Raw genomic sequence first — 144,179 nt, forward strand, 5'->3', positions numbered from 1 at the left:
GTTGACCATAATTATGCCAATTCAGGTTTTGGTGGCTAAATGTTCTCAATTAGGATATACCATCTTATGATGCTCCTATTCCCACTGAATTCAGTAGGTTTATTTCAATTATGTTCTCCAGAAGAAAATCTCTGAGATTATCATTTCACCAAGATCTGACAGACATACTTGTCAGGAAAATATATAACTCCTCCACACATGCTGTAGTAGGTGTGTGTGTGTGTGTGTGTGTGTGTGTGTTTAAATGTGCAAAAGGTTGCCAAAGATATTCCTGTTGCCAAAATTATTCCTGTTTCTAAATCCACTGAACTTTCCTGTCCATTACCAACTTGAATTCTCAACAGTACTGAATACATTTATAGGGATAAAATAATACCATACAATTTCTCATTATTTTAGTCCATAAAATTTAAACCCAAGTTCTATTGGTTACATCTCCGTATGTCTATTAAACCTGGTTATTCTATCAAATCAATTTACCATCACTCTAATCTAAGTCATTATCATCTCTTTCTTCCAAATTAATCCAGTTGTTTCACTCGTTTACCTGTGAGATGCTCAGGTGTAGCCAAAATCTTCCTTTCTAAATAAATACTGATTAATTTTATATATTTGTGTATAATTTCCTAATGGACTTCCATTGTACCTGGGATAACATCCAAACTCCTTAGTATGACTTGAAAGTTCTTTCAAGATTTAGCTCCTATTTTTCAGTCTCATTGTCTATCACTCTCCCTCTTGTTCAGTCATCATATATACAATACTGTCTCTCAGACAAAAACTAAAGACATAATGTTCCATCTGCCTAGAATACTCTTCTCATGTTTTCCGCCCACTACATTCATTTGAATTACTTGTTGCTTGAGCCGTGCTAAAATAGGTGTGTAAAGAAGAGAACTCTGCTTGACACAGTGGGGATCTGTGTCCCCACCCAAATCTCATGTCGAATTGTAATCCCCAATGTTGGAGGTGGGGCCTGGTGGGAGGTGATTGGATCACGGAAGTGGTTTCTCATGGTTTAATACCATCCCTCTTGCTGCTGTTGTGGCGATAGTGAGTTCTCATGAGATCTGCTTGTTTAAAAGTGTGTGGTACCTCCTCCCTCTCTTTTCTTCCTCCTGCTCCTCCTAGGTAAGATGACTTACTCTCTCTTTGCCTTCCACCATGATTAAAAGCTCCCTGAGGCCTCTCCAGAAGCAGAAGTCGCCATGCTTCCTGTATAGCCTGTGGAACCATGAGCGAATTAAATCTCTTTTCTTTATAAGTTACCCAGTTTCAGGTATCTCTTTATAGCAGTGCAAGAATAGATGAATACACTGCTGTAATGTCAATTATATTGGAAATGACTTATTCAGTACCACAAACTCTATGAGACACGAGAACTTACTTGCTCACATGAATCTGGATAATTACCTGAACAAAGTAGGTAACAATGTATGTGTGTTAATAGGATATCTTTTCCCTCCAACATCTTACTTTTTACCAACTTATTAAAGCCTTGAAGTTAAACTTATTAAAATATAACCTACAAAGATTCAAATATTCCCCACTGACCAACTTGTTTAAGAATTTTAGAAACTGAACTCTGATCTCTTTAAAATGAGTTAATTAGATTTTAAAATTTTCTTACTATTTAACTACTATAATGTTTAAAAAATATTGGTGTTCCCAATATTTTAATAAATTATTTGATATAAAATAATTCTTTAAACTAGAGATATAATCACAATTTCAGACATTTGTAGCTACTTGGATCCACAACTTTCACAGTTACAACTGGGAGCTGATAAAGTTTTGTAATAAATATTATAAAAACACACATATGAATCCAAATAAGAGACAGTACAAAAATAATGCTGATACCATAAGCCTAATAAGTCTCATTTCTTTTTCTGCATCCAAGGCCTGAAATTATGAGGTTCACATGCAAGACACACTCTCATGTCAAAGAGATTATGGCAGAAAAATCACTATAGAATTTTATACTGCAACCAACTACTTACTATATTTTTAAGTCATTCTGTATAGCTATAACATTCAAACTCTAGATGTTAGTTGACACCAAATTCCCAGTTAATGCCATTTCTTCTCCAACTTAATAAAAGGTATTAGAAAGCAATTAAGAATAACATTATTTGAAAAAACTATACATATGTTCTTTTTCATGAATAAGTTTTATATAAATTGCATCACTCTGCTTATCATTACAAATAAATTACTTGCTATAATCTTACAAATGATGGTGACAAAGAAATGTACCAGGAAACCTACAGGTTAATCTACAATTTAAAAGGTATATTTTGCTTATGCATTTCTTTTCCTGACAACTTTCCAAATAGATTGTTTTCAGAGAAAATTCTTGTGTGAGAATATGTAGTCAAAGATAATAATCCCTATGTGCTATGAACTGGTTGTTTTACATCCCTCAAATGTATATGTTGAAGCCCTAACCCTTAATGGGAAGGTATTTGGAAGTGGGGCCTTTGGAAAGTAATTAGGCTTAGATGATACCATGAGGGTGGGATCCCATGCTGTAACTGGTGTGCTTATAAGAAAAGGAACAGACATCAGAGCTCTCTTTCTTTCTGCCATGATGTCAGGACACAAAGAGAATGTAGCCATTTGCAAGCCAGAAAAAAAGGCTTCATCAGAAACCAAATGATCCAGGACCTTGATGGTGGACTTTGCCTTCTCCAAATTTATGAGAAATAAATGCCTGTAAGTCACCCAGGCTGTGGTATTTTGTTATAACAACCTTAGCAGACTAAGACTCTCATAATGATATGTAATGTTTAAAGAAAAATGGGGTGGGCAATTGTTCAGAAGATAAAAGAAGAGAAATGAAGAACAGTATAGTATATTCCAGCTGGGCATGGTAGTTTATGCCTGCAATCCCAGCACTTTGGGAGGCTGAGGCAGGAGGATTAGTTGAGCTCAGGAGTTAAGAGACCAGACTGGGCAAAATGGTGGAACCCCATCTCTACAAAAATACAAAAATTAGCCAGTGTCGTGGGGCATGCCTGTAGTCCCAGCTACTCAGGAGGCTGAGGTGGAAGGATCTTGGGCCTGGGAGGTGGAGGCTGCAATGAGCCAAAATCACACCACTGCACTCAAGCCTGGGCAACAGAACAAGACCCTGTCTCAAAGGGAAAAAAAGAGAGAGAGAGAGAGAGAAGGAAGGAAGGAAAGAAGGAAGGAAGGGAGGGAGGGAAGGAGGGCAGAGAGAAAGAAGGAAGGGAGGAAGGAAGGAAAAAAGGAAGACATTTATCAGAAGCATAGATATGTTAACTGATTTGTCTTGATGATTACAATTTTTTTTATAAGGAAGGATCTCAGTTCCTCCCAAATTCTCTCCTACTTATCTTCTGAACTCAAACCACAGTGGTTTCTGAGGCAGAACCCAATAACACTTTCAGTTCATCCCAGTCACCTATTGCTACCTCATTTGTAGCCTTTCGGATCAATTATGAAAATATTAATACTTAGGGAGGCGAGGCACAGTTGCTAACACCTGTAATCCCAGCACTTTGGGAAGCTAAGGCGGGAGAATCAATTGAGCCCAGAAGTTTGAGACCAGCCTGGGCAGCATAGTGAGACTCCGTCCCTATAAAAAAATAAACAAAATTGGGCGAGTGTGGTGGCACACCTATAGTCCTAACTATTCTGCAGGCTGAGGTGGGAGGATTGCTCACGCCACGGAGGTCAAGGCTGCGGTGAGCCATGATTGCACCACTGCACTCCAGCCTGAGTGACAGAGTGAGACACTGTTCCAAAAACAAAATAAATAAAATTTTTTTAAAAATGAAAATACAGAGAGCACAGCAAACAACGATTCTCATCAGATGACATGCAAACTTAATGGCATTTTTATTTCACTTCTAGTATCTCTTTCTTCCTTTAAAGCTGTCTTCACAGATTGTTTTTTTCACACAAAAATTTTCTGATTGACCCTACTACCTAGTTTGCAAGCTGAGAATTCAAAATTGGTTGGAAAATGATATGGATTCAAGCTGAAGAGTTTCTTTGCAGATATTTTTACCATTAAATTAAAAAAAATGGTAAAATATGTGAAGTTTCTTCTAGGCTTTCTGATTTAGGCTCTAGGTTCCTTTGATCCTAGGAAGGAGAATATAAAAATTTTCATAGCTGCTTCGAGTTTTTACTCTCCTTTCTAGAATAAAATAATATAAAGAAATCTTATGAAAAATGAATGAATTAAAATAGGCTGCCTTTTTATGATAAATATTTCTATTTAAAGTTGCATAAAAAGTCATTGAAGTTTATTACCCTCGTTACGAGAAGAGGGTTAATGTCAGAAATTGAGAACTATGCAACAGTTTTTTAAATAAGTATTTTTAAGGCATTTAACCTGTATACTAAGATTAAGTTTCTTTGTTATGATTTCACATTGACTAACTTGTTTATATAGATAACTTTTTTCTTCTGTGAGCCAATATATTTTAATTATTTCATTTATATTATAAAATATCATTTGCCTAATGATACAACAAATACAATTATTACAGATGTCAATGAGTTAAGATTTTCAAAATTTATGTCTTATTTTTACTGTGGCACTTAACCCTTCATTTAAATATCATTTCATTTTGTTCTCAAAATACCATGTTTCTTCAATGATTTCAGCATATCATATGCAAAAACTTTTGTTTAGAGAAACTCAGATGAATAATTATGTTCTCATTAAAATGCAACGTCTGCAGACATGCTACTAATTATCCTTCTGTCAATTTTCTAGTTGTTTAAGAGAGTGCAATGCCTTTCATCATTCTAGAATTAAAGAGTAATACTGTTTTCAATCTCTGTAAAATATACAACACTATAAGATAGCTCGCATTCCATGCCACCTCATGGTCACAAAAATAATTGCCTGGCAGTTTCCTCTCAAACTCTTCTATAAAAAAATGTATAGAAGTATGGTTATTCAATCAAAAGAACACAAGTATAAAAGTTTTTGACTGACTGCCTTCTGAACAGCCTCAGATTCATATCTGTAAATGGTAAAATCTACTTTAAAAGATCATTAATTTGTCTACGCTTGAGAAGTAGTGAGTACCAGTAAGCCTAAGTCATTTCACTGAGTCCTTGATCTAGCATAGAACCTCTACTAAAAGTATTTCCTGAGATGTATTTTGACATTTAATGATATCAGTTCACTTGAATATGTTCACAACATAAGTAAGACACTTCAGTTGAAACAAACTTCTAAGGAGTCCGTCTCATGCCTTTAGAGACGCATCTAGGAATAGCAGTTAGAACTCTGTAGCACACTGCAACAGTCACAGTCTAACATTTCTGACGTTACTTAACTCCTCGAATCCTGGTCCTTTATAGCATTCTGGAAAGTTGGAGAGTTTTATAAATTTTTCTCCTTTGTTTTTTCTTTGTATTGTCATCAAAGACAATTGAGTTTCAAGATGGGGCACTTCAGTCAGATTCAACCCTTTACTTCTGGGATGCTGCAAACAACACAAACTTCTGGGAACAAAATCCCTTTCATTTTCGTCAGTCAGTCACATAAATGGTTCTTGAGATTCAGAATATATTAATTATATAAAGACATTATTTAAAGACAACATGATTGCCATGCTTTACTCATTCATAGATTCCCTCTCCAGGACTTTTTTTTATCGAACAACAAAAGGTCTTTTGTGACAGACAACAAATCACAAAACAGAACAACATGATTACCATGAAATCACAAGGCACAAGATTAGTACACAGTGTTACAGAGCAAAATTATGGAGAAAGTTTTTCTTGATATAGTATGTTGTTTTATCTATAATACAAAACAAGTTATTTACTTCAATTTATTTTTGTTTTGTTCTATTATAAACTTTAATGTAAACGTTTGTTCAACTTTTACCACAATGATTTAATCCATGAGATTCTTTCACGCTATCTATTTTAATTCAATTGTGCATGAGAACTTATGTACATTCACTGATGCTACGTGATTATGATTTTCTAGACTACAACCAAATTATTATTGAATATTTATAAAACTGTAATATTCGGAAAAGAAGAAATGCATATGTGCCTTAAAAAGACACATAAATCACATATTAATGAAAAACATACAACTGATTTTAGTAAACAAGACAGAATTAACTTTGAACTTAATTTTGTAAACTACAGTGAAAATACTCCCTTTAGTATCTTATGTGTAAAAATGCTATTTTTGTCCAAGCACAACAATATGTACAGTATGACAACATATGTTTCTTTATCATCACTGCAGTTGACTTGTTAAGCTGCCAGTGATTTGAATGGTAATGAGCAGGCAATTTCAGATCCAGTGCAAAAATTCACAAAAAATTTTATACCTTTCCTTCTCAGAATGTTAAGCCAGACAGTATGATGGAGTTACTGAATGTGTCATATATGAGGCTGATTTCTCCAATGACATAACTATATAACTTGAGAATAATTAGAAGGGAGATGAATCACTTTGCTATTACTTCAAAGTCACTTGTATGCAATAATGTATTGGAAGCAATACATAAAAAACCAAGACACTTTATGATATGAAAAATATCCAACCTTAATTTCATTTTTTCAAATTATAGCAATGAAAACACAAACTTACATAACTAAATATTGTATGACTGTACTAAAAGGAAACATATCTATAAACCCAATAAAGCATATATTTCCTTCTTTGCTACCATTCACCATGAGGTACGGTCATATCTTCTTTGTTCCTCAAGACAGCAGTGAAATACAGTACTCGTTAACTGAGGCAACCAAAACATCTAATTTTTTTTCAGATGTTTATTAAATAGAGTTGAAGTGGTTTCACTACATAACTTACTGTACTAATTATCATAACTTAGAAATTTGCCAGTTGTCTTTTATATATATGTTTGACCTTCCCCTGTGAAATATATTCATGGAATATTTGTTTTTCTTGTAGGTTCTGCATTCTTAAAATTTAGTTAGTTAGTTAGTTAGTTAGTTAGTTAGTTAATTTTTGAGATGGAGTCTCACTCTGTCGCCCAGGCTGGAGTGCAGTGGCGCGATCTCGGCTCACTGCAACTTGCGCCTCCTGGTTTTAAGCAATTCTCTGCTTCAGCCTCCAGAGTAGCTGGGATTACCAGCGCCTGGCTAATTTTTGTACTTTTAGTAGAGAAGGGGGTTTTAGCATCTTGGCCAGGCAGGTCTTGTGAGCTCTTGACCTCGTGATCCACCCGCCTTGGCCTCCCAAGGTGCTGAGATTACAGGTGTGAGCCACTGAGCCCAGCCAAACTTATTTCTTAAATTAGCTGTCTAAATATCTATGAGAAAATAAAACTCAATTTAAAAAATAATAATTGAGTCTTACAATTATACAGCAAACTGTCTTTGTTTTTGGTGGTGATTATAAAATATATCATTAATTATCTTTTAAAGCACACAGGACATGGAAAATAAAACCAGAACAAATGTAGCACAAAAATTATTTTTTAGTTTTTTTATCACAGTCCGTATGCAAGAAAAAGAGAAGTGAAAAAAAACAAAAGAAAAACAAAAGAAAACCTTACCAAACACCATTTATATCTGAGACTGCTATAATTCATTTAGAAAACTGTATTCATGTACTTGGGGAAAGAAAACCATTGTATTCAGCAACATAAACATATACCCCCAGAATACGTTTATTTAATGCATTTTTCTCCCCATTTAATTTGTTAATATTTGAGAGTTTACATTTAGATTTCCAATCTGGAGCATCTTTATAATCTATGAATGGGTTAAAACAATTTAGGTTTTTTTTTCTGGATTAGTAATTGCTCCTAGACTATGAACTTCATAATGGCTGTGGCTTTCTTTTTATATTCTGTTTGTTAACAAAATCCCAGGAACTGAAACATTCCCAGATACGTAGTAAGTGCTCAATAAATATTTGTTAAGAGTACTGTATTCTTTTCACAATGTCCAACATGTACGATTCCATCTCTTACAATAAAACTGAATGAAAGGTTATTGCAACACAAGCTATGGAACTTTCCACCTCTTGTTTATAACATGCCCATTATTTAAAACTACATGATTTTCCAGAATGTTTTTGTGCATTTTCTCCTATATCTTATGCCCTTATAAAAAACAGAAAGAATATTGTTTATAAAAAACTAATATTTCAAACTAATATTTCACATATGGCGTGCAGATTATACTGTTTATTTCAATGAAAACATTTAGGCTGGGCGCGGTGGCTCACGCCTGTTATCCCAGCACTTTGGGAGGCCGAGGCGGGTGGATAGTGAGGTCAGGAGATCGAGACCATCCTGGCTAACACGGTGAAACCCCATCTCTACTAAAAACACAAAAAATTAGCTGGGTGTGGTGGTGGGCGCCTTTAGTCCCAGCTACTCCGGAGGCTGAGGCAGGAGAATGGCGTGAACCCGGGAGGAGGAGCTTGCAGTGAGTCGAGATAGCGCCACTGCACTCCAGCCTGGGCGACACAGCGAGACTCCGTCTCAAAAAAACAAGAAACAAATAAAACCAAAAACATTTAAACATTCATTTTGATCAAATGAAAACTCTCTAAATTAATAAGTCAATCAGCAGTTAAGAAACAAAAATCAATAATGCTTTTGTTAGGGTAGTAATAAATATTTATAAAATGCAACAGAGGGAATTGCACTCACTGTAAAAACTAAAAAATACTAGGAAATGATGAAAACTACATCGTTAGTATGGTAAGGAAGCTAAAACATTTATTAAAAGAAAAATATAATTGTAACATGTTTTGAAAACAGAAGTATGTAATGCTATCGTGGTATTCATGGAAACATGACTTGCTGGAAGTTCTACTTAGATGGGTGAGGCTTGGGCCCATCCAGGAGCACATCACGATGAGCACAGGATCTTTGGATGGATCATCTTAAAGTATGTAGCATGCTATTCATCTTTTTTTCTTTCCTTATTTTTCACCCAAAAGATAAATAATCAAGGACATCAACAAAATGTTCACAATAGATGAAATGCTCATGACGGAAGGTAAAATGTTTAAAACTTGTCATTTATGTGTCTCACATTAGCAAAAAGAAATGTTAAAATGAAATCCTCAGTGCTGATAAGGATGTGTTGAAACAGATAATTTAAAATAACAGATAACACTGCCTATATCACGTATATTAATAAAGATTTTGAAGGAACGTGTCACTGAGACTATGCAATTCTATCATACTCTTTAACATAGCAACATTGAAGATGGGACTCTGTCACTGCGGCAATTTGGATATAAACAAAGTTTATCACAGCGTATTTGGTAATAGAGGAAAAATTTGGGGAAAAAACATTAGCCAAGAATGGTATGTTACATTAAAAAAAATGAAGATCACAGAGATAACTTAAAAAGAATGGAAAATTGCTAATACATACTATTATTATGCTGTTCACTAACAAAACTCTAGAAACTGGAACATTCCCAGATACGCAGTAAATGCTTTATAAACATGATAAATGTGATAAAAGAGTGGAAGCACCTTTTACCTGTGGTTTCTTTATAATTATGTTTTGGAGTTACAGTTGCTATTCCCACCATCACTGGACATTTTACTTGAGAATTTCACAAGGACTGCCCGTCAATATATAAAAGTACTAGGTTTCCTTAACATGAGAGGGCAATTGTCCGTGAATATCTAATACATGCAGGTCTCTTTGTTATTTACTTTAGTTGCAAAACCTAGCCATTTGGACGGCCAAGTAACCAACGGTCATCGAGTCCTAACCAAATAGAATAGAAAATAATGGGAATCGGTAAGCAAGTTCCACTTATTTGCTTTCTCCATGGAAAATAAATGTAACAGTATCTATTGTGTCTGAATATAAAATGTAGTCAATGAAAGGTCTTCATTGGGGTTGGTAATTGTTGCTTTCAACTTGCTCAATAGGGAAATGTGGCTGGTGAACACCATGCTCTCACCATCCTACACAAAGTATTAAATTCTTCACTTTCCTTAGGGTAAAAGAAGAAACATGTAAAAAAAAATAACTGTCTGTGTTAGGCCATTCTTGCATTACTAAAGAGTTTCCCAAGACTGGGTAATTTATAAAGAAAGTAAACTTAATTGGCTCATGCTTCTGCAGGCTTTACAGAAAACATGGTTCTGGTATCTGCTCAGCTTCGGAGAAGGCTTCAGGAAGCTTACAATTGTGGCAGAAGGCAAAGTAGGAGCAGGCATATCAGAAGCAACAGAGAGACAGAGAGAAAAAAAAAAAAAGAAAGGGAGGGAGAGGGAGAACAGGGTGAGGAAGGTACCACACCAAAACCAGATCTTATGAGAACTCACTCACTATTGCAAAGACAGCACCAAGCCATGCAGGCTGTGCCTCCATGATCCATACACCTCCCACTTAGCCTCACCTCCATTACTGGGGATCACATTGTGTCCGGAATTGGTGGGTTCTTGGTCTCACTGACTTCAAGAATGAAGCCGTGGACCCTTGTGGTGAGTGTTACAGCTCTTAAGCTGGTGCGTCTGGAGTTTGTTCCTTCTGATGTTCGGATGTGTTCGGAGTTTCTTCCTTCTGGTGGGTTCGTGGTGTCGATGGCTCAGGAGTGAAGCTGCAGACCTTCCCGGTGAGTGTTACAGCTCATAAAAGCAGTGTGGACCCAAAGAGTGAGCAGTAGCAAGATTTATTGCAAAGAGCAAAAGAACAAAGCTTCCACAGTGTGGAAGTGGACCCGAGCAGGTTGCCACTGCTGGCTCGGGCAGCCTGCTTTTATTCTCTTATCTGGCCCCACCCACAACCTGCTGATTGGTAGAGCTGAGTGGTCTGTTTTGACAGGGCGCTGATTGGTGCGTTTACAATCCCTGAGCTAGATAGAAAGATTCTCCAAGTCCCCACCAGATTAGCTAGATACAGAGTGTGGACACAAAGGTTCTCCAAGTCCCCACCAGAGTAGCTAGATACAGAGTGTGGATTGGTGCATTCACAAACCCTGAGCTAGACACAGGGTGCTGACTGGTGTGTTTACAAACCTTGAGCTAGATACAGAGTGCCGAATGGTGTATTTACAATCCCTGAGCTAGACATAAAGGTTCTCCACGTCCCCACCAGACCCAGGAGCCCAGCTGGCTTCACCCAGTGGATCCCACACCCGGGCTGCAGGTGGAGTTGCCTGCCAGTCCCGCGCGGTGCACCCGCACTCCTCAGCCCTTGGGTGGTCGATAGGACTGGGCGCCATGAAGCAGGGGGCGGTGCTCATCAGGGAGGCTTGGGCCGCACAGGAGCCCACGGAGAGGGTGGGAGGCTCAGGCATGGCGGGCTGCAGGTCCCGAGCCCTGCCCCGCGGGAAGGCAGCTAAGGCCCGGTGAGAAATCGAGCGCAGCGCCGGTGGGCTGGCACTGCTGGGGGACCCAGTACACCCTCCGCAGCCACTGGCCTGGGTGCTAAGCCCCTCATTGCCCGTGGCCAGCAGGGCGGGCCGGCTGCTCCGAGTGCGGAGCCCGCCAAGCCCACACCCACCCGGAACTCCAGCTGGCCTGCAAGCGCCATGCACAGCCCTGGTTCCCACTCACGCCTCTCCTTCCACACCTCCCTGCAAGCTGAAGGAGCCGGCTTCGGCCTTGGCCAGCCCAGAAAGGGGCTCCCACAGTGCAGCGGTGGGCTGAAGGGCTCCTCAAGTGCCGCCAAAGTGGGAGCCCAGGCAGAGGAGGCGCCAAGAGCAAGCGAGGGCTGTGAGGACTGCCAGCACGCTGTCACCTCCGAACATTTGAACATGAGATTTGGGCAGAGACAAATGTCCAAACAATACTACTATCTTCTAGTATGTATTTCCTCCAATGGGTGAACATTTTGGTGGAGTAGTTCACTATGTTATTTTATGCAGGAATGTGGGGGAATTATCACAGTTATTTTTCTGAAAAATATATTTTACTTAACATATTTTAAAAAAGAGAATTGTAAATCGAATTCAACAGGAGTTTTCTCTCTTTGAGAAGGCATTGAAATCATAAGTAGCTATGAGTGGTTTCTTTATGCTTTACTGTACTTTTCAAATTTTATATGCTGAACACATATTGTTGTGAAATTCAGGAAAAAAGGAGAGTTTATAGAAAATAAATAGATTCATACATTCATAGGACAAAAATTGGTTCTTAGCCAATAAATATATTAATATCTTAGGCATAGCTTCTTCATACTGTTTCATAATTGATAACTACCTGAGGTTTCCAAAAAATGACATTCAAATAACTTTTAAACATAAAGTTTTTGGGAAGTAGAGAATATTATTATTTCATATAAAAATAAATGCCTTTAAAATAAATATATAACTAATAAAATCATTTTGCATTTATGTCTGTATTATCCAAAGTTTGTAATAGAAATACATGTATGGATTTTGAACTCAACCCTATTTATATCTTCTTAAAAATATGTTAAGGAAACCAAGGAAATAAGTAGCTGTTTGTTTTCCCAAAATCCCTTTTTAAAAATGATTGGTGATCACAACTTTTTCTTTTTTTATTATCATTGTTTTATTTGTGTGTATGGTTCCATACGTGCACCTGTGCACGCACATGCATGTTTTAGTCTGTATAGTATTAAACATTCAAATGGATTGAAAACATAGCTTTGATTTTTTTTATCTCAGTTTTGGTAGGAAAAAAAACTGAAGTACTAACTGGTAAAACGATTTTTAATGGAACATTTTAAAATGATGTTTGGAAAATAAGTGAGATTTTTACAGTCAATGTAATTCCTGGCATCCAGGGAATATACTGAATAGGGAAGAATTTCCCAGGGTAAACTCTGTGACATGAAGAAGGACCTCCCTTTTGGAATTTAGGAGGAAAATTGGGCTCAATTAAATTATGTATATGTTATGCAAAGAGGATAATTATCTTGCTCATTACCATTGCTGCTTGGAATTGTAGCAGTTTCTCTTTCTACCACAGTTGAAGATGAATGGGAATGTTGCCTTAATCATTTTCATATTTGAAAACCCTTCTTTTCCTTCCATGCTGGCAGCTCTACCTTAGGTTGGTAATGTCTGTGCCTGTCCAGATGCACAATATGATCAACAGAGGCAAATGCATTTGTTTGATTAAACAGAATAAATGAGGTGCCAATAATCTTTCTAGTTTTCTGGCCCTCAGCTGTTATTTATAAGCATTCTGCTTGTGCTGTCATTATTGCATATCAATGCCAGAAAATGTTTATTTTTAATAAATAGCATAATGGTATGCAAAAGCTCACAGAGAAAACAAATATTGAAACAATTCTAATGTTCAGATAATACTTACTCTGTCATATATTGACAGCTGTTAGACTTTTGACAGATTATAAATCCCTGTCAAACTTGTCAATAAGTATTGACCAAGTTAACTTTGTCAAGAATCTCCATTAGCAAATATGTCAGGAAACTTCTACAAATATAGTCATTCAAAGATGTATTTTATATCTTCAAAGCAAGATGATGTTACAAAGGTAAATATAGGATTTTTCAAGGGACACTTTAGCCTTTGAACTTAGACCTTAGTCTTTGAGTGCTAAAGAATTCTTGCCAATTGCAGAAATGTTATTTGTTGTGGAAAGTAAAAGAACTGAAGGGATTTTATTAATGGAACTTAAAGGTACAGACGGTTGATTTGAAGGAAGTAAATAAGTGGCATTTCCTAACACATGATGAATGTCCAATTAAACCTCAAAAGTATTTAAGACAAAGGGATTAAAATAACTATAGTTACAATAATTTGATAATGGATGCATGATATAAAAATGTAAATTGAGACATCACCAACATAAAATGTGAGGGCAAGGGAAGTTAAAACGTAGATGATTTTTGTACATAGTTGAAGTTGTTCTCAGCATAATATAGACCATCACAATTATTAAATGTTTTACATAAGCCACATAATATCCACAAAGGAAATAAGAAAACCTAAGAGTAGAGACATGAAAAATAAAGAAAAGGGAAATAAAGCATACAACCACAAATCACAATAGACTACAGCAACAGAGGAAGAGTAAAAGAAATGGCTTGTGAAATAGAAAACAATTAACAAACTGACATTGGTAAGCCCTTGCCTATTTATCAGTAGTTACTTTAAAATAAATGAAACAAATTTTCCAATCAAAAGACATAGGTTGGCTGAATTGATTTAAAAAACAAACAAACAAAAGTAAGATCAAACTCTATGCTGTCTACAAGGGATTCACTTTAGTTTTAAGGATACACAGGCTGAAAGTGAAGGGACTGAAAAAGATACTTTGTGCAAACAGTAACCAAAAGAGAAGAGGTAAGATTATACCTCTATCAGACAAAACAGACTTTAAGTTAAAAACTGTCCAAAGTAACAAAAAGGTCATTATGTAAAGATAAAATGGTCAGTTTCTTAAGAGGATATCGTAATGTTACTATGTATGTAGCCCACACTGGAACTACTAAATATATAAAGCAAATATTAACAGAAATGTAAGCAGAAACCAGAAGCAATATAATAATAGTGGAGAACTTTAGCATTCAACAATAGATAGATCATCCAGACAGAAAATCAATAAGGAAACAGTGAACACCAATAACTCTATAGTCCAAATAACTCTATAGTCCAAAAGTATACAAAACATTACATACGACAGCAGCAGAATACCCATTATTTTCAAGAACAACTGAACATTCTGCAAGATAGACCAAATGTTAGTCCACCAAACAAGTCTTAACAAATTCAAGAAGACTGAAATTGTATCAAGTTTATATTCTGACTATAATGGTATGAGTCTAGAAATCAGCAACAGGAAGAAAATTGGAAAATTCACAAATATGTGAAAATTAAAACAATATGTTCCTGATTGAACCAATGGATCAAAAATATCAGAAGGAAAATTTTAAAAATTATATTTTGAGATAAATGAAAATTGAAATACATATCAAATCTTATGGAATGCAACAAAAGCAGTTGTAAGTGAAAAGTTTTTAATGATAAATGCCTACAATCAGAAAGAAAAAATATCTCAAATAACCTGAAATTACAGACTAAGCCAAGATTCAGAAGAAAGACAATAATAAAGACCAGAGAAAAAAAATAAATAAAATTGACGCTAGAAAAACTACAAAAATGTAAATGGAAGAGTTAATTTTTCAAAAAGATAAACAAAATTGACATAACTTTAGCTAAAGTTAAAAAAGAACAACAGAAGATTACATCAAATAAAATTAGAAATGGAAGAAGAGACAGCACAATGATACCACAGCAACACAAAAGATCTTAAGAGACTGCTATGAACAATTACATGCCAACAAATTGGATGGCCTAGAAGAAATTGAGAAATTCATATAAACATAAAACTTAGCAAAACTGAATCATAAAGACTTAGAAAATCTGAACAGAACAATGATGAGTAAAGAGATCAAATCAGTAATCAGAAAACTTCCAACAAAGATAAGCCCAGAGCCTGATGGCTTCACTGGTAAATTCTGCCAAACATATGACAAAAATTAATATCAATCCTTCTTAAACTCTTCCAAAAAATTAAAGAGAAAGGAACACTTTTAAACTCATTTTATGAGGATGGAATTAGTCTAATACCAAACCAAGACAAGGAGATAGCCCAGAAAAGAAAATTTATAGGCAATATCCCTGACAACAATGAATGCAAAAAATCCTCAACAAAAGTTAGCAAATTAACTTCAATAGCACATTGAAAGGATCATACACTGTGATAAATTAAGATTTATGTTGGGATTCAAAGATGGTTTCACATAGACAAAAGAATAAATATGATACATCAATTCAACAGAGTCAAGGATAAAAAGCATGCAATCATCCCAATAGACACAGAAAATAGCATTTGACAAAATTTAACATCCTCTCTCTCACACACACAAAAAAGCCTCTTCGCCAATTAGGTACAGAAGAAGTTTATCTCAATAAAGAAAGTACTATATATGACAAGCCCACAGCTAATACTAATAATTAACAGTGAAAAGCCAAAAGCTTTTTCTATAAGATTAGGAACAAGACAAGAATGTTTATTCTTAATCACTTCTATTCAATATAGAACTGTAAGGCATAGTCAGAGTAATTAGGTAAGAGAAATAAATAAAAGGCATTCAAATTAGAAAGGAAGAAGTAAAATTACCTATTTGTAGATAACATGATCTTATATATGCAAAACCCTGTAGATTCCAACAAAAAACTGTTAAAACTAATAAACAAATTCAATAAAGTTGCAGAATACAAAACCAACACACAAAAATAAGTAGCATTTACATAGCAGTAACAACAAGCTATTCAGAAAAGAAATTAAGAAAAGAATCCCACTTACAAAAGCTGCAAAGTTAAGATACATAGGAATAAATTTTTTGAAGGAGATGAAAGATCTTTACACTGAAAACCAAAAAACATTGATGAAAAAAATCGAAGAAGACTTAAACAAATGGAAAGGTATCCTCTTTTCATGAACTTGAAGACTCATTATTGTTAAGATATCCATACTTCCCAAAGTGATCTACAGCTTTAAAAGCAATCCTTAATAAAATTACAATAACATTTTTCAGAGAAATAGAAAACACTATCCTAAATTTTATATAACACCACGAAAGACCATTAATAGTCAAAGTGGAAAAAAATCCTGGGGACAGGACAGTATCTGATGTCAAAATATACTCTAAAACCATAATAATTAAACTGGCATGATACTGGCATAAAGATAAACATAGGACCAACAAAACAGAATAGAAAGCCCAGAAATAAATCCATGCATTCACAGTCAACTCATCTTCAATAAAGATGTCAAGAACACACAATCAAGAAAGAAATGTCTTCAATAAATAGTATTGGGAAAATACACTATCCACATGGACAGGAATGAAATGAAATTCTTATCTGACATTATGAACAAAAATCAATTCAAAATACATTAATCCTTAAAAGTTTTGAAGTTGTAAAACTACTAGAAGAAAACAGGGGAAATCTTAACATTGATCTGGGCAACAATTTTTAAAACATGGCCCCAAAAGCACATGTGACAAATGTAAAAAATAGAGAAATGAAATCACATAAAATTAAATAGCTCTGTACAGCAAAGGAAAACAATAAACAGAATAAAAAGACAACCTACAAAATAGAAGAAAATATTTGGAAATCATACATCTGATAAGTGGTTAATATTCTAAATATATAACTTCAATAGCACATTGAACTCAATTCAGTAAGGAAACCAATAACTGGATTTTAAACGGGCAAAGGTCCTGAACAGACATTGCTCAAAAGAAGAGATCATGATGGCCAACAGGTATATGATAAAATGGTCAATATTCTTAATCATCAGGGAAATGAAAAATAAAACCATGATGAGATATCACTGCACACTAGTCAGAATGACTATTAGACAAAATATTGAGAATATAGAGGAAAAGTAATCCTTACTCACAGTTGTTGAGAAGGTAAAGTAGTATGACCATAATGGAAAACAGTATGGAGATTTACAGAAAAGAAAAGAAAAGTAGAACTACAATATGATCTAGCATTTCCATTTTTGGGTATATATATGTATATATGAAATGAAATCAGTATGTTGAAGAGATATCTGCATTCCTGTCCTCCTGTGTTCATTGCAGCATTATGCACAATAACCAAGATATGAAATCCAACTGTTTATCAATAAATGAAGGAATAAGGAAAATGTAGTGTACACACACACACACACACACACACACACACACAACTGATTAGTCCTCAGACCTTTAAAAGGAGGCAATCCTCTCATGTGTGATAACATGGATGAACCTGGAAGACATTATGCTAAGTAAAGTTAGCCACGAACAGAAAGGTGAATATTGTATTATCTTATTTACATATGGAATCCAAAATAGTAGATTCAATAGCAGCAGAGAGTAAAATAGTGGTGGCCAGAGGCTGAGGGCATCAGTGGGTGGGGGAGTACATCAGCAGATGTTGGCTAAAGGGTACAATGTTGTAGTTAGCATAAATAAGTTTTAAAGATCTATTGTAAAGCATTGTGACTATAGTTAATAACGTAATATATACTTCAAATTGCATAGGGAGTCGATTTTACGTGTTCTAACTATACACACACACACAAGTATGTGAGATGATTATGCTAATCAGCTTTGTTTAATAATTTCATCATTTAGACATACATCAAACATCATATTTAATATATAATAATTAATTTAAATTTTACCTTAATAAATGTGGGAATTTTTTAAAAATGTGTCTATTTCTGGGTTTTCTATACTACTACATTGATCCTTGTTTCTACTCTGTCAGTACTACTTTGTCTTATTACAATTATGTAATAAGGCTTGATATAAAATAGAATGGCCCCTTTTACTTTATTCTTTTGAAGATCGTTTTAGCAATCCTGGGGCTCATACTTTTACAGATAAATGATAGATATAATTTGTGTCAACAAATGTTCTTGCTGGAATTTTGCTAGGAATTACATTAAGTGTGAAGATCAATTTGAGAAGCACTGATATCTTTTCTTTGCTAAGTTCCCATCCTTTTAATTCCCAGTGAACTCAAATGGTAGATATAATATACATTAACACTTTTGAAAACATTACTTTAAATCTTTCACTTTCTGACTATCACTTCCCTTTCATCAATCATAATTAATCCTCTCCCCTATTCTAAAATACCTTAGATCTCCTTGAAACTAACCATCTATGGAACTAATTAATTATTAAATATGTATCACCTCCCAGTTATAATGATTTACCTGTCTCTCAGGTTTATTCTATATATCATTTAATAGGTTACATCAAATTAAATCAGCTTGTGGTCTTAAAAATCCTTATCCAAGAAAGAATACTTGAATTTTATAATCAATTATGTTGCTTTCAACTGAATTCTAATTAATTTTGGCATTTACATGCTTATTTTGTTGTAGTTTCAATGTGATAGCTATTCCCCTCATTTGATGCTTCATAAATTTTATTTTGTTTTGTAAGAAAAAAGGTTCAAGAGCATGCATTTTATTATTACATCTTTGGCTAGATTTTATATACTGTGTTTTTTCTACTGCTATTCTTAATAAAATGTGTAACTTTTTTCCTGAACTATTCTTTGAGTATATAATTTTTAGACATTTAAAACTCAATTGTAAATATCTATAGCTGTTTTGCTTTCACTGTTAGGCTTTTTTATTTTGTGGAGTTTGTACAAAAACTACAATTTCTACTACATGGGATATGTTGAGGTTTGCTTTGTGACATAATACACGTTTACTTTTGTAAATGCATCTGTTTTGGAGATGATTGCATAGTCTCTTTTTTGTTTTAAAATAATATTAATATGCATTGCTATTTGCACGTCAAAATACAGTGTTCAACACTGTTTATTATTTAAATATCTTCTGGATTTAACATCTACTCTTTTACTTGCACTAATATCCCCCCAAATTATAAACATATTAATATTTCACAGAGCAAGCCTAACAGATTTTATTTTTATTTATTTACTTATTTATTTTGACAGGGAGTCTCACTCTGTCACCCAGGCTGGGGTGCAGTGGCACAATCTCAGCTCACTGCAACCTCCGTCTCCCGGGTTCAAGCAATCTGCCTCAGCCTCTGGAGTAGTTGAGAGTACAGGCGTGTGCCACCACACCTGGCTAATTTTTGTATTTTTGGTAGAGAGGTGATTTCACCAGGTTGGCCAGTGTGGTCTTGAAGTCCTGACCTCCCAAAGTGCTGAGATTATAGATGTGAGCCACCGTGCCCTGCCTCTAACAAATTTTAAAGAAACATTGATTTTATCAGCTCTTAGTTGTAGATGTGAATGTCTTTGACATATTGTACATTTAAAAAAAATCAGAATACTAACTTATTTTTTATGTAATTTAAATCTATTCAGTACTGCATTTATTTCTGCATATCTTTTCTTCTTTATAATTTACATCAGACATCTAACATCTTTGTGTGCCTGTGAAGAGTCAGATAGTAAATCATGTCAATATCATGAGCCATAAGGTTTCTTTCAAATACTGAATTCTGCCATGTTAGCACAAAAGCAGCCATAGACTATGTAAAAAGAAATGGGTGTAACCATTTCCTAATAATACTTTATTTACAAAAGAGGCAGTGAGGTAAATTTGGGGGAGTGACTAAAGATTGCAGACCCTTGATCTACATAATTACTCTGCATAATATAGGGGGCTGCACATGAATTTATATTCTTCACTTTTTTCTTTTATTAAGATTATTTTAAAAAGATAATATAATCTCATGGAGTGATATTATGTAAATATGTAAGAGAACATATTTACATTTAGCAAAGCTATTTACTAGATGAAATTAAGGCTTACACAGGCTAAGATCACAGAGCTGAGGTCAAGCTCATTCTGCTGGGCTCTGTACTGAACTGCCAAAGTGTACAATCACGTAATCATTCATCCGCTAAACAGACATTTATTTTTTACTTGCTATTAAATTAAGTGCCATTTCATGCATATTATCAGACTCATGGTCAGAGTCTGGTTATTTTACCTTTTTCTGACCTCCAGAACAAACCTGAAAACGGCTCAATGGAAACCAGTGGCTTATTAAAGTATTAATGTAATTAGAAGATCTACAAAGGAGTTTTACAGTGATAAGAACTAATATTAATAGAAAAATAAGCGAATTCTGAAGTTTGTCTTATTTATTAGGTAGCAATATGCTAAACACCATTATTACTTTATCTCAATTTTCCTGAAATAAAGGATTTAAACTGGCCAATAAGAAATCGTATTGAAGGCTATCTGAAAATAAACTATAAATTACCTGTGAGATATCACAGAGAATTTGGCACTTTTTTCTCTTAATGAATCAACAGAAGGAAAATATGTAGACTCCTGAGAACACAAGTAGATGGCCTTAAAGAATCTCTTCCCAGGTTTTTGTCACTTTGTAATATAAAATAACAATGATATAAACTTAGTTGATGACAACAACTGACATAAAACATGTATATGATCTTTTTGTTTATAGGAGTCCTTAAAATTTATATGTGAAAATTTGGAAAGTAGTTTAATGCCACTTAATTTTTTTCCAACAAGCAAGAACTAAGGGAATTCCACCAGAGCAGTCTTATAAGAGATCCTTAAGGTAGTTCTAAGCATGGAAATTAGAGAACAATATCTGCTACCACAAAAATAAATATATGCACACAGCCCAGAGACCTTTTAAAGCAACTACACAACCAAGAATACAAAGCGACCAATTAGTAACTTTATGATAGATTCGAAACCTCACAAATAATTACTAACGTTAAATGTAAATAGCTTAAATAGCCCACTTAAAAGACACAGAGTGGAAAGTTGGATTAAAAAAATAGACCCATCCAACTACTGTCTTCAAGAGACCCAACTCATAAGTAATGACACACATAGGCTCAAAGTAAAGGGCTAGAAAAAGATCTACCACACAAATGGAAATCAAAAATAGTAGCAGTCACTATTCTTATATCAGATAAAACTGACTTTAAACCAACAACGATCAAAGGACAAATAGGGGCATCACATAACAATAAAGGGTTCAATTCAACAGGAAAAAATTGACTACAGTAAATATATATGCATCCAATGTTGGGGTACCCAGATTCATAAAACAAGTAGTTTCAGACCTATGAAATATTGTAGACAGACAAACAATAACAGTTGGGAACACCATCACCCTACTGGCAGTGTTAGATCATTGAGGCAGAAAAATAACAAATTCTGGATGAAGATTTTACACTTGAACAATTATACCTAATAGAGATCTATAAAATTATCCATGCATCAACCAGAGTAAAATTCTTCTCATCTGCATGCAGAACATACTCTAAGACCAAACATGCTAGGCCATGAAGTATCAATAAATTTTTTAAAAATTGCAGCCAAACCAAGCATACTTTCCAGCTACAGTGGAATGCAAATATAAATAAATACTAAGAGGATCTCTTAATACCACACAATTACATGGAAATCAACCAACTGGTTTTTAAATTGCTTTTGGGTAAACAACAAAGTCAAGGCAGAAATAAAAAATTACTTGAAATTAATGAAAATAGAGATGCAACATACCCAAATCTCTGGAATGCAGCAAAAGCAGTGTTAAAACTTTCTAATGCTAAACACTTACATCCAGAAGTTAGATGAATCTCAAATTAAAAATCAAACATTGAAACTTAGAGAAAACTAGTAAAAAAATAACAAAATAACCCTAAAAGTAGCAGAAGAAAAGAAATAACTAAAATCAGAGGATAATAGAGTAAATTGAGACCCAGAAATTCACACCAAAGATCAATAAACCCAAATTTTCTTCCTTGAAAGGATAAACAAGATCAATACAGCTAGATTAGATTAACACCAAAAAAGAGAGAGATCCAAATAAGCACAGTCAGAAATGACAAAAGTGACATTACAACAGAAATAAAAAAGATCCTAAGGGACTACTGTGAACACCTCTATGCACACAAGCTAGGAAATCTAGTGGAAATGGACGAAGTCCTGGAAACACACAAACTCATAATATTTAATCAGAATGAAATTGAAATCCTGAACAGAACAATATCTTGCTTTGAAATTGAATCAGTAATAAAAACAAAACCCTAAACCAGATGGATTCATAGCCAAATTCTACCAGACATACAAAGAAGAGCTGGTACCAGTTCTACTGAAACTACTGCAAAAATCTGAAAGAAAATAAAAAACTTACAATGAATAAACAAATTCAATAAATTTACAAGAAACAAAATCAACATAAAACCTACAAAAAATTGCATTTGTATTTCTATATACTAACAACATACAATCTGAAAAGGATATTAAATCAACCTCATTTATAATGGAATTAATCCCATTAAAAATAGAAATAAACTTAACCAAGGAGGTAGAAGACTTTTTTTTTACACTGAAAACTATATTAGAGAAAGAAATTAGACACACACAGATGGAAATAAGTATAATGTTTATATTTTGGAATCTTAATATTGTGAAAATATTTATGTTACACAAAGAATTGGAATTCTATTCCCATGAAAATCCCAGTGACATTTCTTTTGTAAATAGAAAAATAGTCCTAAAATTCATATGGAACAACAGAAGACTCAGGATATAAAAAGTCATCTTGAGAAGAAAGAATAAAACTGGAGGCATCACACTGCCTAACTTAAAACATATTACAAAGCTATAGTAATCAAAACAGTATGGTATTAGGATAAAGAAAGATATACAGAACAATGAAACAGAATTAAGAGCTTGGCTGCACATGCATGGCTCACAACTGTAATCACAGAGAGGCTGAATAGAAAAAACAATGACAAGGCCCAATGATCTGTTGCCTGTAAGTAACACTTCACCTATAATGATATACATAGACTAAAAAAAAGGGGGTTGGAAAAAATATTTCATACCAACAGAAACCAAAAAAAAAAAAAAAAAGCAGGAAAAGCTATACATAGATTTCCAGACAAAAACTACAAGAAGAGACAAAGAAGGTCATTATATAATGATAAGGGTATTAATTCAGCAAGAAGATATGACAATCGTAAATATGTATGCACTCAACACTGGAGCACCCAGATATATAAAGCAAATGTTATTAGAGCTAAACATGGAGACAGACCTCATTACAATAATAGCTGGAGACATCACCATCCACCCAGCATTAGATAGATCATACAGACAAAAAGTCAACAGAGAAATATTCAACTTAGTGTGCAACTATAGACCAAGTGGACCTAAGAGATATTTTCAGAACACTTCATTCAGTGGCTGTACAATACACATTATTTTCCTCAGCTCATGAATCATTCTCAAAATAGGCCATATATTATGCCACAAGAGAAGTTTTAAAAAATTCAAACAAATTGAAATTACATCACATATTTTCTCTGACTACAGTGGAATAAAACTAGAAATAAATATCAAGAGAAACTTTGAAAATTATATTAGTACATGGAAATTAAACAACATGCTTCTGAACGACCAGTGCATCAGTGAAAATGTTTAGAAGAAAACTTAAAAATTTCTTGAAACAAATGAAAATGGAAACACAACGTACCCAAACCAAGAGTTACAGGATACAAAACCAATGTACAAAAATCAGTAGCATTGCTATATATCAACAGTGGACAACCTGAAAAAGAAATAAAGAAGTAGTCTCATCTACAGCAGCCCCACATAAAATATCTACGAATTCAGTTAACCAAAGAAGTGAAAGATTTCTATAATGAAAACTATAAAATAGTTATGTAAGATATTGAAGACGACACAAAATAATGAAAAGATATTCTATGCTTATGGATTAGAAAAATCAATATTGTGGAAATGTCCACAGTACCTAAATCAATTTATTACTTGAATGCAATTCTTATCAAACTACCAATGATATTCTTTACAGAAATAGAAAAAAATTCCTAAAATGTACTCGTAACCATAAACAACCCAGAATAGCCAAAGCTATCCTAGGCAAAAAGAACAAAACTGGAGGAATCACATTACCTGACTTCAAATTATACTTCAGAGGAATAGTGCCAAAACAGAATGATACTGGCATGAAAACAGACACACGGACCAATGGAACAGAATAGAGAACCCATAAATAAATCCATACATTTATAGTGAACTCACTTTTGACAAAGTTGGCAAGAACGTACATTGGTAAAAGGACAGTCTCTTCCATAAATGGTGCTGCAAAACTAGATATACATTTGCAGAAGAATCTAGACTCCTATGACTTGCCATATATAAAATTAAATCAAAATACATTAATACTTAAATGAAAATATATTCAAATATATAATTATAAAATACATAAAATATAGAATTACAAAATATGTAATTACAAAGTAGATAAAATATAAACTTACAAAACAGATTAATACTTAAATTTAAGACTTCAAACTATCAAACTACTAAAAGAAAACATTGGAGAACCTCTCCAGGACATTGAACAGTACAAAGATTTCTTTAGTAATAGCTCAGAAAAACAAAACATCAAAGTAAAAATGGAGAAATGAGTTTGCATCAAGTTTAAAAACTTCTGCACAGCAAATAATACAATTTACAAGGTAAAAAGATGACCAACAGAATGGGACAAAATATTTACAAACTTTCCATTTCACAAGGGATTACTAATCAGAATGTGTGAGGACCTCAACTAATTTTATAAGAAAAAATCTAATAATCCAATTTAAAATGGCAAAAATCTGAATAAACATTTTACAAAAGAAGACATACTAATAGCATAGCAGCATATGAAATGGTACTCAACATTACTGACCATCAGAGAAATGCAAATCAAAACTACAGGATACCCACGGAAATGGCCTTTTATTTAAAAGATAGGCACTAAACAAAGCCTGGCAAAGTTGTGGAGAAAAGGGAAACTTCATACACAATTGGGGAAATGTAAATTAGTATAACAACTATGGAGAACGGTGGTTGGAGGATTGGAGGTTCCTCAAAATACTAAAAATAGAACTATCATGTGATTCAGTAATCCCATTGCTAGACATATACTGAAAAGAAAGAAAATCAAGATATTGAAGAGATATCTATATTCCCATGTTTGTTTATTGTAGTACAATTCACAATAGCCACGGTTTGGAAGCAACCGAAGTGTCCATCAACAGATGAATGGATAAAGCAAATGTGGTACATTGGCTGGGTTCAGTGTCTCAAGCCTATAATCTTAGCACTTCGGGAAGCCGAGGCAGGTAGATCACCTGAGGTCAGGAGTTCAAAACCAGCCTGGTCAACATGGCAAAACATTGTCTCTACTAAAAATACAAAAATTAGCTGGGTGTGGTGGCATGCACCTGTAATCTCAGCCACTCCAGAGGCTGAGACAGGATAATTGATTGAATCTGGGAGGTGGAGGTTGCAGTGAGCTGAAATTGCACCACTGCACTCCAGCCTGGGCAACAGAGCAAGACTCTGTTTCCAAAAAAAAAAAAAAAAAAGTGGTACATATCCACAATGGGGTATTATTAAGCCATAAAAATAATGAGATCATGTCAGTTTCAGCAACATGAATTGAACTGGATAGAGATCATTATGTTAAGTGAAATAAGCCTGGCACAGGAAGACAAACTTTGCAAGTTCTCATGTATTTGTAGGATCTAAAAATTAAAACAATTGAACCCATGGACATAGAGAGTAGAGTGATTATTACCAGAGGCTGGTAAGGGTAGTGGGGGTGAGGAAAGTGGGGATGGTTACAACAGAATGTATCACACATTTAAAAAATCTAAACGTATATAATTAGATTCCTTGAAACACAAAGAAAGGATAAATACTTGAGGTGATGGATACCCCATTTATGCTGATGTGGTTATTATGTACTTTATGCTTGTATCAAAATATCTCATGCACTCTGTAATATGTATATTTATTATGTACCTACAAAAATAAATATAAAATTTTTAAATTAAAGAATATAAAAGTAAACTACAGGTCAATACTCTTGATGAACACAGATGCAAAATCCTCAGCAAAATACTAGGAAATCTAATCCGGCAGCATATCAAAAAGTTAATTCCTAATGATCAAGTAAGCTTTATTCCTGGGATGCAAGTTTGGCTCAAAATACACAAATCAATAAATTGGATTCACTACATGAACCAAATTCACATGATCACTTATAAGAGTGAGCTAAATTTTGGGAACACAAGGACATAAAGATGGGAAGGATAAAACACTGGGGACTACCAGAGGGGGAAGGGAAGGAAGGGGGCAATGTTGAAAAACTACCTATTGTGTATTATGCTCACTATCTGGGTGATGACACCAGTTGTGCAACAAAACTTTGCATAATGCAGCATACCTATGTAACAAATCTACACATGTACCACCTGTATCTAAAATAAAAGTTGAATTTAAAAAGAAAGAAATGGCAAGTTGTTAAAAAATGTTCAGTGGAATATTATTCAGAAATAAAAAAACTCTTGATACATGTAAAAACATGATTGAATCTCTAGAAAATTATGCTGAGTGAAAAGATGAACCTCCAAAAGCAACATAGTTTGATTCCATCATATATTATTCTTAAAGTGACCAAATTTTCAGCATAGAGAACAGATTATGGGTTAGGAATTTTGCAGGGGAGTGGATGTAATTATGAAAGGGCAGCACTAGGGATCTTTGTGATAACAGAAGTCCTCTGTATCTTAATTGTGGTGGTATATTTGTAAACTTATACATTATAAAATTGCATTGAACTAAATGCACACACATAAATAACTACATGTAAAACTCAATAAGATTCATAAGTCTGATTGAGTGTATCAAAATCAACTTTCCAGTTGTGATTTGTGCTCTGCCTATATTAATTCCTCCTTCCTCCGAGACCTCTGGCAACCGTGAATATTTTTACCATCTCCATAGTTTTGTCTTTTTTTCGGACATCGTATAGTTGAAATTATATAGTATGTCACCTTTTCAGATTGTCTTCTTATTAAGGTTTCTACTTAGTATATAAGATTTCTCTATTTTTTATGGTTTGATGTGTTGAATAATATCTACTGTATAAGTTCTCACTTAGCATTTAAGGTTTCTCTATGTCTTTTTGCTTCTTTTATCATTGAATAATATTTCATTGTATGAATGTACATTTTAAAAAATCTATTCACCTGCTAAAGGACATATTGGTCATTTCCAAGTTTTAACAATTATAAATAAAGCTACAATACACATCCATGTGCATATTTTTGTGAGAATATGTTTTCTACTCATTGGGTATAAATATCAAGGAGTGTGACTGCTGAATTTTACGGTAACTGTATACTTAGTGTTGTAAGAAACTGCCAAACTATCTTCCAAAGTGGCTGTGCCATTTTTCATTACTACCAACAATAAATGAGAGTTCCTGTTTTTTGACATTCTCACCACCATTTGATGTTGTTAGTATTCTGGATTTTTGCCATTCTCATAGGTATGTAGTGAATATTTTTTATTGTTTTAATTTGCAACTCTAAATGACATGTAACATTATGCATCTTTTCACATAAAATTTTTGTCATCTCTGCGTCTTCTTTGGTGAAGTGTTGGTTCAGAACTCTTGTCCATTTTTTCTTAATTATTGACTACAGGCGCATTCTACCACACCAGACTAATTTTTATTTTGCATAGAGATGGGGTGTTGTTATGTTGCCCAGGTTAGTCTCAAACGCCTGATCTCAAGTGACCCTCCTGTCTCAGGCTCCCAAATTGCTGTGATCACATGCAAGAACCACCATGCCTGGCAGTCTTTTCCATTTCTTAATCTAGTTTCCTATTTTCTTATCATTGAATTTTAAGAGTTCTTTGAAAATTTTAGATAATAACCTTTTATCAGATATGTGGTTTATCAATAATTTCTCCCAGTCTGAGGAAAGGAGGATAGTTTTATAGTTTTTTAAATAATATCCTGTAGTAGAGATATTACAATATTATGGACAATTTGGTGAAAGTAATTTTTTTTTTGAGACAGAGTCTCACTCTCTCACCCAGGCTAGAGTGCAGTGGCATGATCATGGCTCACTGCAGCCTTGACATCCCAGGCTCAAGTGATCCTCCCATCTCAGCCTCTCCATTAGCTAGAAATGCAGGTGTGTGCCACCATACCCGGCTACTTTTTAAATTTTTTGGAGAGACAGCATCTCAGTATGCTGCCCAGGCTGGTCTTGAACTCCTGAACTCAAGTGGTCCTCCCGCCTTGGTCTCCCAAAGTGCTGGGATTATGAGCGTGAGCCACCATACTGGCCTGGTGAAATATTTGTATTGAATAGTTAATATTAGAGAAGATTTGGGTTAGCTTTACATATATACTAAAAAAAATGAAATCTCATTGTGAAGACATTTCATGAGCTAAAACATCAGCGAAAAAATACAATCTGTTGTGCTGTATTCCTGAAGTGTAGAATTTAAAATATTTATTTGCTATTAATTTTCATAGAAAAAAGTATAAGAAATCAGGCTGTTCCACTACATATATGAACAGATAGATAAAATTATTTCAAAAATAGGGTAAAGCTGTACAATTTTTAAATGCAATTTTGTGAATACTATTTGGGAAACTTTGGTTTACACACGCTGGTTTCTATCATGTTTGAGCATCAAGGTAGAATTTAAATGATGTCAATACAGAAGTCTCTAAAGGAAGCAAGGATTATATTTATGCTTTCTATGATCTGGCTTTAGAAACTGCACATCCTACATATTACTAATGTTTTCACAACAAACAAATCAGAAAAACAAATAAATTTTCCAAAGTTTTACATTGTGTATCTTCCCATAACAACATAATTACCATTGTCATTTAAAATAATAGGGAGCTATTTATGTTTGTATTTTCATGTCTGACTTAATACAAATAAAGCTGTACCAAAAAATTTGCAATGAATTGGATAGCTATTTAGAATCTCGTATTTAGAGACTTAACATTTATTGCAAAATTATACATACATATGTAATTTTTATGCATGCAATGTGTATTCCTATAAGATGGAAGTTAAATTGAATAACATTATGAGATTTGTAAAATGACAGTGGATCTAAAATAATCCATTATAATGTCCATTTTACATCTCCTTTATTCTACTTGATAGTGATTTACAACAGAAAACAAACAATGTTTTATTATGTATTCAAACATAGCCTTCTTGATAGAAAATATTTATTAGGTTATCCAGCATTATACTGCATAGAATACATAAACATTCATTTTTCAATTCATATTAATGTTTTGTATGAAATCTATTAAAGGAAAACAAATCTTGGTAAGTACATCAATAATATACTGTATATGATTCCAAATAAATAAACAAAATTGGAGAAATATGTAGAATAGTAAAGTACAATTAAGAAATACAAAAGGGTATATGAAATATATGCTTTTTAAATAGCAGGACATTCTAGCTCTAGCACAATAAAAATGTAAAGTTTGTCTCTAAGAACATAGATAAAATTTCAACTAGACAATAAGTAGTTAAATTACACAATAAAAATTATAAACAAAGTAAAAGTTAAATGTGCATAAGCACCTTCACAACACATAAACAAATCAATAATTGCCTAAACCACTTTTAATTTTTAACATGCACAAACTGAAATATAAAATAATTAATGTTAAAATATAACAAAACATTATTTGATAAATTAATCATCCAGTATTACTAAACTAAGCTTAAGTTTGAGTTTATTTATTGCTTAACCCTCGTAGATTTTTCTTTACATACTGAAAGTACATTTTAAGTAAGAAAAAAGGGTAGGTTGTCAAAGGGTAATTGATTTTAACATTAAATTTTTGTTTTACTGAGAAATTTAAATGTTCTAATTCAGCACTCCAAAATATTAAATACTAATTTTTAAAAATTAGCAGTGTTTTGCCTTCATTTATATTGTTTTTCTATCTGAGAGTTAATGAAGTTGAAGCAAGTTTTTCTTGACCACCATAATGACTAAATTTCTGTTGGACATAGCAATGGAAATTAATAAAGTTTTAATAGAACGAATATTTCATTCCTTGTTAAAGACATGATGGAATACTTTAAAAGAAAGGAAGATTGCTACTAGATATACATAAAACAATGCTAGTGAATATATATCACAGGGGAGGGCAAAATTTTGTCTCTTTCCTCTTAGAGTTCTTTTGCTGAGTGTCAGAATTAAACTGACATAAGATGGACCAACGGGTAAAAAGTATGCAAATCTAGTTAATATAGGTTTTATGTGACACAGGAGTCTTCATAAGGAAATGGGAGATGGAAAAGATCCAAAGACAGTTACAGCTGATCACTTATATACCGAATTAGACAAGGAGTAATAAGTTACAAAAATGCGACAAGTCACAGGGGCTTTTACTCAACACATCAGAGCAGCATATTCTAGGGTGGCATCTTCTTAACTCATTTCATATTAAAAAAGTAAAAAAGAGGGTGAACTGCATATATCCAAAGAGATAGGAAATATAATTGTTCTAGTATTTATTTTGTATTTGCTATATTTCAAGTACTGTTTTAAACACATTGCATGTGCAAATGTATTTAGTAGTCACAAGAATCTTATGCTATAAGTACTTTTACTTGACTTCTTCACTATAACCTGTCCAAAGTCAAAGCATTAGTAGGTTCTGGAGTAAAGATTCTAGTCTACACACTTTGGCTCAAAAGCAACTGCTTCGTATTGTAGTGTACTTATTCCAAACAACAGAATCTTCAAATACATTTAACAACTGTTTTATTTTTTACTTGTCTTTTAATTAGATTATGTGAAAAATAAGGTTAGTGAGCGCTATCACTGTTTATATTTTTTAAGCTGAATGTTTTCAAAAAACTCAGAGTGATGGGTATGAAGATTCAAAGGAAGCGCTGGGATCACATTGTTCCAGGATTCTTTGCTCCTTAGTTAAGCTAAAATCCAGGTTCTTGTGTCATAATCGGGAAAAATTAGGCACAAGGACTCATTGAAAGCTGAGGAGAGCAGAATGTATTAAAAGAAAGAGCTCAGTGAAATAAAGGGGTCCTGCCAACAGGTTCCCACCTCATAGATTGAATACTAGGCCAGCACATGCAAGCAGAAGAGGCCAGGCTCCTCCTCCCTGCAGACTTGAATTCCCAGGGACTCCACCCCATTCTCCCAGCAGCAGGTGGGCCCTTAGCCTGAGCCACTCCACGGTGATTTATTGTTGTTACTGCACATGTGTTAAGGGACAGAATTTTTCACCATGGGCATGATTAGGCAAAGCCCCCAGTACACAATGACGTGGTAGCATTTGGCTGTCTCCTGTCTCTATCATTTGCCCCTCAAAAGAAGTGCATATAACTGCTGTTAGAATAAAGATAAGGATAAAGATGAAGAATGATCTGATGACAGGGGGTGCTGTTTTGGGAACACAGGAGTCAGAGCTCCCTCAGAGGCCTATCTAAGTTTCTTCTGCAAAAGGAGCCATTGTCTGAGGCTCTGATTGCAGACTCCAGTTGCATGACTGGAGTTTGATGGCCTGAAGGTGACAAGAGACAAACCTCATTATTAGAAAACACGTATCAGAAAGAAACAAGGGGGGTAGAGACAGCTAAAAAATTTCAAGGCCTTTTACCGATTTGCACACTAAGAGGAAGGCCAAGAGCCCGACTGGTTAAAAAAAAACAAAAAACAGTTTACCCTTTTGCTGGCATGTTAAGCTTCTGGATTCCCTTCCCCCGATCCCAATCCTAAACCAACCAGTTTAAGGTTTGGGAAATTAACTTTTCCCAGTTTGGAGGATGCATCTGAGGGGAGTGTCCCATAGTACAGAGACACAATTACCTAACTGTGAAGAGAGGGCAGAGGAGGAAAAAGAAGATGTTTTTTTCAAAGGAGTCCCAGGGGTTCAGGATGCCTTAGAAAGGGGTACAGACTGAAGATGAGGGGCTACTCATCTAGAAAGAGGGGAGCAAGTCATCCCAGGTTCCAGCAGATGAAGGAGAGAAATCAAGGCATTCCTCTTTCCTTCTTCCTTCAGTCCCAGTAACCATGACAGGGTGCCACCCATCGGTGTCCAAGTGGCTCTCACCCATGTTAATAGGGGGCCATGGGGTTTGAATATCTGCTCTTACCCACGTATACCCTGTCTCCCCTGCTGTCAATAACCTTCGAGTTCCCTAGACCTCATTTATGCCATAGGTACTAGCATTACCTTTATTCATCAAACGGGAGGCTTGGCTTAATTGGTAGGAATTAGTAATGCTCCCTGCACTGTGCCTTTTAACTTCCATTATCATCTGCCTCTGGATCCCTCAGATCCAGTTTTCCACCCAACCGCCCCTGGGGCTTCAACCCAAAGCTTAGAATTGAGTTTGGGACAAAATTGTGTCTTAGGGGGGTTGCATGAACTCCTTATAAGCCAAATGCTAAGGTAAAGCTGTGGAATTGAGTCCTCCTCCAACAAAGGAGAAAAAAAAATGTCTTCTGACACACACAGATGACTGGTGGCTACCGTTACGCTTGCTAAGATTTGGGTGCATGGGATTTGGCTTTGGTTAGTTCCCTCAGTCTTACTTTCCCAAAAAGGAAACCTCAGGATTTTGGTACACTGTTTTTTCCCATCATTTCACAGGATTTGCAGGATAATTGATCAGAACTAGAATATTGATCCAGATTTTTACATTACCAATTCCTTTCATTCTTTCTGAGCTGCAGCTAAAGATCACTGGTTTGTTCATAGGAATAACCAGGGTTAGTTTAAAATGTAGGCAAGAAACTTAAAAACAACGAATGAGTTTAGAATTTAATGACAAATGTATGGTAAGTTTTGAAACATAATTTCTCTCTCTTCAGTCCTCATTTCTGTTAAAAACAAATCATGATAGGACTGAGTTGTTTGGAAAATAGAGTTTAGTTTTATACTTGGCCTGATTATTTGCATAAAGTGCAGCAAGAATAATTATTTCTACATAGGCTTTTAAAATTGGCTTTGATGGAAATCTGTTCTAGAAGGAATCTCAGATAGGACTTTCTAAAGTGGAGCCCAGACATGGGTTTGTACCCTCAAATACCTGTGAATTGAGTGAACTCCTCTCTTCTTGAGGTGCCAAAAACATGGGGTTCCTGGGCCTTTTAGAAAGTGACATACTTTATTCACCACAGGTTTAGAAACCATGTATGGGAAATGCGTAGACAAAGCATGAGGCCAGTTTTCCCAAGGGGGTTTTATCAGCTCTGCAAGTAGAGCTTGACTCCTTAAAGGGAAGCATATCATTCCAGTGAAAGCCTTCATAAAATGACCAGTTTCTCCAATTGCGTCCTGTTACAAAAGAAGGTGGATTCTTATTGCACTGATGCAAACAATTGTATGCCATAAGTTAAGAATATTCACAACTAGTTTCCAAACTCTGGAGAAGCCAAGCAAAGAGAGAGAGAAAGAAGATCAGGCGTGGTGGCTCACGCTTGTAATCCCAGCACTTTGGGAGACTGAGGCGGGTGGATCATGAGGTCAAGAGAGCGAGACCATCCTGGCCAACATGGTGAAACCCCATCTCTACTAAAAATACAAAAATTAGCTGGGTGTGGTGGTGCATGCCTGTAGTTGCAGCTAACCCGGAGGCTGAGGCAGGAGAATTACCTGAACTGGGGAGGCAGAGGTTGCACAACTGCACTCCAGCCTGGCAACAGAGTGAGACTCTGTCTCAAAAACAAAATACATATATATATATATATAAAACCACAGGAAGATTAAACCTCATTTTGGCAACCCCAAATACTTAAACATGTCAGGTAATCCTGTTTAGCTCTCTTCTGGATCCTCCAGGGGCTCTCTGTAGAAGACTCTGTGGGCACATGGCACGTGGCAATGAATACTGGCCATCCTGCTGTGTGGGACCTTTGGGCCATGAGTTTCAGCCCTGGCTGGCAGGGAAGAGAGTGGGAAGCCACCAATTTTGGCAGAACACCCCCAATATTGCAAATGAAAAGATAGGTGCCATTACAGTCCTGAAGAAAAGGAAAATGCCATAGAAAAGACTGGATCAGATCAAGGCTGACATATCAGACCCTTGAGAGCAAGCCAAGCATCAGGAAAGACAATTTTGAAAGTGAAGTTTGATTTGAGGAAGCCTGTTAAACATGTTAGAGGTTTAAAAGACTTGATGTTATGAAATAGAATTCCAGATTACCACAAATTATTTATTTTGCCAAAATGATGACTCAAATTTTTTTTAAAAAAACAAAAACCTTTTATAAGCCTTTTAAATTTAGTCAATGTTCACACACAGAATTTCTTTTGCAAGATTAATTTCTTAAGGAACTTTCCATATCTTGTTTAAACTTTTAGCTTTATATTATCTACTTAAAAAAACTTCTTTAACCCCAGGCAAAAATTTACATTTTGGTGGCATCTACATTTTACCAATAATCTTTAAGTTTGCTTTTATTTCATGAAGATTAAAGTCACATGAACGAAAAGGTACCACAGCTTTATCTTCCATTTAAAAAACATTTGAGCTAAGCACTTATTTTCCTTTTAAGCCAATTAATTAGAGCTCCTTTTATAGACATCACACACAACACATATGTAACTACACAGACAGAAGAAGATCCATTTGCGATAAGATTTTTTGTTTGCCAATCTCCTAATTGGATTATAGGCTTCCAGGTGGAGCCCTTTAACCGCAAGGGTAGGAAAGTATGCAGTTTCTAGGGCCCAATACACAAGTATAGCTGGAAGACAAACACGAATTTTTAGAAGAATCCATCTGCCTCTAATTCCTGGGGCTCCATGAGGTAAACAGAGGTCTCTCACAAAGGAATCCATGGTGCCTTTTCTGTTTTTCTCAAGGAGTCCCAAGCCATCAGAAATTATCTTAGGGTCCCTAATGTGTGCATTAGGAGCGCCAAGACAAAATGGAGAAAAATAATTCAGTCAACTGAGAAAAAAACCTTTTTCCAGCAAAACAAGATCCAAGAAGAGAAAAACATAAAAGCCTTTTAAATATACCTATAACTTGGATACCCACTATTAATTAAGCTGATCATTCTTTAAGAAAATACTTTTAAATCCTTTATTACCCCACTTTAGCTGATGCCAAGTGGACAATATTTTTGGCTTTCACATTTTACCAAAGGTAACCTCCCAGGTGCTCAGAGAACCCTCCCAGGTTCATGGAGGGGAAGAGAATCAATAAATGGCAAAGTTCATGCATATATCAAACCAGAAAGGACTCATTCCTTAGGCCAGGATTGAACACTGGCTGCCACTGTAAAATGGCAGAGGCTAAAACAAAGCACTACCACATGGTTCTCCCAAGGATATAAAACAAGCTAGAGGCCTACAGCAAAGTTTGCTACTGACCAGTTTACCAGGCTAATTTTAACAGAGGGCTTATGGAGTCCCAGGCCCACATCCCATCCTAAGGTACCTGTCTTTTTGACAGAACCATACAGGAAGACATGCAAAGCACATCAGATTGGTTAAAGTCTAAGACCAACCTCACAAATCCTTTTTCATACTCAAAACTTTGCAGAGAATATAAACAGTGATAGTTGGGGTCCTGGCCTAGTAAAACATCTTCTAAAAGGAAAAAAGCCTCTGCCATAGAGAGCCCTCTCTACTTGCAGGGCTGTGTTATTAGGTTGGTGCAAAAGCAATCACCTCCCCTGCCATCTAAGTAATGGCAAAAACCACAACTGCTTTGCACCAATACACCAACTCCTGATCTGGTGGAAAAAAAGTTAAAAAAAAAAAAGTTCAAATTGCAGGGCTGGAAGGATTCTTGGGGTTTGAACCTCTTATTCTTATGCGAGTGGGTTCCTCCAATAGGGAGAGACACTTTTAATTGCTGTTGAACTGAGCTGGACCTCTTGGTCAGGCAAGGGGAAGACTCTGTGGGCACATGGCAAGGAATGCTGGCCAGCCTGCCACATGGGGCCCTTGGGCCATGAGTCTCAGCCGTGGCTGGCAGGGAAGAGATTGGGAAGCTGCCAATTTTGGCAGAACACTGTCAATATTGCAAATGAAAAGTTAGGTGCCATTACAGTCCTGAAATAAAGGAGAATGCCATAGAAAGGACTGGATCAGATCGAGGCCGATATCAGACCCCTGAGAGCAACACCCTGAGATGGGGGGATGCAGCTTTCTCTACCCTCAGAAGTCTGAGGACAAGAAGGCTCAGAAATGAGAGGGGAAACGATTTTTTTGGTCCACACTTTACTCATCTTTCATCATGTCCCTGTACAGGCCACCAAAATGATGCAGGGTTTTTTGCTCCTTAGTTCAGCTAAAATCTGGCTTTTAGTGTCACGACCAGGGAAAATGAGGCACAGAGACACACTGAAAGGTGAGGAGAGCAGAATTTATTAAAAGAAAGGTCTCTGTATAAAAAAGGGGTCCTGCCAACAGGCTCCCTCCTCACAGACTAAATACCAGGCCACCACACTGTGAGCTGAAGAGGCCAGGCTCCTCCTACCTGCCTAAGGTGTGAATTCCTGCCGGCTCCACCCTATTCTCCCAGTGTGCAGGCAAGCCCTCAGTCTGAGCCACTCCACATTGTTTTACTTCCCTTACTGCGCATGTGTTAAGAGACAGAATTTTTCACTATGGGCATGGTTAGGCAAGCCCCCTGTGCACAATGACCTGGGCAGGATTTGGCTGTATCCTGTCTTTATCGATATGAGGGTTAAGAAAATTCACAAAGAGAATATCCCTCTCGCATCATCGATACATTTTGGTGAAATGTTCAGTGGCACATATCTTCCAGGACCTTGCTAAACATACTTTTGCTAAGCCAATCACTTTTAAGGTGTATTTCTGGCTATAAAGCATTTAAAAAAGTTCTGTGTTATCCTGGATTTTTATTTGATACTTATTTATACACTTTAATGTTATCGGTCATAAGATTGTATGCTATCATTTTGTGGATCACTATTCATACAGAGAAAACAAATTTACAGGTGAAATTCTGCAGAAGACATTTGGTGAAATCACATTTTATGCAAGAACGTACAATTAATGTTCCATCACTAAAATAAGAATATGCTACCTCCCTTTGAAATATGGAATACATTTTAAAATAAATAACTCAGATGAAGAAGCATAATATTGAGATGGCATTATCAGTAAGTTTTATCCAAAAGTTATAAATCATGTTTCACCTGAATGTATTTAACCTATTCCAATGCTCCCATTATGTTTGAATAATGGAGCAAAATCACATATTTCCACTGATTCATTAGTCTTTCAGAAAGTGACAAATTTGAAAGATTACTCTGACATGAAATGCATACAATTTTATGCAAATACATAATTTAGTTCCATCTTATAGCATATACTGTTAGCTGAAATAAAAACGGTTACATAGAAAACACCATTGTGGATGCTACACTGGAGAGGTGTTCAAAAAAGGCATCATGTGAACTATTTCAAACTTTGTTAATTCATTATGCTGATAAATTTAGACAGTTAAATTTGCTTTCACACATATTTAGCCTATACTGTTACATTTCAGGTTAAAAGAGAATAAAACTAAGATGTATTATAAGCACTGTCATATCAATTTTATTAAGAAATTTTCTCCCAAAATGTCTAGTGGTGGTTGTTTTTTTTTTTTCCCCCAAGTCTTGCTCTGTCACCCAGGCTGGAGTGCAATGGCACGATTTCGGCTCACTACAACCTCCGCCTCCCAGGTTCAAGCAATTCTGCCTTAGTCTCCTCCTGAGTAGCTGGAATTACAGGTGCATGCCAACATGCCTGGCTAATTTTTGTATTTTTAGTAGAGACGGGATTTCACCATGTTGGTGAGGCTGGTCTCGAACTCCTGATCTCATGATCCGCCTGCCTCGGCCTCCCAAAGTGCTGATAGTGAGCCACCGTGTCTGGCCCTAGTTTACTTTTTCTAAGCTGTGACCATACGAAGTGGAGTGATGAAAATCTAGATAATTCTAGGTAACATCGTTGCACCTAAAACATAAAATAAATGCTAATAGAGATGATCAGGTTCAATTATATTAATTTTTTTTCTATTTCCATATTACTCTTTGTTGATAAATCTGTAGCATTATTTATTTTAAAAAACACTTTCAGAGTAAGAGAAGTTATAAAAATATGCAAGTTGATTCTATCATTGCCTCCATATGTATTTTCACAAATTTGGAATAAATTCTTATTTATTGGAATATAATATGTATGTATGTATTTGCATATAGATTACATAAATTATTCACATAGAAGTGCATTCATGAGAGAGAATGTATGAATAAAGAAAAACAAAATATATAAAAAAAACCAATCTGCAGAACCCAGAATTCAAGATGAAGACATTTCTTGAACTGAATTCTGTATGTAACAGGATCAGAATTCCTTAAAGCTCATATTGTAATATAGCTACAAGTTGTATTAGGATCAGAATTTTTAAGGCTGGAGCCTATTTTAAAGATTCAACTATTGCGATTGAGTCACAGTGAGGTGAAATTTTTAAAAGATTTCAAGGAATTATAATTATCTACCTAACTTTACCCCAAGTTAGTCTGTTTTCTGTATTGAGCTGCCATAAGATTTAAACTTAAAATACATTAATTTGCTTTAAATACTAAATTCAATGACATTTCTGATGTTTGGTGTACTATAAAAATTGTTTGGGAATATAAAGGTGAATTAAAAATGTTTCTTATTTCTGTAAACCTCTATCTCTTAAAATCGAAAAAGCTAAGAATAGTTAAATGCAATTTTACAATTACATACAAAGCTTTCTGGGGTCAAAAATGGAAAAGATACAGAATATAAGGAACAGTTGGCGTTTGACTTATACCTTGTGTAATGTATTAATAATTGACCATAAAATATAATTAAATACCTGCTGTGTACAGGCACCGTACTTGGTAAACAAAAATGGAACAATAAACATAGATTAAAGACCAAATGTTATAACAATTGAAAACACAAATTAGTTAAAATTTCAACTCTTCCACCTAATAGCACTGAGATCTCAGAATACCTGGGTTCCAATGTGGACTCCACCACCAAGAAACAGTGAGAAACTTATACAAATGATACACATCTGCAAAACATGGATCAAAATTCTTGTCCTGAGAATTGTTACAAGTATTAAAGCATGCAAATAGGTTACAAAATGCTTGCAGAGAGAGTAAGCACACAATAAATGACAATTATAATACTGTTGTAAAAGAAACACTGCTTCTATTCATATCATCTTTTCTAAGACTCCAGTGCTAATGAGTTCTTCCTTACATGAAGGTTTCACAGGAGGGATTTGACATGATTTGATTATGATTGCTCCCTGGTTGACGGCAATTATAAGCACTATCAATTGTAAGATGTTTCTCCATTTTATTAATGTTAAATGTGCAAAAATATGTTTTAGAATTGATAAAACTGGGTAATGTTAAGAGTAATACTATTAGCAATTTGATGACAGCCATTCTTCTAAGAAACTTTAATGGGGTAAATGGAACATAGTGTGTTAGCCATAGTCTTGGAATGGTGATAGGTTTGAATCAGTGAACAGCATTCAGTAACTATGTAAACCTGAGAAAATCTTATCTCATAAGTTAGTTATAAGAATTAAAATATAACAATGCATGGATATACTCAGCGTATTATTTGACACTCTCATGGCTTAAATATTGCTTTAAAAAGTTAGGGATGTGAAAATATTCACATGTTATTATGAGTACAGCCTATGGTCTGAATGTGTTCCCCGTAATTCATTTGTTAAAAATTTTATTTCCAATGCAACTGTATCGGGAGGTAGGGCCTCTGGGGAGGTGTTTAGGTGATGAGGGTTCCACTCTCATGAATGGATTGATGCTGTTGTAAAAAGGGCTAGCAGGAGTGGATTCCTTTTCTCCTCATGTTCTACCATGTGAGGACACAGCACTCTTTCCCTCTTTGCCCTTTTTGTCTGCAATCATGAGAGAACACAGCAAGTTGGTCCTCACCAGATGCCGATGTCTTGATCTTGAACCTCCCAGACTACAGAATTGTGATAAATAAATTTCTGCTTTTTATAAATTACCCAATCTAACATTTTTATAGCAGAACACAACAGACTAAGACAGAATACATTGATTTTATAATTTAAAAAATTACATAAAATTTTAAAATAAAATTATGTCAAAAATATGATGAAACACATATTCGTTAACTGATACATATTTTATCTTCTATATGTGACATAGAAAATCAATTTTTCTAAAGCTGAAAATGCTGTTATAATGGTTAAGGTTCTCTAGACAAATAGCCCCAGTTGTTTCTTGAAGAGAGTGAAGAGAAAAAGAGAGAGAGAGACTATGAGGAATTGGCTTGCCCAGTTGTGGAGGCTGAGAAGTCCTACAATCTCCTTTCTGCAAGATGGAGACCCAGGGAAGCCAGTGGTGTAATTCGAGTATAAATGCTTGAGAACCTGAGAAGTCAATGGTGTAACTCTCAGTCTGATAGCCTAAAATATGAGATGAGACATTCCAGTTTAATCCACAAAGCAGGAAAAAATAGGAGGTGGGGTGAGTTTCTCCTTTCTCCAGTTTTTGTTCCATTCAGGCCCTAAAGAGATGGGATGATGTCCATCTACATTGGGGAGAGCGATCTATTTTATTGTGTCTATAGATTCAAAAACTAATTTCATCTTGAAACACACACACAGACACACCCAGAAATCATTTAATCTGAGCACCTCATGGCCAATTAAATAGACATATAAAATTAATTATTACAACCATCTTCTGAGTTGAGTACACAACTTAAGGATTTTTGCATTACATCCCCAAATACTTTAATATAAATGTTACTTGATAACTTCCATTCAGATAAATGGATGTGATATCGCTAATAGAACTTCACCTTACCTTTTGTCCAGCCTACTGTCCTACTCTTGCTTCTGTTTCTAACAATACTTTCTAAAAGCTGATTGTCTGCATTTACAGTGAAGAAAATATTCTTCAGCTTATTAGTTTATTAATTTGTTCAATGATATTTATGGGGTACCTGATATTGCTCAGCATATTCTACTTGTAAGGAATAGCTGTGAAACAAGCAAATGAAAAGGCATTGCTGATATTAAACTGTTAGTGAACATATACTTTAAAAATACATAAAATATGTTAGAAAATGCCAAGTGTTATAATGATAAATAAAACAGTAAATAAATAAGGTGGGCAGGTAGAAAAGTGTTTGCAATTTTAAATAAGATCATAAGAAAACCTTGTCTCAGAAGCTGACATTTGATCAAAGACTGGAAGGAAATGAAGGAGTGAATCATATAGTCATCTAAAGAAAGAGAATCCCAGGCAATAGAAAAAAAAGTTCCAAATGCCTGAGGTGATATCTTCCTCATATGTCACAGGAAAAGCTTCAGAAAAATAAGGAAGATAAAGTGTTAAGAGATAAGATCGCAGAGGTAGTATGGGTCCAAATGATACAGGGCACTGCCACCTCAAAAAGACTTTTTGTTAACATTGAATAAAAAAGGAAGGTATCAAACTTGCATATTAACAGGATCACTCAGGATTCTGTGTTAAAAACAGACTACGAAAAATCAGAGTAGAAGCAGGCACACTAGCTATGAGGCTATTGCAGTAGTCCAGGAAGATGTCGACATATGGTGATGTTAATGACCATCATATGGTTAATTCATTTTGAGTCCGCATGTTATTTCACCTGTTTGACACAACTGATCACTCACTCCTCTATGACAATTTTTAAAATTTTGCTTAGCTTCCCAAGCCATAACATTTACCTAGTTTCCTCCCCAGGAGTCTAGTTCAGGGGAGTTATTTTGCTGCCTCCATTCCCACTCTGGCTGAGCCCAGTCAGGGATATTTGGCAATATCTGAAGAAACCTTCAGGTTTGTCTCACCTGGGGACAGGATATGCTTCTGGCATCTAGTAGGTAAAGGTCAATGATGCTGTTAAACATCCTACAATGTATGGGATAGTCTCCCACATCAAAGAATTATCAGGCCCCAAATGTCACTAGTGCTGAGATTGAGAAACCATGGTTTACCTTCTTGCTGATTCTTATTTTCCAGACATTTAAATTTTGCCATTGGACCCAGACTCAGTTATTGGACCTCTTGTCTCTCCATATTCTCTCACTGTCTAAGTGATCACTAAGTGATATAAGTCTGCAGTCAGAAGACTCCCAAATTTACATCTCAATCCTGGACTTCTGCTTCAAACAATGCTCCATCTGTCCAACGGCCCATTCAAAATATCTAACACATAGATGTTTCTTAGATCTTTGCAAATTAACAACCCACAAACTGAACTACTTGTTTGTTCCCGGAAACTTTTCTCTCATAGTCTCCCTATCTTGATGAGTAACAATTCCATTTTTTTTTTAAGGTTATTTAAGCCAAAAATACTGGAACACACTTGATTCTTTTCCTTTTGTTACATTCTACATTGAGTCCTTCAGGAAATCTTTTCTGCTTACCTTTCCAAATATATCAACAAATCAATCAGTTCTCATCATGCCCACTGTTTTCAAACTGGTTCAGTATCAATTAACTTTTATTTGTAGTATTTCAACAGTTTCTTAACTCTACATCCACCTTAATTTTTGTCTCCAGTCGTCTATTATTTATCTACCCAAAAATCTGACAAATGATTTTAGATCTTAAGTAGATTTTGAAAATTCTCCCAAGTCTTTTCTTTTTACTAGTAATAAAAGGTACTTAAAAAAAATGATACTGGGCCAGGCTTGGTGGCTCATGCCTGTAATCCCAGCATTTTGGGAGGCTGAGATGGGCGGATCACGAGATTAGGAGATAGAGACCATTCTGGCCAACATGGTGACACCCCGTCTCTACTGAAAATACAAAAATTAGCTGGGTGTGGTGGCACACGCCTGTAATCCCAGCTACTCGGGAGGCTGAGGCAGGAGAATCGCTTGAACCTGGAAGGTGGAGATTTCAGTGAGCTAAGATCACACTACTGCACTCCAGCCTGGTGACAGAGGGAGACTCCATCTCAAAAAAAAAAAAAAAAATGATACTAATACTCGATGCAAACCAACTGATTCTTAACTAGGATTGTTTAATTATGATAATGATACTAAGACTTAACAGTTCTGAGGAGTTGGTGATAAAAAGATGTGAGAAAAGGGGAAAAAAAGTATAAACCTGCAGGTTTATAGAGTCTTCCTATAATAAAAGAGAAAGAAGAAATAGAAATTTTAGCAAACTCTGCTGGGATGCCTTTTTTTCTGCTTTGAAAGCAGAAAATATAAACATAACCAAACAGAGTCAGTATTTCACTCCTTCCAATGTTTCTATCTCCCTGCTTTTCACATCATCTTGCTAGCGTTCTGTATTCACATTTGTTCACCTGAATTACTCTTATTTAGAGCAAAATAAAACTTTTTCAAACTAAAAAAGCAAATATATTAGAAATGTATTTCTAATGCATTTGACTATTGACATAAAAAAGCAATAGTCAAAATATTATGCAAATACAATTTTGACAATTTTTAGAAGACGAAAATATGTTTTTACCCAATCACAAAAAAAGCTATTAGAGCTTTATGGCTATTGTGTTGAAAATTTTCAGGTGTACAGAAAAACTGAAATTGGTAATATTTTTGCATCTTTTGGAGAAATTCAACAAAAATTTAATGTTAGTAAGATAACATTTCATATGAGGAAAATATTCGAATTGCCAAATATTTTAAGCCAAAACACACTTGTTGAAATTTGTTAGTTCTAGCCAATATTCTTTATGTTCTGAAGTTACAGTGCAAAAATATTTTGTAGACATCCTAATCCTAGCTGAAATAAACTTCTCATGATCAATTGCATGATTACAGATCTGTAAGCAGTGTGACAAAGTCATGAGTCACAGTGCAAATGCAGTCGTAATGCAAACACACCTAACAAACATTCCTCAGCAACCTCTCTTATGTACTGCACATATTTAATAAACACATTTACTGTATACCCAAGAACCACAGTAGGTAGACATGCATTCCATGAAATTAATGTGTCAATTTAAGTGTTAAACTAGTTACGCTTTCCAATAGCTTTGATTGTGAACTAATTCACACTAAAAGAAGTCAGAGTAAGCACAGTGCATTTCTCTTTTGTTGCATAGTGGATTAATTAATTACTTTTGCATTGACCCTATTTATAGCAGCATTAGGAGGGGGATGAAGTATTTCGAGAGAAATATAAAGTGTCCTGATAAAGGCAATCATGTCAGTATTTAATTTTCCTAGGTGGTATAAAGTAGAACGCAAGTAAAACAGTAACCTAGCTCCTTAAATATCTTGGGTATATTGTATCCTTGATTACTGAGCCCTGCAAACTGGTTCCTATTTAATTAAGTCAGACTTCGCAAAAGCACTTTCTTTTTAACAGTATGTGGTTTCTTTCTTTCTTTCTTTCTTTTGTAACTTCAATGCTTTATATTATTTTATAAGAAAGCAGGTATAATTAACACCCATGTGATTTGGGGTCTGAAAAGTGCTTTAATATAAAACATTTCTTTGGAGCTGAAAGTAAAACCATGTCTGCCGTAAATTGTGATGTTAACTTCTTTTGGAACTACCCCAAACAGAAACTTCCAAATAAAATTAAATTAAGGAATATATTGGTATGTAATTTAAATCAAACTGAAAAATTATATATTTCCTAAACTAATATCAAAAGTATTTACATACATTTAACTTAATTAAATTAGCAAGTGAGGTTTTCATTACATTTTTATTATATCTCACTTGTAATTTATAAATTCTGGATTCATTTTCATTTTTATTTTTATTTAAATTTGCATTTCTTTTTCATGAGACTCATATTCTTTTGTGTAAAGATTGCAACCAGAATAGCATCCTTAGAAACATGGTTATTTTACTCTGGATCAACAATAGCATAACTAATTCATTATTTCCTATTAAGCAGAATAATAACATGAATTACTTAATATAAAATAATAATGAAATTTGGCTAAAGTGCCTATAAACTTAGATATAATCCAGTAATTAAATAAGTATAAAAAATTTAATATTGTAGTTAAATCTTATGCTTAGTCTACTTTTTAAAATATATTTTATCTTTTAGAGAAGTTTTAAGTTCACAACAAAGCGAGCAGAAACAGTACAAATTTCTCATATACTCCCTTCCCCTTCACATGCAAAGCCTTCGTCATTTCTCAAATCCCCCACCAGAGTGGTATCTTTATTACAACTGATGAGCCTACGTTGACACATCAACATTACCCAGAGTCCATAGTTTACATTAGTGTCCAGTCTTGGTGTTATACATTCTATGGGTTTGGACAAATATATCATGATATGTATCCACCATTATGGTATCATTTTACTACACTACAGAATCATTTTACTACACTAAGAATTATCTTTTGCCTGCCTATTTACTCTCCCCTTTCCCTTAAACCATGCAACCATTGATCTTCTTGTTGTCTCTATGGTTTCGTCTTTTCCGGATTATTATATAGTTGGGATCACACAATACGTAGAATTTAAGGCAGACGTTTTTCGTTTCTTTTTAGCACTAAATTATATTCTACTGTCTGAAAGTACCATAAGTTATTTACCTACTCACCTTCTTAAGGACATCTTAGCTGCTTGCAAGTTTTGGCAGTTGTAAGTGAAGCTGCATCTGTGCGCAGGTTTATGTGTGAAAGTAAGTTTTAAACCCCTTTGGGTAAATTCCAAGGACCACAATTACTGGCTCCTATGTTAAGAGTTAGTTTCCTTTTGTAAGAAACTGACTATCTTCCAAAGTGACTGCAGCATTTTGCATTCCCACCAGCAATAAATTCAAGTTCCTGTTGCTCCACATCCTTGCCTGCATTTAGTTTTGTCAGTGTTCTGGTTTGGGCTATTCTAATAGTGTTACAGTAGGTAGCTAGTCAGACATGAGCAAGGTATACACACACTGGGAATGTTAGGCGGCCATCAGATGGTAGTCAGGCAGTTAACTGTCCTTCTAAAATATAACCAGTACAAGGGCAAGCAGTCTCCCAATAAACAGAAACACCTGAAGCTGGTGATCAGCAGCTTCCTGATAAGATGTCAGGAGCTGGGTGAATGGGCTCCAGCATGTGTACTAAGAGGCAAAATGGTGGAGTTTAAGTGGTATACTTCTTTCTGGGGACATTTGACTGGCAAAACAAGACACCTTAAGTGAACATGTGTACAACTCTAGTAAACACACTGCACATGCTCACCTCCCAAGTGCGAGCAGGCCACTGCACCTGCGGACAGCCCACCTCATGGGAAGAATTGGGGAGAAGAAATACATGACCTCAGAAGCATGCCAACATATACAGCCCCAAGTCAAAAGGTCCAACCATGCACTTAATCCCTCAAGCCACCCACTTGGCCCTATTTCAAGTGTACTTCACTTCCTTTCATTCCTGTTAAAAAGCTTTTTAGTATACTTTCACTTCTGCTCTAACTTGCCTCGGTCTCTTCTGCCTTCTACCCCTCAGTTGAATTTTTTTCTTCTGAGGAGGCAAAAATTGAGGTGGCTGCAGACCCTTAGGAATTCATTGCCAGCAACAATAGGTGTCCCACTTTTAATTTCAATATTGCCTCTTTAATCATGGATGATATTCATTGTTCATGACTATTCATATTTTAAGATATTAATGTATATTCACATTTACAGTGGTTTATTGCAAAAGAAATAACTAACCATAATATACTCTTTAGATTGTTTTGTATATGAATATTCTAACTAAAAACACAAGATTTATGCAATAAAAATGATGTACAGTAAATGCATTTATTATCTCACTTATTTGGGCCAATGCATACATGTGCCACAAGCATATGTATTATTACCTTCTATAATACCAGGGACACATGCTCATCAAGATCCACAGCAGTCACAAACTAAGACCCTACTAAGAATGGTGCTCTCTAGGTTTTGGCAGTGCCAAGGTGCACAACCATAAAAAGGAAAATCTGGAGTATTTTGTTACTTGCTTTATAACAGCTGAGAGCAGAAAACAAGGTAAGGATGCAGGTTACTTTTTCTCACGTGCTTCAATCTTTAAATCAGAAAATAAACCCTTCTGCTGAAGTACATTAACAAAGCTCCATGAACATCTCATTAGCCAGAAGTGTTCACACACCTTTTCTAAATCAATTGATTGACAAAAGGGAATTCAATTATAATAATAGGCCTGGAGTAGGCACTTTGCTGCTGAAAGAAAACTGGAGTTCTGAAAACTAAGAAAGGAAGAATGACTGCTTGATGGTTTTGAAGGATTCTGCCACATGTATCTCCATTTACAATCAAGTGATGCCATCTCACATGTAATAATTTCATTTAAAATGTTTGTAAAATGACAAACTTATTTGTAAGAAATATTTCTTTAAAAACACAAAAAATTAGATTTGAATTAAACAGCTTATTTTAGGAAATCATTCAATTAAACTTTCGGGAAGAATGTAAATATATTCAATCACATGCAACTCAAACTTTTAACTGGAAAACTTGAAAGTAAAAAGGTGTGATGAACAACCATAAAGCAGAAACTAGAAGCATCTGCTTTTGCTCATGTAGGGAGAAATTGGAGACTGTTGTTGTTGTTGTTGAGTAGATGAGTTTATCAGGACTTACATATCAGGGAGTCCTCGGTGGCAGTGAAATAGCTCTACAGATCTGTACCGCTAGTCATCTCTAAGCTGCTTATTTTTTTTATTTTTTATGTATTTATTTTTGAGATAGGGTCTCACTCCGTCACCCAGGATGGAGCACAGTGGTGTGATTATGGCTCACTGCAGCCGTGAACTCCCAGGCTCAATTGATCCTCCTACCTTAACATACTGTGTAGCTAGGACTATAGGCTAATTTCCACATTTTGTAGAGATGGAATTTTGCTATGTTGCTCAGGGTGGTCTCAAGCTCCTGGGCACAAGTGGTTCTCCTGCCTCGGCCTCCCAAAGTGCTGAAATTACAGACATGAGCCACCGCACCCAGCTTCTAAGCTGTTTTTTTTTCTTTTTTCTTTTTTGAGACAGGGTCTCACTCTGTTGCCCAGGCTGAAGTGCAGTGCATCAATCTTGGCTCACTGCAACCTCTGCTCCCCACCCCACTGCCCATGACCACAGGCACACATCACCACCTCTGGCTATTTTTATGTATTTTCACAGAGACAGAGTCTCACCATGTTCCCAGGCTGGTCTCCAACCCCTGAGCTCAAGCAATCCACCCTTCTTGGCCTCCAAAAGTGCTGGGATTACAGCTGTGAGCCATTGCATCCTGCCATCTAAACTACTTTTAAGCGAATTTTCTTCATCTTTGCATATGGTGTTTGTGCAGTGAGACTGTTTTTCTTCACATTTCAGAATGTTATTATTTCTATTGATTTGTCATTTTAAGAAATAAGTATGAATCCAATGAGCATTGATAGAAAAGAAAACCTCAAATATTTTCTTATTTGTTTCGTTGTACTGAATAGAAATTTTCTCAGAATAATGAAGGCAGAAAAAAAGAAATATTTTCATGCTTATGGTGTCATAGTTTAGCAGGGTGAAGTGAAAAGACCCTGAACAAAGGAAGCCAAGAGTTCTGGCTGACCAAACAAACCAACCTTCCCTAAAGAAGAAACGAGACACATGAAAAAATGCTCAACATCACTGGCCATCAGAGAAATGCAAATCAAAACCACAATGAGATACCATCTCACACCAGTTAGAATGGCGATCATTGAAAAGTCAGGAAACAACAGGTGCTGGAGAGGATGTGGAGAAATAGGAACACTTTTACACTGTTGGTGGGACTGTAAACTAGTTCAACCATTGTGGAAGACAGTGTGGTGATTCCTCAAGGATCTAGAACTAGAAATACTATTTGACCTAGCCATCCCATTGCTGGGTATATACCCAAAGGATTATAAATAATGCTTCTGTAAAGGCACATGCACACGTATGTTTATTGTGGCACTATTCACAATAGCAAAGACTTGGAACCAACCCAAATGTCCATCAATGATAGACTGGATTAAGAAAATGTGGCACATACACACCATGGAATACTATGCAGCCATAAAAAAGGATGAGTTCATGTCCTTTGTAGGGACATGGATGAAGCTGGAAACCATCATTCTGAGCAAACTATCACAAGGTCAGAAAACCAAACACTGCATGTTCTCACTCATAGGTGGGAATTGAACAATGAGAACACTTGGACACAGGAAGGGGAACATCACACACCGGGGCCTGTTGTGGGGTGGGGGAAAGTGGGAGGGAAAGCATTAGGAGATATACCTAATGTAAATGACGAGTTAATGGGTGCAGCACACCAACATGGCACATGTATACATATGTAACAAACCTGCACATTGTGCACATGTACCCTAGAACTTAAAGTATAATAATAAAAAAAAAAGAAGAAGAAATGACCACAGTCGGATAACTCTTAACTATTTTCAATTCTTTCAGTGTTTTCCACAGAAACAGCAAAAGGGCATTTCTTAGGCCTGAAGTGGGTGCCAAACCAGCAATGGAACAGAAACTTGAATAACCTTTCCTTTAAGAATACATATTGTGCGAAGAGTTTTGTTGTCCTCATAGGAAAATTAGGCTACTCTGAATAGACTATATGTGTGTGTGTATATATATTCATACACACATATAGAATATAAATAGGAATAGAATCGAATATATATGACCATACATATATGGTATATATGAATATACGTATATGAATAGATATCATATATGATATATGTGTATCACATATATAAAAGGCAGGAAAAATATAATATCCACTATATTTTATTCTTTGATTGCCCGACACCCACATACCATTCTTCACATTAATTTATTTCAAAATTTAACCTGCCAAACAACAATGCCTGTTTGACTGAGTTTACATTCATTGCCCACCCACAGAAATACAATGTGATGTGTTCTATTTAGCACATTCTAGGACATAGAGATAGTGCTTTTCTCATCTCATACAATGTCTCGGTATTATATCAAAGTAAACTAAAAGGCAAATGTATTCATAAAGACATCTACATAAAATGTTAATGCGAAATAAAAGTAAAAATGATGATACAAGTAAAAAAAGTGATAAATTAATATGCTTGCCTAGACATACACACACAAACAGTATAAAGATGGGATTATAAGCACAGGCTATGGTCTTCATGTAACTCATGTAACTTATTACGTAATGTGTTATCTTCTGAGATTGCTTTTCATGAATTTCCATATTATAACCCTCTCCATATTCCCTTTTGCTTTAGCCAGCATATGGAACGATTCTACTTATTACCAGAGGTAATGTTCAGCTTTGATTTTAAACATTTTTTGTAGCTTATGTTAGGATCATTTTCTGTGTTTCTCCATGGCTGTACTGCTGGCGTGATAGGAAAGGAAGGCACACCAACATATTCTTGGGATATGGTCAGGGTTCATGTCTGACACTATCTGGTACCTTTAATCCTATTTTTGCTAAAAATGCAGAACCAATAACTCTAAGCAGAAACAACCCTGTTTTACTACTTGTTTACCTCAAATGTTTAAGTGAATGTTTTTCCCACTCAGTGGCATTATTCATTTTTTTCCATGATCCAAATATTCTAAACACAGAACAGAAAACATTTTTAATAGAAATTGTTTGAATAAGCCGCATTTCTTACAACTTTATCATACATTGGTGGTTTTATGTGTTGGATGTGTGTTCATGTTTTCCAACACATACATGGGTTCCCATGCTTCTCTTTCTTAATCTTTCTGTTTTACCTTGCCATTCCTTTTTTTCTTATTTTTCTTTTCCCTATATCATAGAACTGATAGTTTCATTGACTTAGTGTTTAATATAAACACGTTTGGCATTCTCTCTTTTTGAGTATAAAGATGTACAAGTAAAGCATGTTGTATTTCTATTTTAATCTAAAATTCTAGAATAAGATGGTTCTCAATTATTTTAAATACTTCTCAGTCTAGATATAATAATGCGCTTTCCAGTTCTCTTGAGGAATTTTGCATTTCATAAACAACTACAAACCCACAAATGAAACATATCACAGCAGGTGATAAGCAGGGTAGGAAATTTATAAAATATGTTATTTCTAGATATATTTGAAAGTTAAAGGAAAATGGTCCTCTTATTAAACTTTGGTTGTTAAAGAAGTAGATAGAAGTAAAAGAAAGTAAAATTCTAGCTTCTTGAATTTTAGTCTAAGTGGAATAGAAGTACCCGAAGTTCTCACCTTGATAAAATAGATTTCCTCTGTTACATTTTCATGGTCAACAAATTTACAATGTTGAAGTGGAATATCAAAATGCTTTTAGCAATACCTACAGATGTGAGACATTATAATAGAGCTTTGCTTAGGATAGCAATGCCAAAAGATATGTAAATGTATAATTTTTGGCCTTGGCACAGGAAAAATGACTGACGAAATTTTTGAAATATTTTCCATTACAGCATATCTGTTGGGGTAGAATGGTTTGGGTTTACTTAATTTCACAGCCTTTTCATAGTAAGAAGAATGGCCACAATTTTTAGAACTGTAGGGCCTCAAACATGAGTCAGATGATTTTAGGTAACAATTTCTACCATAATGGAATAAATTTATTTTATTAAAAATATGGTAATCTTATAAATTATGATACAAGATATTTTGATATCCAGAATTTGTACTTCCCAAATCATCTTTGAAAGTAATTGTGCAAAGAAAACTTATTTCAGGCCAGGCGTGGTGGCTCACGCCTGAAATCCCAGCGGAGGCCGAGGTGGGTGGATCGCGAGGTCAAGAGATCAAGAACATCCTGGCCAACATGGGGAAACCCCGTCTCTACTAAAAACACAAAAATTAGCCTGTAGTCCCAGCTACTTGGGAGGCTGAGGCAGGAGAATCGTTTGAACCCAGGAGGCAGAGGTTGCAGTGAGCTGAGATCATGCCACTGCACTCCAGCCTGGGCGACAGGGTGAGACTCCGTCTCAAAAAAAAAAAATAAAAATAAAAACCTATTTCAGAGAGCAGACTTAAGTTACTATAGTTTCAATTCAAGAAATAACACAGGGTTTTAAAAACATCTTTTAATAGAGAATATAAAAATCATTTTGATTGAAAATTTAACCTATTAGATTTTTCAAATAGATAAATGTTATTTAAAATACATCTATTATTATTATGACAACATGATTAGAAAGGTTTTCATGGAAGATTGTGCTTCTTAGCTAAGGATATTTTAGGTAAAAATCAGAAAAGAAAATTGCCTAAAAATTCCTTGAGAGAAGTTACAATCTTCTTAACTATTTTCTGCTCTCCAAAGTGCCTAGACTAGAGAAACGTACTTCAGGAAACACTTGATACATACTTGTTGATGACTGAAAGAAACTCATGTACTATTATAAAGTTAATAACTAAATACAAATATGTTTGACCACTTTTTTGTAACATATATTTTATATTTAGATATTTTCACCATCTTAAAGACATTCACACAGAAGGATCAATTCCTGTAGGAAAACAAGAAGTAACAAACTCATTGAAACACATATTTCGTAATTTTTACAAGGGTTTTGCCCTGATGAGCGGGTTTATGTTTTGGTTAATACTATGTATTTACATGAGTATAAACATATTTGACAGTTTTAGACATTCTTTCTTTTAGTACTGAAAAACATTAATAATTCAATCAATGATTTATACAATTTTAATATGATTAATATAGACTTATATGAAAGAGATCTTAACTTTAGTGAATTTAAACAATAAAAAACTGTAATATAAAATCACTTTTTAACACAAGTGAATAGATATCATTGGTATGTTCAGTCATGTAAGAATGACGGAGAACCAAGGTTTTAATTTTCGTGTTAGCATTCAGATTTAAGTAATTATTAAGGAAATTTTTCTCAGTATTTTATAGAGTTAAGAGTATTTTTAATTATTCATACCAAAAAGAATACAGCAGAAGTTTTATTTAAAGTAGAAATATTTAATTGTGTTGACTTAGGAAGAGACGGACATATTGCTTAAATTAAAAATGGTTTATATTTACAAACTTTAAACTCTGGCTACTCATAAGTTCGTAACATTTTAAAGTCATAGCCTCCAAAGGTGAAGAATAAGAATTCAAATTCTGGCTGGGCACGGTGGCTCAAGCCTGTAATCCCAGCACAATGGGAGATCAAGGTGGGAGGATTGCTTGAGCCAAGGAGTTCGAGAAAAGAGGGCAACATGATAAAAACCCATCTCTACAAAAAATACAAAAATTAGCTGGGAATGGTAGTGTACGCCTGTAGTCCTGGCTACCTGGGAGGCTGAGGTGGGAGGATCACTTGAGCCCAGGTCATCGAGGCTGCAGTGAGCCATGATCACACTACTGCACTCTGGCCTGGGCAACAGAGTGAGACCTGGTTCCAAAATAAAAAAAAGTTAAATTCTGTTAAAATGGTAGGATTGGTAGGATGGTGCAAAATAAAGATAGTGTAGACAGACGTACATCAACATCGATGGTTAAGACATCATGTTCTTTGGAGTTTCTAAGTATGAAATGACTTTTACTTGTAAACATATAGTTCATATACACCTAACATATAATTTATGATGTTACATTTATATGTCTTTGATTATGTTGACACTAACTAGCATTTGCATGCAGACATTTTTTCTTTCTTAGTAATATCCCCTGCTATGAAATTTTATCTTGAGTCTATCTAACATTTATAAAGTCTTGAAATTGGATAATTGTTGCTTCTCTTTTAGAATTACTTTCGTTATTTAGTACAACTCTGATAATTCTAGTAGTAAATAACTCATACCTCTTTACATAGAAGAGTCTTTGTTAAGGATAAAGTTTCCATAGTTGTTGTTCAATGGGTATAAAGTTTCAGTTATATGAGACAAATAAGTTGTGGATGTCTGCTGTACAACACGGTGCTCCTAGTTAATGATACAGTATACTATAGCACTTTAAAATTTTAAGGGGTAGATCTCATGTTAAGTATTGTTACCACAAGTACACAAATGAAAACTGACAAGTGCTGGACATGTGTATTACCTCGATTGTGATGATAGTATCACAAGTGTTTGCACGTGTCTAAACTTACCAAATTGTATACAGTAATATATGAGGTTATTTGTATATCAATAATACCTCAATAAAGCTGAAAAAATGCAAAAGAAAGCAAAAATAAGTAAATCTGGGTTCAACATTCAATATTGTTTATTCAAATCTGGACCAGTGAACAACAAACCATTATAACTGAGAAAGGTAGAACTGACATTTCTAGTTAACAACTATGATTCCTGTAGTCAGATTTCCTGAGTTAGAATCCTGGGTTAGAATCCTTCTCTGCAAATTGCATGACTTTTGGGTGATTACTTAATCTCAATGAACAACAGGTATTTTATCTTGAAAATAGGGATGAAAATAACCTCTGTTCAAATGATGTAATTAATGTAACGTGATATAACGAAAACAGTTATAGTACTAACATGCTGAATAAATATTAGTTTTTATTATCTCTTAAGAGTGCTCATTCTGAATATGTCCAATTCTAAGGATTTTCTTTTCTTCCTTATTAAGGAATGCAACAGTGATGACAATTATACATTGTTTTCTCTGAAGCTGGACTGCCTGGAATCTGCCGTGTATCAGCCATGGCCTTACATTAATCACTTGCCATTTCTAAGCTTCAGTTGTTTTTATTTAAAATGTGGTAAATACCAGTGAGTGCTTAACTCCCAGAGTTTTCTGAGGTTTAAAGAATCAATATATTTAAAGCCATTTATAAAGAGGTTAAGGCATATTTATCATAATTATATTATATTATTTAATTTTAAACACCACTGTTTTATATTTTAAATATATACATACTTTGTGAATTTTAATTTTTTATAGGGAAAAACATCATCTGAAACTGTTGTCTTCCTTTCAATATGAAGAAAAATGCAGAGCTATTTATAAAACTTTGACCAAACTTTGATTTTACACCATTTTGTACAGTAGGATGGCAAGATTAAACTAAAGCAGTTAATCTGTCAGGCATGGTGGTACGTGCCTGTATTCTCAGTTACTTGGGAGGCTGAGGCAAGAGGATCAGTTGAGCCCAGGAGTTCTAGTACAGACTTGGCAACAAAGTGAAACCCTGACTCATGAAATAAAAAATAAAAACAAACAAATAAATAATTAAAATTTAAAACTATAACTTCATGGGGAAAACATTCTATCTAAAAACAAACAGTTCTGTAAAACAGTAGAAACTTTTTAAGTACTTATTAAAATATTTTTAGAATTTAAAAACTGCCTGTGTAAACTGTAATACTATATAAAAGCATGTGAGACACTAGCTTAAAAATAATAATGAAGAATATGGCTACAATCAAAGTTATTATAATTCCTTTTTCCTGTACTGTGCAACAAAAGAATACATAGAAGCAAAGAAGAAGGAAAACAGCTATAACAACAAATAATAGGCAGCCAGAAATTTACATGAAAAAGCTTGATGGAAAAGAACTACTGTGTAGAAAATAAAAGAAATAGTATAAAGATGTGCCTTTTAAATAGAAAACATACTTAAATTCCATCTTCAGAAATAATTCTAAATCATATTTAATAGTACAATAAATTTAGAGAGGCAATTATAGTACACTGCATGCCAGCCTATTAATAATTTTTAGGCTGACCATTTAAGGAAGCAAAAGTGTTTTGAATAGTTTTTCACTTTTCTTCGTCATGACCGAACTGCACTAGATTTAGTCTAGTGCTGATTATCACCTCTCAAGAAATTCTTTACCCATTGCATTAGTTTTCTTCCTTCATTCTTTCTTTTGCAAGCTAACATGAGTTATTCTACAGCGAATAATGTGAGTATAAGGTAACACCCATTTTGACCTTACTCTGCAGTCTGAGAATTGTTGAGCATGCTAGTGATGTGAATTTGGGTTCTATTAGAATATGAATTATTCTGGTCATTATTTACTGAAAAGAATTAGACATTAAGATAAAGATATGCGAGACAAGCAAAAAGGTGTTACTAAGACCCAGGCTCTTAGTACACAATAACTAATTTTTGTCCTCCTATTTAGATACTTTGGCTTTCATTTTCCCCCCAAATTTAGAGTGCAGAGATTGACAGAGAACATACATTCTGATTATTATTACTAATTGTACCACAGGGTTCTGATATCATGAAGTGTGAAACTGGAATACCACAGGTCTGGTTATTTATTTTACTTAGGTAATTCTAGATTTTTTAAAAGATGTTTTATTATAACTTTAATTTTAAATCTATATTTATGTTTCATTTGTTCATATATACAAAGCTGACAATAACTAAGATTGTTACTTTCTAAGTATTAAAGATTTGTCTTTAATTATTTGGACCATGTTCACAATTTTAGTGTGTTTAGGTTATATGTTTGACGTAAATTCATTTTGTAAGGATAAAAACAATAAAACTAGCCTATAATTTTATATTTTAGAGATAATTGTCTATAATATTTTTGTTGTGACATTTAAAAATGAGTTACAAAACTCACTTTATGCTGCTTTTTTCACTAAATAAGTACCAATGCATTTTTCTTGCAATAAAGAATATATATGGCATCAAGTTCAAGAATAGATAACATACACTGAGTGATTTTTCCCATTTATATGTATTAATTTTTTAAAAGTTGTTTGCTCTTTTATTAATTTTTAAAAATTATTTTTATAAATGTTTCTTAGTACATAGGAGGTGTATATATATATTAACACAGTACATGAGATGTTTTTATATAGTATGCAATGTGAAATAACCACATCACGAAGAATGGAGTATTCATCCCCTCAAGCATTTATCTTTTGACTTGCAATCGATCCAATTACACTCTTCGAGTTTTTGAAAAATATACAATTAAATTATTATTGACTATAGTCACCCTATTGTGCTATAAAGTAGTAGGTCTTATTCATTCTTTCTATTTTTTTTTAACCCATCAACTATCCCCAACTGCTCCTCAACATTTCCCTACCCTTCCCAGCCTCTGGTAACCGTACTTCTGCTCTCTGTATTCATGAGTTCAATAGATTTGATTTTTAGATATCACAAATAAGTGAGAACATGTGATGTCTGTCTTTCCATGGCTAGCTGAATTCACTTAACATAATAATCTCTTTAGGTGTCCTTTACAATTTCCTTCATTAGTGTTTTATAGTTTTCATTAATGAGATATTTTACTTCTTTGGTTTATTCATATGTATTTAATTTTATTTCTTTCTGTTGTAATTTTCTTTGTGTCTGTTTCATCCATGTTGCTGCAAAGGACATGATCTCATTCTTTTTTATGCAGAATAGTAATTCATTGTGTATATTACCACATTTTCTTCATCCATTCATCTATTGATGAACACTGAGGTTGCTTTCCAATCTTAGCTATTGTAAACAGTGCTGGAACAAACATAGGAGTGCAGCTATCTCTCTGATATACTGATTTCCTTTCTTTTAGGTATATATCCAGCATTGGGATTGCTGGATCATATAGTAGCTCTATTTCTAGATTTTTGAGGAACCTCCAAACTGTTCTTAGTGGTTGTACTAATTTACATTCCCACCGATTGTGTACAAATGTTCTTTTTCTCCACATCTTCACCAGTATTTGTTATTGCCTGTCTTTCGGAAATAAACCGTTTTAACTGGGGTGAGATAATATATCATTGAAGTTTTGATTTGCATTACTTTAATGACCAGTGATGTTGAGCATCTTTTTATATGACCATTTGCCATTTATATGTCTTCTTTTAAAAAATGTCTATTCAAATATTTTAGACAATTTTTTTATCAGATTAGCTGATCAAAAGTAGCTGAGACTACAGGCATGCGCCACCATGTCCAGCTAATTTTTTTGTATTTTTAAGAGACGGGGTTTCTCCATGTTGGTCAGGCTGGTCTCGAACTCCCAACCTCAGGTGATCCACTCGCCTTGGCCTCCAAAAGTGCTGGGATTACAGGCGTGAGCCACCACGCCTGGCTGATCTTCACACTTTTTGACCACTCAGAGAGAAGTCCATCTACGTACCTCTTCCCCCGAATTTCTTTGTCACCAATTTTTCTCTCATGCTTCTTCCAAGTCCCTGGCCATCCAGCCAAACCATTGGCTACAGTCCATTAATCAGTATATAATCACACATCTGGTCATTTCTCCTTCAACGCAAAGTGCACAACCAGGTCCACTGCTCAAAGTTCTGTCCACTGGGAGGATTTCCTTTCACTGCTGTGCTTCAGGGATGTCCTAGAAAGGGGCTGTAATGCTGTAGCTGTCCACTTTTGGGTGGTGCCTGCATATCATGCAGAGCCATCTGTGAACCAGGCCCTAGTCTTCTCTTCCTCTGTCAACTGATCATAGGGAACTCCCCATGAGGCCATCGGTGCAGGCTGGGGGAGAGAAGGCAAGGTGGCAGGAGTGAAGACCATGGGCATTTGAGCCACTTCCTTGTGTAACTTACTTGTGCCTTCAGGACCTGCTCAAGCCCAATCACATATATACCACTTCCAAGGTCATCCAAGACCTGAGTGGGTCTAGAGGTGCCATCCAGGAGTCAGGGACTGGAGTCAAAAGTTTTAGAAGTCTACCTTGTATTCTATTGTACTGTAGCTGAGCTGGCACTCAAACCACAGGACACTATCATTCCCACTCTTTCCAAAGACAGAGGGGCTTCACTCCATAGCCACTACAACTCCGGGCTGTGAGGAGTACTGCCAAACTACCACCGATGTACCCTTAAGGCTCAAGGAAGGGCTCTTAAGTCAGCTTGTTGTGAATGATGTCTGGCCTGGGACTTGCCCTTCAGGTCAGCAGGCTCCTTTCTGGCCCAGGGAAGGTCCAGAAGTTCCATGAAAAGTTCAAGTCCTGGAATCAGGGACCCAAAGAGGTTACTTGGTGCTCTACCTTCCTGTGGTTAGGCTGGTACCTAAGGTTCAAGACAAAGTCCCCTTTACTTTCCTTCTGCTTTTCTCAAGCAGAAGGGGTTTTGCCTTGTAGCCACTATGGCTGGCTATGTACTGAATTTCACTTGAAGCCATCAAGTCAGCGGTTCATCCAAGGCGCTCGATTTAGGACCTGGGTATTGCTGCTGGTTATTCAGGACCCAAGGATTCTTCAATTACCAGGTGTTGAGTGCTGCCCAGACTGGGTTCTTTCCTTCAAGGCAGTGGGTTCCCTTCTGGCCCACGGTATGTCTAGAAATGTCATCTTGGAGCTAGGTCCTGGAAAATGGCCCTCCCAACTCTAACCAGTATCTTATCCTGTTGTGGCTGGGCTGGTATTCTAGATCCAAGACAAAGTCCTCCCCACTCTTCCTTCTCTTCTCCTTAAGCAGAAGAAAAATGTGTTTTTTGGAACTTCAAGCTGTGCAGCCTGGGGTTAGGGTAAGGGTGATGCCAGCTCTCCCTTAGTCACCCCAGCTGGTGCCTCAGTATGTCACATGCCCCTCAGTCCACTGTCTCTGGGCCTAGTTCAGGACTCACCTAATAGTTGCAGTCTTTACAGTCTAGACTGCCTTTCAAGTTCTCTTGGAGGCACAGAGCACTTTGACTCACAGTGGTGGTTTGCATCTCTTCAGTGCCTCTTGAAGCGATATGGAGTTTACAGTGTTAAATAAAACCAGGTGCTATGAGTGCTCACTTGATGTTTGCTTCTAACGAGGGTGTGTTTATTTAACTTTCATTTTATTTTAACATTTAGGTTTGGGGGTACACGTGAAGGTTTGTTATATAGGTATACTTGTGTCATGGGGGTTTGTCGCATGAAGGTGTTTTTTTCTGTGTAGACAGTTTTAACTTGGTGTCTTTTGCGGGGGCATCGAGAAGATGGGTGGAGCTTTCTATTTTGCCATTTTGCTCCACCCTGTGTTTCCAGAGTGTTAAGAATGAGTCAGAAACTGTTCTTAGCCATGACTTGTGTTATGTCATTTATTCTTCATGAGCCATCTGTTAAACTAAATTTGGTGTGAGGATGCCTCCTACTTGAGACCTTATGTAATGAACTGCAACCTAACTTAGCATTTCAACTATCTGAGAGCCTAACTAGAGTATACTTTTATAACAAATAGCTGAGGCTCAGCCAATCACAGCAGTCAAGATTCAATCAGTCACAGGCAGCCAACTTATCAGACCATGTTCAAATAAGGTAGCTGATGGGCTCTAATCAATGAAGCTGCCTTTAGACCTCATTTCTGTTGTCTGTCCATGAATGCTGCCTGCCCACATTGGAGGCCACAGCTCTCTGAAGCTCTTCTCATTCTGAGGGTTGCCTGATTCACTGATCATTCTTTGCTCTGTTAAATTCTGCCAGATTTAATTTTCCCAGAGTTTTTCTTTTAACACTCTTTCTGAGATAGGTGGAGATAACATGATCATCAAATATTATTATCATTTTATTCTCTTTCCCAAATGAAGACACTGAGTCACAGACAACAAAAGAACTCAGCCTACTTCTAACAGTAAATTTGAAAGTGAGAATTTGAAGCTAGGTAGTCAGGATTGTGAGCCTGTACAATTAAACCCATGCTTTGCTTATTTAAAGCCACGTAATGTGTGAACTATGATTTATTTAAATTGATACTTCAAGTTTTCAGTGTCTTTTATTTGAAAACAAAACTGTCATTGTAAACAATACCAAATCTTGCCATTAGAGAGTATGAATTTTTTTAAGAATTCTATAAGGTAGATATATTTTAAGTTTTTACTTCATTTGCACTCCTTAGATTATAATGGAGGTAAATTATCTATGAAATTTCATTGGTAAATTTAATCATTCTTCTGCGAATTCATTTCTGAAGTTTTCAAATTTCTCTCATTAGGTTTGTTCTTGTTTTTCTTGCATACCTGAGTTTCCCTTCACTTCTTAAAGGACATGAACACAGCCTCCCAATGCCTTGGTTCTTTCCCAGAAACACATTTAAATACTTGTTGAGAACAAATAACCACTGAGTACACATAAGACTATCTGTTGCCAACCTTTCTCTATAGTGTCTGAAAATTTTTATACATTATCTTAAGAAACAAAATGGACAGATATAAAGGCAGTATAACAGATGAAAATTTAAGTGACCTGAATAAATTATTAGTTATTGCCTGTCCTAAAAAAATGATAACTCAGTGTCATAAAATTGTAAGTTCCCTTTATTTTATAAATCAAGGCAATAAAAATAAACCATGACATGTTTTGAGGAAGGTAGCAGTTAAAAAGATGATTCTAAAATTTATCTGGTAAAATAGGAGAGTGAGAAATAAATGCAAATAGCTATGAGAATTTGGGGACAGGGAGATTGACAAGGGGTATACTTTTACTAGACAATAAAACATAGAATATAGTAATTGAAACATTTATAGTACTAACTGAAGAAAAGATGAGTCAATAAAAATAATAAAAATATCTGAAATAAATACAAACACGAGATAATTTATTATAAGAGAGATGAAACGGATACCAGTAGAAGTTAGTTTTACCATTATGTATGATGTTGGGAAAAGTTATTAGATATGTGGAAATAATAATAATAGTGATGACAGTTTTATCACTACTTTTATCATAGTGCTAGATTATACTCACATTTTACTCAAATTTAGGCATACATAGGTGTGGTCTGAGAGGGCATTTCTAATATGCCACAAAATTAGAAATATACATTATTTACGTACATTTGTCTGCATTATAATTAAATATTTCTTTGGTTATAAAAAAGAAAGTAAACAGTTTAAAAGTGTATCACATCTGACAGACAGAGGCTAACTTAATAAGATTTATAATAGTTAGCAATCAACATAATAACATAATAAGATTTCTACCTAACAAAAGACAAACACATGAACTTATAATTATTCTTTTTTTGTTTGTTTGTTTTTTGTTTGAGAAGGGGTCTTGCTCTGTTGCCCAGGCTGGAGTGCAGTAGCGCAATCTCACCTCACTGCAACATTTGCCTGCTCGGCCCAAGCAATCCTCTCACCTCAGCCTCTTGAGTAGGTGGAAGCACAGCTGAGTGCCATCACACCTGGCTATTGTTGGTTTTTTCTGTATTTTTGTTAGAGGTGAGGTTTCATCATGTTGCCCAGGCTTGTATCAAACTCCTGAACTCAAGCAATCAACTTGCCTTGGCCTCCCAAATTTCTGGGATTACAGGCATGAGCCACCATGCCCAGACATGAACTAATATTTCATACAAAAGAAATATAAATATCCAACACATGTATGAAAGCTATTTCTTAAGAACTGCAAATTGAAACCCTAAGAGATCCCAGCATTCATGTATCAGATTATTGTATTAAAAATTTTATCAATACCAAATATAGACAAAAGTACATAGAAGGAAATATCTTATGTATGCTGAAGGTAGTATAAATTTGGTTGTAGATTCCTGGTAGTCCAGAGATGATGGGAGAGAACAACCTGAGTGATAAAAATTTCCACACGGAATGGCGGCAGACCAGTTAGCCCAAGTGGTCTCAGAACAATACCCTTGAGAGAGGACATCTCAGTGCTACCCTTGGTTGTTGGAGCCCCAGTGAAGTAAGGAAAGTGTCCCTGCTGGGGAGAGAGGCCAGGCTTGGGAGGTGGGGGTGACTCACCCAAGGTTCCAAAGCCCAAGCCAGGACATGTGAGTTATTTCTTTAAACCACATATCTTGGGAAGACCCAGGCATCAGTCTTTATGTTTAAAGTCTTTGCCAAAATCCAAGATTTACATATCAAGATATCCCAAGAATTCTAGTCTCTTGGATTGTGGAGTCCATTATAGAAATCCAACCAGGAAACAAAACATTAGCTTCAAATTCTTAATAATATTCATTTTTCATAGTGGCTGTCTTAGAGCCAGGTTCTCCTCCACTGAACCAGAAAGGAGGAAGAGCACTTTCCTCTGTTTTATGGCTCTGAAGAGCCACAGCAGTTTTATCTAGGAGGAAAAGGACCCCAGATTCCTAGGTTTTTGCATGTATCCTACTTTCCATTCACTTTATTTATGTTGGAAAGCAGTGGTTGATCCAGTACTTGGTAATAGGAACATTTTTTCCCTCTTTTAGTAAACTCATGGTTAATACCTGTCCAAGTTATTTTTGCCTCTCTTTCGAAGGTGGGGGACTCAACAACTATTTTCTTTTCTAGCTTTGGCTTCTGATTAATAATTCTGTCAACTATCCCAAATCCAGAGTAACAGGAAAAGCTTAATCAACATCCCATTATATACTAATCTATTGAAGTCTGAAAGAAATAACATAAAATAAGAAAGTTACTATGAGAAGGATTAGATTGTTAATTTCAATATATAGTCCACTATGTTTTTACTACCATAACCCTTTTTAGTGAGTGCATATTTCATTTATAATTTCAGAAATAGGGAGGAGGAGCAGGGAAAGAAAAAAAAAGCCAGTCTCATTGAATAAGTATTTTTCTTTCCTTAAAGTAATCTTTGCCTTTACCACAAATCTTTCTCCTTTGAGATTATTTATTTCTAACATTCCTGGAGTGTTAGAAGTATTAGCAGTGAAAACATTATCCATTAATACTTTAGGGGTAAAAAAAGACAGTGTTTGAGCAAAATGCAGAATACACAGTAAACATGGGGATTTTTGCTGTAGGGAACTGTAGTCAAATTTGCTTGTCCCCAGTGGGCCAGTTTGCCAACTTGTGTGTGCTTGAGAGCTAACATTTCCTGTCCTTACCTCTTTGTGCTCCTTAATGCCTGCCTTGTTTGCTCCTGCATTTGATATCAGCATGCCACTAGATTACTGTCAAACGTTTTCTAGCCAGACATTAGTTTGATGACCTCCCTGCTTTTTTCACACTTTGTGTGATTGAGCCCAGCTAAAACATGAAATCAACCAACTCTCAGGACAATACTTTTAACTCATGACTGAAGCCACTCTGCCTAGAAAAAAATCTGTTCCCACCAGGAACAAACATTTTCTTCACCAACTACATTTCCCAGTGATTGTTTGCAATGGTACAAGAACAAAATACAGTTGTATGAGAGTGGCAGAATTATTGCCTTCTTTCATTTCCATTTTGACACTGACAAGAGTATCTGTGATGTACCCTAAATCATAAAGCTCTGCTATACATACATTCATATAAAATGAAAAGGATTGGGTATTATCCAGACATTGATAAAGTATATATTAAAATGGAAAGCATGTGCTGTTTTGCTACTGGAACACTGAAAAACAAACATTGGACCTGTGTGAGTTTATAAAAAATAAGCAAAAATTGCACAGAGTTCAATTATTTTTAAAAATAAGAATACTGAAAGACAAGGTTTCCTCAAAGATTAGTGTTATTTACATGTAGCCAGTATTTGGAATGCACAGTGTAATACATTTGGCATGGCTATAGTTAGAAACATGGAGAAAATATTTGCTGTCCATAAACTCTCATTTGGTTAAATGGAGAAATACAATATCCTTATTTGTTGTCTGTGGGTAATTCTTCAGTGCATACAGTTACATAAAAATCCTAAGTTTTTAAAATTGGTTTTGTCTGAAATTATACATAGGCAATCCTCACTTTGCATGGTTCTGATATTTACAAAATTTACTTACTACTGTTAGTTCATTAAAATCAGTCCCCCCAAAACACGGTTGAAATTTGTCATCAAGGTGTATTAATCCATTTTTATACCGCTATAAAAAAACTGCCTGAAACTTGGAAATTTATAAAGAAAAAAGCTTTAATTGACTCATAGTTCTGCATGGCTAGGGAAGCCTCAGGAAACTTACAATCATGGCGGAAGTCACCTCTTCACAAGGCAGCAAGAGTGAGAATGAGTGCCAAGTGAAGGGGGAAGCCCCTTATAAAACCATCAGATTTTCTGAGAATTCACTCACTATCATGAGAACAGTATGTGGGAAATGACCCCCTTGATTCAATTATCTCTACTTGGCCTTGCCCTTGACACACAGGTATTATTACAACTCAGGATGAAATTTGGGTGGACACAGAGCCAATCACATCATTCCACTCCTGGCTCCTCCCAAATCTCATGTCCTCACATTTCAAAACACAATTATGCCTTCCCGACAGTCCCCTAAAGTCTTAACTCATTCCAGCCTTAAACCAAAAGCCCAAGTCCAAAGTTTCATCTGAGACAAGGCAAGTCCCTTCTGCCTATGAGCCTGTAAAATCAGAAGAAAGTTTCTTCCTAGATACAATAGCTATACAGGCATTAGGTAAATACAGACTTCCAAATGAGATAAATTGGCCAAAACAAAGGGACTACAGGCCCCATCCAAGTCCGAAATCCAATAGGGCAGTCATTAAACCTTAAATGTATAAAATGATCTCCTTTGACGCCATATTTCACATCCAGGACACACTTATGCAAGAGGTAGGCTCCCACAACCTTGGGCAGCTCTGCCTTTGTGGCTTTGCAGGGTACAGCTCCCTTCCCAGCTGCTTTCATGGCTGGCATTGAGTGTTTGCAGCTCTTCCAGGGCACAGTGCAAGCTATCAGTGGATCTACCATTCTGGGGTCTGGAAAAAGGTTGCCCTCTTCTCATAGCTCCTCTAGCCAATGCTCCAGTAGGGACTCTGTGAGGGAGCTGTCACCCCACATTTCCCTTCCACACTGCCTTAGCAGAGGATCTCCATGAGGGTTCCACCCCTGCAGCACACCCCTGCCTGGACATCCAGGTGTTTACCATACATCCTCTGAAATCTAGGCAGAGGTTCCCAAACCTCAATTCTCGTCTTCTACACACACCGGACCAACAACACATGGAAGTTGCCCAGGCTTGGGGCTTGCACCCTCTGAAGCCACAGCCTGAGCTGTAGGTTGGCCCCTTTTAGCCATGGCTGGAATGGCTGGGATACAGGACACCAAGTCCCAAGGCTGCACACAGTAATGGGGCCCTGGGCTGGCCCAGAAAACCAATTTTCTCTTCTAGATCTCAGGGTCTGGGATGGAGGTCTCTGATATGCCCTGGAGGCTTTTTCCCCATTGTCTTAGTGATTAGCATTTGGCTCCTTGTTACTTCTGCCAATTTCTCCAGCCAGCTTGAATTTCTTCCCACAAAACGGGTTTTTCTTTTCTACTGCATTGTCAGCCTGCAAATTTTTCAAACTTTTATTCTCTGTCACCTCTTGAATGCTTTTCTGCTTAGAAATTTCTTCCACCAGATACCCTAAATCATCTTTCCCAAATTCAAAGTTCCACAGATCTCTAGGAGAGGGGCAAAATACCACCAGTCTCTTTGCATAGCAAGAGTGACCTTTACTCCAGTTCCCAACAAGTTCCTCATCTCCCTCTGAGACCACCTCATCCTGGATTTCATTGTCCATATCACTAACAGCATTTTGGTCAAAGCCATTCAACAAGTCTCTAGGAAGTTCCAAACTTTTCCACATTTTCCTGTCTTCTTCTGAGCCCTCCAAACTGTTCCAACCTCTGCCTGTTACCCAGTTCTAAAGTTGCTTCCATATTTTTTGGGTATCTTTATAGAAGCACCCCACTCTCTGCGGTACCAATTTACAGTATTAGTTCATTTTCATATTGCTATAAAGAACTGCCTGAGTATAGGTAATTTATAAAGAAAAGAGGTTTAATTGACTCACAGTTCTGCATGGCTTGGGGGGCCTCAGGAAACTTACAATCATGGCAGAAGGAACCTCTTTACGGGGCGTCAGGAGAGAGAATGAGTGCCAAAGGAAGGGGCAATTCTCTTATAAAACCATCAGATCTCGTGAGAACTCACTCACTATCATGAGAGCAATATACGGGAAAGGACTCGGGTGATTCAATTATCTTCACCTGGTCCCACCCTTGACAGCTGGGGGTTGTTACAATTCCAGATGAGATTTGGGTGGAGACACAGCCAAACCATATCACAAGGTGTATTAACTGTAGTTAATTGTATAAAGTAAAAACTTCACTCCTAGCGCTTCTGTCCACAAGTCACTCCATAAATAACCTATTCCTCATGATCACTGATGATCAGACACTTCATAGTCTAATGGTGACAGGCCACTGAGGATCTTTTATTCAGTTCATTCAAACAGCAAGCATGTAGTTGTGTTGCCTTTATGTCTCCCACTGATACATCCAAGTGACATTTCACAAAAATGCATAATTGGAAGAGGGAAATGGCCAACAAAGATAAGAGTTCTGCAAAGTAAAATAAAAATGATAACCCTGGAAGTGAAATTCTCATATAACATAGATAGAAGCACAGAAGAAATATGCCCACAGCAGTGTTGACACTGGTTGTTTGAAAGACTCTAGATAGATAGAAGAACGTAGAGAAGATGTACAGCAAATTTTCCTTTGCCTACTCCTCCTTCCCAATTCCCAAAATGAAAAAAGTAATTGTTATTTACTTATTTATTTTTTTCTGAGACAAGAGTCTCGCTCTGCCACCCAGGCTGGAGTGAGGTGGCACAGTCTTGGCTTACTGCAGCCACCACCTCCCAGGTTCAAGCAATTCTCCTGCCTCAGCCTCCTGAGTAGCTGGGACTATAGGTGTGTGCCACCATGCCCAGCTAATTTTTTTTTTTTTTTTTTGTATTTTAGCAGAGCCAGGGTTTTACCATGTTGCCCAGGCTAGTCTTGAACTCTCAGCCTCAAGCGATCCACCCACCTTGGCCTCCAGAAGTGCTGGGATTACAGACGTGAGCTACTGCACCTGGCCTAGGAAAGTAATTGTTAAAAAAAAAAAAAAAAAAAAAAAAAAAAAGATGATGTTTCAATGGAAATGATGCCAGTCAAAATTTCACGTTAAAGGAATTCTCAGAGATATTTTATGACAACAAAATATTGGAAGTTGATCTAACCTTAGAAAGTGGTATGACAATTTGCCACAGCATAGAAAATATGCTCCCTCTACATTGTAAGTTATACAGTGAGCAGAGGGCAAAATTTTTCAACTACTCTTTTATAGCTGGTGTTAAATGTATTCATGTATATTTAGCCAAGAAATAAAGCCTTAATTCTCCATGTTTTTAACGAGTTTAATCTGTCCAAGACAATAGATTAATATTTGGAATATTTTCACCAAAAGCTATTCAACAGAAGCAAATTTGGTCTTGTGTTACTTCCTTGACGGACAGGCAGAGTATGAAATTAAGTATTAAGTAAAAACAGTAAAAATCAGACACTAAATCAAGTTGAATATAATGACATGAAACTAAATATGGATGTACAAATAACCTATGGATTTACTTGCAATCTTCCAAAATGATTGCCTTATAAATATCAAATTTTATAACTTCTTTTCAACTCTCTGGGGAAATTCTGTTTAATCAGGCAAGTCCATCTCATGTTTTCTTGTTAAAGAAATTTTTTTTCAAAATTTTGTGCATATGGCCACTTTTATTTGAAAGTATATAGACAAAGTTAGAGGCCATTCCAAACAATATTTGTTTTCATTACACAGTTAAAAAAATTTCTTTATTTAATAAATAACTTACGAAGTTTAAATAGAGAAGACATCTTGTAAGTTTGCTGGAATGCTTTACCTGATGAACTTTATCAAATGATGAGCATCTACCACTGAAAATCACTTAGTTCTCTTTTTCAAATATGCTTTCTATTATTCTTCTTTAGAACTGAATTGACAAAAACATAAGAGTAATTAATGATAGGTCTCTTAAGCCTCACAGTTTTCGATGGATTATTTTATGTAGCACCTACTCATAAAGGCATGCAATAACTATTGATTGAATAAATGGGGCAAGGAATAAATAAATGTTTTTTACTACACTGCAAAAATTATTGATTAACAGGAAAAAAATGATGATGAGCCCTACTGGATAAAGTATGAAAGGAAAAGCACCCTATCTCATGATGTGGCTTCTACAACAAACCGAGAAAATAATTTTGGTTTTCTATTATGCCACTTTCAGTTCTTGGAAACCACAAAAAAAATACAGTATCTTTCTTCTCATTGCACTACTGCAAGTGAAACAGTACACTTACTAAAGCAACATTTGCCTCTGTAACAGACAAGAAGATAGAGTCTATGGAAGGAAAATAAATCCCAGGGCCCCAAACTCACTAAGCCAAAAGGAAAAGTCAAGCTGGGAATTGCATCATGCAAACCTGCCTTCTGTTTTGCTCCTATATAAGACAGCTACAAAGATAAGAAAGCTATACACCTCCATCACAATTTGCCCACCAGGAAATTCCTTGTGGGCCCCAAGTTCTTTACCCTAAAACAGTTCTGTTGAATTTTATTCTGATAGTGTAAATTGATAGCTCATCTTCACAGGTGTGGGACAAAGGTCAGAACAAAAAGTCATCCCTCTGCTCACCTCAACCAAACGCATATTATATTGATGTATCTGCCTTATGTTTATCTTATGTAAAAATGCAGATTCACTGAGTGCAAGACAAATGTGTAAGTGACTATTCCTCTGTCTCCCCTCACATGTAAAATGTATATTCAGTGAATGCTGATCAAAGACTCAAAACAATGCAACCGCTTGCTTCTTATCTACCCACACTTTTTTTTCTTTCTTCCTTTTTCCCCCAGTACAAACTGTTTTTCCTTTAAATATTGAGGTCCTCAGACCTTCTTCCAAAAAAGCACAGAACACAGATTTCTCCTGTGGTTCTGTGTTCTTTTTCTGTGTACATCCTTAACCTTGGCAGACTAACCCCTTGAAATGATTGAGAGTTGCCTGGGTCATTTTCTATGATTAATAATAAGTCTTTCAAGCTTAGTGAAGTACATGAATAATAAGTAAAAAGAGTAAATTTAGAAAGGTAGTTTGTAAGGTCAAATGACTACAGAGACTAAAACCTAATCAGTGAGAAATATTTTGTTTCTTAAATCCTTAGCAAATTAACTCCCATTGTTCATAGTATGTACTCTGTATAGTGTCAGTCAGGGATACGTAAACCATATAATCATATCTAAGAAGAAAATATTTTGAATTAGATTTGCTTATGTAAATTTCCAGCAATAATTTGGATCTTTGACAAATATTGTAATGTTAGTGATCATTAGGTATAAAGGCCATTAGGTGCCCATAAACAATGATGTAAAATAGATGCAAAAATGTTAAAATTACCAGTTGAATTTTCCTACATTAACCTAAGCTGCACTTTTGTTTCTATCCCCTTTGAGATTCTTAATACGAGAATTGAAGGAGGGGAAGCATTTAGTTTTGTTGTGTTTGGTAGAACACTAGCACCCTGCATTGTAATGAAATGTCAGTCCTAGAGCTATTTCCACCAGAGAAGTGGCTTCATACTCATTTATAATGGCAGCAGGGAACCTGACTGTGGCCATTAAGACAGAATATAACAACAAGATATGCCATCCTGAAAAAACAAGTGTTCCCTACACAATTTTTAAATAAAATATACATTTAATTTCCTTCAGAAAGGGCATTATTTTTATAAACAGTATCCTACTCTAAAACAATACAGTCATTCATAAAAAGCCAAAATGTAGGATTCACGACATGCTGCCTCATTGGGTTATCCTTGAAAATGTGCAGTAGGATACTTGTTAGATATTGCTTCTAGTTAGAGTTTAAATAAATGAACTTTGATATCACTTCTGAAATTTCATAGCACATTTATTTTCATAATTTTGTAGACTCTAACTTCACATTCAATGGAACGAAACTGTTTTTGAATAAAACATCTTTGAATTTTCCTAATTCATGTTGGTTTTGGTCTCTTTGTTTCATTCTCAAAACAACAAATACAAAAAGATAACTGTGGTCTTTGTCAATGTTGTAAGCCTTAAGAGAGTTCACAAACCTCTTGTGGAAGAAGTCACTGATGACAAAGAAAACTCACTGAAAAATAAAACAGAAAAGCTGAAAGGATGGATTACCAAAATTTTGTTTCAAAGGATAGAAATTCCCCTTGCTGCCAGCACAATTCCTTGAACTGTTTGGGAATGATCATTGAAAGTATTTTGCATGAAAAAAATGTTTGTTTGTTTGTCTGTTTGTTTTCAGCAATTGTAGACCCTTTCCACAAAGTGATTTTTTATTTTTTTATTTTTGAGATGGAGTTTCATTCTTGTCACCCAGGCTGGAGTGCAATGGTACGATCTCAGCTTACTGAAATCTCCGCCTCCCAGGTTCAAGTGATTCTCCTGCCTCAGTCTCCTGAGTAGCTGGGATTACAGGTGCCTGCCACCACGCCTGGCTAATTTTTGTACTTTTAGTAGATACATGGTTTCACCATGTTGGACAGGCTGGTCTCGAACTCCTGACCTCAAGTGATCTGCCCACCTCGGCCTCCCAAAGTGCTGGGGTTACAGGTGTGGGCCACTGTGCCTAGCCCACAAAGTGATTTTTAATTATAGAAAGAAAAAGAGGTTTAGGGTTATTTTTAATATAAAGAAGAATAAGATAAACAGCAGATTCTATGGCCTCTTTGGCATATCTAGTATTTGTGCAGGTCATTTTCATAGATCAGTTTCCAATGACCCTAAGTCCATCGTACTTTTGCAGTTTGCTATTTAATACAAGGAATATTCAAATAATTTTGCAAAGAATGGAAGAGTTTTATTTATTTATTTATTTATTTTTATTATACTTTAAGTTTTAGGGTACATGTGCACAACGTGCAGGTTTGTTACATATGTATACATGTGCCATGTTGGTGTGCTGCACCCATTAACTCGTCATTTAACATTAGGTATATCTCCTAATGCTATCCCTGCCCCCTCCCCCCACCCCGCAACAAGCCCCGGTGTGTGATGTTCCCCTTCCTGTGTCCATGTGTTCTCATTGTTCAATTCCCACCTATGAGTGAGAATATGCGGTGTTTGGTTTTTTGTCCTTGCGATAGTTTGCTGAGAATAATGGTTTCCAGTTTCATCCATGTCCCTACAAAGGACATGAACTCATCATTTTTTATGGCTGCATAGTATTCCATGGTGTATGTGTGCCACATTTTCTTAATCCAGTCTATCATTGTTGGACGTTTGGGTTGGTTCCAAGTCTTTGCTATTGTGAATAGTGGGAAGAGTTTATTTTCTCCAAAGGATCAGATCTGCTGCAGAATGGTGTATTGAGACTAGAAGACAACCATGTACTTCATCAATACGTAGAAATCAAGAGTGTTCTTACTGTACATAATGAAAGATTTACATAAATGTTAATATTAGTAAACAGTAGATGAGGAAAGTGCTTTTCAGTTTATAGTGTGCTTTTAAATATACTGTTAAGCTTTAGTTCACATTCTAGAATTGTTTATTTTTTTCTTTTCCTATGTATTGTGATCTTGTACAACTCTGTAGTGTCTCTCTCCTCATTCATTTTTGGTTATTCTATGCTTGAGAAAAAGTTATTTATGATATATTTCAAAATTTTGTCATCATTTTCACTTAACTTTAGCATCAAAGTTGTTCTTGTGTCTTTACAAAAATGGGGTTATTTGTTTACATTTACTTGAATATTGTGACAATCTACAAGTTTGAGTTATTTTGAAGAAAGTCAGTAACAAAAGAAAATAAAATTCTCCGATTTTTACAAGAAATTATGAAGTCCTGAAAAGGCCACATTGTAGTTACCACCTTTTTGATTATAGAACACTAAAGACATTTTATTCTACTTTTTCTCAAAAGAAAGGAGATAAATAATTATTTTATAAAAGTACTCATACATCCAGGAAGCTTTTGAAGTGAGGTCCTTTTTACCCACTTGGCTAAAGTGAGTAAGTGTGAACAATTATTCTGTTACATTTAGGCAGTTAATTATATTTGAAAAACACATAAAGAATTGAAAATAGAACACATGCACTGAGATGGCTGTACCTCCAACAGTTGAAGAGATGTTCTGTTTTCTTTCACATGCTGTGAGATGTTGGGAGTACAACCACCTCAGAGCATGTGAAAAAAATCAGAACATCTCTTAAACTGTTTAAATATTATAATAATGGCCTTTTCTATTGACAGATAAACCTACAGATTTATATTACATGATTGCTTTGTTCATAGCTATAACTACAAATGCATCACGAAGAATTTCCAAGGAATCTCCCTAACTTTATGAAAGAATGACTTTAGATAATGAAATTGTCCTACACGTATCTTTTAAATATAAAATGTAAAACAACTTTTTTTGAAAAGTAGTTATATCATCTGTTAAGATGTTTTAGAATGTAAAACATAGTACACATAAACACATTCTAAATGATTATTCATGTGGTAGAGTTCCTATTAGAAAACATAGAGCATAATTATTATACATACATACATACATACAGTTAAACAAAATTATGGGAAGTCATTGTTCTGGACTAAGCTCCCGCCCTAGTGTTCAACATACCAGACCAAACCAAAATGAAATTACTTACGCTAAATGCCACATAATCAAACTGAAACTTTAAGAAAGCAAATAGATCCCCAAACAAAGCAGGTTTTCCCGAATACAGGAGATTCCAATCTACCTGAGTCAGGTTTATGGAATTTCCCTCTGCTTTAATCCTCATAAAAAAGAAACCTGATATAACCTGATGTTAACCAGTTAGGTGGTTTTTGTTGTTGTTTTTTGTTTTTTCCTTATTGTTCTGTTTCACTGTCCCCACCAAAAATATACCTACTCTTCTGCCATTGCACAGAGGGAAGGCTCATACTATTTTGTATAATGGAGGCTGCCCTGATTCAAGAATCAAGAATAAAAGCCAATTTGATCAAAAACTACATTTGTAGTTTTGTGTTTTCACGGTAATACATACATATATAAACACACACACTCACACATACATATACACAAGGCTATTTATGTTTTAAGCAAAAATGAATGATAATATGGCAAATAATTTCATTACAGAAAAAACTTACTCATATCATTTATTTATTCTTTTATAAAGCAAATGTAAATCTGGAGGATAGTATATGTCATACAAAGCAAGCTATTAGAAACTGTGTTCCCATGTCAATGATTACACATCTGCCTTTGTAAGGACTTTTTCATGTACTGCATTGGAATGTGATTCAAACCACTAACCATTCTTTTATCTCATGTTGGGAGGATTACAAATACAACTTTCGGATATTATATTTTTATCCCTCCATAAATGTTATATCATATTTGTGTGTATGTCCAAATCTTATTCAAAGGGGTTCTACTTTTAGTATAAAGGTTCTATAAGGTGCAATTGTAACATATGGTAATTTGATGTGTATAATTTGAAGTGTTGCCCTGTATCACATGGATGTGTACGATTTACTTGAGTACTAAAGACACTTGTAGATGAAATGGTAATGTGTCCATTTTAAAGTACGTATTTTTTTCATTGCTTCTTCCACTGTGTGTGTTTTGAAATTATATCAGAAATAACATAAACCATTTTTTAAATATCGAATGGCATTTTAAAACTGAAAAAGTTGTCTACAGTTACTTAAGACTTTTTGGTTTTTGCTTAATAGCTCCACACTAAAAGTTAATCATATAATTCTCTATAATTATGTGTAAATTTCTAAACACTGTGTGGGTTTTTCTATAAGAGTATATTAAAATTCTTACTCTGAATGCAACCTAAGCATTGTGTGTCATGAATTTCTAGTGCTATAGCATTTGCATTTGAGCAATGAAAATAATCAACTTAATTTGCTCTCCTAGAGAGCATGGAAGTGGGTTTGATTAGTCTATTGAAAGTTTGTGTTTTCCCCCTTGAATTGGATGCAGGGGGTAGAATTGCCAGCATGATGCAAGCCAGTAGGGATCCAGGGTGTCAAGGCAATGCTAAAGTTGACTATATTAAAGACAAAGGAGAAGGTCGACTAGAAGCAGACAAGTTGTTTATGCTGGAGCTGTCTCTGTGTTTTTTGGAAATAATTTATCCATGCAATTGTATTATCATGATTTATATATATATATTTATTTACCTCATTGTTTTTTATGGATATTTTTGCAAAGGACCATCCAAAAACATTAGAATGAACAGTGCCCAGTGCTCAAACAGGGCTGTACCTTTCTTATCAGCCAGGCTAGAAAATCTCATAATTCATGAGACATTGGGTAGACTGCTTAACAAGTTTTATCTAAGTATTAGGGAATAATGAGTCCTAGAATGAGGACTGCACTTAATCAACCTAAAAACATTCAGAACAATACCAGTAAGGATCCAACTGTTTCAAAATTACTTAAGTTAAATCCTCCCATGAAGCTCAGAAGTTCTTAATATATGCAAAAATAGCCAGCACCTATTAAGGTAAAATTCAAATTTTCTTCTAAGATTATTAGTATGCAAAGAATCAGGAAAACATAAGACATAATGAGAATATTCAATCAATGGAAATAATCCCATAATGGCCACAAATGCTACAATTTGCAAAGACATTAAAATGGTTATTATAACTACACTCCGTATGTTCAAAAGTGTACATAAACATATGTATTTATATACATATGTATCATTTGAGTATATACAAACACATTATATTTACATATACAACATACACACAGATGGATATAGAACAAATTATAGATGTTTGTATAAATGTTTTATTTCATAGACATGTATCCCTATTTCTGGAAGGAAAAAAATGGCTTCCCTCTGCCCTCCTAGGTTCTTTAGGCTGTGAATTAAGTTGACATAAGGCAGATTAAAGCAGTGAAGCTACATTTAATTGTGTATGTATACATGGGAGTTCCACAAAAGTATGAGATTCAAAGAATGGTCAGATTAATAAGGATTATAAAGCTTCATTAGCTACAGAAAGAAGGGTTTGATGAAGCTTTTGGGGGTGATTTTGGAGTAAAGCACTATAAAAGGGTAGGGGGAGGAAATGTATGGTGAATAAGATTGCATTATATTCAGATAAGAGTCTCTCAGGTAATAAAAGTTGCCTCTGAGCAGCTTTCCTCCTGGTATAGTCAGTTCTTTGTAGATACAAACTTTCTTTACAAAAGGGCAGCTTTTCTGAACTACCCATGTGTTTGCAGTTTCTCAAAATAACTAGCTAATAATCAATTTGCAAAGAAGAATATTTTGGGATAGTGGCCTGAACCCCAACACTTCTACTGAGTCAGTCTAGCAACAGTGATAACCCAAAAACAATGAACACACCCAAATAATATAACTTGTTTCTAAATACCATTCACGGTAAAAGTAACTAGGACTATAATTTTAAGGCTTGGACAGGGTATATATGGGTCTAGATAATCTTATAGTACCAGAAAGAAGAGAAGTGACCACAAAATAAAAAGAAAGAGAGCATGTCAAAGGGATAGGGGGTAAAACTGAAAGAGCTCCCAATGGTGAGACATTGGAACAATTTGCACTACATTATTAATAGTATTGCATCTGTAGGGGTGGAGGGGAAGCTTCCTCTCCTCTCATCAGAGTTTCACTAAAATGACTGTCAATAGACAGATTATTAGAAGAAAAAGGCACACAGATTTATTAACATGCATATGGACAAGGGAATCCCACAAATACGATACTCAAAGAAGGGGCAGATGGTAGAGGCTTAAATATTTTTGCCACCGGAGAGAGGAAAGTGGGCAGCTGTATGCAATTTTAGAGCAATAGTAAATTATTTTTAGGGGAAATGAATGAACTCAAACATTCCTGGGACAAAGTTCCTATGAGCTCTGGGGAAGGTAGTGGGAGGGTGAGGAGTGGAACTTCACTGTGAACAAAGGTTGCCTTCTTATACAGATAAAGCCCCCCAAAAGAAATGTATGACCATCATTAGTAGTATCTAATCTGCTCTCCTCATATGTTTGTGAGAACCAAATAATATTTTAAAACACTAGAAAATATAAAATGTTATTATGATTTTTGATACTAAAATTTTTTTAACCTTGATTGTATTCTTAATTTTTTTTATTTATTTTCCAACTTTTATTTTAGATTCAGGGTGTACATGTGCAGGTTTGTTACATGAGTAAATTGCATGTCACTGGAGTTTAGTACACAAAATGATTTCATCACACAGGTAGTGAGCATGGTACCCAATAGGCAGTTTTTTGACCCTCACCTTCCTCCCACCCTCCACTGTCAAGTAATCCCCAGTATCTATCATTCCCCTCCTTGAGTCCACGTGTACTCGATGTTTGGCCCTCACTTACAAGTGAGATAATCTGGTATTTGGTTTTCTGTTCCTGTGTTAATTTGTCTAAGATAATGGCTTCCAGCTCCATCCATATTGCTGCAAACGACATGATTTCACTCTTTTTATGACTGCATAGTTTCAAGCTGTATATGTACTGCATTTTCTTTACCTAGTCCACTGTCGATAGGCACCTAGGTTGATTCTATGTCTTCGCTATTTTGAATAGTGCTGCAATAAACACACGAGTGCATGTGTAGTTTTGGTAGAAAGAATGATTTATATTTTGGAGGATACATATCCACTAATGGGATTGCTGGGTCAGGTGGTAGTTCTAAGTTCTATGAGAAACCTGCAAACTGCATTACAGAGTGGTTGAACTTTACATTTCTACGAGCGGTGTATAATTGTTCCCTTTTCTCTACATCTGTTTTTTTTTTTAACTTTAATATGTTTTATTATTGGCAAGGGGGTTGCTTTTATTACATCTGTTGGTTTGCAAGGCAGAATGTGAAGTCCACGGACCACCCAATTGCAAGGTAATAAGCTCATCCACTGAGAAACTACAGGGCCAGATTTGGTATAAGATTGATGCTATAGTTGGGAAGTTTGTTCCTCTAAACATCATGTTGAAATTTGATCCTTGATGTACAAGGTAGGGCCTAATGGGGAGTTTTCAAGTCACTTGGTCAGGTGTCTCATGAATGGCTTGGTGCCATGCTCACAGAAATGAGTTATGAGTGAGTAAGATGCTGCATGCACAAGGCCAATCCTTGTGGAAATCATTGCTATGAAGAAAAAATATAAGGTAACGAATAAAATAAACAGTACTCAAGAGAATAACTTATGCATCTTTAATGTGTTTCGTGTGTGTGTGTGCGTGTGTGTCTGTGTGTGTGTATGTGAGACTTGTTTTCCTTCTCTTCTATATGATATATAAATTAACTATTTGAAGAAAAAAATGCTGCTCTATTTTATTAGCACATTCAAAAGGCTACCAGAATAGTCACTTTTGTAAACTGCAGTCTAGCTTTTAAAAGGGAGAGATAAAATTATGATGACTCCAACACTTACGCTAGGTGTTAAGACAAAGAAATTTTCACAATGATGTTAATAGAAATGCATTCCGGAATTAGAACCTGCCATTTTATGCCAATATGAGCATTTGTGAAATAAAATATTTTAGTATTTGATTACTTGCAGCTTAATTTTATAGTTCATGGTAATGCAGGATGCTCCTTAGTTCAGCTAAAATCCAGGTTCTTGTTACACAACCAGGACAGATTAGACACGTGGACACACTGAAATGTGAGGATAGCATAATTTACTGAAAGAAAGCTCGGCTGGGCGTGGTGGCTCACGCCTGTAATCCTAGCACTTTGGGAGGGCAAGGTGGGCAGATCTCCTGTGGTCGGGAGTTCGAGACCAGCTTGGCCAACATGGTGAAACCCTGTCTCTACTAAAAATACAAAAATTAGATTGGCATGGTGGCGCATGCCTGAAATCCCAGCTACTCGGGAGGCTGAGGCAGGAGAATCACTTGAACCTGGGAGGCGGAGGTTGCAGTGAGGCAAGAAAGCGCCATTGCACTCCAGCCTGGGTGACAGAGCAAAGACTCTGTCTCAAAAAAAGAAAGAAAGAAAGAAAGCTCTCAGCAAAAAAAGGGGTTCCTGCCAACAGGCCCCCACCTCACAGATTGAATAGCAGGCCACCACACATGGGCTGAAGACCAGGTTCCTCCCTGCTGCATCAGGCAAGAATTCCCATTGGTTCCACCCAATTCTTCTAGTTTGCAGGTGGGCCCTTAGTCTGAGCCACTCCACATTGATTTATTTCCCTTACTGTACATGTGTTAAGGGACAGAATTTTTCACCATGGGCATGTATAGGCAAGCCCTCTGTGCAGAATGACCTGGGTGGCATTTGGTTGTCTCCTATCTCTATCAATGATACTGAGGCAAATATAGTATAACACAGGTGGCATGTTGTAAAACAGAGTAATCCGAAATTGGAAATTAACTTATTATCACAAAAATAATTTCTTCTCTCAGTGGAATAATTTAGTCAACTTCCTTATGACAGCAATTTGTGACAACTGAGGTTAGACAAAGTTGGAACCTAAATTTACTGTAAGCAAAGGTTGCCATTATGCTTTATATGCCGAAAAGGCATTAAACCCATATTTGTCAACTTTTGAGGCAACGTGTACACATTACATACATTGTGTGCTTAGTACATGCATGTGCTTATGGGCTAAGCAGAACCCTACGTGAGCAAACAATGATCTTTTCCTAAAAAAGAGTTCCTGACCACTAAGCAAAAATTCATGCAGGTATGCTCGCAAAGAAAAAAAAATAGATGTAAAAATGACACAAGTTATTACAGGTATTAATTCGAATGGTCAGTAGGAGAAGCAACAAGTCAGTAATAACTGGTAGCACTCTAGAGCCCACAGGCAAATGTTGGAATTCTCTAACACAGATAAACCTGTAATTATGTAATAATTTGATCTTTTGAGATAATGAACTCACTCCTGCAATAACTGTATCAATCCATTGATGAGGGCTGAGCACTTATGATCTAATCACCTCTTAGGTGTCCTATTAATGCCATCACATTGGGGATAAAGTTTCAACACAAGTTTTGAAGGAGAAATTCAAACTGTAGCACTGAATAAGCCGAAAGAGTGTCAGTTTTAAATAATTAAAATGCTTACCTCAAGTCATTGCACATAATGAATCACTTTTTTGTGCCTGATCTGAATTATTTTCTCACTGCTTTTAGCAGTAAGGACAAGATAAACCAAAAATTGGAGATCGACTATGTGTGTTGAAGAGCTTCATAGACTGAATTTAGAGTCTCCCAAGTTCTTGAAAGTGAAAGGTATGGCTTGGAATGGGAAAGAGGGATACCTACACCATTGATTTGGACATATCTCCAAGGTTATAGAAAGTTTGAATACCAGGAGTTAGTAAACTAATGTCCATGGCCAGATAGGTCCACAGCCTCTTTTTGTGTAGCCATTGAGCTAAGAATTGTACATTTTTTTTAATGAATTGTGCAAAAGAAAACATAGAATAATTTGCCTAACATACTATTTTTACTTTTGCAGAAAAAGTTTGCCAATCCCTGACCTAATGCCCCTAGAAAAACATCTTCCTTTCAATTTTCTTTGCCAGAGTAAGGAAAAAATCCCCTTCTTTCACTCATATCTATGTGCCAACGCTGTAATCAGATACTAATCAGTATCAGCATTACTTGTGGGGTAGAATGAAAACAACCTTAGTGAGTAAGACAAGATGTATTTCCAGAAAGAATTGCTGGATTTTGTTGATTTATATTGTCAGAATTGTCGGAAATACTTCCTGGAGTTCATGCCAAGGAAGAAAATGTTGAACTGTGGATTCAGATATTTTTTAAATATCTATGTGGGTTTGTAAAATGTAATGTGTGTCTGCTTTTGGTGTACTAGTTGGTGCAGGGAGCCAAAATTCCAAAAATTTGCAGTTTGACAAGATTCATAATGGTACTTCAAACGAGGAAAGTAAGTTGAAGATACTGCAAATGAAATGTACTCTCTCATCTCAGCAGGAACGGGAGGGAATTTGCAGAGCCAATGTGGTAACCATTAAGTAACTTCTAGCTTCCGGAATAAAGAATCTTAAATTCCACAATAGTCTGTGTTAACTAGACTTCTCTGTTAGGTCCCCAGGGAGGAAGTAGCAGGGGGCAAGGGTCCTACTTAGTGTTTCTATCAGTTAGAGAAAACAATTCAAGCTTTCAAAGCACCACATTTGCATTTAACTCCATCAAGTCACAGAAGTGATAATACCAGTAGCCTGAACTGTGGTCTCCCAGACTTGGTGCATTAGTATTAGGTATACTAGCTGAGTCAGTTTGGATTAAAATAATTTAATTTACTCATACTTTATTGCAACCACATTGTCAAAGGCATATGTATTTTTTTTCTGACGTATTTCCAAGCACTTAGGTTTAGTATATTCTTTTTAATTTATGACCCCAGGCCATGCACTAGTGACATATTTTTATCCATTAAACAAAGACTTACTAACCTCTTCTAGAGACATCACTTCAGTAGGGAATTCAATATATAATGGTGTTCACTTGAACCTTTATTACTCTACTTCAGTTGCATGTAGTTCTTTTAAAAAAATATGGTCATTAACATGGAAGTGGAATAAAACAGAAGCCCAAAGCTTTAAATTTGGATGTCCTCAGTCAAGAATAAAAATGTATGTCTGTATGCATGCCTATTATTTTAAATGTGTATTAAACAGTCTATTAAGCAATATGGATTCTGTCCTCCCTCCACTTTCACAAGTGTATTTTTAAAATGACAGAGATGGTCAGATTTAAACTTAGATTTCATGTATTTTTTTGTGTTCTAGGCCAGAACAAGGCATTGTGGAACAAACCAGTCCTGTGTTCCATCAACCTTTTTCAGTTTGCTCTCCTTTTCCTACAATGGGTCTTGTGTGGGCATATGTATACATCTCAGTCTGCTTGTCAAAAATCCATCTAAGTGTCTGTCCCTTGGCCACAATTTGGACTCCTGATGTGGACACTGGTGTATTCTGATCTGAAGAAGAGAAAAAGAAAATATGTTTGCACAGATAATGGAAATAGTTATGGTGTTATTGGGGAAGAGAATTCCATGATCTCATAATTGCGTATGCCAAAAGGAAAGGCTGGAATTGCATAGGCAATGTATATCTTATTATTAGCCATTTTTGCTTCTGTTTTTAGGCTCTCTACATTGTGAGAAAGAGCCAAGGGGCCACTCTTCTAATCGAATTAAAGTCTAATGGCAGTGTATGCTCAGAAGCTGGTGTAGCAGCTAGGAGAAAGTCTCGCTTTAGTCTTAACCAGACTATCTGTTCCATTGTACAGTTATATGGCCACAGCAATATAAACAAATGGCAGTGTCCTTGCCAACTGCTTTTATATAATTTTAAATATATGTAGCATATATATATATTTAGTATATATGGTTACTATACTAAACATATATCAAGGTTAACAAAGGTATAACAACTTACACAGCGATTCCCAGGCTTACAGGCTTTACAACTATACACAGCAAAGAATTTTTATATACCTATTAACTAACATAAAATTATTCCCAATTCATCCACTAATAAAATACATTTCCTTTTAATCTGTGTGCTGCAATATCTGAGTGGATGAAGAACAAATGGTCACAGTATTGAATATTTAATTAATTAATGGTCTCTTTATTCTGTTCAGTTCCAACAGCCTGGAATTTGTATTATCAGTAGAGTTGCATGTAAAGAGAACATAATTAGTACTGATTCACATCACTTGTAATGCCCTAAAAGAGCTGCACACTAGTTACACACTCTCATTTAGATTCCTAGAGCTGCCTTTATGTCTACTTCCCTAGTTGTGGTTGGGAAGCTTTTCCTTAAATTATACTATTTCAAAATTAAATAATCAACATCATCATCATCATAATCATCAACGTTGTTGCTTTCATTGTTCAGAATTTGTCTCAGCAGCCTGTGTAATATTTATTCGTAGCCTTGGCTGGGTAAAGAATTTGATTCAAAGAATTCATTGGTTCAATTATCATTATTACTATTATTATAATTTAAGTTCTAGGGTACACGTGCACAACGTGCAGGTTTGTTACATATGTACACACGTGCCATGTTGGTGTGCTGCACCCATTAACTCATCATTTACATTAGGAATATCTCCTAATGCTACCCCTCCCCCTTCCCCCCACCCCACGACAGGCCCCGGTGTGTGATGTTCCCCTTCCTGTGTCTAAGTGTTTTCATTGTTCATTTCTCACCTATGAGTGAGAACATGCAGTGTTTGGTTTTCTGTCCCTGTGATAGTTTGCTGAGAATGATGGTTTCCAGCTTCATCCATGTCCCTACAAAGGACATGAACTCATCCTTTTTTATGGCGGAATAGTATTCCATAGTGTATGTGTGCCACATTTTCCTAATCCAGTCTATCATTGATGGACATTTGGGTTGGTTCCAAGTCTGCTATTGTGAATAGTGCCACAATAAACATATGTGTGCATGTGCCTTTACAGAAGCATTATTTATAAACCTTTGGATATATACCCAGTAATGGATGGCTGGGCCAAATGGTATTTCTAGTTCTAGATCCTTGAGGGATTGCCACACTGTCTTCCACAATGGTTGAACTTGTTTATAGTCCCACCACAGTGTAAAAGTGTTCCTATTTCTCCACATCCTCTCCAGCACCTGTTGTTTCCTGACTTTTTAATGGTTGCCATTCTAACTGGTGTGAGATGGTATCTCATTGTGGTTTTGATTTGCATTCCTCTGATGGCCAGTGATGGTGAGCATTTTTTCATGTTGTCTGTTGGCTGCACAAATGTCTTCTTTTGAGAAGTGTCTGTTCATATCCTTTGCCCACTTTTTGATGGGGTTGTTTGATTTTTTCTTGTAAATTTCTTGAAGTTCTTTGTAGATTCTAGATATTAGCCCTTTGTCAGATGAGTAGATTGCAAAAATTTTCTCCCATTCTGTAGGTTGCCTGTTCACTCTGATGGTAGTTTCTTTTGCTGTGCAGAAGCTCTTTAGTTTAATTAGATCCCATTTGTCAATTTTGGCTTTTGTTGCCATTGCTTTTGGTGTTTTAGTCATGAAGTCCTTGCCCATGCCTATGTCCTGAATGGTATTGCCTAGGTTTTCTTCTAGGGTTTTTATGGTTTTAGGTCTAACATTTATGTCTTTAATCCATCTTGAATTAATTTTTATAAGATGTAAGGAAGGGATCCAGTTGCAGCTTTCTACATATGGCTAGCCAGTTTTCCCAGCACCATTTATTAAATAGGGAATCCTTTCCCCATTTCTTGTTTTTGTCAGGTTTGCCAAAGATCAGATGGTTGTAGACATGTGGTATTATTTCTGAGGGATCTGTTCTGTTCCATTGGTCTATATCTCTGTTTTGGTACCAGTACCATGCTGTTTTGGTTACTGTAGCCTTGTAGTATAGTTTGAAGTCAGGTAGCGTGATGCCTCCAGCTTTGTTCTATTGGCTTAGGATTGTCTTGGCAATGCGGGCTCTTTTTATTAGAACATGCATTCAATTGTTCATTAAAATCTCATTTTCTCATAATAAGTTCTTATACTGAAGAGTAATTTAACAAATTCAACACCTTGATAAAAACTTTCAGCAACTAGAGATAGAAGAGAAATTCCTCACCCTGATAATGGGAAACCTATATACAACCCACACCCTTCTAGTCGTGAAAGACTGAACACTTACTACCACTTTAATTCACTACTATGTGGGAGATCCTACATACATGCATATAGATTGGAAAAGAAGTAAAACATATTTTTTTACAAACATTATTGTGTATGTAGAAAAGGCTAAGTAATTGATGCAACAATCTAGTAACAGTTAAAATTTAAGTTTGCAAGATACAAGATTACCATACAAATAACAATTGTATGTCCATGACCTAGTAATTAAAATGAAAATACTTTCTAAATATAACATTTTAATACCATAAAATATGAATAACTACAAATAAATTTTACACAGTATATGTAATAACTGTACACTGAAAACCATAAAATTTCCCTGGGGAAATTTAAAAATAATACAAATTAGACTAGAGATATGCTTTCTAGGTTAGAAGAATACTGTTGTTAAAATTTCAATTGTGTAAATTTCATCTATGAATGCAAAGCAATTTCAATCAAAATCCTAGGAGACATTTCTTTTTTAGTTGAAATGGACAACTATAAAATTTATGTGAAAATGCAAAGGGCCAAAGCAGACAAAGTATTTTTGAAAAATAAAGTTGTTGGAGGATTTATACTACCTGGCTTTAATAGTTAATACAAAATTCATTTCAAGAGTTAATGAAGACAGGTGGACTTAAACTATTCTAAAGTATATTTTATTTTATATGTTTTTTGAATAAAGTCAGATACTCTCACTTGGTTTTTAAATTAACTCAACAGATAATTTTCTATCTCTACCACTACCCTGAAACTTCATTAAAATTAGAACCAAGTTTCCCTTCATAAGTAAGATCTGTATCTTCATAGACACTTGTACAGAGTTGATTTGGCCAATTGTTTTTTAATAAAGATACCAAGATAATTCAAAGAGAGAAGGATAGGTTTTCCAAAATATCATGCTGAAAGAACTGATTAACCAAATGGAATATATATAAATACGTGTGTGTGTGTGTGTGTGTGTGTGTGTGTGTGTGTCTGTCTGTGTGTATAAATTATAAACTTTATACAAAACATTTTTTAAAAAAGTAGCTTACGTGTAAGTAAAATATAATAGCTGATTCTAAAACATTACTGAAAGAAAACATAGGAAAAAGTTCTTATAACCTTACGTAGGACAAAAAGGCATTAATAACTAAAAATAAATAAACAAATAAAAAAGAATATTGATGCTGTTTACATGCCAAATCTTGGAATTCTCGACTTCAGCCATATCCATCTCTCTGCTTAGATTCATTCCCTGCTATATTAAATCCCTGGAGCTTGCATAACAAATTACCACAGGCCAGGTGACTGAAAGCAGCAGGGATTTGTTCTCTCACAGTTCTGCAGGGCAAAATTTAGAAATCAAGTTGTTGCTAGGTCCATGCTTCCTTTGAAGGCTTTAGGGAAGCATCCTTCCAAGCTTCCTAGCTTCTGGTGGCTTCTAGCAATCATTGGTATCCCTTGGTCTGTAGCTGAATAACTCCAGTCTCTGTCTCTCTTATCATATGACCTTCTTTCCTATGCATATCTCTGTGTCTCTTCTTCCCTTTTTATTAAGTACACTAAGTATTGATTTTAGGGCCTACCCTAATCTAGTGTGACATCATCTTAACTAATTACATCTGCAAAGGCCGTATTTCCACATAAGGTCACATTGTGAGGTCCTGGGTAGACATGAATTTTTGAGGGACACCATGCAATTCAATACTCTTACCTAGGATGTTTTCTTTACTCCCTTACATATGTTTCCTTTCCTAAGGATATTCCATTAACAAATGATGTCTCAGGCTATGCTTTTAATGAATTTGTCCCTAAGACAATGTTATATCCCTGGAAACTACCAAAGTGTTTGGCACATAATTGATACATAACTAAGTATCCCTTATCTGCAACGAATATGTTCCAAGACCCCCAATGAATTCCTGAAATGGCGAATAGCATCAAACTATGTAAATACTCTTTTTTGATGTGGTAATCAAGTTGGCTACTAAGTGACTAAAGGGTAGGTAGTGTCTACAGCATAATATGCTAGACAATGGGATGATTCATATCCTGGGAAAGACATAGTGATATGGTATGGGATTTCTTCATGCTACTCAGAAAGGCTGCAATTTAAAATGTGTATTTTTTATTTCTGGAATTTTCCATTTAATATTTTTAGACTGCATTTGACTGCAGTTAACTGTAACCATGAAAAGAGGAACCACTAAGGGAGGATGGCTATATGTGTGTGTGTGTGTGTGTGTATGTGTGTGTGTGTCTGCACACACATGAATGATAAAAAGTGGAACCTATCAGGAATTTGGGAAATATGTGTGAACAGGATCCAGTAAATATGAGAAGAAAGTGCATAGGCGATAATTTTGATTGGGGCATAATCTTGGCAACAATTTCTGGAGGCAAATTTGGCCTTATGAAACACTGAAAGCTATTTATTAAGTACCTGCTATTAAAGCAAGATATGTTAGTAGAATAATACTGACAAATATTTCTGCCCTTAGGAAGGTTACATTTTAGCGAAAAAGCATATGAAATATTTACATTCTCTAAAAGTGAGTATGTTATAAGTGCTATGAAAAAGTGCTCAAGAAAAAGATGTCTGGAGGATAACGTATGGTGGGATAAATTGTGTTATGTTTAGAGCATAGTACAGTGTTACTCAGATTGCCAGAGGACAGTGACTGCCTAATCAAATCAGAGGTGGACAAACTTGCAGGGGCTCAAGTGCTGAAAAAATGGCAAATTCACAGGGCCTGACAAGATGGCAAGGCAATTACAGGTTGTATTGTACAGAAAACAGTAATCTACCAGTGACTTTAAAGCTCACACTTGAGAGCTGCTCTGATGATCAGTTTTAAAGTGTCAACTTGACCGGGAAATGGGTTGCCCAGATATTTGGTTAAACATTACTTCTGAATGTGTCTGTGAGGATGTTTCTGGGTGAGATTAACATTTAAATCAGTAGACTGAGTAGATTGTCCTCCTCCATGTGGATGGGCCTCATCTAATCTGTTGAAGGCGTGGATAGAATAAAAGGCTGAGTAAGAAAGAATTATTTCTCTCTGCCTTACTGCTTCAAACTGGGACATCAGTCTTCTGTCTTCGGACTTGGATTCAGACTGCAACTATACCATGAACTCTCCTGAGTCTCCAGCTTGCCAACTGTAGACAATGAACTTTCCACTTAATTCATAAGCCGATTCCTAATAATAAATCTATATCTATGTCTATATCTATATGTCTGTCTATCTATCTATCTATCTATCTATCTATCTATCTATCTATCTATCTATCTATCTATCTACCTATCCAATTGGTTCTGTTTCTCTGAAGAAACCAACTATAATGACTTTGTTGGAAATTTGGAGATTTGTATTTCTAACATGGCATCCCATCCAAATTTAATTGTTATTAAATTTCTCCTGGTTATATTTTTTACCCATGAGGGAAATTACATATTACTTACAATAGAGATGAAAACAGAAAGAGCATAAAGCAAGTGAAGCCTGTCAAATGGAGGGAAAAGACACTGACGTGGTTGGTTACCACCAAGTTACATTATCAACTCCATGTAGAACTCTTACAGGTTTCACTACTTCCCAAGTCAATAAAGACTCCAAAAGTAAAAGAAGGTCATTTGATAAAACAAGACAATAAACCTATCTTAATTGTTCATAATGATTTTGTTTTGCATTTTAACCAATTTTTTTATTATCCTCACAAATAATAACACTAAGTCAAGTCATGAGTCAAATACTAATCTTTAGGCCAAGACAAAACAACCAACTATATGCCTCTTCAAATTATTTAAAAAATGATAAAATTAAGGAATTTGAAATATTATCTATATGTGTAGAATCTATGAGAGAAACAAAGTAATTTCCTACTTCAGCCATTGTATATATACTAGCTTTGTTTGAATTGTCATCTTACTAAATGGACATGTGTAATCTTTCTCTAAAACTAATTCCTGCCATAATAACAAAAACCAATATTTTAGTAGAAATGGGGTTTTGCCATGTTGGCCAGGCTGGTCTCGAACTCCTGACCTCAGGCGATCCACCTGCCTTGGCCTCCCAAAGTGCTGGGATTACAGGCGTGAGCCACTGTGCCAGGCCTATTTTAATAATAATTTATTGCACATTTTTAACAGGTTCATTCATTTTCACAAAAGTCCTCAGGCTAATAGCTGTTCCTTCATGTCAAAATGTCTCTGGCTAAGACCAGAAAAGAAAAACAGTGGGCAATTTCCTTTTCACCTCATTTTATCTATGCAACTCTATACCATTTTCATTTTAGGAGACTATAGAAGTGTGGAGTCTATTTTCAGGTATATCTATAATTACCAATTTTATTCTAATATATCAGCAAAATTATTTTACATGACCACATGAGTCAGGAATCTGGGGACTATGTTAATCACATTATAAAACAGAAACACTCTGAAAGGTCAGTTCCTTCTTGCCTAATCTGATATTCAGAGCCTGTTCCTGAGTCACGGTAGGACAGGAAAAAAAACAACTGATGTAAAGTTTCCTGAAGTGTTTAATCAACACAATCCAGACTAAAGCCTTAAAAAACATTTACTGTCAATGTCCATTAGCCCAGGAGAGTTTTCTGAGCTCATAGAAGAAAAGAGGCTGTTTTCCTTCACCAAACAAGAGGGCACCTTGCTCATTCATTCTGGGTCCTTAGGAAAAAAAAGTGGATGAATTTTGTATGTTTAAAGCAGGCAAGGAAAAAAAGAAAGCAAAAATATATTTACAGTAGACTTTCTGTATCCACCAACCACAGCTGGAAAATATTCAGGAAAAAATAAAAATAAAAAAATAACAATAAAAGCAAATACAAATAAAAAATACAATATAACAACTATTTCCATGGCATTTACATTTCATTAGTTATTGCAGGTAATCTGGAGAGGATTTAAAGTATAAAGGTGGCCGGGTGCGGTGGCTCACGCCTGTAATCCCAGCACTTTGGGAGGCCGAGGTGGGCGGATCACGAGCTCAGAAAATCGAGACCATCCTGGCTAACACAGTGAAACCCCTTCTCTACTGAAAACGCAAAAAATTAGCCGGGCATGGTGGCAGGCACCTGTAGTCCCAGCTACTCGGGAGGTTGAGGCAGGAGAATCGCTTGAACCCGGGAGGCGGAGGTTGCAGTGAGCTGAGATCGCGCCACTGCACTCCAGCCTGGGCGACAGAGCAAGACTCCACCTCGAAAAAAAAAAGTATAAAGGAGGATGTGTGTAGCTTATATGTGAACACTATGCCATTTTATATAAGCGACTTGAGTGCCCACAGATTTTGGTGTCTGCAGGGGCCCTGGAACCAATCTCCTGCAGATACTGAGGGATGACTGTCTACTTTCCAGACGAATTTAAAATCTTTGGTCCAAATAACAGCAGAATAAATAAATCCTATGCTGTTAGCTACTATTGTTTTGGTTAAATCGCAGGCATTTAGAGTTGAAAAAATAGTTAGCTTACTAGAGGGCAGGAAGAGACAAACTAGCCTTGACAATTCTGTAAAAATGTTGTCAAACTGAGCAAGTGGCTAGTATTCAGAGGTGACTGAGTACACTTTTCACTGTGGTTGCATTCTCATTGATGACAACATCATCTCATTGATGACAAACCGAACATCAAAAATAAGGGTTGGATGGGCTTTGATATCACGTTAATTAAACATTAGGATGACATAATTCAAATCAGTTTTTATTTAAATCTATATTAGAATAACTTAGTGATCCAGAGTACTTTTTATAAAACTAAACCAAATGTAATGTAGTTCATATATAATATGCTTTTTGTACTAGTATGAATAGGTAGATGTACTTATATATGTGTGTCTATGTGTGTGTGAATACACACATATGGACATTAAAGGCAAATGTTCATCATTAAGTTGTTGAAAGAGGACATAAAAGAATATTATGTATGTTGCATGTATGTAACATACGTAACATAATACAGGCTGAGCCTGTCAGAACGTTTTAGTAAATAAGGCAACACGTATCTGATGGTGGTACCATAAAATTACAATGGAGCTGAAAAATTCCTATCACCTAGTGACAGTGTAACCATCATGCTGTCCTCAAATAATGCATTACTCACGTTTGTGGTGATGCTGATGTAAAAAAAACCTAGGATACTTCCAGTCGTATAAACTTGTAGCAATACAATTATGTACAATACATAATGATAATAAATGACTGTTGCTGATTTATATATGTAAATATTTACTATATTTTCTATCTTTGCATTACAGTATACTCCTTCTACTTATTAAAAAAAGTTGACCATAAAATAACTCAGGCATGTCCTTGAGGAGGTGCTTCAGAAGAAAGTATTATTATCAGAGGATGACATTTCCATGCCTGTTATTTCCCCTGAAGATCTTGCAGTGGGACAAGATGTGAAAGTGGAGGCCGAGTGCAGTGACTCATACCTGTCATGAGTCTGACCATGACTCATGGGAGGCCAAGGTGGGCAGATGACCTGAGGTCAGGAGTTCGAGACCAACCTGGACAACAAGGTGACACCCCGTCTCTACTAAAAATACAAAAAAAAAAAAAAAAAAAAAAAAGAAAGAAAGAAAAAGAAAAGAAAAACTTAGCCAGGAGTGGTGGGGAGCACCTGTAATCTCAGCCACTCAGGAGGTTGAAGCAGGAGAATTGCCTGAACCTGGGAGGCGGAGGTTGCAGTGAGCCAAGATCACACCATTGCACTCCAGCCTGGGTGACAAGAGCGAGACTTCGTGTCAAAAAAAAAGAAAAAAAGAAAGTGGAATACAGTGATATTGATGATCCTCACCGTGTATAGGCCTAGGCTGATGTATGTGTTTGTGTCTTAGTTTTTAACTGAAAATTTTAAAAAGTAACGAAAAACAGAAAAAAAATGTAGAATAAAGATATAAATAAAATATTTTTTGTGCAGCTGTGCAATGTGTTTAATTTTTAAGCTAAGTATTATTACAAAAATCAAAAAGCTAAATAAATTAAAACTTTTATAAAGTAAAAAGTTACAGTAAGCTAAGGTTAATGTCTTATTGAAGAAAGAAAATTTTTTATAATTTAGTGTAGCCTAAATGTACTGCATTTATAAAGTTTATAGTAGTATATAGTAATGTCTAAGGCCTTCCCATTCACTCACCACTCACTCACTGATTCACCCAAAGTAACTTCCAGTCCTGCAAGCTTCATTCATAGTAAGTGCCCTATACAGGGTACCATTTTTTCATCTTTTATGCTGTATTTTTACTGTACTTTCCCTTTTTTCTTTTTTCTTTTCTTTTTTTCTTTTTTTTTTTTTTTTTTGACACAGTCTTGCTCTGTCACCCAGGCTGGAGTGCAGTGGCACAATCTCGGCTCACTGCAACCTCCACCTCCCAGGTTCAAGCAATTATCCTGCCTCAGCCTCCTGAGTAGCTGGGATTACAGGTATGCGCCACCATGCCCGGCTAATTTTTGTATTTTTAGTAGAGACAGGGTTTCACTATGTTGGTCAGGCTGGTCTCTATCTCCTGACCTAGTGATCCACCTGCCTCGGCCTCCCAAAGTGCTGGAATTACAGGTGTGAGCCACCATACCCGGCCTTACTGTATCATAGATAGATAGATAGATAGATAGATGGATGGATGATAGATAGATAGATAGATAGGAATACAGTTGCCTACAATATTCAGCACAGTAACATGCTATATAGGTCTGTAGCTTGGGAGCAATAGGCTGTAATATCATATTGTCTAGGTGTGTAGAAGACTATACCTTCTAAGCTTGTGTAAGTATACTCTGTGATGTTCACAAAATTGCAAAATCCCCTAAGGATGGATTTCTCAAGACATATCATCATCATTAAGCAATGCCTAACTGTGCTTTACTTTTTGTTTCCCACTTGTAACATTGTTTTTCTTTTTGTAAGATATAAACTACTATGATTCTTTGTGGATGAATGCACATTAATCATCACCAATATAAAAAATACCATCAAGATCAAAGTTAGAAGTGGCACTATATGTAAAAATTGTGTGTCTCTAATTTTATAAAAAGTTTAAAATGATCACTAGGTGATTCCAGGCACATAAGGCCTCATTGGCAGAAACCATATGAAAATTACAAAGTTAATATTTAAAGACCCGGCGTGGTGGCTCATGCCTGTAATCCCAGCACTTTGGGAGATCAAAGGGGGAGGATTGTTTGAACCCAGGAATTCAGGACGAGCCTGGGTAACATGACAGAAAACCATCTTTACAAAAAATACAAAAATTACCCTGGCTTGGTGGCATGCACCTATAGTCCCAGATGCTTGGGAGGCTGAGATGGGACGACCCCTTGAGCCCAAGAGATTGAGGTGGCAGTGAGTCATGATTGAATCACTGCCCTACAGCCTGGGTGAAGGAGTGAGACCCTTTCTCGAAACAACAATAACAAAACACACCAGTAATAATTTTACTAATATATTTGATTTGTAAGGCAAATAAATATAAACTTTAGGAGTCCCACCATTAAGCGGACAGTATTGTAATGAAATCTCAGCATTTGGCTCAGATGGAACTCCTTTATATCTACCAGGAACATCACGGCAGCATTTGCACAATGGGCTATAGAACGATGGAGTGGCATAATTGCTGCCTCACTGAAGCATGAATGCAGCCTAATTAACAGGATTGAAACTGCTACACTCAAACTCTCATTGCACTTATCTTCTTTTGCTTACTTTCTGTAGGTAGGGTGGTCACCGAAGTGTTGCTTCTCATTGACATGCTGCAGTGTTTTTAGTCCACCTGCTTCATCTTGACCTCTGTCTTAGGATGCCATGTAAGCAACGCTCTTTTTGCTCGAGTATTCTAATTAAATCTTATTGTCTAATTGAGATAGTGGTATACAGAGCAATTGAAAATGTTCTATCCCAAGAGAAAACCAAACACCACATGTTCTCACTCATAAGTGGGAGTTGAACAATGAGAACACATGGACACAGGGAGCTGAACATCACACACCAGGGCCTGTCGGGCAGTTGGGGGCTAGGGGAGGGAGAGCATTAGGAGAAATACCTAATGTAGATGACGGGTTGATGGGTACAGCAAACCACCATGGCACGTGTATACCTATGTAACAAACCTGCACATTCTGCACGTGTATCCCAGAACTTAAAGTATAATAAAAATAAAAGAACAAAGAAAAAAGAAAAAATGTTCCAACCCTTCTGCTCTAAAGGGTAGATAGAAGCAATTATGAAAATCCATCTGTCAATTGTCTTTAAGATAGTGTTTCCTGCCAGTACACTTTCATTCACTTCAATAAATCCCTGGCTGAATTCTTTGATACCATTTTTTAATAGAAAAAATAAAATTATAACAAGAAAAAATAAATGGAGATGAAGATAAATTAAAATAAACTTTCCTTCCTTGATGGTGATCATTCTTTAAAAAAAAAAATCAGTTAATTTTTTTTCTTCAGGTTACCAGTCCAATTTTGCTTATTTCTTTCACTCTCTTCGTAAAGGACCAAGCCATTGCTTTGTTGTATGAAAATAATATTTTAAGACATTATCACAAGATTATTTGTTTGGCTTTGTGAAGGGGCATGTAACAGAACACCAGAAATCCTAAACTGTAATTTAGGATGTCATTAAAAGCTTGACTAGGGCAGGATATTTATATTTCTAGGCCTTCTTATTTTTTGAAAATTATGAGAAGGCATGAATAAATGACTTTTAGAAACTCATTAACTTTCATATTTCTGTGGTTTCATTTATATTTGCTCCTTGGCCAGCTGCAATAATACAAGTAGGTCCATGCTGAAATCAAAACATATTTCTTTAGATCTGTAATTAAAGTTATGATAAAGATCCTCTGACATATATATTTTTTCTGTGTCACCGATTTGTATTCATATCTGTCCTTGAGACTTAATGAGCTTCACAGTGCTGGCATTCCAGATGTTGCCTGAGGTAAAATGTGACAATTACAAAAAAGGCCTTCTTGCTCCACAGTATTACCTTTAAATCCCATGACAAGTGAAATTAAACCCTTATATACTTTTTTTCCTGTTTGCAAAGGTTTGGGGATAATATGTTTTATACATGACAAAAATATAAATATTTTATATGTCCGTTAATCTTTGGGTAAGGGTAGATACAATTTATTTCTATCACCCTGTTTTGACTTTTGAAACCAAACAAGTTAATTTTAATACCTCTTCAGCATTTACACCAATGATCCCTCTTGTCTCTCAGCTGCCTCACTGCTTCAATACTGTCACACTGTGGCTGCTTACTTAATGTATAGGAAAGACATACAGATATTTAAGCAATTTAGAACTGTTTGATTGAATTAAAAAAATGACACTGTGGCAAACCTAAGCTGATTTGAAACTTCATTCTCAGGTGTGAAGATGAACAATTTAAAATTGCTGAACTTTTTATTTGGTCATTTACCAAACTGGTAATAATGCCTGCTTCAAAATGTTGCTATAATTAAGCAACATATTATTTGAGGTATATGCAATAAAAATAAATAAAATTCACTTAAATTTTATAAAATACTTTGTTTTATAAATTATAAATGCCAGTAATAGTTCAGTGTGCTATACTTCCTGAATGTATCTATTTATTATTAGTTATTAACACAGTGATCTAATAGAACGAAGCAGCAGCAACCACCGTCTTCAGTCCAAAGTCTCGATTAAGTATTTCCTGATTCTCTAAATTCCCACTGCCATTGACTAGTATCTGGTTGTCCTTATCTCATGCTATGACTATTTTAATAGATAATCATCCCTATCCATTCTTTTCTATTTGTTTTTCACTTTTCTACTTTTAACTGAAAAATTAAATTACTGGAGATCATGGACTTGCTAATCACTGAAGGACAAAGGGAGTTCCTGAAATGTCTCTGAGAACTCATTCTAATTCCATTTTCTGTTACTGCCACGGTTCATGCTTTAGATGATCTATTTGTACTGAATTTCCAGTTTCTCAAACACAAGATTCTGTTACAAGTATCTGGGTTTAAATTTCATGTTCTTTTTTATCATCCTAATAAAATACAACCCACTCTTACAGTCCCTACAGACCCGGATTAAACACGGTTTTCCAACTTTCTCAGGATGGATTTGTCACACCAATCTTTTTGCACTCATGGCATTTGTGATAATACAATGTAATTACTTGTCATTGTGTCTGCTTTCCCCACCAGGAGCTAATAATACCATAATTTTAGTACAGTGAGAGTGGTCAAGAAGAGACGAAGGAGGGAAAGAAGGCACAGAGGGAGAGAGAAAGTGAGCGAGACACAGAGAAAGAAAAACACTAAGGTGCTTATTGGAAGTAAATTACATTATTACATTGTAAGCAATAATTTATAAGCTTGAATGATACTAATTAGAATAATATTTCACATTACAGCTAACATTTGCTAACTGAACCCAGTCATACACATAAAGTTTCTACTTTGCATATTATGACAACATATCTCTCATTAATTTGATACTCTGTAATGTTATATTCCTAATTAATTATATAGAATATATACTTTACCTCGTTATGTCCCAGCTCACGTTTAAAAAATAGCCTCATGTTATCATTTCATTGGGAAGAGAGATATTTGAAATCATAAGCAGTTGGAATTATTCTATTATTCTATTCTATTCCATCTACTCCATTTCCATTCCACTCCAATCCATTCTATTCTATGTGCCTTTAGTTTAGATTTCAAGGGCTTATGAGAAGGTCAGAAAAGTATGTACCGGAGGGTGGTATATTTGAGTTGAAAGAAATCCTAAAGGAATGGGAGGTAGGTATTGAAGATAAGCTTTGTGTATTTGTCCTGGTCTGACCAAAGAATATCAAATAGAGATATTCAAGTAATTTCAGGGTGCTAAGACTTTTCTACAGTCTTTGTGTAGAAAAATGCAAATACTTGTCTGTTGATCAGAAAAAGAAGATGTGTATAAATCAAAGTCATGTCACTTTAATAGGAAAAATTTTAACATCTTCAGCTCTACATGCAGAAAAAAAACATCATTATTAGTAAGACTCAGAGAGCAAATGGAAGAAAGGAAGGTTAAGAATATATGTGTGGATAATTTTATTTTAATTAAAAGTCATATACAGGTCCCTTTTATGTACAGGATATATTACCGTTTTCTTGTCTGTGACATTTGTGTTAAATGACATAGGTGAGTGGTAACAACTATGGAGGGTGTTTAAGTCTCTGAATAAAGTTGACATTAAATTCCACTGGCTACTAGATATGACTGCAAAGTAAGAAGACAGCATTTCATGTCTGGTTTGTGAAATTCATATCATTGTATTTCAGTATTAAAGTTTATATAATGACACACATCTGTGTTTTATCTTTCACACTTCCACTGTTGTTATATTTTATTTCCTCTTAAAATAACAACACTGATACTAAGTACCATTTTTTTTTTTTAGACGGAATCTCGCTCTGTCTCCCAGGCTGGAGTGCAGTGGCCTGATCTCGGCTCACTGCAACCTCCGCCTCCTAGGTTCAAGAGATTCTCCTCCCTCAGCCTCCCGAGTAGCTGGGATTACAGGCTCACATCACCACACCCAGCTAATTTTTGTATTTTTAGTAGAGACGGGGTTTCACCATATTGGCCAGGCTGGTCTTGAATGCCTGATCTCGTGATCCACCCGCCTCAGCCTCCCAAAGTGCTAGGATTACAGGCATGAGCCACCGCACCTGGCCGTCCGTAGAACACTTACAAAATCAACATGGATATGCATTGGGTCAAAAAGTCAATGATTTCCTTTTTTAAAAAAGGGCCATCTCACACCAGTTAGAATGGCAATCATTAAAAAGTCAGGAAACAACAGATGCTGGAGAGGATGTGGAGAAATAGGAACACTTTTACACTGTTGGTGGGACTGTAAACTAGTTCAACCATTGTGGAAGTCAGTGTGGCGATTCCTCAGGGATCTAGAACTAGAAATACCATTTGACCCAGCCATCCCATTACTGGGTATATACCCAAAGGACTATAAATCATGCTGCTTTAAAGACACATGCACATGTATGTTTATTGCGGCACTATTCACAATAGCAAAGACTTGGAACCAACCCAAATGTCCAACAATGATAGACTGGATTAAGAAAATGTGGCACATATACACCATGGAATACTATGCAGCCATAAAAAATGATGAGTTCATATCCTTTGTAGGGACATGGATGAAATTGGAAATCATCATTCTCAGTAAACTATCGCAAGGACAAAAAACCAAACACCGCATGTTCTCACTCATAGATGGGAACTGAACAATGAGAACACATGGACACAGGAAGGGGAACATCACACTCTGGGGACTGTTGTGGGGTTGGGGGGAGTGGGGAGGGATAGCATTAGGAGATATACCTAATGCTAAATGATGAGTTAATGGGTGCAGCACACCAGCGTGGCACATGTATACATATGTAACAAACCTGCACGTTGTGCACATGTACCCTAAAACTTAAAGTATAATAATGAAAAAAAGGGTGCTTAAAGGATATAGTGTCTCATTGAGTAATCAAATTAGGAATAAGCAATATTTATGTGTTCAAAAACCCAAAGATGATTGGAAAAAAGCAATACTTAAAAAAACCCCTTGAATCATATATTTGATTACTAAATTGGCTACTACTGTCTACAAAATGAAAGAAAGAGAACACTTTACACTAACCTTTATAGGGGACTATAAAAGTTGTATTTCCATGAAAATTTAATATTCATGATAGATATACATTATAGCATTTCTAAGTCATAAAAGGCTATTGAAGGGATGTCTTTAAAAAGAATTTTTTAGAAGGATAGCAATAAAAAAAGAAAGAGGACATTTATCATAACATTAGAAATGAAAAGACAAAAAATAAAAAAAATTATAAAGTAAAAATATATCCAAAACCCATGCCTTAAAAAGACTATGCAGGGGATTTTTCTGGTTAAGTAAAATGAAGAATAAAAATAGATAAATGGGAAATATCAAAGGAACCATAAGTAGAACATATTATTAGAATAATAAAATATAATACATTAAATTATGGCTGAAATATATAAATACCTTGAGGAAAACAGTTACAAATGATCAACATTCCACCTTAATAAAAGTAAAACTTGAATGAACTAATTACCACAGATGTGATTAGAAACATGTTTAGAGAGGTATCACTGAAAATGAATGCCACAGGTTGGATTTATCTAATATTAATAGAACATATAAGCAAGGATATTTAGCTGTATTAAAAATATGTTCATGTTTTTAATACTTCTAGGCATTAAGAACATGAAAACATTTTAATACAGTTTTATCGTTGTATAACAAGTTTAATATAAAAACTAAATAAAAATTTTCAAAAAGAAAATATAGATCAATTGTGTGTATACATAAATAAAAATTTTATTAAAGTCTACAGAAACTTCAAAAGAATAACACTTTATGAGCAAGTTTGGCTGCTCAGTTGTAAAAAAACTCAATAAATTAATTTCATTAATAAATTAATATGCAAATATATCTCATTAAATATCAATGTTCCATGTATTAACCTACACAGTTCATATAATTTCAGTTAGAATGTGAAAAAGAAAACTTACAAAAATTGACAAAAGTTTTATTTTTAATTTTTAGATCTAAAAAACATGAAAATGCAAAGAAAATGAAGGGAAGATTGATCCCTGACACCAGGAAGTAGAAAAAGATGATGTTAATAACATTAGTATAGTATTAGAAACATAAATGAAAATATTAAAAAACTTAAGTAATCTAAAAGTAGAGTTAAGTTTATATCAGCTGAGAATATGTATAATTGGTAATTCCACTTAATTTTAAAAGGATGAATTATTTAATTAACTGAATATTTACCCTGATATAAACAGAGCATACAGATATTTATATTAAAATACTTTCAAAGGTTGGCAATTAAATACAAAATACAGAGTAAACATATTACAAAGTACCTAGGAGATTATATCTTTATACAGATCATGGGGGTTGGAGACAAATTTCTAAACAGAATGCTATCAAGTAAAAGCACAAAAAAGAATAAAGCCTCCTGGCAAAAAAACAAAATAAAAAACCAATACAAACCCCACCAAATTAAATAGATAAATGTTAATTCAGGAAAAATGTACATTTTTTCCAAAATATAATTATTTTTATTGAAAACGAAAAGGTCAGCACTTCAAAACAAAAATAGCCAAATAAAATGAGTAGAAAATGACTTAGGAGCCTGTGAAAAATGCTAAAATATTTGGTTCTAGAAAGATGGATATTAATGTGACTGTGAGATGATACTTTACACCTAGCAGAAAGGCAAAACACTGGAAAACTTATAATTCATTCCTGGCAGGTATCTAGGAAACCTGTATTTTTTTACATTGCTTGTGTAAAATAGTAATTCATGAGTTTAATGTGGGCAATCTAGAAACATACTTTTACATTAATAAATGCAAGTTTGATCCTTTGAATCTTCCTTACTAGATAAGATGTAGAAAAATGTTCAAAGATGCTTATTAAGGCATTTTTACAGTGGATGAGAATAAGAATTTAAATAAATGCTTATTAGTAGGAGAATGTCATAATAAAAGTGTTATATCACACACTCTCTAAAAAGAAAAATTTAAGTAATACCTGATAATGTGGAGGGATTTTTAAATAAGATAGAGTTGAGTAGGAAAAGCAAGATGCAGAAAATATGTACAATAGTATCCTGCTTTTTAAGACAATAATAATCTCTACAATGAAAAATATTTACGTTTATATGCAGACATATATGTACGTACATATAAATATGTCAAAGGGCACATATCCCTTGTTTGGGTGATGATCATGGATAATGGTAATGATGGAGGGAGGAAACAGGTAATTACAAGAAATATCAACTTTATTATATTATCCCAATTACGTATATAACAAGATATTTGAAAATAAATGGTCATTAAAATGTTTACACTCTTACCTCAAAGTGTTGGGATATGAGTTGATCTTTACACAACACATTTCCTGTGTCATTTAGAATTTGAAAAATGATAAATAATAGTAAAAATATTTTAAGATTGTCTTTGAGATATATATTTATATACACATATGCATGACATATTAGTATTTTTATTTCAATATGATAAGCCTATTAAACTTTTGTGATATATACCAAACTAACAATCACTACTGATTCCTTTTTAAGTAATTTAAGAAAAAGCCTTTATTTAAAAATTCCATTGAAAAATCATCTGTAAATATTTGGGAGAAATGTCATAGGCAATCATTTGATTTGCTTATGGTGTTTGTCCTTCTGTGCAAAAAAATATTGACTATCCCATGTGAGACACAGAAAAGGTTGTGGGGCCATGTTTTTCACTTCTTCCAGCAGGAAACTTTTCTAGGGAAAAGTAAACACTAAGTTGACAATGACACGATTTGTACAGTACATGAAAAAATCTACGACTTTCAAATATGTGTGTCATTCAATGTTTTCAGTTAATATTGGTAGAAGATGCTGTAATCTAGGACATTGTAAACCAAATTATTCTTACAGTTTAGAAGTTGATTTTTCAGAAATTCTGCAAATTAGATTTTCATTATCTTAAATAATCTAATCACCTTATGGAGTAGAAGTGAGGAATTCTTGTAGAATTGTTTCCTGTCAATATGTATTATCATTGTCATTTGTTCATTATTATTTTTGGAATGAGGTACTCAATTTACCTTCCATTGAAGTTCAGGTGCTATCTAAACTTTTTATTAGAAAGGAAGCATAGAGCATGAAAACACTTTTGATATCATGATCTTGAGAACATTCAATGTGACACAGTCATCAGTTCTCAGAGACATAATTAAGAGTCAACCATTGGATTTCTGGTAAAGAAGAAACAACTTATTCACTTCATCTTCCTAAAGTATCTCACATTATTCTAGAAAACCAAGATTAATAAACTTATTCTTGCAACATAGAAAGTTAAATTTCCTATATATATATAATTTACCTTTAGTAATTGACATTTGAATAGTAACATATATTTCACCAAAATTACAGAATAAATAAATATTTCCTCTGGAGACTTTAAATGTTAAATTTTAAATGTAAAAATTTGTCATGCTACTAATGAAAGCAAATAAGCCAAAATTGTACTCATATAAAGAAAGCTACAATGTGCTCTGTGATATAATTTATATCATTCTAATATAGGTGCTTATAAACTAGTAAGTTTTAAATACATTTTAAGTTAACTCTATTTTACCTTAAATTTGAATATGTGTAATTCATATAGGAAGTATAAATATCAAATAGTTTAAATAACTGAATATATTTAGGTCTTCCCACTGTTGAATTTATTGTAATATAAAATTTGTAAATTAATTAAACCATTTATTTTCCAAGCATAGATTTTTCTTCATAAATACATGCATATTATATGTATTCTCTAAATTCACATGTTAATATTTAGCCACCTCAAATTACCATTCTAAAAGTAATGATTTTTAAAAAAATCATTATTCAGTTACATTTATTAGTTAAATATATAATTAGACTTAGTTTTCTACCTAATATTTCTTCCGCTCTAGTTTGGAAAAAATTTGCTTTAGCCAATAATTATCTGACTAGAAACAAATAACATTCACTGGCCTATCAGTTTTGCCATTTTACAGTGGATCATGTTGATTGAGGATTCAGTTTAGCATTTTTCTTGGTACCATTCTGCTGAAGTTCCTAAAAATATATTGGTAGCTGTTTTCTTGTTCATTCATGGAATTAGAACATTGGATTTTGCCTAAGAAAGCTTCTCATAATCACAAAGTTTGGAGTTATGAATTATTTAGTTTTAATTAATCCATTCAACTTAGCTGAATGTTCAGTCACATAATTAGAATGTAATATTAACGACAGCTTAAGAAATATTTCTAAGAAGGTTTCCACAATGGAACACATTACTAGCTCTGCAGGAACAACAGGATTATTAATCACTGGCAGGCTAGATGTAAATTGTCATTTTTAAAAAGAATTGTGGAGAAAAAAGACATAAATTCATTCAAATCCTCTTGCCTACGTTTTCTGCTTTGTGCCTGATTGCTTAGGAACCACAACTTCATAGAACTACAAATTGTGATAGCATATATATTTTTGTTAAATTCTCTCATTCCTTTGTCTCTCCAGATTCAAAAACTTATAATGGTTAAAGGAATAATGACAATACTATTACTACTAATAAAAATAACAATGATAATAATAATTGCTGCCAGTTAATGAGAACCTACTGTGAAACTGTAACTCTAATAGTTGTCATATTTTTACTCTTATAGTTTTTTTATTTTTACTTTAATAGAGCAATGCTACAAAGTGATTTAATATTACACATATAGATAAGCAGATGGTGACTCTCCAATGTACTATCCTAGTGGGGCCAGTTTTTGAGTCCAGTTGAAAACTGTATATTTGATACAATATATGGCTTTAAGAAAAGAGTATAATCTTTCAAAAATAAATAATGCCTCTGTAACACTTGGTAGAATTTCTAGCACCTAATAAAAACTAGAAACACTCATCACAATTTAGTTTATTAATGGTAGTTTAGTGACTTTTGCCAAATTTCAGTTGAGTGAGATCAGTATCTTTTTTGTAAAGTCATAAAGAATTTAAGCCAGGACAACAGTTTGGTCTTTAATTGTAAAGACTATTTCCTGCCATGAAAGTGAGGCCTTGGTTAATTTTCTTTCACTAATGTACCTACTCTTTTATTTCATCAGAATTTACAGAGGAAAAATGAAGTTTTATATTGCAGTTGTATCAAATAAGGGATTTCAGTTCATATGTGGATGCAAGGATCATAACTTACTATTTTAGGACCCTATTTCTGTTTATATAACAGAAGAAATGAGCACAACTAAAAGTGTTTGAAACCACACATTGCCGTGACTAAAAGAAATATATCATTTGAAAAAATAATAAATCAATGTTTACACTGAAGATTTTATATTTGCTAACTTAAAGAAGATCCTAAATATTGATGATGGGCTGATTGGGCTTCAGTATACAAACTTCAACATATTGGGCTTCAACATATAAATTAAATTGCCTAAGAACTGAAAGGACCTTGTCATACAATTCAGGTGTTTTTCAAACACTATATACTTTCGTACAATAATCCATTACTCAAAAGAAGACAATTGACACAAAAGCAATGTAAACAAATAGAAATAGAACAATGATTTCAAAGAAGGGGTAGAGCCTCATCTATCAGCACATATTTATTCTTGGATCCAGAAAACAATTTGCCAATATCAGAACTAAAGAAGTATCCTCATTTGATAGCTTAGGAAATTGAAGTGTAGAAAATTTGAATGACTTTTTGTTGCTCCAAAAACCAACCTGAAACAGATCTGTAATTAACCATAGGACTCTTGGACCCTGGTTCTGTCCTCTTTTAACATGCATATCTTGTCACTCAGACATGTATCTTCTGTGTTCTCTTGATAAAATTATATTTCAGCAAAAGGCTGTTTCATAAAAATCATTTTACTAAAACGTAAAGGCAAATAAAATGTGAGGGGTGGGACATAGCAGTGTGGATGTAGCTAGCAAATACAATTGGAAAAGATTATTATTTTGCTAAAGTCGACTGATGTTAATAAATAAGAAAAGAAAAAGTCCATAAGATCTTATTCATTACTGTTCCAGCAGGACACTGAGGCATGAATGTTGAAAACACATTTTAATTAACAAGAATGAGCTGAGTTAAGGGAAGCCTCAGGGATGCTGAACAAACACTTAAGCCTTAGCAAATAGAAAAGTATTAACATCTTCGGGCCTGATGAACAAGAAAAGGGAATATAATTGTTGGAGCCTAATTGAGAGCTGCAACATTGGAGAGATGGCTCAATGGGACTGGTGCTTCTAGAAGGCATAGCCATTAACAGAACCATGCAGAGCCCACCAATAATCACTGGCATCCTTTCCTGCCAAGGAATTCAGGATGACTCTCATAAATATATTGTAACTGATGAAGTGTTGGTAAAAGAACGAGTAGCTATATTCTTTGGCAAGATAAGTGCAGCTACTCCACGCTGCACACTAATATGAGTCTATGTTTTAACAATTAATCAAGATAATGAAAGCATGGAATCTTTATTGGAATAACATAACCAATTCAAAATGCTTGTTTGACTATAATCTCTATAAATAAAAGGACTAAAAACATGAGCAGACAATCCATATATATTACAATTAGTAAACCAAAAAAGTTGGAGAAGTACTACACCTGATTAATGTTTGTTAAAACAAAAACAACTGCTTATTATTAAAAAGAAGTCAAAGTTAAATAACCTGTTTGATCACTATCTTAGCTCATTAAGGCTGCTATAACAAAAATACCACAAACTGGCTAGCTTAAACAACAAATACTTATTTCTCATGTTCAGGAAGCTACAAAGTGCCGGCAGATTTATGTTTGATGAGGGCCCATTTCCTTTCATAGACTCTTGTCATATAGCGGAAGAGGGGGCTAGGCAGCTCTCTGGGGGGTCTCTGATAAGGGCACTAAACCCATTCAAGCAGGCTCAACTCTCATGACTTAATTACTTCCCAAGGGTCCTACCTTCTGAATCATCACATTGAATGTTAGGAATTCAACATATGAATTGGAGGGGGAACACAACTTTCAGTTCCTAACAATCACACAATGAGAAAACTATTAACATAGTCTATACTATAATACTGGAAATTAACATATATAATGTTAACAATAATCATAATCTAGTGGTAGAAGTGCATTTATCTATTTCTTCCATTTTTCTTTCCTGTCTAAAGTTTTAATAATCAACACAAATATTATTTATAATGGAAAAATTTTGAATAGGTGAAGTTTCAAGGAGTTATGAAAATATATACACAATAGATTAAATCATCAGCACAATATAATATTAGGTTGATGCAAAAGTAATTGTGGGTCTTGTCAATGAAAGTAACAGCAAAAACCACAATTATGTTTGCACCAACCTTTAAATTAAATGAAAAGATGTGCAATAATCAGAGGGTTTTACATATTGAGTTCTCTCAAATGTATATACTGCAATTGATTAAATTTTGTATATCAGTACAAATCTAGTATGATCCTGTAATCCACCTAAATCCTTGAAATTCATATTACTATGTTATCCTAAAATATAAATATTGCCCAATTTAAAGATCTTACCTCCTAAAAATGTTATGATAACTTATATGGCTAAAATACTAGTTTGTTTTCAATAGTATTACATGTTGACTTATAAACAAAATCAAACTGAATAATTATGATTTAATGTACTTTAATAACTTTCATATATTCATACACCATAACATATACCATACCAATTAGTCAATAGCTGAGGTGGTGAGGATCTCAATTACTCCTCACTACCCTAACAAAATTGACCTACCTAAATCACCCCACTACCAAGCAACTAGAGTTCATGCATGGCACAGCAATGATTAATTAATAATATCTAGAGAAACATTATTGTGTTACTTAGTACTAGCAAAGTTGAATCATAAAGAAGGTAATTGGCAAATATATTACTTACACCTAATTTTTTAGACCCAAATACCCTACACAGATAATTCAACTATTGCTGAAAATTAGCTAAAAGTCAACATGCATTTTACAGTAAACACAATTACAAGATGCTAAAACTATTGTTTATAAAAATAAACAAAAATATTGTATATGACATAAAACACTTAGACATTTTATATTACAAACCAGAAATAAAACCAGAATTGTTTTCAGTTGTTTAAGCCTCCATGCTAATCTAATTAATTTACCAATTACAACAAAAACCATTGTAGGTAGACTTTTCGTGTAAGATTGAAATATAAAGATTAAGATAATAGCAATGATAAAAAAATTTCATTCTGCATGCTTAATTTTCATTATGTTATTTGATTCTGGAACTAATTTAGCAAGATATGTACTATGCTTGTTTTTTTAATGTGAGAAAACTGAAGGTCAGAAATATTCTGTTAGAACTGTATTGCTTGTAGAAACACTAAGCCACTTCCATGCCAATTACTAAATAACTGGGGTTGTGAACTTCTTAATTTCTCCCCATTACCTTAACAAAATTGACCTGCCTGAATCTCCCTACAACCAAGCAACTAGAGCTCATGCACTTCACAGCAAGGCCTCTTCAACCTCTGCTCAGCACTATCATCAAAAGCTCTGAGTAGCAGAGCCTTGTGCCTCAACAACAGGTAGATACTGTACTTTCAGCATCAATTCTGCTAGATTTGGAGGTCTGAAACCAAAATAGTTTTATCATATAGAAGGCACTCAACATATCTTGAGATAAATTGAGTTTTCAGGTTTATTTCAGAAATGTTTATTATTTAATATGCTAAAGTTAATCAATACATAGGAGGCATACTAAGGATAAAATAAGGAAGCCTTGTTCTGTTCTCTGGCAGATTATAATGACAGTCCTAACGAAATGGTAGATATCAAACTGCATTTTTATTAAAGTTACTGTTCTTAGATAACACTGGAAACTTCTCCCTGAATATATATATCAAAATAAAGTTACTAGGAATGAGTAAGTTAACTGAATGTTTCTGTTTTGTTTCAGGAATAAGATAGGATAAAAAGCACACAGTGAACACTTGTGTATGAAAAGCAGGCAAAAGCATCCTTGAGTGAAATATTATTTTACAATAGATTATTTCACACCAATTTCATTATTTTTTTAAAAATTCTGCAACTAATGCACACTTGATTGAGGTTTTAATTTTTAATGTAATTAATAAAATAAAAATATTTAATGGTATAATTAGTAGGAAACTTGGAGATTGCCAACCCAACTATTAGCTTGGTGCGGGTTTTCTGATTAATAGTTATCTCATTAATGATAGACCACTAGCAAGACTAATAAAGAAGAAAAGAGAGAAGAATCAAATAGGTGCAATAAAAAATGATAAAGGGGATATCACCACCAATTCCACAGAAATACAAACTACCATCATAGAATACTATAAACACCTCTATGCAAATAAACTAGAAAATCTAGAAGAAACAGATAAATTCCTGGACACATACACCCTCCCAAGACTAAACCAGGAAGAAGTTGAATCCCTGAATAGAACAATAACAGGCTCTGAAATTGAGGCAGTAATTAATAGCCTACCAACCAAAAAAATTCCAGGACCAGATGGTTTCAAAATCTAATTCTAGCAGAGGTACAAAGAGGAGCTGGTACCATTCCTTCTGAAACTATTCCAATCCATAGAAAAAGAGGGAATCCTCCCGAACTCATTTCATGAGGCCAGCATCATCCTGATACCAAAGCCTGGCAGAGACACAACAAAAAAAGAGAATTTTAGACCAATATCCCTCATGAACATTGATGCAAAAATCCTCAATAAAATACTGGCAAACCGAATACAGCAGCACATCAAAAAGCTTATCCACCACAGTCAAGTTGGCTTCATCCCTGGGATGCAAGGCTGTTTCAACATATGCAAATCAATAAACGTAATCCATCATATAAACAGAACCAAAGATAAAAACCACATGATTATTTCAATAGATGCAGAAAAGGCCTTTGACAAAATTCAACAGCCCTTCATGCTAAAAACTCTCAATAAACTAGGTATTGATGGCCTGTATCTCAAAATAATAAGAGCTATTTATGACAAACTGACAGCCAATATCATACTGAATGGGCAAAAACTGGAAGCATTCCCTTTGAAAACTGGCACAAGACAAGGATGCCCTCTCTCACCACTCCTATTCAACACAGTGTTGGAAGTTCTGGCCAGGGCGATCAGGCAGAAGAAAGAAATAAAGGGTATTCAATTAGGAAAAGAGGAACTCAAATTGTCCCTGTTTACAGATGACATGATTGTATATTTAGAAAACCCCATTGTCTCAGCCCAAAATCTCCTTAAGCTGATAAGCAACTTCAGCAAAGTCTCAGGATATAAAATCAATGTGCAAAAATCACAAGCATTCCTATACACAATAACAGACAGAGAGCCAAATCATGAGTGAACTCCCATTCACAATTGCTTCAAAGAGAATAAAATACCTAGGAATTCAACCTACAAGGGATGTGAAGGACCCCTTCAAGGAGAACTACAAACCACTGCTCAATGAAATAAAAGAGGACAGAAACAAATGGAAGAACATTCCATGCTCATGGATAGGAAGAATCAATATCGTGAAAATGAGCATTCTGCCCAAGGTAACTTACAGATTCAATGCCATCCCTATCAAGCTACCAATGACTTTCTTCAAAGAATTGGAAAAAACTACTTTAAAGTTCATATGGAACCAAAAAGGAGTCTGCATTGCCATGACAATCCTAAGCCAAAAGAACAAGCTGGAGGCATCACACTACCTGACTTCAAACTATACTACAAGGCTACAGTAACCAAAACAGCATGGTACTGGTAACGAAACAGAGATATAGACCAATGGAACACAACAGAGGCCTCAGAAATAATGCCACACATCTACAACCATCTGATCTTTGACAAACCTGACAAAAACAAGAAATGGGGAAAGGATTCCCTATTTAATAAATGGTACTGGGAAAACTGGCTAGCCATATGTAGAAAGCTGCAACTGGATCCCTTCCTTACACCTTATACAAAAATTAATTCAAGATGGATTAAAGACTTAAATGTTAGACCTAATACCATAAAAACCATATAAGAAAACCTAGGCAATACCATTCAGGGCATAGGCATGGGCAAGGACTTCATGACTAAAACACCAAAAGCAATGGCAACAAAAGCCATAATTGACAAATGGGATCTAATTAAACTAAAGAGCTTCTGCACAGCAAAAGAAACTACCATCAGAGTGAACAGGCAACCTACAGAATAGGAGAAAATTTTTATAATCTACCCAAATGACAAAGGGCTAATATCCAGAATCTACAAAGAATTTAAACAAATTTACAAGAAAAAATCAAACAACCCCATCAAAAAGTGGGCGAAGGATATGAACAGACACTTCTCAAAAGAAGACATTTATGCAGCCAACAGACACATGAAAAAATGCTCAACATCACTGGCCATCAGAGAAATGCAATTCAAAACCACAATCAGATACCATCTCACACCAGTTAGAATGGCAATCATTAAAAAGTCAGGAAACAACAGGTGCTGGAGAGGATGTGGAGAAATAGGAACACTTTTACACTGTTGGTGGGACTGTAAAGTAGTTCAACCATTGTGGAAGACAGTGTGGCAATTCCTCAAGGATCTAGAACTAGAAATACCATTTGACCCAGCCATCCCATTACTGGGTAGGTACTCAAAGGATTACAAATCATGTTGCTATAAAGACACATGCACACATATGTTTATTGTGGCACTATTCCCAATAGCAAAGACTTGGAACCAATCCAAGTGTCCATCAATGATAGACTGGATTAAGAAAATGTGGCACATATACACCATGGAATACTATGCAGCCATAAAAAAGGATGAGTTCATGTCTTTTGTAGGGACATGGGTGAAGCTGGAAACCATCATTCTCAGCAAACTATTGCAAGGTCAGAAAATCAAACACCGCATGTTCTCACTCATAGGTGGGAATTGAACAATGAGAACACTTGGACACAGGGTGGGGAACATCACACACCAGGGCCTGTCATGGGGTGGGGGGAGAGGGGGAATAGCATTAGGAGATATACCTAAAGTAAATGATGAGTTAATGGGTGCAGCACACCCACATGGCACATGTATACATACATAACAAACCTGCACGTTGTGCACATGTACCCTAGAACTTAAAGTATAATTAAAAAAAAGAAAAATAAACTGAGAAATCAGACCCACAGATTTTAAGTGATTCAGACATACAAAAGCGCTGATCAATGAGACTGCTAAGAAGTTGAGTACCTCTTGTATGCCTGGTGCATGTTCTTTCAATTACTCAAATTTACTTTATAATATATGATAATCTTTGGTTTCTCATTACTCAAACATGTCTTCAGTCAGTTTAAAAATACTTGTTTGGGCTGGGTGCAGTGGCTCACAATTGTAATCCCAGCATTTTGGGAGGCAGAGACAGGCAGATCACTTGAGCTTGGGAGTTTGAGACCAGCCTGGGCAAGATGATGAAACCCCTTTCTCTACTAAAAATACAAAAAATACCAAGTGTGGTGGCATACGCCTGTAATCCCAGCTACTCGGGAGGCTGAGGCCAGAGAATCATTTGAACCCAGGAGGTGAAGTTTGTAGTGAGCCAAGACTGTGCCACTGCATTCTAGCCTGGGTGACAGTGAGACTCCATCTCAAAAAAAAAATATATATATATATATATACACAAACACATATATATGTTTGACACCAAAATGAATAAGACAGTATGACAGACTTCAAATGTACAGCAAAATAAATAAAATTAATGTCTGCCCTTATTAAAATTTATATTTCACTATAAAAGAGACATATAATTGTTCAATTAGAATTGCGTTAATGCAAGAGGAGAAAAAAGAGCACTGTGAAAGTTCATAATTCAGAGAGTTAACTAGCTTGCAAGAAAGTTATCATAATAAATTGCTATTTGTACTCAGTTTTGACCAATGAATGTGGTAGGCAAAATAAGTTTCTCCAAAGATGTCCGCGCCCTTATCTCTGGAAACTGTGAACATGTTACCTTACATGGCAAAATAGATTCTCCAGATGAGATTAAAAGTACTTATCTTGAGATGGGAGGATTCTCTTGGATTATAACTAAAATTCTCTGGTGGGCTTAGTATAATCATACAGGTCCTTAAAAACTGAGTGCCTTTCTCAGTTGGGTCAGAGGCTTAAGGTGGAAGAAGAATGAGGAGAGATCTAAAGCATGAGAGGGAATTAACCTGTTGCTGCTGGCTTTGAAGATGGAGTAAGGGGGCCATGAGGCAAGAAATGTGAGCGGCTTCTAGAAGCTGGAGAAGGCAAGGAAACAGATTCTTCCTTAGGGCCTCCTGGAACGAATGCAACATGCTGACGGCTTGGTTTTGGCTCAGTGAGCTCTATGTAAGTAAGGTTCTTGACCTACAGAACTATAAGACAATGACTTTGTATTTTTATAGGCCACTTTGTGGTTTTTTTTTTTACAGAAGCAAAATGCATGCAATGATTAAACAGTAACCAGGCAACAATGGGAAATACTCATTAAGGGAAGTTGAATATGAAAGCAAGAAACATGCTATATTTGAAGAACAGAAAAGTCTAGTGGAGGCAGACGGCAGTAATCAGGAATGAGTTTGGTGCACACTGAAGCTGGCCAGTTAAGACAGGCACTGGTCATACAAAGTCCTATAATCATTAGGATGTTAGCTTTTATTCTAAGAACAATGGTAAATCATTGTACAATCAATCATCAGAAGGGGTAAGATTTGATTGGTTAGTTCACTAAACAAGATCTCTCTTATGACTGGGGCAGGGTTGGTGTAGTAATGTTCCAAGAGGCAGGTAGAGGTAGAACACAAATTTTCTGCAGGTTAATCTTACATTAGTACTTTACATAAAATAATATTAAAATATTCAGCAATATAGTCACAAACACACTTCTTTTCATGCCCTTAATTGATAACATATATTATTTATAACTGGCTTTAAGTCAGGAATGGAAACAGGTATTTATTTGTGAGTCATTCCATACCAGGCTCTACAATGAGTACTTCTATAAATAAGGGCATTTAATTCAAATTGTGATGATGCTGTTGTTACCCTAATTTTAATGTGAGAGGACTGAAAATCATCACGGCTCAGCAAATTTTTTTCACCTCCCACAGAAAAGGATTTAAAGTCAAAACCAGATAATACCAGAGCAATTTTCTTTCTGATATGATCCAAACAATGTGCAATAAAGAGTCCCAGTGAACACACCAAACTGATCATCTGGATATACGTCCTTTGACTTGTGGAGAAACACACTGGAACTGTTCAAAAATGCCAAACAGATTCTCCACCTAAACGGTGTGTGCGCACATGTGTTCATGTGCATGTATAAGAGTGTAAGTGAGCAATGGGATATGTCTGTACAGTATACCTCTTTCTAGTGCATATGAGTAGCACATTAAAAAATTTAGAAATGTAGTATGTGCTGGTAGTGCTCTTAATTTTATAATTCAAACATTGTAATATGTAGAAAGAAGAGAAGAACATCATATTTATCTATGCAAAATACTCCATGTGCTTACTCGCACAGTATTTTCTCAGATGTTTCCCACTTTTTCAAAGATAATCTCTTATCACTAAAGTGCAATACAAAACACAATTAAGTGTCCTCCTGCTAAACACTTCAGTGACTTAAATATTTAAGAGTTTAGAATTAATGCCCCTAATGTAGTACAGTCAGCACATAAATATTTAATCCCAGTTCTGTAAACTTTCAGAGTTAGCATATATTGTGGTAGTGTTCAATAGCACTGGCACGCATATAAGTAAAGCCTACTTAGTTCATTGCAGCCAATAGTTTGAGTCCGTTCTCCTCCGAAGCCCTTAGTATATCTCCTTTCTGGGGTTACTATACTAAATTCTAGCTAGTTAGCCATCTCCTGTTAAAATTTTAAAATTTTACTATGTAACTGCTAATGGATGCAACAATGATTAAGGAAAAAAAAGACAACCAAGAGAGCAATGAAAAGCCAGAAAAGCAAGGAATAATTTATGAAGTGCTCAATCGTCCTTTTTTAAAATTATACTTTAAGTTTTAGGGTACAGGTGCACAACGTGCAGGTTTGTTACATATGCATACATGTGCCATGTTGGTGTGCTGCATCCATTAACTGATTTACATTAGGTATATCTCCTAGTGCTATCCCTCCCCCCTCCCCCCTCCCCCCACCCCACAACAGGCCCCGATGTGTGATGTTCCCCACCCTGTGTCCAAGTGTTCTCAATGTTCAATTCCCACCTGTGAGTGAGAACATGCGCTGTTTGGTTTTTTGTCCTTGCCATAGTTTGTTGAGAATGATGGTTTCCAGCTTCATCCATGACCCTACAAAGGACGGCCTAAAAGCTTCAGTACTTAGACTTTGTACACACGCTATTGAGGTAGATATAAAGCCATGACAAGAAAGAAGGTTGTCCTCCACTGAACACTAATTAATCAAATCAGAGGTTCAATCTTGCTGTGCCTTGGCGCCATCTTTAGAGATGTCACTGTCCCTTCACCTCCCTGCAGGGCTTTGGCACTTCAAAACTTGAGAGACTCAACTTTTATTGAGGTGGCTGAAATTGCCTACTATTAATCTATAAGAAACTATTTTAAAGTCCTCTAAACTCCCACAGTGGAATTAAATACTAGAATTGGGATGATGCCCACAAAATGTCTTATGCTGGAGAGGTGTCAATTATCTAAAAAAACACAAATTGCTTATTTGAACATGAGTGACAACAAAGAAGTAGAACTAGTTTCCCCCCCACCCCCGCCCCGCCCCACTTTTTCCTCTGGCTCTTCTGAAATAGAGCATTAAAAAAGTATGCTGATGATGTGGGTTTTTGCTGTGACACTTACCAACTATCTATATTTTGCATTTGAAAAAAAATGTGAAAGCAAACACTGCTAGTGAAAGCTATTCCTTTAAACCATCTAACTAATTTATGCCCCTGAGAATATAGTGTGTCAGCAAAATTGTTAGGTCTGTGATTAAAAGATATGTGCAATTTAGTAAGGTTTCTAGGTCAGTGAATAGGCTTCAACATATCAGAAAGGAAGGAAAACAGATTCTAAACAGCCAAGCTTAAAAATTGCAGTAACGAAAAGTGGAAAACCATGCTATGAGGGAAAAAATTAGAAGACTAAAACCAGCTTATTTTCTCTAGACTGAGATCTAACATTATATGATGATCACAGAGAACACATTTTTAATATAGTATACAATAGCAACCAAAAATTTACCTTATAATGGTCACACTACGCTTATTAAGTTGCTATGTTCTTGATGCCTAGTTCTTTTTCCTACAATGTCAGAAAACTATACATCTATAATTCTGATTTATTTGACTGCTATTAATGAAATGTTTTCAAGTCGATGCAACTAAAAAGTCTGCAGGAAAATTATAGGCAATTAAATTCATGCTTTTGTTTGTTCATTTTGTGTCTTATTATGAAGAAACTTTAAAGCTGTTTACAGAAACAATATAAAATAAAAATAATAATTTAATAATACTGCTAATGTTTATTGAGTGATAGACACTTGTTTATTTGTGCTGGTGTAAATCCAGACATAAGAGGAAGAGCTAATATCAACACACGTACAGAGAACTTTCAATTCAATAAACAGGCACTTATGTTGTGGATAAAATGAAATAAAATAAGTGTAGTCAAAATGAGCACTACATCTATTTTTTCTCAGTTATTTTTATCTCATCAACCTAGACTTAACTCTAAGTCTTACCTTCCAACCTGGAATAATGAGTATGTTTCAGTGGTTTAATGCATCAGTGCCCACTGGTGCTCCCTCATCTAAATACTCTATTTAAATCTCTGACTCCTTCACGCCTGTAATCCCAGCACTTTGGGAGGCCAAGGCGGGTGGATCACGAGGTCAGGAGATCGAGACCATCCTGGCTAACACGGTGAAACCCCATCTCTACTAAAAATACAAAAAATTAGCCGGGCATGGTGGCTGGCGCTTGTAGTCCCAGCTACTTGGGAGGCTGAGGCAGGAGAATGGCGTGAACCAGGGAGACGGAGTTTGCAGTGAGCCGAGATCCCGCCACTGAACTCCAGCCTGGGCGACAGAGCGAAACTCAATCTCAAAAAAACAAAACAAAACAAAACAAAAACAAAAAAACACACCTCTGAGTCTTAAATGGCCCTCAGGTTTGAAGTTTGATGATTCTGCTAATTTCAATGACACACTTGAGCAGAGGAAGCTTGATAGGGCTGGGTACTCACATATTAAATCTTAATTATCCCCAAGGCATTTTGTGTTTGTTTGTTGTGAAGACTCTTGCCTTCGAGAAAAATAATGCTTCGGAGTTGGCAAGATTCTTCAGAACTCTCCTCAATGGCTCATGCAAAATATTCCCTCACGTATAACCATGCTCTGCTATTCCTCTCCCTTCATTGTGTCTTAGAATAAACTCCCCAAAGAGCTTAAGCTATTATTGAATATATTAGAGGCATCTGACTCCAAAGAACATTTTCAAAGGTAAATGATAATAAAAATAATATAATGCACTACACTGTATCTTAAAGCATCTTGGAAAGTTGGGAGTTACTATCAATTAGGGAAGATAAAACAATAGATAGAAGGTAATATATCAATAATTATTTGCCATATATGAGTGATAAAAACCAGTACATGTACAAAAACCTTTGTAAGAGGGAATTAAGGAACTGAGGGTGGTGAGGAACTGATTTGCTTTCATGGCAGCACTGCAAAACTGGAGATATTCTAGCTCTCAAACATAGCACTGTCGTGAATCTATGACCAAGTAGTTGCTGAGTTTCAGCACTGCCTGACTTGTATACTTATTAGACACTTCCTAATTAGGCAGTTTTGTAATCCGTTGCTTTATATACTATTCTTCCAAATATATTTCACTTGCAAGCCCTTTCATTTTCTTCAAAATTAGAAGTCAGTTTACATGCTGGTATTTATTTGTGTTAGGCTTATTATGTGTGTATTTCCAAAAAAACTTCTAAAGTCGCTTACAAAATTAAACTCAGTCAATATAAATGGTAGGAATTATACATTAAAACTTTCTGCAAAAAAATTTAACACACATAAACACAATTTGTTATAAGAAGCATAACAAACCATAACATGTCAAAAACCCCATTCAAAACAACTTAGAATGACAAACATGTCATTCTAAAATCTCATTCTCAGTTGTTTGAATGGGGTTTTTGACATATTATATCTTCCGAACAGAAGAGCACGTATGGTTTAAAAAATCATGACAGATTAGAGAAATAAATGCCCTAGAGAACGTTTTCCCACTTGGAAGGCAAGGAATTCTAGTTAGCAATGACATTAAATATTTAAACTAATTATTAACTTTCCGTACAAATTATGCCTGCAAACCCAAGAGGTTCACATTCATGCTTACAGAATGATTTTTTCCACTAAGATAGAAATGTATTAACATACACATAATTATAATTTACACATTGAATTTATTCTTAGTCTATTATACAATAAGTAAAAGATAGAGCTGTAGCTACAGAGATTAAGTGAATTTTTGTTTAAAGCATCCCACCAAACAAGATCCTAGATTATGGTATTGCTGGGTAGGTAATAATAATTGTTTTCCCTCACTTATTCCCATGTTTTATAATTTTTTTTTTTTTTTTTTTTAGACAGAGTCTTGCTCTGTCGCCCAGGCTGGAGTGCAGTGGCAGCGATCTCAGCTCACTGCCAGCTCCGCCTCCCGGGTTCACGCCATGCTGCTGCCTCAGCCTCCCAAGTAGCTGGGACTACAGGCACCCGCCAACACACCCGGCTAATTTTTTTCGTATTTTTAGTAGAGACGGGGTTTCACCATGTTAGCCAGAATGGTCTCGATCTCCTGACCTCGTGATCCACCCGCCTCGGCCTCCCAAAGTGCTGGGATTACAGGCATGAGCCACCATGCCGGGCCTGCTTTATAAATTTTAATGGGTGTTTTCATATCAGAAATATTTATGACAAGAAATTGACTGTGAGGCTGCTTTACTTGAAAATTTTATGTTTACATTTATTTGTTTGAATTATTTTAATTGTTTTCATATTCTATTTTCTCTCAAATTGTAGGATATATCTTTGTTTCATCAATTCCACCTCAACATAAGTATGCTAAGCAAACAATAAATTTTTTAATATTAAAATTATTTTTATTGTGCTCTTTCTAATCAGTTTTAAAAATATTTTCCATGTTATAACATATCTTTATGAATATGTTTAGTAACGTCATAGTATATATTACCTAATGGATTTAACATAATTTATTTAACCAGTCACCCTCTACTTATTTATAGTAATTTGTTTCCAGATTTTCCTCTGCTAATATAAATACTGCTGATGTACATATGATTTTGCTGATGTATCAGCCTTTGCTGTTCCAGATTTCTTACTTTTTAAATTTTTATTTCTGTTTTAGATTCAAGGGCACATGTGCAGGTTTATTACATGGGTATATTGTGTGGTACCGACATTTGGGCTTCTATTGCTCGAGTCATTCAGACAGTAAACATAGTACCCAATAGGATATTTTTCAACCCTTTCCCTGATCCCGGCATCCCTTGTTTTGAAGAATCCAGTGTTAATTATTCCCATCTTTATCTTTATTGGTGTGTCTATAATTTAACTCCCACTTATAAGTAAGAATATGCAATATTTGGTTTTCTGTTTCTGCATTCATTCACATAGGACAATGACCTCGAATACATCCAGCCGCATCCACATTGCTGCAAAGGAAGTGATTTTGTTCTTTTTTATGGCTGTGTAGTATTCCATGGTATATATGTACCATGTTTTCTTTATCAAATCCATCACTGATGAGCACCTAGGTTGGTTCCATGTCTTTGCTATTGTGAATAGTGCTGTGATAAACATACAAGTGCAGATGTGTTTTTGTAGAATGATTTATTTTCATTTGGGTGTATACACAGTAATGAGATTGCTCAGTTGAATGGTAGTTCTAGTTTTAGTTCTCTGAGAAATCTCCAAACTTCTTCCAAAAGTAGCTTAATGAATTTACATTGCCACCAACTGTGTAAAAGTGTTCTCTTTTATCTTCAGTGTTGACAACATCTATTATTTTTTGATGTTTTAGTATTAGCCATTCTGACTGGCCTAAGATGGTACCACATTGTGGTTTTAATTTGCATTTCTCTGATGATTAGTGATGTTGAGCATTTTTTTTTTCTGGTAAAAGTAAATTTATTACATTTAAGAAAAACAATTCCCTAAAAGAAATGATATTATCATTGAAAACAGATGCAATTGCCATTGTGTGTAATACCCTGGGAAAATTAAGGAAGAAAAACAAGGCATAATTAATGAAGAAGATTCCATCCAAATACCCTCTTTGCTATCAGACAGCTACGCTTTCTGAAACTCTACCCCTCTTGTTAGTTAATGGCAGAATTCACAAATGTTCCTTATGAATGTAAAATGTTTTACTTATATCAAGTAGTTTTCTGTGGATTATGAAATCATAGACTCCTTCTAGACCTTTTTTGCTGTCTGTATATCTTCTTTTGAAAAGTGTCTGTTCATAACGTTTGCACACTTTTTAATGGGGTTGTTTATTTTTCTTGTTGATTGGTTTAAATTCCTTATAGACTCTGGATATTAGTCCCTTGTCAAATGCATGATTTACAAATATTTTCTCCCATTCTATAGGTCGTCTGTTTACTGTGTTGATAGTTTCTTTTGCTGTACAGAAGCTCTTTAGTTTAATTATATCCCACTTGTCAATTTTTATTTTGGATGCAATTGCTTTTGAGGATTTAGTCATAAAATATTTGCCTAGGCTGATGTTCAGATTACTATTTCCTAAGTTTTGTCCTAGGGCTTTTATAGTTTGAGATCTTACATTTAAGTTTTACATCCTTATTGAGTTAGTTTTTGTATATATTGAGATTTAGGGGTCCAGTTTCATTCTTCTGCATCTAATTAGCAAGTTTTCCCAGAACTCTCTATCGAATAGGGAGTTTCCCCATTGCTTATTTTGTTGATTTTGTCAAAGATCAGTTGGTTGTTGGTGTGGGGCTTTATTTCTGGGTTTTCTGTTCTTTTCCATTGGAGTATGTGTCTATAATTTTTACCAGTACTATACTGTTTTTGTCACTGTTACTCTGTAGTATAGTTTAAAGTCAGGTAATGTTATGCCTCTAGCCTTGTTCTTTTTGTTTTGGCTGTAAATCTGTGTGGTCCAGGGCTTTTTGTAGTAGTATTGTTTTTGCAGTTTGGACTCTTTTTTGGTTTCATATGAATTTTATAATACTTTTTCTAATTCTGTGAGCAATGACATTAGTCATTAATAGGAATAGCATTGAATCTGTAGATTATTTTGGACAGTATGGCCATTTTAACAATATTGATTCTTTCAATCCATGAGCATGGAATGTTTCTCCATTAGTTGGTGTCATCTCTGATTTTTTTCAGCAATAGTTTGTAGTTCACCTTACAGAGGTCTTTAATCGCCTTGATTAGATGTATTTCTAGGTATTTGTATGTGTGTGTGACTACTGTAAACAGGATTGCATTCTTGATTTGCCTCTCAGCTTGAGTGTTATCGGAATACAGAAAGCTACTAACTTTTGTATGTTGATTCTGTATCTTGACACTTTACTAAAGTTGTTATCATGTCTCAGAGCCTTTAGCGTTTGCTAGGTAAAGAATCATATCACCACCAAAGAGAGATAATTTGACTTCCTAGTTTCCTATTCGGATACTGTTTCTTTCTTTCTCTTGCCTGACTGCTCTGGCTGGGACTTCCAGTACTATGTTGAATAGAAGTGGTGTGAGTGGACATCCTTGTCTTGTTCCAGTTCTTAGGGGGAATGTTTCCAGCTTTTGCCCATTCAGTACGTTGGTTGTGGGTTTGTCAGAGATGGCTCTTATTATTTTTAGTAATAAGATGTCTAGTGTGTTGAGTTTTTTTTTAATTGTGAAGAGATGTTGGATTTTGTCAAATGCTTTTCTGCGTCTAATGAGATGATCATATGGTTTTTCTTTTTAATTCCATATATGTGGTGAATCACACTTATTGAATTGCTCATATTGACCAACCTTGCATCCCAGAAACAAAGCCTAGTTAATTATAGTGAATTAACTTTTTGGTATGTTGCTGGATTCAGTTTGTTAGTATTTTACTGGAGATTTTTGCGTCTATGTTCATCAGAAATATCAGACTGTAGTTTATTTTTGTTGTTGTGTCTTTGCTAGAGTTTAGTATCAGGATGATACTTGTTTTGTAGAATAAGTTAGGAAGCAATCTTTTCTCCTCTATATTTTGAAATAGTTTTGCTAGGATTGGTGCAGCTCTTATTTGTACATCTTTGTAGAATTTGGCTACAAGTCTATATGGTCCAAAGCTTTTTGTACATGGTAAGGTTTTATTACTGATTCAATTTCAGAATTTGTTATTGGTCTGTTCTGGGTTTCAAATGCTTCCAAGTTCAAACTTGCAAGGTTGTTTGTTTTCAGGAATTGTCTGTTTCCTCCAGATTTTCTAGTTTGTGCACATGGGAAGTGTTCATAAGTCTCTAAGGATCTTTTTTATTTCTGTGGGCTTGAAAGCAATGCCTTCGTTGTCATTTCTGAATGTGTTTATTTGGATATCTTTTTTCTTTTGTTAATAAAGCTAGTGGTCTATCGACCTTGTTTATCTTTTCAAACAGCAACTTTTCATTCTGTTGTCCTTTATAATTTTGGGGGGGAGTCTCAATTTCATTTTGTTCTACTTTTATTTTTGTATTTTCATTAATTACGCTAGGTTTGGGATTAGCTGATTCTTGTTTTACTTGTTTTTTTAGATTTGATATTAGAATGTTAATTTGAGATCTTCTTATCTTCTTGATGTAGATAAATAGCACTATAAACTTTCACTCTTTTGGCCACATTGCAAAAGTTTTGATATGTTTGGTCTCTGTTTTCATTTGTTACATTTTTTTTAAATTTCTGCCTTAATTTTGTGGTTTACCCAAAAGTCATTCAAGAGTATATTGATCAGTTCCTATGTAATTTTGTCGTTTTGAGAGATCATCTTGGTATTGATTTCTGCTTTTATTCTACTGTTGCCTGTGAGTATGCTTGGTATGATTTCAATTTTTTTGAATTTATTGAGACTTGCTTTATGATGGAGCATGTGCTTGTTCTTAGAGTATATTTCATTTGCAGATAAGAAGATTGTATATACTGTTGTTGTTGGATAGAGTAGATGTCTGTTAGGTCCAATTGGTCAAGCATCAAATTTAAGTCCAGAATTTATTAGACTGTTTTCTGACTTGATTTTTCTAATGCTCTCAATGGGGTGTTGAAATCCTCTACTATTATTACGTGGGTGTCTAAGTCTTTTCATGTTTCTGGAATTAATCATTATATGAATTTGAGTGCTCCAATGTTGGATGTGTATATGTTTAGGATAGTTAAGTCTTCTTGTTGAATTGAATCTTTTATCATTATGTAATTCCTTTATTTGTCCCTTTTTACTATTGTTGGTTTAAAGTCTGTTTTATCTGACAGAAGACCCCTGCTCTTTTTAGTTTTCTACTTGCATGATACATTTTTCCCCCTCTCTTTACTTTGAGCCAATGGGTGTCATTACATTTGTGATGGATCTCTTGAAGGCAGCTTAAGTTTGGGTTATATATATATATATATATATATATATATATTAAAATATGGACTATATTATAATATATATATAACCCAAATTATAATATAAATATATAATATATAACCTATATTATAATATATATAAGTCTATATTATATAATATCTATATTATATATACAGACACAATTTGAGTCTTCTAAATCCTGAGTCTTCCAAATCCTTCTACAAAAGAGTTCTGTCATTCTCAACTCATGATATTAGAGCATTGCTGAATGCAACTTTCAAGGAACCATGCTAGATGACATCCCAGAACACTATATGTATTATATGTTTTATTGATAGAATATTGAATGCTGAGACTAGGAAAGCGCTCTCATGACTTCATGTCAATTAACTTTTTATTATATATATATATATATATATATAGTATATATACACAATTTCCTATTGTGTGTCTTTTAAGTGGAGCATTTAGACCTATTACATTCAAGGTTAAGATTGACATGTGTATTTTCTTTTTTCCTTTCGTATTGTTGTTTCCTGGTTGCTTTGTAGTCTCAATTGTGTGGTTCCTTTACAGAGTCTTTGTGCTATGTCCTTATGTATTGTTTGTGTGTTTGTGTGTATGTGTGTGTGTGTCAGCAAATATTGTCCTTTTATTTTCATGTTTAGAACCCCCTTAAGCATCTCTTTGGAAGGTCTGTTTAGGGGTAAAAAAACTTTCCTAGTGATTGTTTGTCTCGGACAGATTTAATTTCTTCTTAGCTTATGGGGCTCTAGTAAGTGTTTTCAGTAATATAAGGAGCATAAATGAAAGAGCACATGCCTAGGTTTGAATCCTAGCTCTAACACTTATGACTCTGGTAAGTCATGTAATCACTTGATTCTTTTAAAATACATTATCTGTAAAAAGGATAATAAAATTCATCATAATAGATTGTTGTGAGGGTTCAATGAGTTAATATGTTTAAAAATTTTAGAATACCGGCTAATAGAGAGAAAATTACATGTGGTTTTTTTTATTACATCATTAGGTAAGAGAGATATTCTACTAGAGTCTACAATAGAAGTTGGCAGATTTTGTCTGTAATGGACAAGACAGTAGATATTTAAGTTTTGCAAGAAACAAATATTCCCACCATATTTTTGTTTTGTTTTATTTTTAGGATCCTTTGAAATCTAAAAACCATTCTTAGCTCAAAGGCATGAAAATACAGGCCAGATTTGACCCATGAACTGCAGCTTGCCAATTCTTGATCTAGATGATCATATTCCCTGTAGACTGTATAGTAACCGACAGAAGGAAAATTAACATAGCCCTAGGGAAAAGAGTAAAATGTCCTGTTGTTCTTTCATTGTTTCTGATCTTTCTACTGATGAGGACTGAAAATAATACACTTGTCAGACCAATTGCTGCATATTGAGTGGCAGATGCCATGTTGATTAGTGCTAGGAAAATATCCCGTAACTGGCAAGTATGCTGAGATTTAAAGTTAACTAATTGGTTTAGTGTATTCCATATCATTCAGCTTGATCTATCTGGTTTTGAAAGAGAATATGATGGGGATCATCATGCCTTCAAGCTTTCAGTCATTGCGGAAATTGACCTCAGAATATGAAATTGATTGTAATTTCTTTTCATGACAATACTCTCTCACATCTGGGAACAACATGTGGTTTATGTTTGTTGCTTAATATATCTATGTTAGTTAAGCATGTGAGAACTGGGAAAATGGTCACTAATTGAAAATTCAAAAATTTGTGGTCAAATTGTAAGAGTCCCGACATCATACCCCATTTGTATCTAGCATCCATTAGCTCCCCCATTATAAATAGGAGGCTGTAATAACATTCCTGTTTCTTACTATCAAGACCCTATAACAATAGCCATCAAATTCTTTTGGTATTCAGTTTTTTCCATTACACTTTTCCTTTGGGAAAAACCAGAGGTAAAAAAGCCATTTATATGGTTATGGTATAGCAGTATTTCAGAATCTTTTTGCAAGATAACTCTGTATCTCTTTCAATATATTGACAATGGGTTTGTAAACTGACTCAGATCAAGAACTGGGTGAGGACTTTTAATTTTCCATTGCCATAGCTGACATCAGCCTGTTTCTTACCAACTCTTCATTCTTTTTGGTTTGTAAAAGTCAATTCATTATTTAATTGCCTTTCTATCTTCATGGTTAAGACTTTGCAATTTATTAGCCAATGCCATAGACTTATGATTTGAGTTTCTTAAGATCAAGGCCCCCTGGTTCTCACTGTAGCTTTGTTGCCCTTCTGATGTTCATGCTCACATTGTCTCTAATGGTTAAGGGTCAACGTTGCATTTTTGCTATTCAAAATCACATCATATTAACAATCTTATCCCACATTTATCTAGTTCTATGAAAAAAATGTTCTATCATCAACCCAGAACTATAGAGGACATTTGATATGTAGCCATCCAATCGTGCAGGTTCTGTTCCTTCCTGCTTTAGTAATGTATGTCCTCTAGGGGTTCCTGGTGAGTATAACATGCTCAATTCCCTGAGTCTTCTAAATCCTTCTACAAAACAGTTCTGTCGTCCTCAACTCATGATATTAGGGCATTGCTGAATGCAACTTTCAAGGAACCATGCTAGAAGACATCCCAGAACACTATACGTATGTATTATTGATAGAATATTAAATCCTGAGACTAGGAAAGTGCTCTCATGACTTCATGTCAATCAACTTTTTCTTATATAGCCATATAATCTGTTGAATCTAGTTCAGCATACTTAGAATATATCCTCACATGTTTTCCATCCTTCTTAGTTATCTTGATCTAGCAACTCTATCAGGGAATAAGCAATTTTCTTTGGGAGCAGGGGTACAGACTTCTCTCTGCAGTTTATACAGAGGCCTGGCCATAATGATTAGTCTGGATGCAATGAAGATAAGCTGGATAAGACATTAAAGAAAACAAACACCACCAAGGGATATCGGCCTTAGTGAGGTGTTTGTACCGTCTCCAGGCCAGGAAAGGCTGCTTCTGCTTGCAAGAGGAGGGTTATTTCTGCTCAAACAGAAATTTCAGAATTGAGGACTGTAAGATTATCCAATGTACTCATACAGATGTCCTGTACTGAATAGTAGGATTCATTTCTTCTCTATCGATGCATTGACTCTAAAATAGAAGACATCTCAAAAATATTTAGTCTCTTCTCACTTTTGCTATTGTTATGATTAGTCCTGGGCCTAATTTCTAACACTATTTGTCCTATTGTCTTAGACGATAAGGGCTTTTTAAATTGCCAGCATGAAGATTTTCATTGTACTCTCAGGTGATAATTGCCTGAGGTGAACTGGTCATTTTTTTTCCAAGGCCAGCAATGTCACAATTTTAATGTTACTATGGAATTCTGGAGATCACAAGCTAGAGTTACTGCTTAACACAAAGGTTTCTCTTCTACTTGAAGTTAATCCTAATCTGCTGAAGTTGATATTCTTAGTAGTTGTGATCCTGCAACACATTAAGTGTTATCAGTAACTCACATATCAACAGCAATGGAGTTCCAGTTGACATAGTCTGATGAGTAAACAAGGATTTGTTATCTGAGTTTATTTCTAATGCTAAGTACCTTAGGTTGAATTTAGCCAAAAGCAGAAACATTGATAAGGTCTTGAATCAAGTTTATGTATTTGGAAGGCTATCGTGGGAAATAAAAATCAAGGAAGGGAGTGAGACAGAGAAGTATGAAAACCCACAAAATGGTGGGTTACTTAGGTGATTCTGTGGCATTGGCTGTTAGTTATGCTGGGGTCCCTTTAAGAAACTGTGAAATGCCTCCTAAGAACACAGGAGAAGGAAAAGAGACTGAGACATTTATCTACCAGCGCTGTCGCAGATTGGTTGAGGGTTGTTCACAGGACATTATCTAGCCCACAATCCTAGGATGCAAGTGTGTGCCTTCTGAAGATGTTGCTGTGACTTTGAAGAAAGGCTTGAAGCAGAAAAACAAATATATAATGCAGCAGGTTTCTGCTGTGGGGTGCAAGTCAGCATGCTCAGTGTCATCCACAAAAACTGCAGCTGAAATCAAAGGTGAGCCAAGGGAGGATGTGCCACCGGCCACTAGAAACATCTGCTACATGTGAAATAATTTATTTTAGATAATCATGCTGTCATATATTAGAATAATTAGGTAACACATTTAATAATATTTTATCTCCAATTTTAGTGCATAATCGCTAAGAAGACAAAGAACTACAATATACATTTGCTAACTTTGCCATTAAAAATAAATTTGGTATAACTACTGTGTATATTTTGATTAGAAATAGTTGCATGTTTTAAAGATTGAAAAGATAATATATCTTTATTTTAAAAAAACACAATAAGGAAAGAATAAGGTTAAATATAATTTTTCTAACTCTAAGAAATTTACTTTTTTATTATAACCATGGAAAAAGTTCTAGTTATTCCTTGATACTTTTGCACTGATGAATTAAAACCATAACCAAAGGTCCTATGTTTCAACTATATGATTTGGAAGATATTTTTCAAACATGTGTAACCTAAAAAAATTATGACTCATCTTAATATAAGCATATAAAATTATCCTTTTAATTTTTTAACAGATAATGCAATAATTATTATTGCTAGTTTTAAGTCTGTATATAAATTAAAAACAATTTTTAATTAAAGTGTATGTCAACTTAATGTTTAACATGAAAGGAATGCTATACATATGTTAATATACTCTTATCATTACCACTGCAGTGGCAGATATTGTCAAATGTTATTAGATAATCTGCCATTTGAAAAAAAAATATTCCATTTATTTCATTGAAGGTTAGTTCCTTATAAATACATTTTCGTTATACGATAATCGGCCTTTTGGGTTTCTCTTGGCTATATACACTGTGAGTACTTTTTAGATTGTCTATTTTACAACATATTTATAAAAGTTATATGTTTAATACAGATTTTTGATTTGTTTGCATATGTTTGTATATATATATACATATGTGTATTATTTATGTGAACACAGGCTATATATATATATTATATATACATATACACATTTGGATGTTACTCATGATGTGTATGTGTGTTTAACCTGTAGTAGCATTAATTTATATGCATGAAATATATAAATAATAAATTTCGGTTCTTTTGTGTTATATACAGAGGATATTTCCACCTAAAATTTATAAAAATTAACATACATATTTTCTTCTTAATATGCAATTTAATTTAGTGTTTACTATTAACATTGTGCCCATTTGTACTTAATTTTTCCATCTGGAATTGGAATTCGCTTACCTCAATTGTGTGGGTCAATAAATTGCTTTTATTTTGTAAGCAATTTCAAGCCCAGTGTTCTGTTACTCGCAACTGAAAAAAAAAAAATCCTAACCTGTTCTTCTTTAAAATCTCAGCGAATGACTTTAGAAAAATGAGAATGTGTGGTTCCTTTGCCATCCTGCACTCCACAAAAAAAAGATCAGATGTAAATCTGGCAGAGAGTATCAGAACTGGGTGCCTCTCTTGGTTCTTCTCTCTCAGTGTTGACTCCATCCACAAACTCTCATGGTGCTTTTTCAGGTAAGTTCAATTTAAATTAGAAAATGAGATTTTCTATCTTCTAAAACCTACATCACAACTTATAAGGTTAATGTTTTCTTTTCAATTTGATTAAAAACTCTTGGTGAATTCAATAGTTAGGCTCTCATAAATCTGTATAGATAGATTAATATTGGTCCCTCTATATTGGTTGTAAATTCTGAAAGAAATAATCTTCTATTTGTGTGGAGTTTGTACTATAAAATCTTGTGCAACCTTTAACGCCCTCTTTTTTTCTCTTTGGAAAAGCGGGTATGGCAGGAGCTTGACGGTAAGTTAATTAATAGCATAATCTAGTGTCTCTGAAGACAATCATTGAATTTCTCCCAATTGTTCTTTCCATGATATTTAAGGAAAAGTAGCAGGTATCAGGGAAAGGAAAATACGGTATTAAGTTTATACATTCCTCCTATTTTTCTTTCCTGAAGAGCATAAGAATATACCTGTGTTTATTGGCTTTGATGTTAAAACTAACTAAAAAAACTTCAAAATTAGGTGTGATTCTATCCCTTTTTCTCAAGTCCCTACATTGATTTATAAAGTAAACATTCCCAATGCCAACACTTTCATTAAATTTGATTAGGAAAAATTTGATTTGTGAATGTTGTAATTTTATCTCACTATTAAGGAATTATCTATACCTGCCTGCTTAACTGCCTATTTCATGTGTCCCTCAGAAAGACTTTTCATGGTTTAAGAAGCAGAAAAGCAGGTTGCCTACTCAAAGATTTCTTCATACAATTAGGAGAGAAAGGCTGAACCTGACAGCCAAGATGTCTTTAATTTAAAAGTCTTCGAGATATTGTTCCTTGGAGTAGGGGAATACTAGTAGGGTCATTTAATATGTCACAACTTTTTTTTTTCAATAAACATTGAACTGTACCCTGACCCAGAACTGACTGTGTGCAAAGCATTTTGTCTTGCATCAATTCATAGAGTTTGTGTTTTGAGTTTGAAAAAATTCCCAAATTTCGAGAACTCTTGTGTTTTTACTACCATTTTTAGTCTCTTATGACAAAGCAATGGGTAGTGAATGAGAATCAGTGTCTAATGAAGTTTTAGCAATGTATTATTTACATAGTTTACACACTGGAAGCCTGACTAATGAAAGAGTAAATTAATGAATAAGGTAAAGCAAAGATAGCTAATATCAACAAAGTCTCCTATACCATCTTTTCTGCATAGGAATAATTTATTATAAAATGCATACTTTTAGAAAGAACAAAGAATAAGGAGAGAATCTTACATTCTACATTTTCTATTTAGCTTAATCTAATTTTGAGTTACTTCTTTCTGGACATGAAAGTTTATACATTTAGTTCAAACATTTCAAAAGGATATCTAACAACAGGACTACAAAATTGAAGATTTGAAGATAAGTCATCATAACTACATTTTTGGTCAAGAGCCAATGAAGTAACGTGAAATTCAGTGATTCTTTTCAATGTTTACATTTCAATACAATTGCACTAAACACAAAAAGTTATAAAAATGTTTCTTTAAATTAGTAACAATTTAATGTAACAGAATTTTCATATAGATGTTTTTTGAAAAGTGTTGTTTTATGCTCACTACACAATGGAAGTGACATTTAAATCATACTTAAATATTTTTATCAACATTATGATTAAATTTTGTTCTTTCCTTTGTGACCTCTTTTTGTACTTTGAAATTGTTTTCTTTTTCTTTTATTCACTTCATTTTAAGTTCGGGGCGGGGTACGTGTACAGATTTGTTATATAGGTAAACTCACGTAACAGGGGTTTGTTGTACAGATTATTCCATCACTTGGGTACTAAACCTAGAAGCCAATCATTATTTTTTCTGATCCTCTTCCTCCTCCCACCTTTCACCCTCTGGTAGGCCCCAGTGTCTTGTTCCCTCTATGTATTCATGTGTTCTCATCTTTTAGCTCCCACTTACAAGAGAGAACATGAGGTGTTTGCTTTTCTCTTGCTTCATTAGTGTGCAGGAAAATGGTCTCCAGCTCCATTCATGTTCCTGCAAAAGAAATGTCCTCATGCTTTTTTATGGCTGCATAGTAATCCATGGTGTATATGTTCCATGTTTTCTTCATACAGTCTACTGTTGATGAGCATTTAGGTTAAGTCCTTGTCTTTGCTGTTGCGGTTAGTGATACAGTGAAGATACTGTCATTTTTTTTATGATAGAATAATGTATATTTCCTTGGGCATATACCCAGTAATGTGATTGTTGGGTTGAATGGTAGTTCTGTTTTTAGGTCTCTGAGGAATTGCAACACTGTTTTCCACAGTGGTTGAACTAACTTAGATTCCCACGACATTTGATATTAGCTATCTTTGCTTTACCTTATTCATTAGAAAAAAAATGTTTTTTGTAAAACGAAAGGCATTTATTTTTCTCTCAGCCTTGCCAGTGCCTGCTATTTTTTGACATTTTAGTAATAGTCATTCTGACCAGTGGGAGATGGTATCTCATTGTGGTTTTGATTCGCATTTCTCTATTGATCAGTAATGTTGAGCCTTTCCTCATATGATTATTGGCCACATGTATGTTTTCTTTTGAAAAGTGTCTGTTCATGCCCTTTGCCTACTTTTTAAGGGGTTGTTTGCTTTTTCCTTGTAAATTTGTTTCAGTTCCTTATAGATACTGAATATTAGATCTTTGTCAGATGCATAGTTTGCAAATTTTTTCTCCATTGTGTAGGTTGTCTGTTTGCTCTGTTGATAGTTTCTTTTGCTGTGCAGAAGCTCTTTAGTTTAATTAGATCCCATTCGTCAGTTTTTGCTTTAGTTGAGATGGCGTTTGATGTCTTCATCATGAAGTATTTGTCCATTCCTATGCCAATAATGGTATTGCCTGGATTGTCTTCCAGGGTTTGTATAGTTTTGGCTTTTACATTTAAGTCTTTAATACATTTTGAGTTGATTTTTGTGTATGGTGGAAGGAATAGAGCCAGTTTCAATCTTCTGCATATGATTAGCCAGTTATCTCACATTATTTATTGAATAGGGAGTCCTATTCCCATTGCTTCTTTTTGTCAGCTTTATCGGGTTATTATAGGTGTGCAGCCTTATTTCTGGGCTCTCTATTCTGTTCCATTTCAATGAAATATCAATTTCATTGAGCTGGATTAAAGACTTAAATGTAAAACCAAAAACTATACAAACCCAGGAAGAGAACATAGGAAATACCATTCTTGGCATAGGAATGCCAAAGATTTCATGATGAAGACACCAAAAGCCATTGCAAGAAAAGCAAAAACAGATGAATGGGATCTAATTAAACTAAAGAGCTTCTGCACAGCAAAAGAAACTATCAACAGAGTAAACACATAACTTACATGATGGAAGAAAAAATTTGCAAACTATGCATCTGACAAAGGTCTTATATTCAGCATCTTTAAGGCACTTACAGAAATTTACAAAAAAAAGCAAACAACCCCTGAAAAAGTAGGCAAAGGGCACGAACAGACACTTTTCAAAAGAAGACATACATGCGGCCAATAACCATATGAAAAAAAAGCTGAATATCACTGATCAATAGAGAAATGCAAATCAAAACCACAATGAGATACCGTCTCATACCAGTCAGAATGACTTGTTTTGAGACAGAATATATGGTCTATCCTTGAGAATTATCATGTGCTGAGGAAAAGAATATGTATTCTGTAGTTGTTGGATTAAGTGATCTGTATATATCTGTTAGATCCATTTGGTCTATTGTGTAGATTAAGTCCGATGTTTCCTGATTTTTTGTCTGGAAGATCTGTTCGGTGCTAAGAGTTGGGGATTGAAGTCTCCAGCTTTTATTGTACTGGGGCCTATCTCCCTCTTTAGCTTAATAATATTTGCTTTATATATCTAGGTGCCCCAATATTGGTTGCATATTTTGAGTTGGGTTTCATTGCTTGTAACCCAAAAGAGAGAAATTTAATATATGTATTGATATATAACAGAGGGTTTTGCAAGTGACAAACCTTATAATATAGAATTAGCTGAGCTAATCATGAGGATGGACTGGACACTGCCTCCATTCCCATTGGGTTGTTGGAAACCTCACTGTATAAAACCCAAACCTTGTTATGAAATGTTCTCTCCCATGCCTTGGGATTCAGAATCATTGGACTGAGAATTTTAAGGAATTTTGTAGGACACTTTCCAGATGTTTGTTTATTTTGGCTAGTTGTGCCTGTCAACAGGATTAAAAAGGTAGTGTCAGATAGTATTTGGTCATGCAAACAATTATACCAGAAGGCAATTAATTTGCATTGTGCATGCATACACCTGGTGGAAAAGGTACTTCTCACCAAGACATACCTGACACATACCTTAAACTCTTCTTCCATCCTGATGTGAAGACTGTGATGCAATTCTTATTTCAGAGCCTAGAAAATTCAAGAGGGTCCACTTCTTTATATGCATACACATTTATATGTATGATATGATATAAAATATGCATCATTAATTCTTTTTCAACTCACTGAGATAAAGTAGTTCAATGGCTAGATAGCAATCATGATAATGTTGAATTTTTTCAGAAAAAAAGTAAAGTTGTATTGGATCAAGTTCATCCAGAATCCAGGCAATGCCTTTGCTACAGACGTTATTTATAACTTAACACTTTTGCAAGAATTTTTCAGGGACACTCTCTCATTGACTGGTGGCAGAATGTAACAGTATTAATGGACATAAGAGCTTAGGTCCTCTTGTGAGAAAGTGATAAATGGTCTTATTTCTTTCGGTTCCATTGTTCAGTATATCTCTTTGAGTAAATGCTGAAGACTGTAATAAATTCTCATCATATTTCCAGAACCTCTTCTTTATAGTGAAGGTTGTTTGGATATGAGCTTGCCAGCACTTTCCAATAAAACTTCACTGTCAAAATGTCAATTAAAGTAAAATTTGTCAAACAGTTTGTCTAAAAGTTGGATTAATGTTAATCACGTCCTGAAATAGATGCCTACTTTGATGTGTGGTTTAAAAAAATTAAGGATTATTGCACTTCTAGAAATATATTCATTTTTTTCATGTCTTATTTTTCAAAGAACTTCCAGCATAGCATAATATTATTTTTTTCTTTAAATTTTATATATTCTATACATATCACTGCACTAAGTGGTAAAAGCTATTTTATTTTATTCAAAAAATAAAGTTTCATCACCTATCACTACCTATACATATATATAGTGATAGATAATCAATATAGACATAGAAATAGATATAGTTGATATAGGTATAAATGTAGACATAAAGAGTGTGAATGAAATTGCAGGCTTTTCACATTCTTAATTATGTAAGTGCTCTTACTATTACAACTTTGTCAGGCAAACACAAATTAAACCTAACTTATTACCATTGCAAATTCTGAGATTACAAGAAGATTTGAATCTTGACTTTGACACCCAATAGCTCTATGATCTTGGACAAGTTGTGGAACTTCTATAAACTTCATTTTCTTAATCTAAATAATAGATATATAATGGTTTAATATGAAAAATAATTGACATAAATTATTCAAAGCTGTTGGAAGAGCCCTGGTTACCTAATAAATAGCCATAAATATTGGTTGGTTGCATTGTCACCACTGTTGTAAATCTTTTTATTGTTACTATTAAATATATCTTAGCCACTCAGCCACAAATTATATACATATGTATATATACCAAGATGGAATACACACACACACATGCACACACATATGTACATATATTTCAAGGATGTGGTTGGTGATTTTCTATTATAGCAAAATTACATATTCATAAACTGACAGTTTCTTAAAGTTGTATATTATTTATAGATTCCACATTCATGTTACTTTGTGAAATTAAGATGTTATGCCCATCTGAAATTTTAATACTTAAGGGTATACTTTTCTTTTTACATAGACAATTTAGAATAATAAAACCAGATTTAAAATTTTAAACCAGAGATTTTGGTAGAATCTGGTGGGAGTTCTATCCCTCCTACTGCCTGGCCATGAGATCTCAGGGATGCATGTATTTTATCTGAATCAAAAACCTACTTAGTACCATCATGAGTACTGCAAATGTGTCATTATGTGCCATTATAAGACTCCCAACAGAGTCTGAATTTCCAAATATATTTGTATGTTTAAAATAAACTTTAAAAACTCTACTGATAAAATAAGTTGAAAACTTGACAATTATAAATGTTAAAAAGTAAGAATAAAGGCCACGAATTCCTCCACTAGAGAAAACCCTTGCTAAAATCGTAGGTCATGTCTCTCCAATCCTTCTGTGGATCCAAAAACGTGTTTCCTTCAATCAGACACTGGGCAGGTAAGAAACATGATGTTTGTGTCTTTTGAAAATTATAAAGAACTTGCAACCAAAAAACTTGCATTGAGTTATTTAAGATTTATACATTTCAATAATTTAAACCACAGTTCCAAATAGCCTCACATGCGTCTACCTCCAAAGGCCTTCTCTTTTGTTCCTACACTACACTTTCTGTCTTAATATCCTCCTTTCTCTACTCTGCCCTTTCCAGAAATTTTTGTCTTAAGGAACTCAGGAAACTTTTTCTTTCCATGTCTCTGTGGCTAAAAAGACAGACAATTAACCTTTAAATTACGCTTTTCCTGTAAAATCTGCTTGAATTACTTTTTATTTATTCAACGATCAGTGGAATTTTACTGTATTATTAATTTTTATATTGTGAGAGAGTGTTTTATCAACCCAAATTATAAAGATAATCACAGATAATTATAAGATTTGCATGTACTGAGTTTATGGGTACTATTATTTTTCTAAAGTTTTTAAAAATGTTATATGTTAATTTTTCTAAACAGAAAATAATATCTTAAAATAATCTTTAGAAATGTAAATACCCCTTGAGTTGTCAAATCCTTTTAGGGAAAAAAAAAATTTATCCCAAGGAGAAAAATATCAACATAGTGCAACACTATTTCTCACCAAGGATGTTCTTTATGGAAACTATGTAGCTTTTAATGTTGATACTAGCCTAATGAGTCAATAAGAAACACTGTGTTTAGTTTAAAGGGGTGAAGTAACCCAAAGCAAAGACAGATTTATTTTTTTAATTTTGTTGAGAAACAAGTTTTCTGAATATGATGAACTCAGGGGGAAGTTGTCAAGTTTTTTGTTTGTTTGTTTGTTTGTTTTTTTAGACAGTCTTGCTCTGATGCCCCAGGCTGGAGTGCAGTGACGGATTGGCTCACCCTGCAACCTCTGCCTCCCGGATTCAAGCAATTCTCCTGTCTCAGCCTCCCAAGTAGCTGGGACTGCAGGCACAGGCCACCATGCCTGGCTAATATTTGTATTTTTAGTAGAGACAAGGTTTCACCATATTGGTTAGGCTGATCTCGAACTCCTGACCTCAGGTGATCCGCCTGCCTCAGCCTCCCAAAGTGTTGGGATTACAGGCATGAACCGCCATGCCAGGCCCGTCAAAACTTTTGTGTAAATTGGTCCCTCTGTTCAACATGCAATTCTTCCTTAAAATGTAGTATATTTTAATACATTACTTTGTTATGTTTTGTCATCATTTTGATTTTATCTTCTTCCAATGTATTTTTTTTAAATGATAAAATTTAATATATATCAAGTAGTATATCTACAGTTCCTGGAGCCTAGAGCTTTCACCTTCTTGTTGGATTAAACAAAATATTTAAAAAGCTTCAGCAGTTGGAGGAGTTTATTCAATAAATGCATATGTTTATTAATGTGTTATTTCTGAAGCTTTTCCTTTGATGATCTCTTACCCACATCTTTACTTAACATCATATGCTCCAGTGTAAGACATCCTTATTTGAAATATTGTGTATTGTAATAGTTATAACCAATTGTGACTAAAATTAATTTTTAAAAGGAGAAAATGCTATAAAGCATGCCAAATTATTATTATACAGTTCATATAATCTGTCTTCTACTTGCCAATACATGCCATATTTAATCTTTTGAACATTAGAATTTGATATCAAAAAATTTCATATTGGAGTACTATGGTTGTAAGAAAAATTTTTTCAGGTCAAACAAAAAAATGTATTAGTGTAAGAACAAGAGCCTGTTCTTTAATGTTTACTAGCTCAATATTGGCTTACTTTCTCAATCACTGGAACTTCCTACTTTAGGAACTGGTGGTATGGTCAAGAACATTACTCTTTACTTTTAGGGGTTTTAAAAATTCTCCTTACAGTTTCTCTGCTCAAATATTTCTCTTTGGAAAACTTTTTAAATTATTGTCACTTTTATATTTTTTTAACCAGATTGGAACTTACAGTCTATTATCATTATCTGCTCATACAATTTTCTAAAATTCACTTGAGGTGCAGATTTTCATTCATTTAATTGTGAAATTCTGATCAGCCTCAAACTAGAGTCTAATAAATCAAAATAACCAATATATTGGCTTATCAAAAAGAAAATGGACTGCCATAAATTTCTCTTCTCTTTGTATGTATGAACCACCCTACTTCACTCATCTAGAGATTAAGTTCAAACCTCTACCACACTGAATCAGTGCTGCATTGACCAATAACATATAGCAGCAGTGACACAAAACCTGTCCTTCAAGACGGTTTCTGTTACTATGTCTTACCATAGAGGCTTAAACTTTCACATTAGAGGTTTGTACTGGAAAGAAATGACATAGGCAGGAGTGTGGAAGCATAAGAAATTAAGAAAAAATATGGTCTAATCTTATTAAGGTTTCAGGTTGTTATCTGCCCTATACCCCCTGCCCTTCATTGCTACCAATAATTTATTCCAAGTGTCTACAAAAGGACCTGGTCCAAGATGGGATGAATAAATAACTGCTGGCATCACAAGAAATAACTATTCTAAAATAAACCCATTTCATTTTCTGAAATCTGCATATAAATATACCAGGTTCTGTGTCCTACAATGGAAATTATTTTCTATTCTTCAGCAGGCATTACAAAGTATAACTCCTCACCAACACTAAACATCAGTCCTCACCAAAACTCCCGCCTTTTTTTTCCCTTTGGCCTAATTCATGAAATTAATAGTCAGACACATATTTTTCTTGTTAATGAAGATCCTCTTTCTATAAATATTTTGATCGCATATATTTACTTTAAAATGTAGTTTAGACAGGGCACGGTGGCTCACACCTGTAATCCCAGCACTTTGGGAAGCTGAGGTTGGAGGATTTACGTGAGGCCAGGAGTTCGAGACTGGCCTGGCCAGCATGGTGAAATCCTGTCTCTACTAAAAATACAAAAATTAGCAGGGCGTGATGGTGCATGTCTGTAATCCCAGCTACTTGGGAGGCTGAGGCATAAGAGTCACTTGAACCCGAGAGGCAGAGGTTGCAGTGAGCTGAGATCATTCCACTGCACTCCAGCCTGGGTTAAAGAGTAAGACTCTGTCTCAGAAAGTTTAGTTTCTAGAATAATTGTTCAAAGAACTATTTTCTTTCCCTATTGTAGTGCGTCATATACCCCTCTCTCATTCAAGTATTTCTACCCTTAAAAAATAATTTTTTCTTGAATCTACCTTACTCTCAGAACTTTACCTCTTTTTTTCTTCATTTATTTGGTAGCCAAATCTCTTTATTTTACTTTATTCCTGGCACTTATTATAACTAGTTAGGCTATCTCTTTATTTCAAGAGCTTTTAGGATGTTGGCAATTAAATGAAACCTGTCTTTTTTTTTTTTTTTTTTTCTGTGCTGCTGTAACAGAATACCACAGAACAGGTAATTTGTAATGAACAGAAAATTAGTGGCTCATGATTCTGAAGGCTGGGAAATCCAAGATCCAGAGAACGACATCTGGTGAGGGCCTTCTTACTGTGTCATCCCATGGCAGGAGGTGGAAGGATGAGCAATAGAGATAGAGTGATAAAAGTCCAAATTCAGGGCCAGGCACAGTGGCTCATGCCTGTAATCCCAGCACTTGGGAGGCCAAGGGGGGAAGACTACTTAAGTTCAGAAGTTCAAGAGCAGCCTGGCCAACATGGGGAAACGCCATCTCTACTAAAAATACAAAAATTAGCCAGATGTAGTGGTATGCATCTATAATCCCAGCTGCTTGGGGGAGGCTGAGGCATAAGAATCACTTGGATCCGGAAGGTGGAGGTTGTAGTGAACCAAGATCATTCCACTGCACTCCAGCCTGGGTGACAGAATGAGAATAAGAATCTTGTCTCAAAAAAACCCAAAAAATCCAAATTGAAATTCAGCCTTTTACAAGAAACTCACACCAAATGATAATAATATTAATCTCTACATAAAGGAAAAGACTTCATGTCCTAATCATCTTTCACTAGACCCAACCACCCATCACGCTTGTATTAAGGATTAAGTTTTCAACACATACATTTTGGGGGACACATTCAAACCATAGGAGAGCCTCTGTGAGTTAAAATACTGGGTTCTTTAAAAATATCTTTATGAAAATATTAAATGCACATATATAGAATAAAATAGTACTGAAAAACTCAAAATCAAACAACAGCAAAAATGCTATCTACTGCTCATAATTTCTTTAGCTATTTACTACTTTTCTGAATCTATTTTCAACGTGTTATTTCTTTTAATATTTATCATTATTTTCTGGATAGCAGGCTCTATATATTTTTCACTTTTTAGTTGCACTTATTATCTACTGATTTTCTATGAGTGATGATGACAATTTAACTCTCTTATACTCCCACTCTCTCTCAATTTTTCCTCCCCAGATAATTTTAATATATTTCTTTTATGTGCAGTAAAACTACATTACAGTTTGAAACCTCTTATGAATATGGAAATATTATTGAGTAATAAATAAGTACTTATTGTTAGTCACATTTGTTTCCCTGCAACCTTTTCCATTTTTCCAAGCATTAGTTCCATTCTTCTCACTTTTCAGATTTGTTTGACTTTTTTCAAGACCATTTAATTGTTCTATAAAACCTCCAACCTAACCTCCAACAAATTAGTAAAACCCCTTTTAAACAAATTTTTTCAACAATCAAACTTACCAAATAGCCCATTATGTAATTTTTCTGTCCTTTTGAGACTTTTTTCCTCTTTTTTTTTTTTTTTCTAGAGGTTTCTATCCTCTTATTTCAACCTGGACTTGTGACTCTAGGAAAATTGCACAGTTGTTGTTTGACTTCTTGTCACAGTAGGAATTTTCCCTCTCCTATATCCTAAATAGGATCTACTTTTTTCTAGAACCCTGTGTTTTTGTAGTTGTTTACTGATTTAATTGGCGTAGAATGTAGTTCATTTATTTCTTGAGAAAGGATAGTAAATAGGACAATTTTGAGACTCTACATTTTTCCAATGTAGAGTCTACTTGAACACCTGTATGATAGTTTTCTGGGTAAAAAAGAGAAGTTGGAATTAATTTTCCTTAACTGTTAAAGATATTGCAATATTGGTCATTTGGCTTTGGTTATCATGTTGAGAAGGCTAATACTTTCCTATTTTTTTTATTCTGCTATTTTTTATTCAGATATCTTTAAGAATTAGCTCTTTATCCTGATAATCTCAAATTTTAGAATGATTTATCTTTGTCTGGGGTATCCATGGAATTGAGTGCACAGTGGACCACCTCAATGTGGAAACTCATCTCTTCCATTTTAAATAGATTTCATTTGAAAAAAAAATTACGGATTCACTAAAAGTTTCAAAAACTGTATAAAGAATTTTATGTAACCTTCACTCAGCTGCCCCAAAGTGGTGACACCTTATATAGCTGTAGCACAATATCAAACCAGAAAATTGACATTGGTATATTACTTTTAATAAGACTACAAATCTTATACAGGTTTACCTTTTTAAACTTAACCTATGTATGTGTGTTTGCAATTGTATTCCATGTATTGATTTATGCAACTTTGCTCCATATGTTAATTTATGTGACCACCAGCACAATTAAGATACAGGACTTTCTTAATCATCTTAAATTCTTACATTCTTCCCTCATTATTTTCTCTCTCTCTCTCTCTCTCTCTCTTGCTCCCTCCTTCATCCTCTCCTGTCTCATTCTTTAACTGACACAGAGGATTGACTTTGTTTCTGGTCTTTAAAAGTTGGGAAGTCTTGGGGTCTTCTCTATGGCTGACCAAGTACAGTGGACTCAACATTATTTGAGTTGCATGAACTCAGGCATAAACTGGCTTTTCTGCAGTTCACCAGAACATCAACGTCTATCTATAACCTTTTCAGGTTCCAGACTAGTGACAGAAATTCTTCAGAAAAGCCTAATTCATTCCTAGCCTTCTTTAACTCCATGTTATTATACTCCTTAGTTACATCATCTTTGGCTAAACAATTTATTTAAAAATCATCATCTGTTACTACAAGTTTTATTTAAAATCTAGATATGAATGACTCTTGTTTCATCTCCAACATTTATTGTAAACAGCTAAATTCATATCTCAAATTATCTGCCACAAATCAATGTAAATATCCTGCTAGAATATGATTCAACATGTTGAAAACTAAACACATCACCTTCTCCTTTAAATGAATTCATCCCTCCTTTTTCTGATATTCTTCATTTTCCAGTAAGATGACTTGGCTCATCATGTCGCCATTTTCCAGAGTATACAAGCCACAAACCTTATATCATTGTCTAGTCATTTCTTTCTTTCCACATTCTCATTTTCTTCATCAAAATAATATCTTATTCTGTGTCTGATATGTTGCACCTAAGTCCAAGCTCCTTAGTGCATCTATTGCAAATTCTTTGTCCTCACTATTCCTAGCTGGATAATTGTAATACAATAATGTTCTGTTTTTTCTATAGTCCTAAAAAGTCAGCGTTACTCATTCATTCTTGCCACTCCTGGCAAAATCCAATTAACCCACTTTCATATTGGAAATCTCTCTTGCCTGTGAAATACAGCATATATTTCCGATATAAATCATTCCCTTATTGGGCTAAATTGCTACTGCCTATATGCAATATATATGTTTTAATAGCTGACAAATACACATTCTCTTCAGCTTTTATATTTGTGCAACCTAAACCATGTGCAACTACCTATTCATCTAAAATAAGTATAGTTGTTGTTATGTCACACTATCAAGTATTTAGACTAATCTCCAAATTTTTACATGGCATATTATAAAGGGTATATTTGAATTTTGAAATCAGTTTTATTTCACAATTCAATGTTTTAGTGGGTTTTATTCAGTTAAAAGCATCACATCTAATCTTTCTCTTTTTTTAACTTAAAAGATACTTTTTTCATTTGAGATTTAAAGTAGCCTAGGTCACACTGATTCTAGGCATGTGAACTCAAATATGAATTACACAGATCCAGGTTATAGCTTTACAAGAATGCTATCATGAAATTGCTGTAACTGGTCAGGAACTCTGGGAGTTTTTATCCTGGTTCTGTCACAAACCTGCCTTATGACCTTGGCAAGTTAATCTATGTTCCTGTATTTTTATGGAAAAAGTCACTGTTGTACCTGGGCACTTTGATAAACCTGTCATTGTAGTACGGTGTAATACAGAAGGAAAATCATAGATTCACACAACATATGATCTGCATATGTTCACACAACATAAGAGAACATGAGGGAATATCCTGTTCATACTTTGAACTAGAAACAGTACTGCATGTAAACCACTAGTCAAACAACGTCAGATTAAATGCCAAGAGTGGATGAAATCCCAAGCAAGAGCCATCTATATTAAAATTTTCTTGAAAATTTAATAAAAAATATTTCTCCCACATTTTAATCATTAATTATACAATAACAATAAGTTATGTGAAATAACTTGCCAAATTTTTGTTGTATTTTTAAATAACTTTTTTACATGCACCCAATAATTTGCTTGCTATATTTTTGAAGATAGATTATTAAATACCCAGTTTAATTTTTTTTTTCGAAAGTCTCATTTCACATCCTTTCTGTCTTATAATCAGTTTCTAATGATACCTAAGATCTTGACTCCATTATGTTGGAAAATCAATCACAAATATGTTGATTTAAAATTGACTGCAGGGAACACACCGAGTTTAATAAAACTTTTTTGCTCTTAAGCATGTAGGTTTTGAAGAAATCAAGTCTTAGGGCAATTTTATTTGTCTCAATCTCATAAAGCCACATTTAGCATACAGTATTTCTAAAAGGATGTTCTAATTAGGCAATACATTCTTTTATTAAGGTCCACATTTTTTTTATTATTCCATATTTTGTAGGCTTATGCTAAATAATTAATTTCCATTTGTTTATAAATAAATAGTAAGGTATCACAAAATTAGTTAACTTCCAGAAAAGTGTAAACCAACAAAGACAAAATTCTGTTTGGGGCAATAAACTCAATACCTGCTAACTTGTTTTAGCATGTGAAAACTGAACAACTGACAATTTGGATTTCTAAGACAATGACCATATATGTGATAATTTTATGGAGTATGTATACATTTAAAGTATGAGATACAGAGAAACATCTTAAATAACCTAAATAATAAGATAGTAGCTATGAAGAAGGCATATTCATGAAATTCTTGGTATTGTATTATACTACTAGTTCACACACAGACACACACACACACACAAAAGGTGTGTGTACATCTTTTGAATTAACTTTATTGGGGTATAATACATATATAATAACATATTTATTTTAAGCTATCAATTAAATGTTTTGACACATATATTCAGTTGTATGAATATTACCCATATAAAGTTTTAGAATATTTCTGTAGACTCAGAAATTTCCTCCTGCTCCATCTATAGTCATCTCTTACCAACCCCACCTTCTAGGCAACCACTGACATATTTTCTGTCAGTATAATTTAGTGTTTTTCTGTCTTAGCATTTGTTTAGCTTTTTGGATCTGTGAGTTTAGGTTTTCATCTAATATACAACTTCAGCTGTCAGCTGTGTCAGTAATCATTAGTTTCATCATCAGTTTCATTTTACAGATGAAGAAGTTAAGATACCAGGTTTTTAAGTAGATCGGCTGAAACTGTGGCTGATTAGAAAGAAAGTCAATTTGAATAGCTAAGTTTTCTAACTTCTTGGCCAGAACTTTGTCATCTTTAATACTCTTAAATGTCTTTTTTTTTTAGAAAAAAAATGTCCCAGAAACATAGGCATCCACATGAAAATGACAATCACAAATAAACATACTTACCTGGAACTTGGAGGACATCATGGAAAAAAATATATAATTCAGGTAATTAGCCTGTAGTTTCTATTAGGATCCATGGAAATGTTCTAAGATTTCTTTAGTGAAAAAGAATACCCAGTCCTGATTTCTGAGTAATTTCAACAATTTACAGGAAAGCTAGAGTAAAAGGGGCCAGCACAGGTGTCCGAAAAGGAGGTGCAGAGGTAGGGGAGAAAGCCCATATTTTTAGTGCGAGAGGAAAATCAGGAAGAAGCGAAGGAGAATGCGAAGAGGAAGTATTTTTTAAAAGTAGGAGTTTAGCCGGGCATGGTGGCGCATGCCTGTAGTCCCAGCTACTCGGGAGGCTGAGGCAGGAGAATTGCTTGAATCTGGGAGGGTGGAGGTTACAGTGGGCCAAGATCACACCACTGCACTCCAGCATGGGCAACAGAGGGAGACTTGGTCTCAAAAAAACAAACAAACAAACAAACAAACAAAAAAAGAACTGGAGTTATTGGCTCTGAAGAATGCTGTGGGAGAATAAGTGTGATGAGAAGAGAAAAAATAAATCAGACTTAGTCAGTGGGAAGACCAGAAAATGTTAATAAGTATAGTTTTGTTTAAGATACGTTAAGTGATAATTTTTTTTAAGTGCCATATTAAGATTGGAATTGATTCAGAGGAATAAGGTGACGAAGTGGAGACATTATGGAACACAAGACTTTTAGGAAGGTTATATGTTGAGGCAGAAACTGGATACAGTGTTAGGACAGCTTGTATTCCTTTATGAAGAGAAATATTATTACATGCCAACAAGCTGGGAGACTGAGGAAACAGGACTGAATTTGCAAGAGCAGGAGGAAGCGATTCATGAACAGCAGCTCCTGAAAAGGTGGGATGAACACAAGTGCAGAGTTTTATCTTGTGCAGGAGGAGAAACAAATTAGAGGATTAGGCACATTTTTGTATTTAGTAGTGGCACACTAATTTTTGTTTGATGAAAGATAATTTGTTACATGAAATGTAAGACTAGGTCATAAGCTGCAGACAAAGGTAAATCGGACCATTTCTGCAGAGAAGATATAAAATAGCTATAGAGGGTAATGTTTGTTCCTTCAGCTTTGCTAAAACCTGGTACTTAACCCACTTCAGATACTAATAGCAGCCTTTTATTATTTGCTTCAAATGTAGTGTAGGAGGAGGATGGAATTGAATACAATGTTGGGGAGAGCTTTAGATATGTACTCTTCTTCAGAAAGCAAACTAATGCTGAAATCACTGAAGTATAATAGAGTAGCTTCTGTCTAATTCTTTTTTTCACTTTTGGAATTCTGCTGCAAAGAAATGCATGCAGATGTGAATTCACACAAAATATCTAAGACCACTGCATATAAGCAAGGAAATTTACATAATTCTTGTGATATTTATACAGATGAGCAGCCAGCTATTTCCCACCAAAGTGGACAATAACAAAGACACTAAAATATTAAATAGTAAGATATTGTTATGTTGAATACCATATAGTCTTAGAACCATTTTCCTTAAAAGGATCTCTGGGTGCTACACTATTTCACACCCACATATTTGTGCTTTTTCAATAATAAGATCACTTTTTGAAAACAGAACAACATGTTGTACTTTGAAATATCCCAT

Source organism: Gorilla gorilla, chromosome 22, assembly GCF_029281585.2.
Source record: "Gorilla gorilla gorilla isolate KB3781 chromosome 22, NHGRI_mGorGor1-v2.1_pri, whole genome shotgun sequence".
Taxonomy (NCBI): Eukaryota; Metazoa; Chordata; class Mammalia; order Primates; family Hominidae; genus Gorilla; species Gorilla gorilla.